Source organism: Hyla sarda, chromosome 4 (assembly GCF_029499605.1).
Source record: "Hyla sarda isolate aHylSar1 chromosome 4, aHylSar1.hap1, whole genome shotgun sequence".
NCBI classification, from domain to species: Eukaryota; Metazoa; Chordata; class Amphibia; order Anura; family Hylidae; genus Hyla; species Hyla sarda.
Window position 1 is genome coordinate 63,267,106 of NC_079192.1, and position 116,620 is coordinate 63,383,725.

The 116,620-nt window shown below is 45.9% G+C and overlaps 2 protein-coding genes across 2 annotated transcripts; one reads left to right on the forward strand and one right to left on the reverse strand.

Moving 5' to 3' along the window:
- Positions 1-21,809: 21,809 nt before the first annotated feature.
- Positions 21,810-68,452, forward strand: LOC130368019 (all-trans-retinol 13,14-reductase-like). Its single transcript, XM_056571192.1, has 11 exons — positions 21,810-22,141; positions 24,574-24,756; positions 25,690-25,931; positions 28,913-29,114; positions 44,371-44,568; positions 45,276-45,398; positions 48,801-48,939; positions 51,133-51,242; positions 57,022-57,188; positions 65,663-65,822; positions 66,645-68,452. The coding sequence occupies exons 1-11, from the start codon at positions 21,985-21,987 to the stop codon at positions 66,788-66,790; spliced, it is 1,827 nt and encodes a 608-aa protein (XP_056427167.1). The 5' UTR covers positions 21,810-21,984; the 3' UTR covers positions 66,791-68,452.
- A 1,777-nt stretch (positions 68,453-70,229) lies between these two features.
- PSMA4 (proteasome 20S subunit alpha 4) lies at positions 70,230-80,403 on the reverse strand. Its single transcript, XM_056571199.1, has 9 exons — positions 80,277-80,403; positions 78,049-78,100; positions 77,895-77,937; positions 77,424-77,586; positions 77,267-77,344; positions 73,702-73,790; positions 71,397-71,527; positions 70,964-71,087; positions 70,230-70,516 (listed from the first exon to the last, which is right to left on the reverse strand). Exons 2-9 carry the CDS (start codon positions 78,049-78,051, stop codon positions 70,362-70,364), a joined length of 786 nt encoding a protein of 261 aa, XP_056427174.1. The 5' UTR covers positions 78,052-78,100; positions 80,277-80,403; the 3' UTR covers positions 70,230-70,361.
- Between the last annotated feature and the right edge of the window lie 36,217 nt (positions 80,404-116,620).

The following is a 116,620-nucleotide window of genomic DNA, read 5'->3' on the forward strand; positions in this document are numbered from 1 at the left end:
TCAGGCTCCCCCTCCATACTCCGCTCCAATGGCGCAGCCAGCACCGTTTTTCCCACCCCGTGGTAGACCGTGGCGTGGACGAGGAAGCAGAGGCTACCCCCGATCCCGTCCATATACTGGTGAGTACTCCATACATTCCACTTTCACACATACCTGTGGGGGGACGACTGAGGTATTTTACCCACGCCTGGTCTGCGATTACGGCAGACGCGTGGATCCTAACTACTATAACAGGGTTCCACATAGATCTTCTGTCCTTACCAAACCTGGGCGTGATCCCGCCCCCCTATTCGATTTGCAAACCAAAACGTTGTGCTCATAGACAACGAGATTCAAGACCTAGTAGCCAAACAGGCGGTGGTAGAGGTCAACCCGTCTTCCCCGGGATTTATCAGCAACCTCTTCCTAGTAAGAAAGAAAGGGGGCGACTACCGTCCCGTGATAAATCTTCGGGATTTGAACCAACATGTCGTTTATCGACATTTCAAAATGGAGGGCATACATTGCCTTCGAGACCTGTTGCAACCGGGGGATTGGTTGGTAAAGGTGGACCTAAAGGACGCTTACCTCACTGTCCCTGTGCATCCATCCGCACAACATCTACTCCGCTTCCTCTGGAGGGATCGAATGTGGCAATTTACTTGCCTTCCTTTCGGTCTGTCATCTGCCCCGTGGTGTTTCACCAAGCTCCTGAAACCGGTGGTGGCATCTCTACGAAGCAGGGGGGTACGTCTAATCATATATCTCGACGACATCCTCATCATGGCTTGCTCCGAGACACAGGCCTTCCGCCACATGAGATGGACAATCTCTCTATTACAAAGACTGGGCTTCTTGATCAACCGAGACAAATCGAGTCTCGTCCCTGCTCAGGAAATGGAATTTTTAGGCTTCTTGGTAGACACCAACCAAGCCGTTCTCCGTTTGCCCAAAACAAAGTTGGTTCTCATCCGCAAGGAAATCAGAGCGGTTCTACGCAAGGATTTCCTATCGCTACGGGTGCTAGCCCGTCTGGTAGGGCTTCTAGCGGCCTCCATACAAGCTATATTCCCGGCCCCTCTCCACTACAGGGCCCTCCAGAGACTCAAGATTCTCCATCTACGACAGGGTCTCAGATACGCCGACGAGGTGCCCCTCTCGATGGAAGCCAGGGCAGAATTGCAGTGGTGGCTTCGTCATGCCGTCGAGTGGAACGGCAAAACAATCTTCAACTCTTGTCCAGACGTCATCATAGAGTCGGACGCGAGTCGACAAGGTTGGGGCGCTCGTTTTGGCAATCTCTCCACAGGAGGAAGCTGGTCCTTCAGGGAATCCCTCCTGCACATCAATGCGTTGGAACTTCTGGCGGCGTTGTTCGCCGTTCGGAGTTTCTTACCAGAAGCGTCCAACTGCTGCGTATTATTACGCATGGACAATATTGCTGCGGTGCAATACATCAACCGCTTGGGGGGCACCAGATCCAGAGTCCTTGCAGAGATTGCCAAGGATTTCTGGCACCTCTGTCTTTCCCGCAATATTATTCCGATGGCGGAATACATTCCGGGTATTTCCAATACGGTAGCCGATTGGAATTCCCGATACCTTTCCGACTCCAGCGATTGGCGTCTGGACCGTTCAGTTTTTCTGCAACTAAATCTGCTTTGGGGTCCGTTGGGCATAGATCTGTTCGCTTCTCGCCTCAACCATCATCTGCCTCGATTTTTCAGCTGGAGACCGGATCCGGAGGCGTCGGCGGTAGACGCGTTCCGGCAGTGTTGGACGGGGGAGACGCACTATGCGTTTCCTCCGTTCTCGATGATCCCCAAGGTTCTCCTGCATATAGCGAACCAGAATGCGACGGTGGTACTGGTCACCCCCTGGTGGCCGATGCAGCCGTGGTTCCCACTTGTTCTGGAGATGGCAGTGGATTTCCCCAGGCTACTCCCTCACTTTCCACAGATTCTTTCCAACCCGACCAGGGGTCTCCACCCTCTGATAACGGAGGGCAACCTGACTCTCCTAGCATGGTTGGTTTCGGGGTGCCGGACACAGACAGCGATCTTTCAAAGTCGGCTAGGGATCTCCTCGCCCTGGCCTGGGCCCCCGGGACTCGATCGGCATACCGATCGGCCTGGAGACTCTGGGTGCGTTGGTGTGATCAACGGCAGGTTGATCCCGTACAGGCGCCTGTATCGACAATAGTGAATTACCTGGCGGATTCTTTTGAGTCTGGTAAGTCCTTCAGCTCCATCAATGTGTATCGATCGGCTATTTCTGCTTACCATTATCCGGTTGACTCTTTGCCAGTCGGTAAACATCCTCTACTGTGTAGGCTTTTGCGGGGCATTAAATTTAAACGGCCGCCTCGTCCTAAGTATCAGTCAATTGGGATGTTTCCAGGTTACTAGATATGTTCTCTAGATGGGAGGACAATGACGCTTTATCATTGAAGCTTTTGTCCTACAAACTTACAGTCCTTTTATGTTTGGTCTCCATTAAACGGGTTTCGGATGTAAAAGCCCTGGACATTTCTAGGCGTCAATTTTCGCCTCAAGGTGTCAAGTTTTCAGTGGTCCGCAGGACCAAGACGGGTATACATTCGGTTTCTTATCCCTTTTTCCCTGCGCATCCTCGGTTATGTGTTGTGCGTTGCCTACAGGCTTATGAGGCACAAACAGCCAACTTACGCTCACAGGGTTTTTCTCAACTCCTGGTTTCATATGTCAAACCTCATCACCCCGTTTCCTCCGCCACGCTTGCACGGTGGGTGCGTTCCGCCATGGAGATGGCGGGTATAGACATATCCCTCTTTGGAGCACACTCTTCCAGAGGGGCTATGGCTACTAAGGTAGTTACGTCGGGGGGCTCTCTCGCGGACCTTTTAATGGCTGCGGATTGGTCTTCCGAGACCACGTTTCGCCATTTTTACTTCAGACCGGAAGGGCATGTTTCCATGTCGGTTTTATAATGCTGTTATCTTGTCATTTGTATAACCTGTTATGTAAAATCTTAGCTTTGAACTTGCATAAGATATGAGCCTCCTGTCTGATATATAAATCTAGATTTTCCTAGCTTGTGACGGAAAATATTAGTTATATGAAGACAGGAGGCGAGTATCTTCCCTCCCTACCCAACCCTATTACGATTCTTTGTTCTCTTTCAGGATATTGAACGTACTGACCGTTTTCCTGAAGACGGCTGACCCGTTGGTTGCAAGTTGTTGGGTTCTCTACAGTCTCCGTTGAGACGAGGTTAGACCTTCGTTTGACCGTTTTCTCCAGCTGATAACTCCGGACGCTGAGGTTTCGGAAGGCTGGCTGTGGATTCGCATGGCGATGGAGATGTTCACATGGAGTTCGTTTTGCCGGTGCGGTTCGAGTCGCATGAAGAAAGAGGAGGATCCTTCCATGGGCAGTCCTTTATATAGGGCCCACAGACTGGGAGTGGCTACCGTGGCCCTAGGACTGCTGGGAGTTGTAGTTTTGAAAGTTTTTTCATTTACATTGAAATTGATTACTGGATTTTTCTGCTATGGGCATTATTAAAGAAAGAATAATGCATAAGATACTCGCCTCCTGTCTTCATATAACTAATATTTTCCGTCACAAGCTAGGAAAATCTAGATTTATATCCTGTATTATACTCCAGAGCCGCCATTCATATAACAGAATCTGAGGAGCCTCACAACAGTCAAATCTTAAAGTTTCCTTAGGAGACGAGGTGAGTGACCTGCTGCTTCCACCATAAGTAATGTAACGTGACCCTTCATTTATCGCAATAGTTAGATTTTGCACAATGGGTGCCACCCGTTGTATAAGATGTCACGTTGTATAGGGTCACTTTACATTACTTATGTACTGAGTTATATCCTGTATTATACTCCAGAGCTGTACTCACTATTCACTAGACTGTCCGGGAATGCTGGGAGTTGTAGTTTTGGACCACCTGGAGAGACACTGTTTTGAAAACACCTCCTTAGTCAGTATTTTCCAACCTGGGCTCCTCCAGCTGTTGCAAAACTACAACTCCTAGCATTCCCCCAGACAGTCTTTAGCTGTCCAGGCATGCTGGGAGTTTTAGTTCTGCAACAGCTGGAGGCTCTCAGGTTTGGTAGGTAGGTCCTTAATCCATTGTTTCCCAACCTGGGTTCCTCCAGCTGTTGCAAAACTACAACTCCCAGCATGCCCAAGCAGTCAAAGCCTGTTTGGAAAACACTGGACAAAGGGCCTACCTACCAAATGTTACATGGCTACCCAGCTACCAACCAAACTTATACCTGCCTACCTATCTAGCACCAAACATTTTACCTGCCTTCCTACCAACTGAACTTACTAACTGCCTAAATATCTTGCAAATTTACTACTTGTCTACCTACTTAGAAAATGTTCTACCTACCTAACTAGCAAATGTACTACTTGCAAACGTACTACCCGCTTACCTAGCAAACATATTACCTGGGGGGAGGGGGGGGGGGCCCAGGCATATTCTTTGCACAGGGGCCCTCTGCTGTCTGTGTCCGCCCCTGTACTGCACCTAATGTGGGGAACTATACTGCACCTAATGTGGGGAACTATACTGCACCTAATGTGGGGAACTATACTGCACCTAATGTGGGGAACTATACTGCCAACCTAATGTGGGGGAACTATACTGCCAACCTAATGTGGGGGAACTATACTGCCAAACTAATGTAGGGGAACTATACTGCCAACCTAATGTGGGGAACTATACTGCACCTAATGTGGGGAACTATACTGCACCTAATGTGGGGAACTATACTGCCAACCTAATGTGGGGGAACTATACTGCCAACCTAATGTGGGGGAACTGTACTGCACCTAATGTGGGGGAACTGTACTGCACCTAATGTGGGGGAGCTATACTGCACCTAATATAGGGGGAACTGTACTGCACCGATGTAGGGAACTATACTGCACCTAATGTGGGGAACTATACTGCACCTAATGGGGGGGGGGGAACTATACTGCACCTAATGTGGGGGAACTATACTGCACTTAATGTGGGGAACTATACTGCACCTAATGTGGGGGAACTATACTGCACCTAATGGGGGAAATTATACTGCATGTAATGTGGGGGAACTATACTGCACCTAATGTGGGGGAACTATACTGCACTTAATGTGGGGAACTATACTGCACCTAATGTGGGGGAACTATACTGCACCTAATGTGGGAAATTATACTGCATGTAATGTGGGGGAACTATACTGCACCTAATGTGGGGAACTATACTGCCAAACTAATGTGGGGAACTATACTGCACCTAATGTGGGGGAACTATACTGCCAACCTAATGTGGGGGAACTATACTGCACCTAATGTGGGGGAACTGTACTTCACCTAATGTGGGGGAACTGTACTGCACCTAATGTGGGGAACTATACTGCACCTAATGTGGGGAACTGTACTGCCAACCTAATGTGGGGGAACTATACTGCACCTAAAGTGGGGGAACTGTACTGCACCTAATGTGGGGAACTATACTGCACCTAATGTGGGGAACTATACTGCACCTAATGTGGGGACCTATACTGCCAACCTATTGTGGGGCAACTATACTGCCAACCTAATGTGGGGGAACTGTAATGCACCTAATGTGTGTAACTATACTGCCAACCTAATGTGGGGGAACTATACTGCCAACCTAATATGGGGGCACTATACTGCACCTAATGTGGGGGAACTGTACTGCACCTAATGTGGGGAACTATACTGCACCTAATGTGGGGAACTATACTGCACCTAATGTGGGGAACTATACTGCATGTAATGTGGGGAGCTATACTGCACCTAATGTGGGGGGAACTGTACTGCACCTAACGTGGGGAACTATACTGCACCTAATGGGGGGGAACTATACTGCACCTAATGTGGGGGAACTATACTGCACCTAATGTGGGGGAACTATACTGCACCTAATGTGGGGAACTATACTGCACCTAATGTGGGGGAACTATACTGCACCTAATGTGGGGAACTATACTGCCAACCTAATGTGGGGAACTATACTACACCTAATGTGGGGGAACTGTACTGCACCTAATGTGGGGGAACTGTACTGCACCTAATGTGGAGGAGATATACTGCACCTAATGTGGGGCACTATACTGTACCTAATGTGGAGAACTATACTGCACCTAATGTGGGGAACTATACTGCCAACCTAATGTGGGGGAACTGTACTGCACCTAATGTGGGGGAGCTATATTGCACCTAATGTGGAAGGAACTGTTCTGCACCTAATGTGGGGAACTATACTGCACCTAATGTGGGGAACTATACTGCACCTAATGGGGGGGAACTATACTGCACCTAATGTAGGGAACTATGCTGCACGTAATGTGGGGGAACTATACTGCACCTAATGTGGGGAACTATACTGCACCTAGTGTAGGGAACTAAGCTGCACGTAATGTGGGGGAATTATACTGCACCTAATGTGGGGAACTACACTGCCAACCTAACGTGGGGGGGAACTGTACTGCACCTAATGTGGGGGAACTGTACTGCACCTAATGTGGAGAACTATACTGCACCTAATGTGAGGAACTATACTGCACCTAATGTGGGGAACTATACTGCCTACCTAATGTGGGGGAACTATACTGCCAACCTAATGGGGGGGGGGGGGGGGGACTGTACCTAATGTTGGGGAAACTGTACTGCACCTAATGTGGGGAACTATACTGCAACTAATGTGGGGAACCATACTGCACCTAATGGGGGGAACTATACTGCACCTAATGTGGGGGAACTATACTGCACCTATGTGGGGGAACTATACTGCGCATAATGTGGGGAACTATACTGCACCTAATGTGGGGAACTATACTGCACCTAATGTGGGGAACTATACTGCCAACCTAATGTGGGGGAACTGTACTGCACCTAATGTGGGGGAGCTATACTGCACCTAATTTAGGGGGAACTGTACTGCACCTAATGTAGGGAACTATACTGCACCTAATGTGGGGAACTATACTGCACCTAATGGGGGGCAACTATACTGCACCTAATGTGGGGGAACTATACTGCACCTAATGTGGGGGAACTGTACTGCAACTAATGTGGGAAATTATACTGCATGTAATGTGGGGGAACTATACTGCACCTAATGTGGGGAACTATACTGCCAAACTAATGTAGGGGAACTATACTGCCAACCTAATGTGGGGAACTATACTGCACCTAATGTGGGGAACTATACTGCACCTAATGTGGGGAACTATACTGCACCTAATGTGGGGAACTATACTGCCAAACTAATGTAGGGGAACTATACTGCCAACCTAATGTGGGGAACTATACTGCACCTAATGTGGGGAACTATACTGCACCTAATGTGGGGAACTATACTGCACCTAATGTGGGGGAACTATACTGCACCTAATGTGGGAAATTATACTGCATGTAATGTGGGGGAACTATACTGCACCTAATGTGGGGAACTATACTGCACCTAATGTGGGGAACTATACTGCACCTAATGTGGGGAACTATATTGCACCTAATGTGGGGAACTATACTGCCAACCTAATGTGGGGGAACTATACTGCCAACCTAATGTGGGGGAACTATACTGCCAAACTAATGTAGGGGAACTATACTGCCAACCTAATGTGGGGAACTATACTGCACCTAATGTGGGGAACTATACTGCACCTAATGTGGGGAACTATACTGCCAACCTAATGTGAGGGAACTATACTGCCAACCTAATGTGGGGGAACTGTACTGCACCTAATGTGGGGGAACTGTACTGCACCTAATGTGGGGGAGCTATACTGCACCTAATGTAGGGGGAACTGTACTGCACCGATTTAGGGAACTATACTCCACCTAATGTGGGGAACTATACTGCACCTAATGGGGGGGGGAACTATACTGCACCTAATGTGGGGGAACTATACTGCACTTAATGTGGGGAACTATACTGCACCTAATGTGGGGGAACTATACTGCACCTAATGGGGGGGGGGAACTATACTGCACCTAATGTGGGGGAACTGTACTGCACTTAATGTGGGGAACTATACTGCACCTAATGTGGGGGAACTATACTGCACCTAATGGGGGAAATTATACTGCATGTAATGTGGGGGAACTATACTGCACCTAATGTGGGGGAACTATACTGCACTTAATGTGGGGAACTATACTGCACCTAATGTGGGGGAACTATACTGCACCTAATGTGGGAAATTATACTGCATGTAATGTGGGAGAACTATACTGCACCTAATGTGGGGAACTATACTGCCAAACTAATGTGGGGAACTATACTGCACCTAATGTGGGGGAACTATACTGCCAACCTAATGTGGGGGAACTATACTGCACCTAATGTGGGGGAACTGTACTTCACCTAATGTGGGGGAACTGTACTGCACCTAATGTGGGGAACTATACTGCACCTAATGTGGGGAACTGTACTGCCAACCTAATGTGGGGGAACTATACTGCACCTAAAGTGGGGGAACTGTACTGCACCTAATGTGGGGAACTATACTGCACCTAATGTGGGGAACTATACTGCACCTAATGTGGGGACCTATACTGCCAACCTATTGTGGGGCAACTATACTGCCAACCTAATGTGGGGGAACTGTAATGCACCTAATGTGTGTAACTATACTGCCAACCTAATGTGGGGGAACTATACTGCCAACCTAATATGGGGGCACTATACTGCACCTAATGTGGGGGAACTGTACTGCACCTAATGTGGGGAACTATACTGCACCTAATGTGGGGAACTATACTGCACCTAATGTGGGGAACTATACTGCATGTAATGTGGGGAGCTATACTGCACCTAATGTGGGGGGAACTGTACTGCACCTAACGTGGGGAACTATACTGCACCTAATGGGGGGGAACTATACTGCACCTAATGTGGGGGAACTATACTGCACCTAATGTGGGGGAACTATACTGCACCTAATGTGGGGAACTATACTGCACCTAATGTGGGGGAACTATACTGCACCTAATGTGGGGAACTATACTGCCAACCTAATGTGGGGAACTATACTACACCTAATGTGGGGGAACTGTACTGCACCTAATGTGGGGGAACTGTACTGCACCTAATGTGGAGGAGATATACTGCACCTAATGTGGGGCACTATACTGTACCTAATGTGGAGAACTATACTGCACCTAATGTGGGGAACTATACTGCCAACCTAATGTGGGGGAACTGTACTGCACCTAATGTGGGGGAGCTATATTGCACCTAATGTGGAAGGAACTGTTCTGCACCTAATGTGGGGAACTATACTGCACCTAATGTGGGGAACTATACTGCACCTAATGGGGGGGAACTATACTGCACCTAATGTAGGGAACTATGCTGCACGTAATGTGGGGGAACTATACTGCACCTAATGTGGGGAACTATACTGCACCTAGTGTAGGGAACTAAGCTGTACGTAATGTGGGGGAATTATACTGCACCTAATGTGGGGAACTACACTGCCAACCTAACGTGGGGGGAACTGTACTGCACCTAATGTGGGGGAACTGTACTGCACCTAATGTGGAGAACTATACTGCACCTAATGTGAGGAACTATACTGCACCTAATGTGGGGAACTATACTGCCTACCTAATGTGGGGGAACTATACTGCCAACCTAATGGGGGGGGGGGGGGGACTGTACCTAATGTTGGGGAAACTGTACTGCACCTAATGTGGGGAACTATACTGCAACTAATGTGAGGAACCATACTGCACCTAATGGGGGGAACTATACTGCACCTAATGTGGGGGAACTATACTGCACCTATGTGGGGGAACTATACTGCGCATAATGTGGGGAACTATACTGCACCTAATGTGGGGGAACTATACTGCACCTAATGTGGGGAACTATACTGCCAACCTAATGTGGGGGAACTGTACTGCACCTAATGTGGGGGAGCTATACTGCACCTAATTTAGGGGGAACTGTACTGCACCTAATGTAGGGAACTATACTGCACCTAATGTGGGGAACTATACTGCACCTAATGGGGGGCAACTATACTGCACCTAATGTGGGGGAACTATACTGCACCTAATGTGGGGGAACTGTACTGCAACTAATGTGGGAAATTATACTGCATGTAATGTGGGGGAACTATACTGCACCTAATGTGGGGAACTATACTGCCAAACTAATGTAGGGGAACTATACTGCCAACCTAATGTGGGGAACTATACTGCACCTAATGTGGGGAACTATACTGCACCTAATGTGGGGAACTATACTGCACCTAATGTGGGGAACTATACTGCCAAACTAATGTAGGGGAACTATACTGCCAACCTAATGTGGGGAACTATACTGCACCTAATGTGGGGAACTATACTGCACCTAATGTGGGGAACTATACTGCACCTAATGTGGGGGAACTATACTGCACCTAATGTGGGAAATTATACTGCATGTAATGTGGGGGAACTATACTGCACCTAATGTGGGGAACTATACTGCACCTAATGTGGGGAACTATACTGCACCTAATGTGGGGAACTATATTGCACCTAATGTGGGGAACTATACTGCCAACCTAATGTGGGGGAACTATACTGCCAACCTAATGTGGGGGAACTATACTGCCAAACTAATGTAGGGGAACTATACTGCCAACCTAATGTGGGGAACTATACTGCACCTAATGTGGGGAACTATACTGCACCTAATGTGGGGAACTATACTGCCAACCTAATGTGAGGGAACTATACTGCCAACCTAATGTGGGGGAACTGTACTGCACCTAATGTGGGGGAACTGTACTGCACCTAATGTGGGGGAGCTATACTGCACCTAATGTAGGGGGAACTGTACTGCACCGATTTAGGGAACTATACTCCACCTAATGTGGGGAACTATACTGCACCTAATGGGGGGGGGGGAACTATACTGCACCTAATGTGGGGGAACTATACTGCACTTAATGTGGGGAACTATACTGCACCTAATGTGGGGGAACTATACTGCACCTAATGGGGGGGGGAACTATACTGCACCTAATGTGGGGGAACTGTACTGCACTTAATGTGGGGAACTATACTGCACCTAATGTGGGGGAACTATACTGCACCTAATGTGGGAAATTATACTGCATGTAATGTGGGGGAACTATACTGCACCTAATGTGGGGAACTATACTGCCAAACTAATGTAGGGGAACTATACTGCCAACCTAATGTGGGGAACTATACTGCACCTAATGTGGGGAACTATACTGCACCTAATGTGGGGGAACTATACTGCCAACCTAATGTGGGGGAACTATACTGCACCTAATGTGGGGGAACTGTACTTCACCTAATGTGGGGGAACTGTACTGCACCTAATGTGGGGAACTATACTGCACCTAATGTGGGGAACTATACTGCCAACCTAATGTGGGGGAACTATACTGCACCTAATGTGGGGGAACTGTACTGCACCTAATGTGGGGAACTATACTGCACCTAATGTGGGGACCTATACTGCCAACCTATTGTGGGGCAACTATACTGCCAACCTAATGTGGGGGAACTGTAATGCACCTAATGTGTGTAACTATACTGCCAACCTAATGTGGGGGAACTATACTGCCAACCTAATATGGGGGCACTATACTGCACCTAATGTGGGGGAACTGTACTGCACCTAATGTGGGGAACTATACTGCACCTAATGTGGGGAACTATACTGCACCTAATGTGGGGAACTATACTGCATGTAATGTGGGGAGCTATACTGCACCTAATGTGGGGGGAACTGTACTGCACCTAATGTGGGGAACTATACTGCACCTAATGGGGGGGAACTATACTGCACCTAATGTGGGGGAACTATACTGCACCTAATGTGGGGGAACTATACTGCACCTAATGTGGGGAACTATACTGCACCTAATGTGGGGGAACTATACTGCACCTAATGTGGGGAACTATACTGCCAACCTAATGTGGGGAACTATACTACACCTAATGTGGGGGAACTGTACTGCACCTAATGTGGGGGAACTGTACTGCACCTAATGTGGAGGAGATATACTGCACCTAATGTGGGGCACTATACTGTACCTAATGTGGAGAACTATACTGCACCTAATGTGGGGAACTATACTGCCAACCTAATGTGGGGGAACTGTACTGCACCTAATGTGGGGGAGCTATATTGCACCTAATGTGGAAGGAACTGTTCTGCACCTAATGTGGGGAACTATACTGCACCTAATGTGGGGAACTATACTGCACCTAATGGGGGGGAACTATACTGCACCTAATGTAGGGAACTATGCTGCACGTAATGTGGGGGAACTATACTGCACCTAATGTGGGGAACTATACTGCACCTAGTGTAGGGAACTAAGCTGCACGTAATGTGGGGGAATTATACTGCACCTAATGTGGGGAACTACACTGCCAACCTAACGTGGGGGAACTGTACTGCACCTAATGTGGGGGAACTGTACTGCACCTAATGTGGAGAACTATACTGCACCTAATGTAAGGAACTATACTGCACCTAATGTGGGGAACTATACTGCCTACCTAATGTGGGGGAACTATACTGCCAACCTAATGGGGGGGGGGACTGTACCTAATGTTGGGAAACTGTACTGCACCTAATGTGGGGAACTATACTGCAACTAATGTGGGGAACCATACTGCACCAAATGGGGGGAACTATACTGCACCTAATGTGGGGGAACTATACTGCACCTATGTGGGGGAACTATACTGCACCTAATGTGGGGAACTATACTGCACCTAATGTGGGGGAACTATACTGCACCTAATGTGGGGAACTATACTGCATGTAATGTGGGGGAACTATACTGCACCTAATGTGGGTAACTATACTGCCAAAATAATGTGGGGGAACTGTACTGCACCTAATATGGGGGAACTGTACTGCACCTAATGTGGGGAACTATACTGCCAACCTAATGTGGGGGAACTATAGTGCCAATCTAATGTGGGGAACTATACTACACCTAATGTGAGGGAACTGTACTACACCTAATGTGGGGGAACTGTACTGCACCTAATGTGGAGGAGATATACTGCACCTAATGTGGGGGGAACTGTACTGCACCTAATGTGGGGAACTGTACTGCACCTAATGTTGGGAACTATGCTACACCTAATGTGGAGAACTATACTGCACCTAATGTGGGGGAACTGTACTGCACCTAATGTGGGGGATCTATACTGCACCTAATTTGGGGGGAACTGTTCTGCACCTAATGTGGGGAACTATACTTCACCTAATGTGGGGGAACTATACTGCACCTAATGTGAGGAACTTTACTGCACCTAATGTAGGGAAACTGTTCTACACCTAATGTAGGGAACTATACTGCACGTAATGTGGGGGAACTATACTGCACCTAATGTGGGGAACTATACTGTATGTAATCTGGGGGAACTATACTGCACCTAATGTGGGTAACTATACTGCCATCCTAATGTGGGGGAACTGTACTGCACCTAATATGGGGGAACTGTACTGCACCTAATGTGTAGGGAACTGTTCTGCACCTAATGTGGGGAACTATACTGCACCTAATGTGGGGGAACTATACTGCACCTAATGTGGGGAACTTTACTGCACCTAATGTGGGGGGAACTGTACTGCACCTAATGTGGGGAACTGTACTGCACCTAATGTTGGGAACTATACTACACCTAATGTGGAGAACTATACTGTACCTAATGTGGGGGAACTGTACTGCACCTAATGTGGGGGAGCTATACTGCACCTAATGTGGGGGGAACTGTACTGCACCTAATGTTGGGAACTATACTACACCTAATGTGGAGAACTATACTGCACCTAATGTGGGGGAACTGTACTGCACCTAATGTGGGGAACTATACTGCCAACCTAATGTGGGGGAACAATACTGCCAACCTAATGTGGGGGAACTGTAATGCACCTAATGTGGGGGAGCTATACTGCACCTAATGTTGGGGAACTGTACTGCACCTAATGTGGGGAACTGTCAGGATCCGGATAGGTATGCAGCGAGGACACTGGTGGTGGATCCTCTGTGTCAGTGGGGTGATGACGTGGGCCGAACCAGGGGAACGGAGTCTAAGGGGTTACTGGTTTTCACCAGAGCCCGCCGCAAAGCGGGATGGACTTGCAGCGGCAGGTAACCCCCAGGTCGTTCCACCCGATAGCGACTCAACCCCAGCTGACAGCTGAGACAGGCGCGGTACAAAGGGACAAGGCAAGAGCAAGGTCGGACGTAGCAGAAGGTCAGGGCAGGCAGCAAGAGTCGTAGTCAGGGGCAACAGCAGAAGGTCTGGAAACACAGGCTTGGGAACACACTAAACGCTTTCACAGGGCACAAGGCAACAAGATCCAGTGATGACAGGAAGGGGAAGTGGGTTTTTATAAGGAAGGCCCAGGTGCAGGTACTGATTGGACCAGGCGCCAATCAATGGCGCACTTGCCCTTTAAATCTCAGAGAGCCGGCGCGCGCGCGCCCTAGGGAGCAGGGCCACGCGTGCTGGGACTGAGCAGACAGAGGATGGGGCAGGTGAGGAGATTGGGATGCGACCCGCGGGCGGGCGCATCCCGCTACGCGGATCGCATCCCCGCCAGTGACACTAGTGCAGCGCTCCCGGTCAGCGGGTCTGACCTGGGCGCTGCACGGAGACGAACGCCGCGAGTGCTCTGGGGAGGAGCAGGGACCCAGAGCACTCGGCGTAACAGTACCCCCCCCCCCCCCTTGGTCTCCCCCTCTTTTTGGAGCCCAGGAACCTATGGATGAGTTCCTTGTCGAGGATATTGTCCTCGGGCTCCCAAGACCTCTCTTTGGGGCCACAATTCTCCCAGTCAACGAGAATTTTTTTTTTACCTCTGACTACCTTGGAGGCGAGGATTTCCTTTACCGTGAAGACATCAGAGGAGACAGAGACAGGAACAGGAGCGGTGACCTTGGAGGAAAAGCGGTTAAGATCGAGAGGTTTGAGAAGGGAAACATGAAAGGAGTTAGGAATACGAAGAGAAGGAGGGAGAAGAAGTTTGTAGGAGACAGGATTGATTTGACTCTTGATTTTAAATGGTCCAAGGTAAGCTTGTAGCTGGGAACACGAAAGCAGATATATTTGGCAGAGAGCCACACTTTGTCCCCAGGGACGAAGACAGGAGGAGTTCTTCTCTTCATATCAGCATGTCTCTTCATACGAGACGTGGCCAGTAGGAGCGACTTTTGAGTCTCCTTCCAGATAACAGAGAAGTCCCGGGTAACTTCATCTACAGCAGGCAGTCCAGAAGAAGTGGGAATGGGGAGGGGGGGCAGAGAGTGACGGCCGTACACCACAAAGAACGGGGATGTGGCAGAGGATTCCGAATTTTTGAAATTGTTCGAGAATTCAGCCCCGGGTAGAAGGTCGACCCAATCGTCTTGGCGGGAGGAGACAAAATGTCGCAAATAGTCACCAAGAATCTGGTTTACTCTCTCTACTTGTCCATTGGATTGGGGGTGATAGGAGGACGAGAAATTTTATTTGATTTTTAATTGGTTACAGAGAGCTCTCCAAAATTTCGACACAAATTGAACGCCTCTATCCGAGACGATGTGCGTGGGAAGCCTGTGAAGGCGAAAAATATGCAGAAAAAATTGCTTCGCCAATTGTGGCGCAGAAGGTAGACCTGGAAGTGGAATGAAGTGTGCCATTTTGGAGAAACGATCAACGACCACCCAGATGACGGTGTTGCCATGGGATACGGGCAGATCCATAATAAAATCCATAGCAATTTGGGACCATGGTTGCTCGGGGACAGGTAAAGGAAGGAGGAGTCCAGCAGGCTTCTGGCGAGGGGTTTTATCCCGGGCACAAATAGTACAGGCCCGAATGAAATCAGTAATGTCACCCTCTAGCGTAGGCCACCAATACAAACGAGAAATAAGCTGGATGGACTTTTTAATGCCAGCATGGCCAGCAAGGTGAGAGGAATGTCCCCATTTGAGGATCTTGAGGCGAAGGCGTGGAGGAACAAAAGTCTTTCCAGGGGGAGTTTGTCCCAGTGAAGCTGGAGCAGAGGAGACCAGGCACTCAGGGGGTACGATATGCTGCAGAGGGGCTTCAGATTCGGTGGCATCAGAGGAACGTGAAAGTGCGTCAGCTCTGACATTTTTGTCTGCGGGACGGAATGTATCTCGAAGTTAAAGCGGGCAAAAAACAACGACCATCTAGCCGGCGAGGATTCAGACGCTGAGCAGACTGGAGGTACGAGAGATTCTTGTGGTCAGTGTAAATGACAATGGGGTGTTTGGAACCTTCCAATAGATGCCTCCACTCTTCGAGTGCTAACTTGATGGCTAGAAGTTCACGATCTCCAATGGAGTAATTCTTTTCTGCCGGAGAGAAAGTTTTAGAGAAGAAACCACAAGTAATGTTACGTCCGGTAGAGTTTTTTTGGAGAAGTATGGCTCCGGCTCCGACTGAGGAGGCGTCAACTTTCAGAAAGAAAGGTTTAGATGGATCAGGTCTGGACAGCACTGGTGCAGAAGCGAAGGCAGTTTTGAGACGATTGAAGGCCTCATCAGCTTGAGGAGGCCATGACTTAGGGTTGGCATTCTTCCTGGTCAGGGCCACAATAGGGGCCACAATGGTGGAGAAATGGGGAATAAACTGTCGGTAATAGTTGGCAAATCCCAGAAAGCGTTGGATAGCACGGAGTCCAGAAGGGCGTGGCCAATCTAGGACCGCTGACAGTTTATCTGGGTCCATTTGAAGCCCTTGGCCAGAGACTAGGTAACCTAGGAAAGGAAGAGTGTTGCATTCAAAGAGACATTTTTCCATTTTAGTATACAGGGTGTTTTCACGAAGTCTCTGGAGCACTAGACGGACATGACGAAGGTGTTCCTCCAGGTTAGAGGAGAAAATCAAGATGTCATCCAGGTAAAACACAACATAGGTATATAATAAGTCCCGAAATATCTCATCAACGAAGTCCTGGAAGACTGCAGGGGCGTTGCAGAGCCCAAAGGGCATAACTAGATATTCGAAATGTCCGTCTCTAGTATTGAATGCGGTCTTCCACTCATCACCTTTCCTGATGCGAATAAGATTATATGCGCCTCTTAAGTCCAATTTAGTGAAAATATTGGCGCCACAAAGACGGTCAAAGAGTTCAGAGATCAAAGGCAGGGGATAGCGTTTTTTGATGGTGATTTTATTTAAACCGCGGTAGTCAATGCATGGTCGTAAGGATCCATCTTTTTTAGAGACAAAGAAGAACCCCTCTCCAGCAGGGGATGAGGACTTCCGAATAAAACCTCTCTTTAGGTTCTCCTGGATATAGTCGGACATGGCTTGAGTCTCTGGGGCAGACAGAGGGTAGATCCTGCCCCGGGGTGGAGTGGTACCAGGAAGGATGTCAATGGGGCAGTCATAAGGCCTATGAGGTGGTAAGATCTCTGCTTGCTTTTTGTAGAAAACATCAGCAAAGTCCTGGTAGGCCTTGGGAAGACCCGGTCTGGGTGGAGCCACAGGGGTTTGACAAGTGGAAGCAGACGTGAGGCATCGTTTGAGACAAGATGGACCCCAACTTTTGATCTCCCCGGTGGTCCAGTCAAGGGTAGGAGAATGACGTTGGAGCCATGGCAGACCGAGGAGGACTTCAGAGGTGCAGTTGGGCAGAACAAGAAATTAAATTTTTTCATGATGCAGTCCAATGCTCATAAGCAGGGGTTCTGTGTGGTAGCGCACAGTGCAGTCCAATTTTTTCTCCGTTGACAGAAGAAATGTAGAGCGGCTTGACGAGACTGGTCACTGGGATGCTGAACCTATTAACAAAAGAGGCCAAAATAAAATTTCCTGCAGAACCGGAGTCCAAGAAGGCCACAGCAGAGAAGGAGGAGTTGGCGGAAGGAGAAATCCGCACAGGCACAGTGAGACGTGAAGAAGCAGAATTCACACCAAGAGTCGTCTCACCTTTGTGAGATAACGGAGTGCGTCTCTCCTGACGCGGAGGGCAGATAGGACAGTCTTTTAGGAAGTGTTCGGTACTAGCACAGTACAGGCACAGATTCAGGGTCAGGCGGGACCGATCCACTTGCATAGCCTCCTCGGCAGAAGGCACAGGAACAGATTGCAAAGGGCTTTGGAAGAGAGGAGCCTGGGAGAGAAATCGCCTGGTGCGAACAAGATCCTTTTCCTGTCAAAGCTCCTGGCGTCTTTCAGAGAAACGCATGTCGATGCGGGTGGCCAAATGGATACGTTCAGACAGGTTAGCAGGAATTTCTCGTGCGGCCAGTACATCTTTGATGTTGCTGGATAAGCCTTTCTTGAAGGTCGCGCAGAGGGCCTCATTGTTCCAGGATAGCTCTGAGGAGAGCTATATTTATGATGTAACCAGTTTGGAAAAGTTACTATATATGTACTACCATGTCTACTCTTTTGCCTTTATATATGTTAATTTCCTAAGAATATTTGTAATCCAGTTCCATGTTTTACTTCCATCTGCGGAGGCAGTCACATGACTAATTGCAACACTATAAATTGTTTTACCTTTGGGTTTGTTTTATGCCATGACTAAGGGTCTTGTTACCTGAAACGCGTAGTCTTACGCTCTGTCCTGTTCATGTATCTGTTTTTATGCCAATAAACATTATTGCTACGGACACCGAGTGCTGGACGTTCTACTTTGTCTGCTGTATTGGGCGGTTGCGCTTCCGCCAGTCCGTGCACACCTGTGTCCAGTGGGAGGTGAGAGCTGTCTACTTACCGGCCTTAGCTCTGAGGAGAGGGTACGAAACGGGATGGCGTATTCGCCTACGGAAGAACTCCCTTGGACGAGGTTCAGCAAAGCAGTCTCGGCTGAGGAGGCCCGGACTGGCTCCTCAAAGACACTACAAACTTAGCCGAAGAAGTACTGGATAGTAGCAGTGGCAGGATAGTTGCGGTCCCAGAGCGGTGTGGCCCATGACAAGGCCTTTCCAGACAGGAGACTGACCACGAAAGCCACCTTAGACTGTTCAGTGGGGAATTGGTCCGACATCATCTCCAAGTGTAGGGAACACTGGGACAGGAATCCACAGCACTGTTTATAGACCCCATCAAACTTGTCCGGTAGAGACAGGCGGAGGCTGGGAGCGGCCACTCGCTGCGGAGGAGATGCAGGAGCTGGCGGAGGAGATGATTGTTGAAGCTGTGGCAAAAGTTGTTGCAGCATGACGGTCAGTTGAGTCAGCTGCTGTCCTTGTTGCGCGATCTGTTGGGATTGCTGGGCGACCACCGTGGTTAGGTCAGCGACACTAGGCAGCGGAACCTCAGCGGGATCCATAGCCGGATCTACTGTCAGGATCCAGATAGGTATGCAACGAGGACACTGGTGGTGGATCCTCTGTTTCAGTGGGGTGATGACGTGGGCCGTACCAGGGGAACGGAGTCTAAGGGGTTACTTGTTTTCACCAGAGCCCGCTGCAAAGCGGGATGGACTTGCAGCGGCAGGTAACCCCCAGGTCGTTCCACCCGATAGCGACTCAACCCCAGCTGACAGCTGAGACAGGCGCGGTACAAAGGGACAAGGCAAGAGCAAGGTCGGACGTAGCAGAAGGTCAGGGCAGACAGCAAGAGTCGTAGTCAGGGGCAACAGCAGAAGGTCTGGAAACACAGGCTTGGGAACACACTAAACACTTTCACAGGGCACAAGGCAACAAGATCCGGCGATGACAGGAAGGGGAAGTGGGTTTTTATAAGGAAGGCACAGGTGCTGGTACTGATTGGACCAGGTGCCAATCAATGGCGCACTGGCCCTTTAAATCTCAGAGAGCCGGCGCGAGGACGGGGCAGGTGAGAAGATTGGGATGCGACCCGCAGGCGGGCGCGTCCCGCTACGCGGATCGCATCCCCGCCGGTGACACTAGTGCAGCGCTCCCGGTCAGCAGGTCTGACCGGGGCGCTGCACGGAGACGAACGCCACGAGCGCTCCGGGGAGGAGCAGGGACCCGGAGCGCTCGGCGTAACAGGAACTATACTGCAACTTAGGTGGGGAACTATGCTGCACCTAATGTGGGGAACTATACTGCCAACCTAATGTGGGGGAACTATACTGCCAACCTAATGTGGGGGAACTGTACTGCACCTAATGTGTGGGAATTGTACTGCACCTAATGTGGGAAACTATACTGCACCTAATGTGGGGAACTGTACTGCACCTAATGTGGGGGAACTATGCTGCCAACCTAATGTGGGGGAACTGTACTGCACCTAATGTGGGGGAACTGTACTGCACCTAATGTGGGGAGAACTATACTGCACCTAATGTGGGGGAACTGTACTGCACCTAATGTGGGGGATCTATACTGCACCTAATGTGGGGAAGCTATACTGCACCTAATGTGGGGGAACTGTATTGCATGGGGTCTTGTGCAAAGGCGGGCATGGGGTCTTGTGCAAAGGTGGCATGGAGTGTTGTACAAAAGGGGCATGGTTCTTGTGAAGGGGGGGTCATGGGGTCTTGTGAAGGGGTCATGAGGTCTTGTGTAGGGTGGGCATGGGGTCTTGTGCAAAGGGGGCATGGAGTATTGTGCAGGGGGGGCATGGGGTCTTGTGCAGGGGGGCATGAGATGTTGTGCAGGGGGGCATGGGTTGTTGTGCATAGGGGACATGGGGTGTTGTTCATGGAGGGCATGTTTTTTTTTTTTAAGCGGCCCACTTAAACTTAAACCTTGTTTTTTTTTGGCCCATGTTAGCCTTTGAGTTTGACATGCTTGTAGTACAGGGATAATGCCCACAGTGATGTCCCAGAACAGAAATAATGCCCATAGTGATGCCCCAGTACAGATATAATTTCCTCTGTCAGGGGCGTTGCAATGTCTTAAAAACACCTGGGGCTAGAGCCTATAGCCCCAGCAATGTCCCTAACCATGCCTTCATCCACGCCCAGTTGAACCAGCCTCCTCCTTCAATATTGTTACTAATACCAGTCGGCTACTGCACAGCGTGGTTGCAGCAATTACTCTCCTATTACCCTCGGATTTTGGCATGTACACACTGCCTGAGAGTGATAGGGGTGTGATTGCTACAACCCCACTCCTATCACTCTCAGGCAGCCTGCAGATGCTGAGATCTTGCATAGTTTTAAAAAAAAGTCTTACTTTCTAAGTAAAAAGAAAAGTAAGAATATATATGTAATGTTAACATAGCTAAGAGCAGGAGATGTTTGCTATGGGGATTTGCTCCTACTCTGGACAGTTCCTGAGGCAGACAGAGGTGTCAGCAGGGACAACTCACTCACCTTCAGCAGCTGATAAGTACTGGTAGGATTAAGATTTTTTTTAAATAGAAGTAATTTACAAATCTGTTAAACTTTCTGGAGCCAGTTGATATGAAAAAAAAAATGCTTATCACTGGAGTACCCCTTTAATGGCATCATACTGCAATAAATATACTAATAAGATATTGACTACATGTACATTATGTCAGGATTAGAGATGAGCGAATTTACAGTAAATTCGATTTGTAACGAACTTCTCGGCTCGGCGGTTGCTAACTTTTCCTGCATAAATTAGTTCAGCTTTCCGGTGCTCCGGTGGGCTGGAAAAGGTGGATACAGTCCTAGGAAAGAGTCTCCTAGGACTGTATCCACCTTTTCCAGCCCACGGGAGCACCTGAAAGCTGAACTAATTTATGCAGGATAAGTCATCAACTGCCGAGCCGAGAAGTTCGTGACGAATCGAATTTACTGTAAGTTCGCTCATCTCTAGTCAGGATTCCCTAGTTTTATGAGAAGTCATACTTTGTTTACAGAGCTGTCTAAACCACAGTTTGCACTCATTCCCTCTGTGCCCTTGCCCTAGTTGGCACTGTACATTTTACCCTCCCTGGTGTATGGACACTGGAGGAATAGCAGCGAGGACTATGGAATAGGTGGAGCTACAGGTCAGATCCAGCCCATTCTCTGTGTAGAAGAGGAGAACCCTGACAGGCAGCTTCTCATAGCTCCAGCAGCACACAGATAGCCGCAGACATGTGGCTTTATGTTGTAGCCGGGATCATCTTCATCTTCATCGTCCTGAAGTCATGGCTGGGAAACCGGGGTCCTAATCCATTTGCTGTGGACACCAGGAGACCCCCAGGACCTGTCGTGTTCGATAAGGCAATGAAGAGGAAAGTGATTAAGAATGGTAATGAGATGTCACTTGTGTAATGATTGCTATACAGATGTAGCAGGGTCTATGGCAGTGGTCTCCAACCTGCGGACCTCCAGATGTTGCAAAACTACAACTCCCAGCATGCCCGGACAGCCAACGGCTGTCCGGGCATGCTGGGAGTTGTAGTTTTGCAACATCTGGAGGTCCGCAGGTTGGAGACCACTGGTCTATGGGATCGACTACATCTATGTATAGTGGGATTATCTGATGCCAATAACCGCTTGTTATACATCTGCAACGAAATGATTCACCCTGCAAATCAGATTTATTTTATTCCAAAATGTACAACTTTTGTCTGTTTGCATAAGTACAGTATAATAAGCTCAACAAAACGAGTATAACAAGTGATTTCTCCAAATTCAACTCAAAATGACAGCGGTAGTCTCAGAATTATTCAATACGTTTCATGACAATCATCTTGTAGTACTTGGTAGTGCACCTTTCACTGTTAGGACCGTCTGCAAACATGATACATCGTGAGACATCAGCTTCTCACAGCGTTATTATAGCCCACAGGCAATGGTCACCAATTCACTAATATTCTTGGGCTTGTGGTTAAGTTAACTTATCCCCTATCCACAGGACCCCCTGCGATCTCCGGGATGACACCCCTGCTCTCTCAGTGAGGAGCACATGTCATCTACCGCTCCATACATTTCTATGGGAGCGCCAATGATGCCCGAGTGCTGTACTCTGGTCTTTTCAGCGCTTCCATAGAAATGAATGGAGCATGTACCATCTGAAGCATGCACTCCTCACTGGTCCCGTCCCAGCAGTCGGACCCCCCCTCAATCAGCTACTTATCCCCTATCCTGTGGATAGGAGATAAGTCAATTTTTGGCGAAATTCTCCTTTAAATGGGCACTGTCAGATACAAAAACTTTTGATATGTTGTAAAGCATGTATAGCCATTAGGTTTTGCAATTGCTTTCATTAGAAAATGTTCAGTATTTCATATGGTAAAAGCCAGTCAAACAACTGCTCCCCCTGTCTGCTTGGACACATACTAGTCCTGCTGTGTCCATTCATCATCACCTATGTCATGGACACACTTCCTTGATTGACAGCTGTGAGCGCAGGGCTCACAGCTGGAGGAAAAATCCTCTCACTGTCATCTTGTGTCCCGTTACTGTCAGTGAGGACAAGCTGGGAGTTGTAGTTTTGCTAATGCTAGGGGAGATGTGAGCAGACAGCGTACAGAGGGAGGGGGCGGAGACATTCACAGTGAGGCCACGCCCCCTCCCTTTGAGAGGAATTCAGACTAGTGAGCTAAATTAAAAGTGTAGTAAAAAATAAATAAAGGTGCTAGACATAACAATTAGATGTACATGGTCAGGATTAGGTACTGAGTGATATATTTAAAAAAAAAAATGTTTTGTTGGATCTGACTGGTACACTTTAAGTCTTCTTGAAGTCTTCTCCTAGATTTCTGATACCTAATGTAATCCATCTTCCCCTCCACACGCTGCAGGTTTTCAGTGCAAGAGGAAGCAAAACAGCCCCAGAGTGTCACCGAGCCACCTCCATACTTCACTGTAGGCTGGTTGTTCTTTTCAGCATATGCTTCATTCTTTCTCCCCAGATACACTTCTAATCCATAGGCCTGAAAAGTTCAAGTTATCTTTCATCGCTCCACAGACTTAAAGGAAAACTGTCACATATTTTCTCCCGCACTATCCACCGGTATTGGTGGATAGTGCAGGAGATGCTGATTAAAAGGAGCCCTACCTTGGTCTGATCCGCGCCGCCATTCGCCCGCACTTGTAGTTTTAATCTCTGTGTATATCCGGCTGTAACTGGCAAAGGCGGTGCTTCTGCGGGCTAACTGGCACTGACGTCAGCGCCGCTCATGAATATTCATCCCTCCTGTTTTCCCTCTTTTCGTGCTCCTATCCAGAGGGAGGGATGAATATTCATGAGCAGCCCGCAGAAGCACCGCCTTTGCCAGTTACAGCCGGATATACACAGAGATTAAAACTACAATTGCGGGCGAACGGCGGCGCGGATCAGACCAAGGTAGGGCTCGTTTTAATCAGCGTCTCCCGCACTATCCACCAGTACATGTGGATAGTGCGGGAGAAAATATCTGACAGTTTTCCTTTAAGAATTTTTGTGGCTTATATATGGGTGGCAACCATGCCAACATGCGGTGTCCAATCTTGCAGCTATTGGACATTGCATGCGGATGTGTCTTCGCCCGCACTCGATCATAACTCGGTAACCACCTCATCTCAGAAGTTATACTTAGGAGACATGCTGAGGTTGGAAGTGGAGCGTCAGGAAGCAGAGTAGCTAATACCTTTACTGCTCCCCGAACAACCCTTTACCTCCAGCTAACCTGTCTTGTTTTTTCATTGTGTGCAGCTTTCTTATTTCCATGTCTCTTCTATGTCTTTTTCTTTAAGTTTTCTCCCCTGAAAAAGTTCCGGAGAATCTGGATGCCATAGTTATCGGTAGTGGAATTGGCGGACAGGGAGTAGCTGCCATCTTGGCCAGAGCTGGAAAACGGGTGCTGGTCCTGGAGCAACTGGGAAAACTCGGCGGCTGCTGCCACACCTTCAATGAGAAGGGCTATGAGTTTGATGTGGGTGAGTATGACCATGGAATTGCTGGATGCAATGGGTGCAGAATACAAGATACAGCACATCTGCAGCATATGGAATACATGTGAACATACCCTAAACTCAAAAGATCATGAAGTTGTGTTACCACATGTATGCAGGCTTAAAGGGGTACTCCCGTGGAAAAGTTTATTTTTTTATTTTTTTTATCAAATGGTGCCAGAAAATTAAACAGATTTGTAAATTACTTCTTTTAAAAAATCTTAATCCTTCTAGTACTTTTTAGGGGCTATATACTACAGAGGAAATGCTTTACTTTTTAGATTTCTCTGATGTCATGACCACAGTGCACTCTGCTGACCTCTGCTGTCCATTTTAGGAACTGTCCTGAGCAGCATATGTTTGCTATGGGGGATTTTCTCCTGTTCTGGACAGTTCCTAAAATGGACAGCAGAGGTCAGCAGAGAGCACTGTGGTCATGACATCAGAGAAATCTAAAAGGGTTAAGCATTTCTTCTGTAGTATACAGCCCCTAAAGAGTACTGGAAGGATTAAGATTTTTTAATAGAAGTCATTTACAAATCTGTTTAACTTTCTGGCACCAGTTGATTTTAAAAAAAAAAAAAAAGTTTTCCACGGGAGTACCCCTTTAACCATATTATGAAGCATCCAAAGTAAAATCTATCAGCAAATAGAAGACAAACCTCCTTGAATAAGTTTACACAATTATATTGGCTCAGAGGTTACCTCAATCCCAAAAAACTGGGCTGCTTATATTGTTATATTGATTACATACTATATATGCAATTGAACAAACATAGCTTCTGCCTTCCAGAAAAAGCTCATCTACATTTGTTAAAAAGGTACTAAGGTGCAATACTCGATACAGTGGTGCTGTTACTCGAAAAAGACAGCTATGTCATATTCCAACACAAAATTACCATTATATTTCTCTCCCAGGTATTCATTACATTGGTCAGCTGAATAAAGAGTCTCCATTTCGGATTTTGGTGGACCAGTTGACAGACGGGCAGCTGCAGTGGTCTTTAATGGACAATCCATTTGATGTGGTGGTGCTGGGGGATCCCAAAAATGGCCGTCGGTATAACATGAGAACTGGGGCAGAAGCCTATACTGATGAACTGAAAAAAGCGTTTCCGGGAGAGGAGAAGGCGATAGAAAATTTTATGAAGCTGGTTAAGGTGAGTGCTGTGCTAGAGACCTTGAGTTCCTGTACTAAATGTATCAAATACTGTTCATAGCACAAACAGACCTATCCCTTCCCTGTGGCAGGTCACCCAACCATGAGGGGATCATGGGTTACTGTTTGGAGTCGTGCCGCGATACGATTGCGCCCAGCCCACTGCCTGTTACCTTCCCCGTTGTCCCCTCTGTTCTTCCTGCCTGCTGGCGCGCACATCCCCGCCTCCTAGGACTCTCTGAAATTTTAAGGACCAGTATGCCACTAATTGGTCCTTGTTTTTCCTGCCCCATTATATGTCTGCACTTCCTTTAACCCCTGCCGGATCTTTGTGCCTTGCTGCCTTAGAGAAAGCGTACCTCCTGTGTGTTCTGCTATTCCGTGTACCAGTTCCTTCAGCTCCGTTCCCTGACCTCACTCCAGTGCCACCAGTCCTGGACTTCCAGCCTGTCCCCAACTATGAGTTTGCCTCATCCTTCCTGTACCACGTTACACCTCGGTAGCCTGAGTGGACGAGTCGTATCAGGGGTAGCGACCTGGGCGCCTTAGACTCCGCTCCCTGGTACGGCCCATGCCATCATCCACACAGGTTCAGCGGATACACTTCAACACTGCCGTTACAGTAAGATCCAGCCATGGATCTCGCCAAGGTGCCTCTGCCTAGCGTCGCAGATCTCTCCATGATTGTGGCTCAACAGTCACAAAAGTTAGTGCAACAGGCTCAACATCTGGATAACTTGTCCAGCATGATGCAGCAGCTCCTCTCCATTCAGCAACAACAGCAGCAGCAACAGCAGCAGCCACAACCCACTCCAGTGGCTTCCTCTGGGTCTGCAGCACCCATGGCATCCCTTGGTCCAAAGCTTCGTCTTTCTCTGCCTTCTAAATTTCAAGGGGACCCTAAACTGTGCAGGGGGTTCGTTACCCAGTGCTCCATGCACATGGAACTTATGGCCAACCAATTCCCCTCTGAAGGTGCCATAGTGGCATTCGTGGTCAGCCTTCTTTCCGGCAAGGCCCTGGCCTGGACTACTCCTCTCTGGGATAAAGGAGATCCTGTGACGACCAACCTACAAGCCTTTCTTTTGGAGTTCCGCAGTCGAGGAGCCAGCACGGGATTCCTTGGCCAAAACCGCGCTCCTGAACCTCCTGTCACCAAACACAAAATAATAAGTATATGTTTCTGAAATTACCAAAGGACATCACACCAAATATACAAATTCAGCAAAACGAGAAAATATATAAAAGTATACAAAACTTTATTGAGAATACATATAAAACATAATAAAATCAATGCATGAGCACAGTGCACAGGACTGAAGAAATGCAGGAGGTACAGGCTAAAACATTGGAGTAATAAATGAAAAAGATACAAGTGTATACATAAGATCACATGGAGTATATTGCTGAGGGTACATATAACCCGTAACCAGAATAGCTCAAAAAGTGAAATACACAAGAGAAAAAGAGGAGAAAGTGATAACCAAATGTAGAGCAATATGCCAGCTCGCTCCAGTGCCACCAGACCTGACCTTCCAGCCTGTCCCCAACTACGAGTTTGCCTCATCCTCCCTGTACCACGTTACACCTCGGTAGCCTGTGTGGACGAGTCGTATCAGGGGTAGCGACCTGGGTGCCGCCTGCTGATGCAAGTCCATCCCACTTTGTGGCGGGCTCTGGTGAAAACCAGCGGCACCTTAGACTCCACTCCCTGGTACGGCCCATGCCATCATCCACACTGGTTCAGCGGATCCACTTCACCACTGCCATTATAGTTACCTCTGCCGCATTAGAATCAATAGGCAGTCAAGGTGGTCAAGATGGGTCCACCAGAAAGAAAGCCATTAATTTCAGAAAGTATAGGAGAGGACCAAAGAAGCCATACATTATATCCATATACTTACTGCATCCTGGTTTATTATTATTATTACGTCCATGAATAACTCAACTATCTCCTGCAGTCATATAGAGGGACATTTATCAATGTTCGCTTATGTATTCTTTTTTTTAGTAATTTTTTCCTTACTTTTTTTTTGCTTATGTGTGACGTATTTATCAACTGGTTTCAGCCTGTTGATAATTTTCTTTCACGTAAGCAATTTTTCCTTTTTTACTTTGGTAGTAGCTTTTTCTGCTCCATGTTTGAGCTGGAGTAAATTTAGTCAATTTTTAACGCTGTTGCGACTTTTTTTTGCGCAGTTGCGACTGTCGCAGTTAATAAATACCTGACTACCCGTAGTCCATTTTAAAATTATTACTACATAGTAAATTTTAGGAAAACTTGCTTTTCTCGCTTTCCAGTCAAAATGTCGCACGAAAAATCGTGTAGTCGCAGTTGCGACAATTTTGCGACAATTATAGTAAAGAAAACCTGACTAAACCTGTTGATAAATGTCCATAATAGACTATAAATGGTGCAGCAGTAGACACGTGTGACTACCACTTCATTCTAAAGGGAGATTAAAGGGGTACTCCACCCCTTGACATCATATCCCCTAACCAAAGTATAGGGGATAAGATGACTGATCTAGCTACGGGATCTCCCTGCTGCACCCAGCATTCGTTTAGAGTGCCGGGAGCAGCGCCGGAGGCTCGTGAAGTTGTGGCCGCGCCCCGCTCGTAATGTCACGGCCACGCCCCCTCAATGCAAGTCTATGGGAGGGGACTGGGGTGCCACAGCAGAGATTGAGTGGGTCCCAGTGGCAGGACCCCCGCAATCGGACATCTTATCCCCTATCCTTTGGATAGGGGATAAGATGTCTAAGGGTTGAGTACCCCTTTAATAACACCTGTTTTAAAGATCATTGGTGATCCCATCAATCAGAGCACCCACAATTGCACACTTATCCCCTATCCTGCAAAATAAGTGTTAATGGTGGGACAACCCATTTAAGGGTCCCTGCATAGAAAATGTTGGGTTTATTTGTTATAAAAGAAATCAAATTTATTGTGAACTAAACCAATAGCATCTTCACCTTCTAGAAAGTATCTTTCCGAATTCCAGACATGGGGATCCTGAAGATGCTCCCTTTTCCGATCTCCCGTTTCCTGTGTAACACTGGTTTGGTGAATTGGCTCTCGCCATTTTTTCGCTATGCTACACGTAGTGTGACTGAGGTTGTCAGTGAATTCACCAAGAATAAAGAATTACAGACTGTACTTAGCTACATATTTGGAACATACGGTAAGTGTCCGGAAGTATCTCTATAATAAATGTGATTGAGTGTAAGTAAAGACATGAATATTGAAGAGTTTTTCCAGTATCAGAATATTGTATTTAAATAAGAACTAATATCACCCCAAGATATATAACTTACTAATATTTTGTTATCACAAATTTTACTGGCTTCAGCATGCTTTTGCTTGAAATACCCATGAAAGGAAGTTGTGTTGTCCTTCCATTGTCAATGTGATGTTGTCTCCCCGACACCTCTCTCCTGAGACAACGCATCATCATTTGCTATCTCAGGATGTTTGGCTGGATCTTGTCTCTGAGCTCTAGCCCCGCCCCTGAGTGATGTCATCACCTCTGCCCAACCCCTACAGCCTACATCACCATCTCACTTGCATATACACATATACATAGTCATCTTTATTGGGACATTTAGGTAAAGTGAGGAAGGTTTACAGCATGCTGCCTTGTGCTGAACAATGACACAGGCAGAGGAGCAGACAGGCAATGAATACCAGGTGCTGCAACCTCACTGAGGTGCAATAGTCTGCTAGGAAATGAGGTATTCTACAACGGCTCTGGGTAGGAAATTGGCAGGACTGCTGCTGGAGTGATATAGGCAGTGTGGGAGGGCTGTGGTGAAGAGCTGAGGAAAAGCAATACATTCTAGGAATTGTAGTACTGAGAAACTGCTCAACCAGGAAGTGCAGGAATAAGACCCCTAAAACAAATAGATTGTTAGTGGTTTCATAACTGCTGTAGACAGGTAAGCCATGAAGCATTATGTTTAAAAAAAAAAAAACATAAAAAACAATATATTGAGGGTCCTATTACATGCACTGAAATATAGTAGAAGTCTGTCACCGTGTTGCTCTGTGAACAGAATAATAGAGAGTATTCAGTAACATAAATCAACAGAAATACTAAATACACACACACACATACATAAACACACACACATTATTTTTGTATGTATTTATTTATATATTCATTTATGTATGTATGTATGTTTATTGGCCCCATACAGGATAAATGGAACTCTGGCAGCACGCATGGAGTGCCCACTATTCATTCCAGGGAAAATTTTTGTTCCCATTCTCCGGATCGGTGAGGGTCCCAGCAGACAGACCCCCACCGATTAGCTTGTTATCGCCCATCCTGACTCTGCAAGATGAAAACACCCAATAATCTAGGTATCTAGAAGCAGGGAGAACAAAGGAAAACATACGTATATATATTCTCCCCAGCGTACCCTTCAGAGCATCTACCGTAGACTGTACTTTGGGCCTGTTTTCAGCAGAGGGAGGTGGTTGGGAAAGCCAAAATCACCTGAAGTGAGGTATTTACTCAATTTACACAATAGACTTAAAGGGGTACTTCGGTGAAAACCTTTTTTCTTTTAAATCAACTGGTGCCAGAAAGTTAAACAGATTGGTAAATTACTTCTATTAAAAAATCTTAATCCTTCCAGTACTTATCAGCTACTGTATACTACAGAGGAAATTATTTTCTTTTTGGAATTCTCTCTGATGACATCATGAGCACAGTGCTCTTTGTTGACGTCATAATAATAATAACTTTATTTATTGTTGTCCTTAGTGGGATTTGAACCCAAGGCCCCAGCACTAACCACTGAGCCACCATGCTGCCCTTAGCATACATCTGCTATGCACAGTTGCTAAAATAAACAGAGATGTCAGCAGAGAGCACTGTGCTCGTGATGTCATCAGTGTTCCAAAAAGAAAGGAATTTCCTCTGTAGCATTCAGTAGCTAATAAGTACTGGAAGGATTATGATGTTTTAATAGAAGTAATTTACAAATATGTTTAACTTTCTGCCACCAGTTGATTTAAAAGAAAAAAGGTTTTCACCGGAGTACCCCTTTAATGGGAGTTACACAAATGACGCAGTTCTGTGAACCACATTGTGGTGGTAATTACAGAAAATAGATCTTATTTACCTGTACAAGGGCAGGTTAAACACCTATCCCCACCATGATGTAGACCCGATTATACAGAGTAAACAGAGTATTCCATGGGGATATACAGTTTGCACAACTCTTTTGGAAGTCTATGGAGTTGCACAAATTGCGTGACTTCTCCACTTCGGATCATGGGCAAAAGTACATTCAATATGCGAACTTTGTGTTCACAACACAAGAATGATAAAACGTGGCATTATTGGGACGTTCTGATATCAGTGTTCATGGGGCACAATGTAGATAAGCAGCCGGTGTGCACTGTAGATCATTATAGAGCATTGCCGTGTATAATAAATAATCTTCCAGTATCTGTTCCTAGTACACGTGATAGTAATCATAGTAGTTATTTAAGAATTACAAGATACAATTATATTGCAGACTTTTTCCACAGCGTCTGAAAACAAATTCATAAAATCGTACAGACGAAAATGCGAAAATCCACTGCAGAAAATCTGCAACATATTCAACCCTTATGAAAGTATCCGAATGTTCTTTATTGTAATTCTTCTGAGGTGGATTGACTACAAATGGATATATATTTAAATAAGCCATGGCCAGATGTCCCTGGCAGTAGTTTAAAAGGTTATCCAGGATAAACAAAGGTCTGCTTCTTTTTTGTGAAAACAGCACCACTCTTGTCCACAGGTTGTGTCTGGTATTGCAGCTCGGCTTCATCATTGTGAATGGGACTGACCTGTTTTATAGGAGTGGTGCGGTTTTTGCAAAAATCTCTTGGCCTTAAAGGGGTACTCCAGTGAAAAGCAATTTTTTTTTAAGTCAACTGATGCCAGAATGTTAAACAGATTTGTAAATTACTTCTATTTAAAAACCCTTCCAGTACTTATCAGCTGCTGTATGCTCCACAGGAAGTTGAGCAGTTCTTTCCAGTCTGACCACAGTGCTCTCTGCTAACACCTCTGTCCATGTCAGTGTGGTGGCCCAGTACAGAAGTGGCCCTTCTGTACACTGTTTGGTCCTTTCAGGTGGACTCAGTCCCAGACCCCTGGCCCCACACTCCTCAGGACTCTCGTCACACTATGGTTCATATAAATGGTTAATGTGTTGGATTTAAGTGAATATGTCTTTAAGTCCTGTAAGTCATGTAACCAGGGAAGGTGTCAGTGACCAGGTGACTTGTGGGTGACCTATGGGAGTCCTCCAAATTGCTCCCTTATATACTTGGGAGGAGCTAGCTAGTTCAGTCTAAGCTGAGGAGCAGTACAGTCAAGACCTGAGAGTGTCTGGTGTCCTGAGGGAGACCAAGGCCTAACCACACAGCCACACTTCCACCAACCGTGTACCCCTACAGGTGAAAGTCAAAACCTGGTAAGCAACCACATGGGAGAAGTCTAGTCAGTCATAGTCAAGTCTATCAAGCCTGCTAAAGTCAGCGTGGGATTGCATAATTAAGTCCAAGTCCACTACAAGTCCCAGTGAGCCCGCAAGTCTCCTAAAGTCACTGGTCATCTCCTAACTGAGCTGTCTGCCTCAGTAAAGCTACAGTTGTTCCATAACCTTGCATCGGAGTGATTATTTGTCCCACGCCTGGCCCAGGAACCAGCGGCCATACCTCGAGTGGTGTATACGATAACCACGCTCTGGCATCACGAACACAAGGGGTTAACACCATCTGCCCCTAGGGTAAAAACATCTGACCTTTCATTGCACCCTCACCACATCAGGAACTGTCCAGAGTAGAAGCAAATCCCCATAGCAAACCTCTGGAAGGATTAAGATTTTTAAATTGAAGTAATTTACAAATCTGTTTAACGTTCTGGCACCAGTTTAACTACTAGTCCTATACAGCCACACATGTCCTGCCTTGTCCATCATATTCCATACTGTACTACTACTACTAGTCCTACACAGCCACACATCTCCTGCCTTGTCCATCATATTCCATACTGTACTACTACTACTACTACTACTAGTCCTACACAGCCACACATCTCCTGCCTTGTCCATCATATTCCATACTGTACTAGTACTACTACTACTACTAGTCCTACTCAGCTGCACATCCCCTGCCTTGTCCATCATATTCCATACTGTACTACCGTACTACTACTACTACTAGTCCTACTCAGCTGCACATCCCCTGCCTTGTCCATCATATTCCATACTGTACTACCGTACTACTACTACTACTAGTCCTACTCAGCTGCACATCCCCTGCCTTGTCCATCATATTCCATACTGTACTACTACTACTACTACTACTACTAGTCCTACTCAGCTGCACATCTCCTGCCTTGTCGATCATGTTCCATACTGTACTGCTACCACTACTACTACTACTACTACTACTACAACTATTACTACTACTACGACTATTAGTCCTACACAGCTGCACATCTCCTGCCTTGTCCATCATGCTCCATACTGTATTACTACTACTACTACTACTACTACAACTATTACTACTACTACGACTACTAGTCCTACACAGCTGCACATCTCCTGCCTTGTCCATCATGGTCCATACTGTACTGCTACCACTACTACTACTACTACAACTATTACTACTACTACGACTACTAGTCCTACACAGCTGCACATCTCCTGCCTTGTCCATCATGCTCCATACTGTATTACTACTACTACTACTACTACTACTACTACTACTACTACTACTACTAGTCCTACTCAGCTGCACATCTCCTGCCTTGTCGATCATGTTCCATACTGTACTGCTACCACTACTACTACTACTACTACTACTACAACTATTACTACTACTACGACTATTAGTCCTACACAGCTGCAGATCTCCTGCCTTGTCCATCATGCTCCATACTGTATTACTACTACTACTACTACTACTACTACTACAACTATTACTACTACTACGACTACTAGTCCTACACAGCTGCACATCTCCTGCCTTGTCCATCATGGTTGTCACGATGCCGGCTGGCAGGTAGTGGATCCTCTGTGCCAGAGAGGGATTGGCGTGGACCGTGCTAGAGGATCGGTTCTAAGTCACTACTGGTTTTCACCAGAGCCCGCCGCAAAGCGGGATGGTCTTGCTGCGGCGGTAGTGACCAGGTCGTATCCCCTAGCAACGGCTCAACCTCTCTGGCTGCTGAAGATAGGCGCGGTACAAGGGAGTAGACAGAAGCAAGGTCGGACGTAGCAGAAGGTCGGGGCAGGCAGCAAGGATCGTAGTCAGGGGCAACGGCAGGAGGTCTGGAACACAGGCTAGGAACACACAAGGAAACGCTTTCACTGGCACTAAGGCAACAAGATCCGGCGAGGGAGTGAAGGGGAAGTGAGGTGATATAGGGAAGTGCACAGGTGTAAAGACTAATTGGAACCACTGCGCCAATCAGCGGCGCAGTGGCCCTTTAAATCGCAAAGACCCGGCGCGCGCGCGCCCTAGGGAGCGGGGCCGCGCGCGCCGGGACAGAACTGACGGAGAGCGAGTCAGGTACGGGAGCCGGGGTGCGCATCGCGAGCGGGCGCTACCCGCATCGCGAATCGCATCCCGGCCAGAGGCGGTATCGCAGCGCCCCGGGTCCGTGGAACCGACCGGAGCGCTGCAGTGAGAGGAGTGTAGCGAGCGCTCCGGGGAGGAGCGGGGACCCGGAGCGCTCGGCGTAACAGTACCCCCCCCCTTGGGTCTCCCCCTCTTCTTGGAGCCTGAGAACCTGAGGACCAGACTTTTGTCCAGGATATTGTCCTCAGGTTCCCAGGACCTCTCTTCTGGACCACAACCCTCCCAATCCACTAAAAAGAAGGTTTTCCCTCTGACCTTTTTAGATGCTAAAATTTCTTTGACGGAGAAGATGTCCGAGGAGCCGGAGACAGGAGTGGGGGGAACAGATTTGGGAGAGAAACGGTTAATGATAAGTGGTTTAAGAAGAGAAACATGAAAGGCATTAGGAATACGAAGAGAAGGAGGAAGAAGAAGTTTGTAAGAGACAGGATTAATCTGGCGCAAAATCTTGAAAGGACCAAGATAGCGTGGTCCCAACTTATAGCTAGGGACACGGAAGCGGACATATTTGGCGGAGAGCCATACCTTGTCTCCAGGGGAAAAAATGGGAGGAGCTCTTCTTTTCTTATCCGCGAATCTCTTCATGCGTGAAGAAGCCTGTAAGAGAGAATTTTGGGTCTCTCTCCATATGATGGAAAGATCACGAGAAATTTCATCCACAGCGGGCAGACCAGAGGGCAAGGGGGTAGGGAGGGGGGGAAGAGGGTGACGGCCGTACACCACGAAAAACGGGGATTTGGAGGAAGATTCAGAGATTCTGAAATTATACGAGAATTCGGCCCAAGGTAGAAGATCTGCCCAGTCATCCTGGCGGGAGGAAACAAAATGTCGTAAATAGTCACCCAAGATCTGGTTAATTCTTTCTACTTGTCCATTGGATTGAGGATGGTATGCAGAAGAAAAATTTAATTTAATCTTGAGTTGTTTACAGAGAGCCCTCCAGAATTTAGACACAAATTGGACGCCTCTATCCGAGACGATCTGCGTAGGCAACCCGTGAAGACGAAAAATGTGTACAAAAAATTGTTTAGCCAACTGAGGCGCTGAAGGAAGACCAGGAAGAGGGATGAAATGTGCCATTTTGGAGAATCGATCAACGACCACCCAAATAACAGTGTTGCCATGGGATGGGGGTAAGTCAGTAATAAAATCCATACCAATCAGAGACCAAGGTTGTTCGGGGACAGGCAGAGGAAGAAGAAAACCAGCGGGCTTCTGGCGAGGAGTCTTATCCCGGGCACAGATAGTGCAGGCTCGCACAAAGTCCACCACATCAGTCTCTAGAGTCGGCCACCAATAGAAGCGAGAGATGAGTTGCACAGATTTCTTGATGCCCGCATGACCTGCGAGATGGGAGGAGTGACCCCATTTGAGGATTCCGAGGCGTTGGCGTGGAGAAACAAAGGTCTTTCCTGGAGGAGTTTGCCTGATGGAGGCTAGAGAAGTGGAAATCAGGCAGTCAGGAGGAATGATGTGTTGAGGAGAGAGTTCAATTTCAGAAGCATCTGAGGAACGAGAGAGAGCATCGGCCCTAATGTTCTTATCAGCAGGCCGAAAGTGAATTTCAAAATTAAATCGGGCAAAGAACAGAGACCACCTGGCCTGACGAGGATTCAGCCGTTGGGCAGACTGGAGGTAGGAGAGGTTCTTGTGATCGGTGTAAATAATAACTGGGAATCTTGATCCCTCCAGCAGATGCCTCCATTCCTCAAGTGCTAATTTAATGGCTAGAAGCTCTCGATCCCCGATGGAGTAGTTCCTCTCCGCCGGAGAGAAGGTCCTAGAAAAAAAACCACAAGTAACAGCATGCCCGGAAGAGTTTTTTTGCAGAAGGACAGCTCCAGCTCCCACTGAGGAGGCATCAACCTCCAATAGGAAGGGTTTAGATGGGTCAGGTCTGGAGAGCACGGGAGCCGAAGAGAAGGCAGACTTGAGTCGTTTAAAGGCGTCTTCCGCTTGAGGAGGCCAAGACTTGGGATCGGCATTTTTTTTGGTTAAAGCCACAATAGGAGCCACAATGGTAGAAAAATGTGGAATAAATTGCCTGTAATAATTGGCGAACCCCAAAAAACGTTGGATGGCACGGAGTCCGGAGGGGCGTGGCCAATCTAAGACGGCAGAGAGTTTATCTGGGTCCATTTGTAGTCCCTGGCCAGAGACCAAGTATCCTAGAAAAGGAAGAGATTGGCATTCAAACAGACATTTCTCAATTTTAGCATAGAGTTGATTGTCACGAAGTCTCTGAAGAACCATACGGACATGCTGGCGGTGTTCTTCTAGATTGGCCGAAAAAATTAGGATATCATCAAGATATACAACAACACAGGAGTATAACAGATCACGAAAAATTTCATTAACAAAGTCTTGGAAGACAGCAGGGGCGTTGCACAGGCCAAAGGGCATGACCAGATACTCAAAGTGTCCATCTCTGGTGTTAAATGCTGTTTTCCACTCATCCCCCTCTCTGATGCGGATGAGGTTATAGGCGCCTCTTAAGTCCAATTTAGTAAAGATGTGGGCACCTTGGAGGCGATCAAAGAGTTCAGAGATGAGGGGTAAGGGGTAGCGGTTCTTAACCGTGATTTTATTAAGTCCGCGGTAGTCAATGCAAGGACGTAGAGAGCCATCTTTTTTGGACACAAAGAAAAATCCGGCTCCGGCAGGAGAGGAGGATTTACGGATAAAGCCCTTTTTTAGATTCTCCTGGACGTATTCAGACATGGCAAGAGTCTCTGGGGCAGAGAGAGGATAAATTCTGCCCCGGGGTGGAGTAGTGCCCGGGAGGAGGTCGATAGGACAATCATAAGGCCTGTGAGGAGGTAGAGTCTCCGCTTGTTTTTTGCAGAAAACATCCGCGAAGTCCATATAGGCCTTAGGGAGACCGGTTACTGGAGAAAGCACAGAGTCACGGCAAGGGTTACTGGGAACCGGTTTTAGACAGTCCTTGGAACAAGAGGGCCCCCAACTCTTGATCTCCCCAGTGGACCAATCCAGGGTTGGGGAATGAAGTTGAAGCCAGGGAAGTCCAAGGAGAATTTCCGAGGTGCAATTGGGGAGGACCAAAAGTTCAATCCTCTCGTGATGAGATCCGATGCTCATTAGAAGGGGCTCCGTGCGGAAACGTATGGAACAGTCCAATCTTTCATTGTTTATACAATTGATGTAAAGGGGTCTGGTGAGACTGGTCACTGGGATGTTGAACCTGTTGACGAGAGAGGCCAAAATAAAATTTCCTGCAGATCCAGAGTCCAAGAAGGCCACAGAAGAGAAGGAGAAGGCAGAGGCAGACATCCGCACAGGCACAGTAAGACGTGGAGAAGCAGAGTAGACATCAAGGATTGTCTCACCTTTGTGCGGAGTCAGCGTACGTCTTTCCAGGCGGGGAGGGCGGATAGGACAATCCCTCAGGAAGTGTTCGGTACTAGCACAGTACAGGCAGAGGTTCTCCATGCGGCGTCGTGTCCTCTCTTGAGATGTCAGGCGAGACCGGTCGACCTGCATAGCCTCCACGGCGGGAGGCACAGGAACAGATTGCAGGGAACCAGAGGAGAGAGGAGCCGAGGAGAAGAAACGCCTCGTGCGAACAGAGTCCATATCTTGGCGGAGCTCCTGACGCCTTTCGGAAAAACGCATGTCAATGCGAGTGGCTAGGTGAATAAGTTCATGAAGATTAGCAGGCATTTCTCGTGCGGCCAGAACATCTTTAATGTTGCTGGATAGGCCTTTTTTAAAGGTCGCGCAGAGGGCCTCATTGTTCCAGGATAATTCAGAAGCAAGAGTACGGAATTGTACGGCATACTCGCCAACGGAAGAATTACCCTGGACCAGGTTCAACAGGGCAGTCTCAGCAGAAGAGGCTCGGGCAGGTTCCTCAAAGACACTTCGAATTTCCGAGAAGAAGGAGTGTACAGAGGCAGTGACGGGGTCATTGCGGTCCCAGAGTGGTGTGGCCCAAGCCAGGGCTTTTCCAGACAGCAGGCTGACTACGAAAGCCACCTTAGACCTTTCAGTGGGGAACTGGTCCGACATCATCTCCAAGTGTAATGAACATTGGGAAAGGAAGCCACGGCAAAACTTAGAGTCCCCATCAAATTTATCCGGCAAGGATAGTCGTAGTCCAGAAGCGGCCACTCGCTGCGGAGGCGGTGCAGGAGCTGGCGGAGGAGATGATTGCTGGAGCTGTGGTAGTAACTGTTGTAGCATAACAGTCAGTTGAGACAGCTGTTGGCCTTGTTGCGCTATCTGTTGTGACTGCTGGGCGACCACCGTGGTGAGGTCAGCGACAACTGGCAGAGGAACTTCAGCGGGATCCATGGCCGGATCTACTGTCACGATGCCGGCTGGCAGGTAGTGGATCCTCTGTGCCAGAGAGGGATTGGCGTGGACCGTGCTAGAGGATCGGTTCTAAGTCACTACTGGTTTTCACCAGAGCCCGCCGCAAAGCGGGATGGTCTTGCTGCGGCGGTAGTGACCAGGTCGTATCCCCTAGCAACGGCTCAACCTCTCTGGCTGCTGAAGATAGGCGCGGTACAAGGGAGTAGACAGAAGCAAGGTCGGACGTAGCAGAAGGTCGGGGCAGGCAGCAAGGATCGTAGTCAGGGGCAACGGCAGGAGGTCTGGAACACAGGCTAGGAACACACAAGGAAACGCTTTCACTGGCACTAAGGCAACAAGATCCGGCGAGGGAGTGAAGGGGAAGTGAGGTGATATAGGGAAGTGCACAGGTGTAAAGACTAATTGGAACCACTGCGCCAATCAGCGGCGCAGTGGCCCTTTAAATCGCAAAGACCCGGCGCGCGCGCGCCCTAGGGAGCGGGGCCGCGCGCGCCGGGACAGAACTGACGGAGAGCGAGTCAGGTACGGGAGCCGGGGTGCGCATCGCGAGCGGGCGCTACCCGCATCGCGAATCGCATCCCGGCCAGAGGCGGTATCGCAGCGCCCCGGGTCCGTGGAACCGACCGGAGCGCTGCAGTGAGAGGAGTGTAGCGAGCGCTCCGGGGAGGAGCGGGGACCCGGAGCGCTCGGCGTAACAATGGTCCATACTGTACTGCTACCACTACTACTACTAGTCCTACTCAGCTGCACATCCCCTGCCTTGTCCATCATATTCCATACTGTACTACCGTACTACTACTACTACTAGTCCTACTCAGCTGCACATCCCCTGCCTTGTCCATCATATTCCATACTGTACTACCGTACTACTACTACTACTAGTCCTACTCAGCTGCACATCCCCTGCCTTGTCCATCATATTCCATACTGTACTACTACTACTACTACTACTACTAGTCCTACTCAGCTGCACATCTCCTGCCTTGTCGATCATGTTCCATACTGTACTGCTACCACTACTACTACTACTACTACTACTACAACTATTACTACTACTACGACTATTAGTCCTACACAGCTGCACATCTCCTGCCTTGTCCATCATGCTCCATACTGTATTACTACTACTACTACTACTACTACAACTATTACTACTACTACGACTACTAGTCCTACACAGCTGCACATCTCCTGCCTTGTCCATCATGGTCCATACTGTACTGCTACCACTACTACTACTACTACAACTATTACTACTACTACGACTACTAGTCCTACACAGCTGCACATCTCCTGCCTTGTCCATCATGCTCCATACTGTATTACTACTACTACTACTACTACTACTACTACTACTACTACTAGTCCTACTCAGCTGCACATCTCCTGCCTTGTCGATCATGTTCCATACTGTACTGCTACCACTACTACTACTACTACTACTACTACAACTATTACTACTACTACGACTATTAGTCCTACACAGCTGCAGATCTCCTGCCTTGTCCATCATGCTCCATACTGTATTACTACTACTACTACTACTACTACTACTACAACTATTACTACTACTACGACTACTAGTCCTACACAGCTGCACATCTCCTGCCTTGTCCATCATGGTCCATACTGTACTGCTACCACTACTACTACTACTACAACTATTACTACTACTACGACTACTAGTCCTACACAGCTGCACATCTCCTGCCTTGTCCATCATGCTCCATACTGTATTACTACTACTACTACTACTACTACAACTATTACTACTACTACGACTACTAGTCCTACACAGCTGCACATCTCCTGCCTTGTCCATCATGCTCCATACTGTATTACTACTACTACTACTACTACAACTATTACTACTACTACGACTACTAGTCCTACACAGCTGCACATCTCCTGCCTTGTCTATCATGCTCCATACTGTATTACTACTACTACTACTACTATTACTACTACTACTACTACTACTGCTAGTCCTACACAGCTGCACATCTCCTGCCTTGTCCATCATGCTCCATACTGTATTACTACTACTACTACTACTAGTCCTACACAGCTGCACATCTCCTGCCTTGTCCATCATGCTTCATACTGTATTACTACTACTACTACTAGTCCTACACAGCTGCACATCTCCTGCCTTGTCCATCATGCTTCATACTGTATTACTACTACTACTACTAGTCCTACACAGCTGCACATCTCCTGCCTTGTCCATCATGGTCCATACTGTTGTGGTGGCCCAGTACGGGAGTTGCACCCCTGTACCCTTGCTGTCCTGTCAGGCAGCCTCCATACAGTGTCCACTGGGCCCCCTGTACCCGTTCCCTTTGTTCCTGTGCTTCTATGCCTATGTTATGCTGTTTATTGTATATAAAACGTCTTATGCATTTAAGAACAGTTGACATGTGATTAACCTGTTATCATGTGATTGTAACCCAGTGAGGTATCAGTGACCATGTGACCGCAAGGTGACCTACGGGACCACTCAGGGTCTCCCCCAAATAAGCCCTGGGTGGAGCCTCTACTCACTCTCTTGTATGCTGAGTTGCAGCAAGGTCAACCCCTAGGTGTGTGTCTGGAGTGCAGAGGAGGCCTAAAGTCAGTCAAGCAGCTACGGATTCTCAAGTCCATTGCCTCACAGGTCAAGTCAAAGCCTGGTAAGCTAAAGAAGGGGTGAAGTCAGTCATAGTCTGTCATAGTCAAGTCAGTCCAAGTCATCCTGTCTCAAGTCATCGTGGTCTGCATCCAAATTATCCAAGTCCACTATAAGTCCCAGAAAGCCCTAAGGTCTCGGAAGTCACTGGTCACCTCCGTGGGCCTAGCCAAGCTGTATAGACTGTTACACCTGTCTGACTCAGTAAAGCTACAGTTGGTCTGTAACTTGGCATCGGAGTCATTATTTGCCCTCATACCTAGCCCAGGATCCAGCGGTATACCTTGGGGTGGTGTAGAGGATAAACCATGCCCTGGCATCACAAACACAAGGCCATCTGCTCCTAGGGTAATTCCATCTGCCCTCATCACACCCTCATTACACTGTACTACTACTACTACTACTTCTACTACTACTAGCCCTACACAGATGCACATCTCCTACCTTGTCCACCATGTTCCATACTGTACTACCACTTCTACCACTATTACTACACAGCCACATATCTCCTGCCTTGTCCATCATATTCCATACTGTACTGCTGCTGCTACTACTACTACTACTAGTCCTACACAGCTGCACATCTCCTGCCTTGCCCATCATGCTCCATACTGTACTACTACTACTACTACCACTACTATTCCTACACAGCCGCACATCTCCAGCCTTGTCCATCATGTTCCATACTGTATTACTACTACTACTACTACTACTACTACTAGTCCTACACAACTGCACATCTCCTGCCTTGTCCATCATGCTCTATACTGTAATACTACTACTACTACTAGTCCTACACAGCCCCACATCTTCTGCCTTGTCCATCATGTTCCATACTGTACTGCTACCACTACTACTACTACTACTAGTCCTACACAGCCGCACATCTTCTGCCTTGTCCATCATGTTCCATACTGTACTACTATTACTACTACTACTAGCCCTATACAGCCACATATCTCCTGCCTTGTCCATCATATTCCATACTGTACTACTACTAGTCCTACACAGCCGCACATCTCCAGCCTTGTCCATCATATTCCACACTGTACTACTACTACTAGTAGTCATACACAGCCACACATCTCCTGCCTTGTCCATCATGCTCCATACTGTACTACTACTACTATTACTACTAGTCCTACACAGCTGCACATCACCTGCCTTGTCCATCATGTTCCATACTGTACTACTACTACTACTATTACTACTACTACTAGTCCTACACAGCCGCACATCTCCTGCCTTGTCCATCATGTTCCATACTGTACTACTACTACTATTACTACTACTACTACTACTACTACTACTCCTACACAGCCACATATCTCCTGCCTTGTCCATAATATTCCATACTGTACTAATACTACTACTACTACTACTACTACTAGTCCTACACAGCTGCACATCACCTGCCTTGTCCATCATGTTCCATACTGTACTACTACTACTATTACTACTACTACTACTACTAGCCCTACACAGCCACATATCTCCTGCCTTGTCCATAATATTCCATACTGTACTACTACTACTACTACTACTAGTCCTACACAGCTGCACATCTCCTGCCTTGTCCATAATATTCCATACTGTACTACTACTACTACTACTACTAGTCCTACACAGCTGCACATCACCTGCCTTGTCCATCATGTTCCATACTGTACTACTACTACTACTACTACTACTACTAGTTACCAAACTACAATAGAGGTACAGCGTGTTGGCACTGCTCTCCCTTGATGTATCTCCCTCGGATTGTCCATGTATATATGGAAACTAGCAGTATGTGCTGTGCATCTGGTGGTGCTCTGTACTAAGAAATTCAGGTATTCACAACTCCAGTATAGACTAAATAAGTACAGGCAACTCACCGCATAGATGTCCTTAACTTCGTGCTTTATTTCTGGGACATGCAGGCAAAGCGACTTTCACGCCGCACCGGGATGCCGAGCGCTAGTGCGTAATACCTGCCTTGTCCATCATATTCCATACTGTACTACTACGTCTACTACTACTACTACTACTAGTCCTACACAGCCCCACATCTCCAGCCTTGTCCATCATGTTCCATACTGTACTACTACTACTACTACTACTACTACTACTACTAGTCCTACACAGCCCCACATCTCCAGCCTTGTCCATCATGTTCCATACTGTACTACTACTACTACTACTACTAGTCCTACACAGCCCCACATCTCCTGCTGCCTTGTCCATCATATTCCCTACTGTACTACTACTACTACTGCAACTATTACTACTACTACTACAACTATTATTACTACTACTACTAGTCCTACACAGCCGCACATCTCCTGCCTTGTCCCGCATGTTCCATACTGTACTACTACTACTACTACTACTGCAACTATTACTACTACTACTACAACAACTATTACTACTACTACTACTACTACTACTACTGCAACTATTACTACTACTACTACTACAACAACTATTACTACTACTACTACTACTACTACTACTACTAGTCCTACACAGCCGCACATCTCCTGCCTTGTCTATCATGCTCCATACTGTACTGTTACTACTACTACTATTACTACTACTAGCCCTACACAGCTGTACATCTCCTGCCTTGTCCATCATGTTCCATACTTTACTGCTGCTGCTGGGAACCACAGACTCTAGATATATAAGTATCAGGTTGACGTTACAAAACTCAATAAACCTTTGGTCAATGAATTAGATTCGGTTTTGGTGAATCATACTGTAGATTTGCTTCATTCTCATGGTGACTCTTCTATGTCTTCAGGTGTGTTCCCACACAAGGCCAGCTTTTCTCTTCATGCTGTTTTGATTGATCATTTCCTTTATGGATCCTGGTATCCAACTGGTGGTGCCAGTGAAATCACTTACCACCTCGTGCCCACAATTGTGAAGGCTGGAGGAGCTGTTCTATCAAGAGCAACTGTGGAGCAGATCCTGGTAAATGGTGACAAAAGAGCTTGTGGTAAGTACAGGCCAGCGTTTTATATACTTTAGTTGTTTTTTCTTCTGTTGTTTTTTTCTTCTGTAATGTTGTTAGTTCTTTTTTCATCTGTAAATGGCCTCCTCAGGCTTTGTCTTGTGAGAAGGAACTGAAATGATTAGCTTCCTATCTCATTCTGAGCCCTAAATTACCAAATCACCCAACCCTGTTAAAATCTGTGACATATTTGGTTATCTCATGATGGGGAAGTCGAGTATAACCTCAGGCATATTTTCATTAAAGACTATAGTAAATCTGCGTGGCCAGTCCTTTGGGAACTGTACAATAACCGCCATGTTGTCTGTCACCAAGCTTTTATAGGTCTTTGTCTTGCTTCTGAATTTCAAGTATTGAGGTTAAAGGGGTACTCCAGTGGAAAACATTTTTTTTTTTCAAATCAACTGGTGCCAGAACAGTTCCTGACATGGACAGAGGTGTCAGCAGAGAGCACTGTAGTCAGACAGAAAAGAAATGTAAAATGAAAATAACTTTCTTTGGATCATACTGTAGCTGATAAGTACTGGAAGGATTAAGATTTTTAAATAGAAGTAATTTACAAATCTGTTTAACTTTCTGGAACCAGTTGATTAAAAAAAATTCCACTGGAGTACCCCTTTAATGTAACTCCTATCATTATCTTTGGTTACGTTAGTAAATTTTGACTAACTTACCTTTTCTTGTTTCTGTAGGTGTTAGTGTCAGAGGGAAGGGTATGGACCCCATGAATATTTTTGCACCTATTGTAATAACAGATGCTGGGATCTTTAACACATATGAAAAGCTTCTACCTCCTGAGATTAAGTCAATGCCAGGTAAGTGCAATGTGATGACTGATTTTCTTCTTTTGAAGAGAGTGTATCCCACATGCTCAGTCACAGCGTAGTCTCTACATAGTGATCATCTGTTCATTGCAGGGCAGCCATAAGTAATAGCTTTTTCAATACAAAAACATAGAAATGTGGCAAAATGGCACTCACCTATTAAAATAGTTTCATAGACCATTAAAGGGGTACTCCAGTGAAAACCTTTTTTCTTTTAAATTAACTGGTGGCAGAAAGTTAAACATATTTGTAAATGACTTCTATTAAAACATCTTAATCCTTCCAGTACTTATTAGCTGCTGAATGCTACAGAGGAAATTCCTTTCTTTTTGGAACACTGATGACATCACGAGCACAGTGCTCTCTGCTGACATCTCTGTCCATTTTAGCAACCATGCATAGCAGATGTATGCTAAGGGCAGCATGGTGGCTTAGTGGTTAGCATTGCTGCCTTTCAGCGCTGGGGCCTTGGGTTCAAATCCCACTAATGACAACAATAAATAAAGAGTTATTATTATTTTTATAACGACGTCAATAAAGAGCACTGTGCTCGTGATGTCATCAGAGAGAATTCCAAAAAGAAAAGAATTTCCTCTGTAGTATTCAGCAGCTAATAAGTACAGGAAGGATTAAGATTTTTTAATAGAAGTAATTTACAAATCTGTTTAACTTTCTGGCACCAGTTGATTTAAAAGAAAAAAGGTTTTCACCGAAGTACCCCTTTAAAAACAGCTGACCACCGGCATGGATAAAACCTAAAAGAACGCTGCAGCCGAAGCTGGGCAAGTGAAAGACAACGGAGCTGTTTCACGGTCTCACGCTTCCTCTGGCCTTCACCTACGTCATCCATAGGAGACACTCAAATGGGAGTCCTCTGATGACAAAGAAAAGAAAGGATAAAAGTTTATAAATATCTTACATATAACAGGTAGAAACATGGAATAAAACCAATGAGAGAGTCAATTCACAAAAACACATTTGCCCAGATTTATCAAACTGTGTGAGAGAAAAAGTGGAGAGATTTTCCCACAACAACCAATCACAGCTCAGCTATCGAGCTCTGGTAAAGTGAAAGCTGAGCTGTGATTGGTCGCTGTGGGAAAATCACTCCATGTTTTCTCAAACACAGTTTGATAAATCTGGGCAATTCAGTTCATGCGCATGATCCAAATAGACGCTTTTTGTCTTAACAAGCCGTGGAATTACAAGAACGTCTGTTGTCAAGAGATTATCCACAGAATGTACTTACCGCTGAGCTTGAGAAAGTTAACAGTATTTCCCACTAAGACCTGATATAAAAAAACTATAAAAAAAAATAAAAAAAAGAAAGAAAAAAAGAAGATAAAAAAATATTTTACTTTTCTTTTTGATATAATCCCCTTTCGGAAACGATAAAGAAGGCTCTGTATCAAAATTGGCCTATCATTCAAAGAGATCCTGTATTCCGGAATGTGAAAATGAAAAGGTTGACTTTTAGGCGAATTGACAAGTGACAAAGAGTACCTGTCACGATCTTGTTAAATTTTATAATCCTTCCAGTTCACTGCCCCCATTATGATAAACCACCCCCTGCCTTTATTTTTTATTATTTTTTTGTTTTCTACCTTGATATTGCTCTGTATTTTCTACTCAGTCTCAGTCAGATTTACAGACTGGGAAGAGGCGTTCCCCAGCAGGCGTGACATCATCTGAAGCCATACAGGGGAGAACTTCCTCCCTCACTCTGCTACACACAGCCCAGAGCAATTCAGTGTGAAATGAGCAATGATTGGCTAAGGCTACACCCCGGACAGCAATTCCTTATATTGAACTTTTGCCAGGCCAGCAGGAGTCCAAAATCTGTGGAAGAGATTGGGGGGGGGGGTTGGATGTGCTCTGGACAAGTAGGGAGACACCTAGTGGCAGCTTTTTTAAACAAAAATAAAACACAGAAAACTAAAATGTTTTAATCAAAGTACATTAGAAAGATGTTTTTTATTTACGATAAGGAGTGCAATAGCAACAGCAAAAATTAGTTTTAATGAAAGTGCCCATTTAAAAAACTGATTGGTTTCTTCCAAGTTCAAAGCAAAAAAACTATCATATAATTGGCTGAATAAAAGTGAGCTGGTCAGCAATTACAGATGTGAAAACAGTCCCAATTGTCCGCATATGACAAAAGGAGCTTATATAAAATTGGGAGGCACTGAGGTGTTTATGCTGTCGGTCAGAATGGGTGATATATCCAATTTTATGCTCTTGTGAACATTTTTATATCGGCTCCGCTCCACAAAGGGATATTTATTTCATTGCTTCTGAGAACATAAAAAGTACTCTTCCACGGAGATCCGGAGATCCGGGGGCACAGAGGCTACAACCGCACTGGGAATCCTAGGTCTAAATGGCCGGAATGAACTGAATGGGGGAGATTTATCAAAACATGTCCAGAGGAAAAGTTGCCCAGTTGCTCATAGCAACCAATCAGATCACTTCACTTTCACTTTCATTTTGCAGAGGCCTGGTTAAAAATGAAAGAAGCGAGCAGATTGGTTGCTATGGGCAACTGGGCAACTTTTCCTCTGGACAGGATTTGATAAATCTCCCCAATGTGTTTTCGTGAATTGACTCTCTCCTTTGGTTTTATTCAACATTTCTACCTGTATATATGTATAATTATATTTTATCCTTTTTTCTTTGCACATTAGAAGATTTTTGAGAATTCCTTCATCTGAGTGAAGTCATCTGAGGATTCCCATTTGAGTGTCTCCTATGGATGACGTAGGTGAAGGTCAGAGGAAACGGGGGACCGCAAAACGGTTCCGTTGTCTCTTACACGCTCAGCTTCGGCTGGGGCGTTCTTTTCATTTTTACCCATGCCGGTGGTCAGCTGTTTTTAAAGGATTATAATAAAGATGAAACAATTTTAATAGGTTAGTGCCATTTTGCTGCATTTCTAGGTTTTGTATTGATTAATTCATACTATTGTTTCACGGCATTGTAATTAATATTATTGGGAGTATTTTTGACGTGGTGCCACCTTGACTGTCCTCTTGTGCCTTGATAGTAATAGCTTTTTGCCCTGCTTGTCAGGAAAGTAGCAGAGCATCTGCGCTAACATGGCATTATAGCTAAGAGCTTCTCCTGCAGAAGAAGTAAGAAGGGACTATATGCTTAGCTTCCAGAAGGGGAAGTAGACTGATTTTGTTTAAAGACCACCCACAAACATTAGCAGCAGCTCCAAAGAGGGATACAAAATTAGCAAAAAATAAATAAAATAAAATAAAGGAAAAAAAATATTTTTTATGCTACATACACTGCAAATTCCTTTACTGCAAATGTTAACAGTCTTTCAGGATTTTTTGTATGAAATTGATTCATGGTATAATCCCTTTAACCTTGTATTCTCTTCCTCAGAGATCCGGTCTCAGCTGGGCATGTTGCAACATGGAATAGGGGGCTTTAGTCTCTTTGTTGGACTTAAAGGCAATAAAGAAGAACTCAACCTTCCCGCTTCAAACTTCATTTACATTCCAGACACAGACCTGCAGAAACTGTGAGTTGCTCACTATGGTGCAAGTCTGGAGCATACATCCAATAGTTGTTTTTTAATTTTTTAATCACAGTACTACTTTAATATACAGTGTAATTACTGTACTTTAAAGGGGTTATCCAGGAAAAAACTTTTTTTTAATATACCAACTGGCTCCAGAAAGTTAAACAGATTTGTAAATTATTTCTATTAAAAAATCTTAATCCTTTCAGTACTTATGAGCTTCTGAAGTTAAGGTTGTTCTTTTCTGTCTAAGTGCTCTCTGATGACACGTGTCTCGGGAACCGCCCAGTTTAGAAGAGGTTTGCTATGGGGATTTGCTTCTAAACTGGGCGGTTCCCGAGACACGTGTCATCAGAGAGCACTTAGACAGAAAAGAACAACTCAACTTCATCAGCTCATAAGTACTGAAAGGATTAAGATTTTTTTAATAGAAATAATTTACAAATCTGTTTATTTTTCTGGAGCCAGTTGATATATATATAAAAAAAAGTTTTTTCCTGGATAACCCCTTTAAGTAAACCTGTCACCAGTTTTATGCTGTCTGCACCAGTGTTTCCCAACCAGGATGCCTCCAGCTGTTGTAAAACTACAACTCCCAGCATGTCCGGACAGCCAATGGCACTTACAAACGCTTTTCTCCCGCGTCCCACAGTGTGGCGGCGGCGGAGGTGGTAAATAACTGCGAGGACTGCCTCCAATGACTACTTTTACACTATTTTTCACAAAAATACATCTTCATACATTGATCACACAGAGCCGGTAGATAGACAGCTCTCACCTCCCACTGGACACAGGTGTGCGCGGACTGGCGGAAGCGCAACCGCCCAATGTAGCAGACAAGGTAGGACGTCCAGCACACAGTATCCGTTGCAATGTAGTTTATAGGCATAAAAACAGATACATGAACAGAACAGAGCGTAAGCCTACGCATTTGTCACCCGAAACGCGTAGGCTTACGCTCTTTTCTGTTCATGTATCTGTTTTTATGCCTATAAACCACATTGCAACGGATACTGTGTGCTGGACGTCCTACCTTGATTGATCACACAGAGGTATGAAAAAATTAACATCCATTGGATATTATTGTCATTAAACAGATTTGTACCAGTTTTTCGTATGTGTTATGTGTGGTATGGTTGCATGCATGAGGACTGAATGACTACATTAGAGTATCTCATTTTGTGAATTGCCTGTCATGTTCAGCTCAATTAGAGGCTATGGAGACATTTGAAAACTTTCAAAAAACATTTTTTTTAAATTATATTTATTATTGATAAAAATGAATATTTCTAATTGGGACATATTATATCAGACGGTTTCAGGGTCACCTCTCCCAGCTCCTCTCATGAACCCTGATATGACAGCTCCTTCACTGGCTGTCCGGGCATGCTGGGAGTTGTAGTTTTGCAACAGCTGGAGGCACCCTGGTTGGGAAACACTGCCATGGAGAGAGGAGATGTCATATGTAGGAACACAATCTCTATGCAATGTACAGTACATATATTCTACACAGAGAGAGGCCCCACTGCGGCTGCGCTGATAATAAATCTTATGTCCATAGGGGAATTACAGTAAAAAGACTGTATTCTCCATGTACACACAGATTCAGTTTAGGTACTACTCCTCAGGGGTACTCCCGTGGAAAACTTTATTTATTTATTTATTTTTTAAATCAACTGGTGCCAGAAAGTTAAACAGATTTGTAAATTACTTCTATTAAAAAATCTTAATCCTTACAGTACTTTTTAGGGGCTGTATACTACAGAGGAAATACTTTTCTTTTTGGATTTCTCTGATGTCACCACCACAGTGCTCTCTGCTGACCTCTGATGTCCATTTTTGGAACTGTTCAGAGCAGGAGAAAATCCCCATAGCAAACATATGCTGCTCTGGACAGTTCCTAAAATGGACAGAAATGTCAGCAGAGAGCACTGTGGTCGTGACATCAGAGAAATCCAAAAAGAAAAGCATTTCCTCTGTAGTATACAGCCCATAAAATGTATTGGAAGGATTAAGATTTTTTAATAGAAGTAATTTACAAATCTGTTTAACTTTCTGGCACCAGTTGATTTAAAAAAAAAAAAAAGTTTTCCACAGGAGTACCCCTTTAACCAATCATTATACTGCAGAGCATTGTTGCTTTATTTGTGTCTATATCTCTCGATTCATGAAATCTACTCATTTCCTGTACAGGGAGAAGAACTATTACAATGCTTCAGCTGAAGATGCTCCGCAGCATCTTCCAATGTTATATATCTCCTCCCCTTCTGCTAAAGATCCCATCCATGAGGAGCGCTGTCCTGGTAGGTTCCTATAGACGCTTATGTGAGACGTGCATGCTATCGTTTTTCTGGGGTCTGGTTTGGAGTTTGAAATAATTTTGAGCTCTGGCATGAGGGCTGAATTAATTTTACGGTTCTGCTATTTTTAATTTGGTTTCTAGTTATTTGGGTGTTTGATGTGGGGTATACATTCAGGGGTCTGGTCTGTGGACTGTTTTTAGTTTGGAATCTTATCTGGTGTCTGTATTTTTTTTCCGGTGGGGGGTTTGTGGTCTGTAGTTTCTAGTCTTGAATCTGTAGTTGGTTATATCTAGCGTCTGATATGGGATCTGTATTAGAGGGTCTATAATAATCTTGGGCTCTGATCTGGTGTCTGTATTTGTATTTATTTTAGACACAGGTGTCTATATTTATTCCAGGGGTCTGGTCTGAGGGTCTTTATTTATTCTAGGGTATAATACTTATGTCTGGGGGTCTGTCTATATTCTGGAGTCTGAGTCTTAAAGGGGTACTCCGGTGGAAAACTTTTTTTTTTTTTAAATCAACTGGTGCCAGAAACCTAAACAGATTTGTAAATTACTTCTATTAAAAATCCTAATCCTTCCAGTACTTATTAGCTGCTAAATACTACAGAGGAAATACTTTTCTTTTTGGAACACAGAGCTCTCTGCTGACATCTCCGTCCATTTTTAGAACTGTCCAGAGTAGGAGAAAATCCCCATAGCAAACATATGCTGCTCTGGACAGTTCCTAAAATGGACAGAGGTGTCAGCAGAGAGCACTGTGCTCGTGATGTCAGCAGAGAGCTCTATGTTCCAAAAAAGAAAATAATTTCCTCTGTAGTATTCAGCAGCTAATAAGTACAGGAAGGATTAAGATTTGCTTAATAGAAGTAATTTACAAATCTGTTTAACTTTCTGGCACCAGTTGATTTTTGGGATGTGATCAAGGCATCATATACACAACTTGTAGACTGTGTGGGGGACATGTATCATTTCCAATGTATAATAGAAGTTTTTTACCCCTCTGCTTGTTGTGTAAATTTGGCGCAGCTGCGTTAAATTTATAATTCTTGTGCAGCTACTTTCTTGAATTGCGGTTAAATTTAGAATTCTCCTCAGAGCATAAATTTACACCGCAGCTCTATTTAGTAGGAGCTTTGTCTGCAGCGTATCTGCACCTAAACAGTAAGTGTGTCCTCGTTATTAGTTTTAGAATTTTTTTTCTTCATTATGTAGAGTTTTAATCTCACAATAATACCACTTTTTGCACCCAATTATAACACATCAATTATACCAATGTCCTTATTCTTCATTTAACATCTGTGACCCCCCTGTGCAAATCACCTCAAATGTACATGGTGCACTCTACCTTATGGGCCTTGTTGTGCGCCCGCAGAGCACTTTGCGCCCACATATGTGGTATCTCCGTACTCCGGCTAAATTGTGTCCCAAAAAATGGGGATCTTTTTTCCCATTTACCTCTTGTGAAAATGTAAAGTATGTGGCAACACCTGCATGTCAGTGTAAATAATTTTATTTTTATACACTAACATACTGGTGTAGACTCCAACTGTTCCTTTTCATAATGAGTAAAAGGAGAAAAAGTCCCCCAAAATCTGTAAGGCAATTTCTCCCGAGTACGGCGATACCCCATATGTGACCCTAAAATGTTGCCTTGAAATACGACAGGGCTCCGAAGTGAGAGAGCGCCATGCGCATTTGAGGCCTAAATTAGGGTTTTGCATAGGGGTGGACATAGGGGTATTCTATGCCAGTGTTTCCCAAACAGGGTGCCTCCAGCTGTGGCAAAACTCCCAACATGCCTGGACAGTCAATGTCTGTCCGGCAATACTGGGAGTTGTTGTTTTGCAACAGCTGGAGGCTCCATTTTGGAAACAGTGCGTTACCAGACGTTGTTCATATTTATTGGGGAGGGGAGGGGGGCTGTGTAGCGGTATGTGTATATATAGTGTTTTTTACTTATTTTATTTAAGTGTAGTGTAGTGTAGTGTTTTTAGGGTACAGTCACACGGGCGGGGGTTGACAGCGAGTTTGCTGCATCTCAATCTTGCAGCACTCCCTGTAAACCTCCGCCCATGTGAGTGTACCCTGTCCATTCACATTGGGGGGGGGGGGGGGAAACATCCAGCTGTTGCAAAACTACAACTCAGAGCATGCCCTTTGGCTGTCCGTGCATGCTGGGAGCTGTAGTTTTGCAACAGCTGGAGGCACACTGGTTGCGAAACACGGAAACGGACTCAGTGTTTCGCAACCAGTGTGCCTTTAGCTGTTGCAAAAACTTCAAATCTCAGCATGCAGTGACAGCAGAAGGACATGCTGGAACTTGTAGTTATGCAACAGCTGGAGGCATACTGCTACAACTCCCAGCATGCCCTTTGGCAGTCCGTGCATGCTGAGGGTTGTAGTTATGCAACAGCTGAAGGCACACTGGTTGCAAAACACTTGAAAGTTTTTTACTTAACTTAGTGTTTCCAAACCAGTGTGCCTCCAGCTGTTGCACAACTTCAATTCCCAGCATGAATGGTCTGTCAGTGCATGCTGGGCGTTATAGTTTGGAGGCACAGCTGGAGGCACATGAGTTGGGAAAAAGAGTTAGGAAACGAACAATGTTTCCCAACTAGTGTGCCTCCAGCTGTTGCAAAACTATAATTCCCAGCATGGCCAGACATGCTGGAAGTTGTATTTCGGCAATATCTGAAGGGTCAGATGTTGACAAACTACAACTCCCAGCATGCTTGGGCAGTCTGGGCATGCTGGGAGTTGTAGTTTTGCAACAGCTGGAGGTCCACAGTTTGTAGACCACTGTATAATGGTCTCCAATCTGTGGTCTTCCAGATGTTACAGAACTACAACTCCCAGCATGCCTCGACAGAGTGGGCATGCTGAGATTTGTAATTTTGGAACATCTGGAAGAGCACAGATTGGAGACCATTATACAGTGGTCTCCAAACTGTGGCCCTCCAGATGTTGCAAAACTACAACTCCCAGCATGCCCAGATGGTCAAATGGTAAGATGGCTGGCTATCAGTGATAGCCACCATCTTACCGGGCGCTGGGGAAAAGTATAACGGAAAGCAGTAGATTTTAAAAATAAAAGGAGAATGATCTACAGTGTTAAGTGGATTACAAAGCTATTTTAATGTGACGGAGCTTGTGCAATGATAAGTAAGATATCAAACATTTCCTATGTAAATGTATTAAATTGTTGGATCATAAAATAACAATATCCAAGTGATCTAATGAATAACTGAACTGTAAACAAATATTCTATATGCAAATTATTTTAAAAGTGCTTTGGAGTAACCAAGGAGTAAAAATATAAAGCAAACCAAATGAGGAATTGAGATAGGAAAGTGATAACATTCTGGTGGTTCCTTAGTAGAACTTTCCTTCAGAAATAGAAAGGATTGCTACGTGCAGTTAAAGTTGGCTTATATTTATGGGGAAAAAGACGCACGTGCGTCAAAATTTTTGGTGCAAAGGAAAAGAACGCAGGTAAGAAATCCATGTGTACTATAGATGTCACTCCAAGGTACCCTGATTCAGCCACATCTGGAGGATATGCTCTACCAAAACGTGCGCAAAAAAATGGGAAAAAACAAGCACTTGCGCAAAATTTTGCGCAAAAAAATACACACAAAACAGGGGTAAAATCTTTGATACATGTCCCCCTATGTGTATATGCAGTATTATGTGAAAACCTGTCATTGACCATCTATCTGCATGAGTGTTAGTGATCTCTGTCCCTGATTGTCTGCATGTCAGAATCCCTGCACTCTCAGCTACTGCCTTTCTAGTTGTGGATGAGAAGGTGAATATGAACCACTGGAGTCCAGGTACAGTGATCCCTCAACTTACAATGGCCTCAACATACAATAGTTTCAACATACAATGATCTTTTCTGGACCATCGTAAGTTGAAACCAGACTCAACATACAATACTACAGACAGTCCAGATCTGCAAAACCAGTCAATGGCTGGAAGAACCGACCAATCAGAATGGGCATTCACTGGTAAAACCCCTGTATTACTGAAGCGTATGCACTGACTGGTGTCTGGAAGCGCCCCCTACAGTACAGGGAGGTATTACATGTTCTGTACTCTTTACCTGTATTACTGAAGCGTATGCACTGACTGGTGTCTGATAGCGCCCCCTACAGTACAGGGAGGTATGACATGTTCTGTACTCTTTACCTGCTCATTTGGGCACCAGATGAGGTCAACTCAATGTTACTTTTTTAGGACACTGTGTGTTCTGTACAGGACCTTGAAGAAGCTCCTGTCCTCTACATAGACCAGTGTTTCCCAACTAGGGTGCCTCCAGCTGTTGCAAAACTACAACTCCCAGCATGCCTGGACAGCCGAAGGCTGTCCGGGCATGCTGGGAGTTGTAGTTTTGCAACAGCTGGAGGCTCCCTGAACACTGACGTAGACCATTATTTACAGCTCCCAGCAGATCTTTCTTACTTTTATATGTAAGGATTTGCTTTATCTGTATTAGTTATCTACTTAATTTTTCTTTAATTCTCACTTTTTCCTATTTTTGGATGACATTTTGGGGGCTTCAGAACCAATTACCGGGTTTCCATAGAGTTCTGGTCTCAACATACAATGGTTTCAACATACAATGGTCGTCCCAGAACCAATTAATATTGTAACTTGAGGGACCACTGTACTTGACTCAGGGACGTTCCCATTCTTCATTACCAATAACCATCGTAGATGTGAAACTTTGCAGCTGAAGTTTTCAGCCGACACGCACCAATCTTCATCCACTGATGGCTTTTCTTGAGCTAGAAGGTTCACAGGGACAGGACCAGGGTTCAGGCTTATGAATGTGCAGGGTTTCAATAGCTTTCAGTACGCCATGCAAAGAAGGGCCATTTGCTTAAAGGGATATCCGCTGGGGGGAAAAAATTTTAATCAACTGGTGCCAAAAAGTTAAACAGATTTGTAAATTACTTCTATTTTAAAACCTTAACTCTTCCAGTACTTATCAGCTGCTGTATGCTCCACAGGAAGTTCTTTTCTTTTTTAATTTATTTTCTGTCTGACCACAGGGCTCTCTGCTGACACCTCTGTCCATTTTAGGAACTGTCCAGAGTAGGAGCAAATCCCCATAGCCAAACCCTCATGGCCATACCTTGAGTGGTGTATAGGATAACCACGCTCTGGCGTTACCATAACACTGTGGCTAGCTTTTTGTGAACTGGTATTTCCTGTTTTCAGTTTTCTTGTTTGCCTACAAATCCCATAATTCCATTTTCCTCCTTCCCACACATCAGCCACCCCACCCATTGAAACATAAATGAGCTGCAGACCTGTGGTTTTCAATCAGAGTGCCTCCAGCTGTTGCATTAGTTGCAAATTGACCTCTCTCCCACCAAGCGATCCCTCCACCCATTGAAGCAGACAGGCTCCCTGTCATCAGCTGACTAGTAAGTCAGGTCTCGGCCGCATTGCAACCTGGGAAAAATCTGAGACAACAGTCATTTTGTATTCTGTTAAAAATAAATATTGGGATGAAAATCAGAGAAGAATTGTGAGAAAACCGTCACACACAGGTACAAACACTATATTATGAACTACACTAACTTTACAGCCCCTGTAGCATAGACAAATAAAAAAAATAAATCCTGGAATACCCTTTTAATGTTGTGTTGCACTGACACATTTTAGAATATCATTCCATTTACAAGAAGAATTGATCATTGCTTCTATGCATGCCGTCCAAACCTCGGACTTAGGTTTATAAAACAATGAAAATCATCCTCCAGGAAAATCCACTCTGACCGCACTGACTTTTACCCCCTACGAGTGGTTTGAGGAGTGGAAGAATAAGAAGGTACAGAAACGAGGACAAGACTATGAGAGTGTGAAGAATGCATTTGCTGAGGCCATGTTGGAGACCACCATCCAGCTCTTCCCTCAAATTAAAGACAAGGTGAGTGGAATAATATAAAAGGAGTGCGAGCAGGGTATCCTAAACTATTTATTGATAATTCAATCTTTTGGGGATTACGGGTCCTCTTTAATAGCTGTATAAGTTTAAAGGGGTACTCCGGTGAAAACCTTTAACCTGCTGAATACTACAGAGGAAATTCTTTTCTTTTTGGAGTGCTCTCTGATTACATCACGAGCACAGTTCTCTCTGCTGACGTTATTATAATAATAATGCTTTATTTATTGTTGTCCTTAGTGGGATTTGAACCCAAGTCCCCAGCACTGTAAGGCAGCAGTGCTAACCACTGAGCCACCATGCTGCCCTTAGCATACATCTGCTATGCACGGTTGCTAAAATGGACAGAGATGTCAGCAGAGAGCACTGTGTTCGTGATGTCATCAGTGTTCCAAAAAGAAAGGAATTTCCTCTGTAGCATTCAGCAGCTAATAAGTACTGGAAGGATTAAGATTTTTTAATAGAAGTCATTTACAAATATGTTTAACTTTCTGCCACCAGTTGATTTAAAAGAAAAAAAGGTTCTCACCGGAGTACCCCTTTAAACCCTCTGGGACCTATGAACTTTTATTTATTGTTGGTTTGTTTCCTGAAAGTGACATGAAGCAGCTTTCTATTTAGCCTTTATTAAAAATGACCAACAACTTAGCTGCCAATCAAAGATAAGATAAATCTGCCAGACATACCGTATATTTCGTCATATAAGACGCACCTAATTTTATAGGATAAAAATCTAGAAGATAAAGATTCTGAACCAAATACAATGTAAAGTATAGGACAGTGATCTTCAACCTGCGGACCTTCAGATGTTGCAAAACTACAACTCCCAGCATGCCCGGACAGCCGGGTTAGTGTTATTTTCGCTTCAGACGCAGCGGTCAGCTTTGATCGTCGTGTCTGAAGGGTTAATACAGGGCATCACCGCTATCGGTGATGTCCTGTATTAGCCGCGGGTCCTGGCCATTGATGGCCGCAGGGACCGCTGCGATAGGGGTGTATTCGCCTTATAAGACACACCAATTTTTCCTCCCCAGTTTTAGGGAAGAAAAAGTGCGTATCATACGGAAAAAAATACGGTACTTTCTACTCTCTCTCAGTTTTAGAGCTCGAAGCAGGGAGAGGGGGATGGGTTACAAACCAGATTAAGGTGTATATAGTGAGGAGAGAATCCTTGGAGGGCAGCTCACACAGGCTGTAGACAGGAAGGCAAAAGGCAGTCTGCACGGGAGAATGTATAGAAAGCAGTTGCTGTAGGGGCTGTAGAAGAGAAACAAACTTTTTAATAAAGACCTATGGATAAATTGTTTTTGCACCGTCATAAGTACAAGGTAAGAATTAGAAGAGTTTTTAAAGGATGTTCTTAGCCTTTAAGAGTACTGGTGAGCTGTGGATTCCTAGCAATGTATTAAAGGGGTACTTCAGTGGATTTTTTTTTTTTTTTAATCAACTGGTGCCAGAAAGTAAAAAAAAAATTGTAAATTACTTCTATAAAAAAAATCTTAATCCTTTCAGAATTTATCAGCTGCTGTATACTACAGAGGAAATTCTTTTCTTTTTGGATTTCTTTTCTGTCTGACCACACCTCTCTCTGTGTCAGGAACTGTCCAGAGCAGCATAGGTTTGCTGTGGGGATTTTCTCCTGCTCTGGACAGTTCCTGACACAGACAGAGGTGTCAGCAGAGAGCACTGTGGTCAGACAGAAAAGAAATCCAAAAATAAAGAATTTCCTCTGTAGTATACAGCCGCTGATAAGTACTGAAAGGATTACAATTTTAATAAAAGTAATTTACAAATCTTAGAAAAAGAGACAAAAATACCCAGACCTCAAGGAAGGTAAACTATATGAATCAATTGAAGGAAACAAGGATCGTGCTTCAATTATAATAGGATATACAGATTTTATAAAAAATTGATATAAAATATTCCACCTCGCAAGGGGCCCCTTGTGAGAGGTGTAGACAATGACCTAAAATAGACTATCACTGGTAACTAATTAATATCACAGAATGCACTATTAAACTGGAACAGTTATAGACAAATTGCACTGAAATAGTGAAGGAAAAATATGCTGATATGGACTGAAAGAGTTAAAGACCCTTGAATTGCCGGAAAGTCTCTTGGAAAACAGTCCTTTTGACTAGAGAGATGATAATGTAATATTGTAACAAGTTCCTCTTAATGGATGACAATGAAACAATGTTTGGTGGGTTAAACTTAGGAAGTATTAACCCCTTAAGGACCAAGGGCGTACAGGTATGCCTTTGCTCCCTGGTACTTAAGGACCAAGGGCGTACCTGTACGCCCGTGGGAATTTCGGTCCCCGCCGCGCGCCGGGCGGGGATCGCGCCGGGGTGACTGCTGATATCTATCAGCAGACACCCCGCGCAAATGCCCAGGGGGGTCATTAGACCCCCCCATGTCGGCGATCGGCGCAAATCGCAAGTGAATTCACACTTGCGATTTGCGCCGATTCCGGGTCATACGGGTCTATGGTGACCCGGTGACCCGGAATAGAAGGGGGATCGCGGGTGTCCTAGACACCCACGATCCCCCTGTAGCGATAGGAGTGAGGTGGCAGGGTTGCCACCCCTCCTATCTCTGCTATTGGTGGTCTAGACGCGACCACCAATAGCAGATCGGGGGCGGAGGGGTTTACTTTTGGTTTCCCCGTCCTGCCCTCCCACAATAGGCGGGGCAGAACGGGGAAACCGACAGGGACCGGCGCCGAAGATCCACTTACCCATCAGCGGCGGCAGCGGGCGACGATCGGCGGAAGAAGAGGACCGCGACGCAGCTCCCTGGATCCAACGGAAGCCGGTGAGTTACTTAGCAACATCTGGAGGGCTACAGTCTGAGACCACTATAGTGGTCTCTAAACTGTAACCCTCCAGATGTTGCAAAACTACAACTCCCAGCATGCCCAGAGAGCTGTTTAGGCTTGCTGGGAGTTGCAGTTTTGCAACAGCTGGAGGTCTACAGTTTGAGACCACTGCAAAGTGATCTCTATACTGTGCACCTCCAGATCTTGCAAAACTACAACTCCCAGCATGCCCAGACAGCAGTTTGCTGTCTGGGCATGCTGGGAGTTGTAGTTTTGCAACATCTGGAGGTCCACAGTTTGGAGACCACTATGCAGTGGTCTCTAAACTATAGCTCTACAGATGTTGCAAAACTGCAACTCCCAGCAAGCCTAAACAGCAAACAGCTGTCTCTGCATGCTGGGAGTTGTAGTTGCGATCCCTCCAGCTGTTGCATAACTACATCTCCCAGCATGCCTTTCGGCGATCAGTACATGCTGGGAGTTGAAGTTTTGCAACAGCTGGAGGCACACTGGTTGGAAAATACTGAGTTAGGTAACAGAACCTAACTGAAGGTTTTCCAACCAGTGTACCTCCAGCTGTTGCAAAAGTACAACTCCCAGCATGCACGGTCTGTCAGTACATGCTGGGAGTTGTAGTTTTGAAACAGCTGGAGGTTTGCCCCCCCCCCCCCCCCCCCCCCATGTGAACGTACAGGGTACATTCACACTGGCGGGTTTACAGTAAGTTTTCTGCTTCAAGTTTGGGCTGTGGCAAATTTTTCACCGCAGCGCAAACTCCTAGCCGTAAATTCACTGTAAATGCCCGCCAGTGTGAATGTACCCTAAAAACACTACACTACACATAATAAAGAGTAAAACACAACATATACACCCCCTTACACTGTCCCCCTAATAAAAAATAAAAAACGTATTGTACGGCAGTGTTTCCAAAACAGAGCCTCCAGCTGTTGCAAAACAACAACTCCCAGCATTTCCGGACAGCCACTGACTGTCCAGGCATGCTGGGAGTTTAGCAACAGCTGGAGGCACCCTGTTTGGGAATCACTGGCGTAGAATACCCCTATGTCCACCCCTGTGCAATCCCTAATTTAGTCCTCAAATGCGCATGGCGCTCTCTCACTTCGGAGCCCTGTCGTATTTCAAGGAAACTGTTTAGTGCCACATATGGGGTATCTCCGTACTCGGGAGAAATTGCGTTACTAATTTTGGGGGCTTTTTTTCCTTTTACCCCTTATGAAAAAGAAAAGTTGGGGTCTACACCAGCCTGTTAGTGTAAAAAAAAATTTTTTTTTACACTAACATGCTGGTGTTGTCCTTTACTTTTTATTTTCACGGGAGGTAAAAGGAAAAAAAAGACCCCCAAAATTTGTAACGCAATTTCTCCTGCGTACAGAAATACCCCATATGTGGGCGTAAAATGCTCTGCGGACGCACAACAAGGCTCAGGAGTGAGAGCGCACCATGTACATTTGAGGCCTAAATTGGTGATTTGCACAGGGGTGGCTGATTTTACAGTGGTTCTGACATAAACACAAAACAATAAATACAGACATGTGACCCCATTTTGGAAACGACACCCCTCACGGTACGTAACAAGGGGTATAGTGAGCCTGAACACCCCACAAATTTTCATTAAAGTTGGATGGGAAAGTGAAAAAAAAAAAAATTTTCACTAAAATGCTGGTGTCACCCTAAATTTTTCATTTTCACAAGGGAAAATAAAAAAAAGCCCCCCAAAATTTGTAACCCATTTTCTTCTGAGTAAGAACATTCCTCATATGTGGATGTAAAGTGCTCTATGGGTGCACTACAATGCTCAGAAGAGAAGGAGCGCCATTGGGATTTTGAAGAGAAAATTTGTCCGGAATTGAAGGCCACTTGTGTTTACAAAGCCCCCATGGTACCAGAACAATGGACCCCCCCATATGTGACCCCATTTTGGAAACTACACCCCTCATGTAATGTAATAAGGGGTGCAGTGAGCATTTACGCCCCACAGGTGTCTGACAGATTTTTGGAACAGTGATCCGTGAAAATGAAAAATGTAATTTTCCATTTGCACAGCCCACTGTCCCAAAGATCTGTCAAACGCCAGTGGGGTGTAAATGCTCACTGCACCACTTATTAAATTCTGTGAGGGGTGTAGTTTCCAAAATGGGGTCACATGTGGGGGGGTCCACTGTTCTGGCACTATGGGGGGCTTTGTAAATGCACATGGCCCCTGACTACCATTCCAAACGAATTCTCTTTCCAAAAGCTCAATGGTGCTCCTCCTCTTCTGAGCATTGTAGTTCGCACGTAGTGCACTTCAGGTCCACTTATGGGGTACCTCCATACTCAGAAGAGATGGGGTTACAAATTTTGGGGGGTATTTTCTGCTATTAACCCTTGCAAAAATGTGAAATTTGGGGGGAAACACATATTTTAGTGAAAAAAATATATATATTTTTTTACATATGCAAAAGTCGTGAAACCCCTGTGGGGTATTAAGGCTCACTTAATTCCTTGTTACGTTTCTCAAGGAGTCTAGTTTCCAAAATGGTATGCCATGTGTTTTTTTTTTGCTGTTCTGGCACCATAGGGGCTTCCTAAATGCGACATGCCCCCTGAGCAAAATTTGCTCTCAAAAAGTCAAATATCACTCCTTCTCTTCGGAGCATTGTAGTTCGCCCGTAATGTACTTCATGCCAACTTATGGGGTACCTCCATACTCAGAAGAGATGGGGTTACAAATTTTGGGGGGTATTTTCTGCTATTAACCCTTGCAAAAATGTGAAATTTGGGGGGAAACACACATTTTAGTGGAAAAAAAAAATATTTTTTTTACATATGCAAAAGTCGTGAAACACCTGTGGGGTATTAAGGCTCACTTTATTCCTTGTTACGTTCCCCAAGGGGTCTAGTTTCCAAAATGGTATGCCATGTGGGTTATTTGTGCTGTTCTGGCACCATAGGGGCTTCCTAAATGCAACATGCCCCCCAAAAACCATTTCTGAAAAACGTACTCTCCAAAATCCCCTTGTCGCTCCTTCGCTTCTGAGCCCTCTACTGCGCCCGCCGAACAATTTACATAGACATATGAGGTATGTGCTTACTCGAGAGAAATTGGGCTACAAATATAAGTATACATTTTCTCCTTTTACCCCTTGTAAAAATTCAAAAATTGGGTTTACAAGAACATGTGAGTGTAAAAAATAAAGATTGTGAATTTTCTCCTTCACTTTGCTGCTATTCCTGTGAAACACCTAAAGGGTTAAAACACTTACTGATTGTCATTTTGAATACTTTGGGGGGTGTAGTTTTTATAATGGGGTCATTTGTGGGGTATTTCTAATGGGAAGACCCTTCAAATCCACTTCAAACCTAAACTGGTCTCTGAAAAAAAGCGAGGTTCAAAATTTTGTGAAAAATTGGAAAATTGCTGCTGAACTTTGAAGCCCTCTGGTGTCTTCCAAAAGTAAAAACACGTCAATTTTATGATGCAAACATAAACTAGACATATTGGAAATGTGAATAAAATAAAAAAATATTTTGAATATCCATTTTCCTTACAAGCAGAGAGCTTCAAAGTTAGAAAAATGCTAAATTTTCAAATTTTTCATCAAATTTTGGGATTTTTCACCAAGAAAGGATGCAAGTTACCACAAAATTTTACCACTATGTTAAAGTAGAATATGTCACGAAAAAACAATCTCGGAATCAGATTGATAACTAAAAGCATTCCAGAGTTATTAATGTTTAAAGTGACAGTGGTCAGATGTGCAAAAAACGCTCTGGTCCTAAGGTGTAAAATGGCCTGGTCCTTAAGGGGTTAAAGTTCACAGTTGCTGGTTTCACTGTATCACTGTGTCAGGACAGATAACAGGCAGCTTGGTGGTACATTACCGGTCCTGAGAGCGGAAGACTCCCGTGAGGCTGGATTGGTGGTACATTACCGGACCTGAGAGAGGAAGACTCCCGTGAGGCTGGATTGGTGGTACATTACCGGTCCTGAGAGCGGAAGACTCCCGTGAGGCTGGATTGGTGGTACATTACCGGTCCTGAGAGAGGAAGACTCCCGTGAGGCTGGATTGGTGGTACATTACCGGTCCTGAGAGAGGAAGACTCCCGTGAGGCTGGATTGGTGGTACATTACCGGACCTGAGAGAGGAAGACTCCCGTGAGGCTGGATGGATCTAGCACTTGGATGGTCACTGCAGGTGGGCTACCTCCGAGTCCCGGCGCTGGCAGGCGTCGGGGATGGACACTTTCAGAGGTGGCACTCGCTGGTGGAAAAGTCCTGCCGTGGAGACCAGGTCTGCAGCAGACCGGTAGTAGATGCCTCTGCCTCGTGAGGGTGGCGTGTGATGTCAGTGCCAGCACCTGCAGGATGTGCTTTGATTCCACAGCTCACTGAGGATCCACTCAAAACTAGATGTAAATTATGGACCGGAGCAGCAAGATCAACAGGGTCGTCTCCGGACCGCACCAGCAAGGCCACAGAGGTATGTCCAGATCAAATTTAAGTGCCAAGTACAGTCAGTGATAGTCTGCAAACTGACTAGACATGTTTCAGGGTATAAGAATGGACCCTTTTTTCAGTAGTCAGTAGTCATCCTGCAGGTGCTGGCACTGACATCACACGCCACCCTCAGGTCTGGGTATTTTTGTCTCTTTTTCTAATATTTATTATTGGCACCAAAGGTATAGGTGCATTACCCATTTGTCCTCGGTTGGTGATATAATTGTGAGCTGCACATATTTCTTCCTAATTTACAAATCTGTTTAACTTTCTGGAGCCAGTTGACTTAAAAAGACCTAAAAAAAAAATGTTTTCCACCAAAGTACCCCTTTAACCTGCAGCACATAGACTGTTTGCAGGCTTAGTGTGGAAACCAAAATGCGTGGAAAAGATAGAATTTACGGAATCAAGATTTTTTTTTACCTATTCAGGCATTATTATGTAGTATGGGGAAGGGCTGTCTACAATAGTACACCATGTAAAGGGTTGTGATCTTTTAGCTAATTTTTGGTTACAGTAGATCTGATTATGCCATGGCCCCCAGGCGATCAGTTGTATTGTTAGGGAAAATGGTCGCAAGTGTTTGATTACCAGAGCTGTCAGCCGCCAGTGTGCAGGGCGACCCGCTGCTTACCTCGGCCAAGCCGCACACTTGGCTCCCCCTTCTCGCTGCAGTCTCTGGATATCTTCATCACTACTGTCACAGGCGGCGACAGTTTCTGGTCCTCTGCTCTGTGCTCAGATTACTGTCGACCACAACACATGCCCCCTCCATGTATCTCTATGAGAGAGCTGGAGATACAGAGTTCGTGTATCTTTGGGGGGCATGGGGGGGGGGCATGTCTGCCGAGGCTTCGCGTGGTGGTCAACAGTAATCCGTGCAAGGAGCGGAGGTCGTTCAGTGCATGAAGAGAGCCTGGTGCAGGGTAGGAGATATCAAGGGGGTCCCAGTGGTCAGACCCCTCCTGTGATTAGACACTTATCCCCTATACACAGGTAAGATAAGATGTTCTGTACTGGAGTTCACCTTTAAATACTCACCTTAGGCTCGGATTCCACATTCTGGGTTGACTTTTTTCCTCTGTTCTCTATAAATCAAAGGGAGGAAACCTTCATCCATTTCTCCTTCTTCTGTAGATTGACTGCTACACCAGCGGATCTCCTCTAACTAATGAACATTACCTTGGTGCCTCACGAGGAGAGTTTTATGGAGCAGAACATGATGTTGCCAGGATGAGCCCTGAAACTGCGCTCGCCATTAGACCTGAAACTCCCATCAAGGGTCTTTACCTGACAGGTGAGATGTGGTGGCGGCTAATGCTGACCTGCTGCATTTATTTAGCTGTTTAAATTGTAGATTGACAGTAGACATGTGCAATTACGAATTAGTTTTCATCCAAATTCCATTGTTTTTGTATATTCTGAGCGATCCGATAGTCCGAAAAAAAATTGCAGATCCATTCCAAAAAAAATGATAGTCCAAATGAAACATTAACAAAAGGCAAAATTAGACACGTCTAATTGAAAGAAAACTAAGCGCCAATGTTATATTTTCACTGTTCCTGGGGATGCTCAAAATGAGCCCCCTATCTTTTGCACTGACTTTGGACTTCTGCTGGCCTGGAAATGCAGTCTGGAGTGCTGAGGGGGGGGGGGGGGGGGGGGTGTCTCCAACCTCATTACTTTTTAGCAGCTGTATGGTACAGAGGAAATTCTGTTCTTTTTGAATTTCTTTTTTGTCTTGTCCACAGTGCTCTCTGCTGACACCTGATGCCCGTATCAGGAACTGTCCAGAGCAGGAGAAAATCCCCATTGCAAACCTATGCTGCTCTGGACAGTTCCTGATACAGACAGAGGTGTCAGCAAAGAGGGCTGTGGACAAGACAAAAAAGGAATTCAAAGAGAACAGAATTTCCTCGGTAGCATACAGCTGCTAAAAAGTACAGGTAGGGTAAAGATTTTTTTATTAGAAGTAATTTACAAATCTGTTTAACTTTCTGGCACCAGTTGACTTATAAAGACCTAAAAAAAAAAAAAAATGTTTTCCACCGGAGTACCCCTTTAATGCCTAGTGCCCAATTCTTTGAACTAAATTTGCTTTCTTTCCAACCCTTTTTAGGTCAAGATCTCGTGGTATGTGGATTTGCCGGGGCTCTAAACGCAGCAGTTATATGCGCCTCTGAAATCTTAGGACGTAACCTCTTCATAGATCTCATGATGCTGAGAAGACGAATCCTGCAAAACGAGGCTAAAAAGGCTGAATAGTCTTGGTGGACAGACAAGTGTTAAAAGGGGCCATCACTTGCTACAAACAAAAAAGTTGTTTAATAAGTAATTTTTTGACCATCTTTTGTACTGTAAAACTGCCAAATAATAGCTGTGGTCTGGTACAAAATGAGAATAAATCAGCATGAGAGCATAGCCTAAAAGTGACTACAAAGTGAGCACAGTGTGAGCCTATATGTTTTTTGGTGGAGTGAAGGTGGCCACACTTTTGGGTCTCTCAAAAACAATTGTATATGTTTGTAAATGTGCCTAATGTAGTCACTACATGCAGTCTACTGAAACGCGTCGGCATACCAGTCAGCTGTTCTTCCAACATATACCACAAGCGTAGAGCAATGTTCAGATGTGAACTGAGCTTTAGTTTGTTGGCAGTAGACATTTTTGTTGGGCTTGACATGGCTGCTTTGGGTTTGAGGTCACCTTCTAAAGACCTATTTAAGCCCAAACTAGATGACAAAGTGGAACATATGCACCCGGTGACTATCTCATGTCTCTTTTAGGGTATGTTTACACTGAGGAAGTGAAATAAGCAATTTCCAGTGAATCTGCACCGTTCACTAAAATAAAGTGTTTATTTTTGGGTAAAAAAAAGGCTCCATACTTCTTACCACTAGGGGTCCCTCCACTGTTCAGAATACTGTCTTGTCCCTGCAGCTATTGCTTGTGTGTCTCTGTGAGGAGACAAAATGCAGGAAGTGTGGGCGGGACAAGCAGAGCTTGTCAATCAGCCTGCTGTGTGAGCCGGGGGGGCATGTCACAGAGCTTCAGTGCACAGACCAACCAGTTGTCAGCTCTGAAGAGGGAGGACGTTCCCACATGATATGCGAGGGCAAGCAGGGAATGCCCCCTCCTCCTCAGTGAACTGAATGCAGTGTGAGCGACATGAAAAAACGATTGAGGAGCCATGAAAAGATATAAAACGGGATTTAACCACATGGACAGGATCAGCACCAATTAAAGTTTAAGCCCAGAGCATTTTTATTTTTTATATTTCGTGACAGCTACACTTTAGTTTTTCCCCCCCCTCTAGAATAAATCTGCATTCACTAGATACATTTCCTAAAAACATGAAATTACAGAAAAATTTTACAACCAACCTTGTTTAGTAATGCAAAATCTATTAAGCTCTTCACCTACATATAAAACCTGTTTAACCCCTTAACGACGCAGCCCATTTTAACCTTAAGGATACAGCCAATTTTATTTTTGCGCTTTAATTTTTTCCTCGAGATGTACATTGTAATGACATCACTCATTTTACCCTAAAATATATGATAAACCCCAAAAATTATTTTGTGTGTAAGGAAATTTTATCGAAAATCATAATTTTGAATCTTTGGGGGGTTTCGTTTTCGTGCTGTACACTTTGCTGTAAAAATTACATGCTTTCTTTATTCTTTGGGTCAATACAAATAAAATGATACCCATGGTTACATACATTTCTATTGCACTGCTGTTAAAAAATCTCAAACTAATCAGTATGTTTAAAATTGCCCTATTTTGACCACCTCTAACTTTCTTACTTTTCCGTATTCAGGGATGTGTGAGGGCTCATTTTTTGCGCCATGATTTGTAGTTTGTTTTGGTACCACATTTGCATATATGTGACTTTTTGATTGCTTTTTATAAAAAAAAAAACAATCATAAAAAAACAGAATAACGTTTGCGCAACGGGATCATTAACAATATATTTTTATAGTTCGGGCATTTACGCACGCAACGATACCAAATATGTTTATTATTTATCAATTTGTTACGCTTTTTTGTATTAATATGAGGAAAAAGGGTGATTTAAAACTAATGGGGGAGGGGCTTTTTCAAAAGGGGACTATTTAAAGCAATCATCAGATTGCTAATACTGTCCAGTGCTATGCATAGGGTATAGCACTGATCAGTATTATCGGCGATCTTCTGCTCTGGTCTGCTGAAAGACAGATCAGTGCAGAAGACCCCGGGAGACGGAGGGAGGCAGGTGAGGGGACCTCCGTCCGCCATCTTGGCTGAGCTGATCCCTGCGGCACTGTGATCAAGTGTCGCACTGCCGCAGATGCTGTATTGATCACGGCATCTGAGGGGTTAATGGCAGACATCAGCGCGATCGCTGATGTCTGCCATTACCGGCGGGTCCGTGGCACTGACAGCCGCCAGAAATGAAGCAAGCGCATCTCCTGCGCTCGCATCACAGCCGCGCCGTAAATGTATGGCGCTGTGCGCTAAGTGACACTATGCAGCGCAGTACATTTACGGCACATGTCCTTAAGGGGTTAATGCAGCGAGAGAACTAGAGACAAGCTGCCTGCTAACTCAGTACAAAGAATAATAGAATATACAAAAAAGGTCTGCAACTTTCTAACATCCTTTCATTTAAATTCTTCCCTTTTCGTTCAATTTCTCTGCTTGTTGTCAATGATCAGAAAAATTTAGGATTTTATCTGAAAACCCAATCAGACCTAAATTTTTTTTTTTTTTTAATAGTTGTATCCAGTCCAGATAACTCTCTGAGCATTTAAAACATCAGCAATAAGAGTCTCTCTAGCCTAGTGTCAAAGCTTTTTAGAATCCAGACCAGTGTTTCACAACCAGTGTGCCTCCAGCTGTTGCAAAACTACAACACCTAGCATGCCCGGACAGCCGAAGGCTGTCCGGGCATGCTGGGAGTTGTAGTTTTGCAACAGCTGGAGGCACACTGGTTGGGAACACACTTACCTAGAGCATTATGTAGATTGGATACAAGGATAACAAACCCTTTATTGTGAGTAAAAGGGGTACTCCAGTAGAAAAAAAAAATAAATTTCAACTGGTGGCAGAAAGTTATACAGATTTGTAAATTACTTCTATTTAAAAATCTTAATTCTTCTAGTACTTATCAGCTGCTGTATACTCCAGAGGAAATTCTTGTATTTTTGAATTTATGTTCTGTCTAACCACAGTGCTCTCTGCTGACACCTCTGTCCATGTCAGGAACTGTCCAGCGTACAAGCAAATCCCTATAGCAAACTTCTCCTGCTCTGGACAGTTCCTGAAACGGACAGAGGTGGCAGCAGAGAGCACTGTGAAAAGATCTCCAGAAAGAAATACAACTTCCTGTGGAGTATACAGCAGCTGATAAGTACTGGAAGGATTAAGATTTTTATATAGAAGTAATTTACAAAATCTGTTTAACTTTCTGGCACCAGTTGATTTAGAGCCAGGGCAAGTATGCAGCTTCTGGATTTGGGCTGGAATGTTTCCATTCATCACCAGCAAGCATAGATTTTTAAAATTGCAAGGAGCTCAAACAAGATATAATAGAAAGTTGCAGATTTTTTGTTTTTTTATTATTCAATAATAAAGCTTTATAACTAAATGGTAAATTCCTTTCAGGGTCTCATCTCCCAATGACAATCCTCAGAGATAGGAATAATTTCTCAGGGAAGTGTTTATGAAAAATTTGTTTAAGTTTTATTTCAAGACCAAAAAGCAGAAAATCTGAGAGTGACGAGAATTTGTGTAAAGAGACAGATGGATCCACAGAGGAGGAGATGTCATGAGATTCCCGGCGCCTCCACAATCACTTGTCCTTCTCTTTCTGTTCTTTTTCCTTCTTCTCTCGCTCGACCTTTGCTTCTTCCTCCTCGTGCAGTTTGATCAGCTCCTCCACTTCCTTCTGTTTTAAGACCCGGATTTTCGTTTTCCCGTTCTCACGTGTTAATGTGGCGATCTCAACTGAAAGAGAAGGTCAACAGTTAAAGGAAAGGCCTTGGGGAGCGGAAAGAGGGCATAGTAGTTACCTCTGGAAACAGGTCTTAGGCTGCATTCACCTTTTGGTTTTACACTACGGGTGCCGGATCCGGCTGGGGGAGGGACAAGTCAGGCTCTCCCGTACCCCAGCCGGACCAGCGCTGAACTCCATTCATTTAATGAGCCGACCTGAGTCAAACGGTGACTCCGGTCGGCTCATTTTTGACCCGTATCCAGTTTTGTGACCGGACCTAAAACCGTAGTATACGGCTGTCCGGGCATGCTGGGGGTTGTAGTTTTGCAACAGCTGGAGGCACCCTGGTTGGGGAACACCGAGTTAGACAGAAGGGTGGCTGTATGCTGATCCCACCACATGATCATTCTATATAAAATGTGACAATCTTGCAGAGACATGTGGCCCCCGACTCTCACCTTTCTCTGCAGACAGTTTACTGACATCCATCGTCTTGTTGAGAACTTTAACGGCGAGTGCCAAAGCTGACTTCAGTGTCATGTCTCCTTCCTTGTAGTCTTGTTTCAGCATGGAGACTGCCGCCTGTGGGGAGATCAGTGTCATATCACTATCGACATTTAGGGGGAGATTTATTAAAACTTGTCCAGAGGAAAAGATGCAGAGTTGCCCATAGCAACCAATCAGATCGCTTCTTTCATTGTTCAGAGGCCTTGTCAAAAATGAAAGAAGCGATCTGATTGGTTGCTATGGGCAACTCAACTTTTCCTCTGGACAGGTTTTGATAAATCTCCCCTTTAGTCTTTACTTTTGCTTCAATTCCACATTAGATCACTGATTGCTGTCAGTGACTAGGAACAACCCTGTCCAGATAAAAGCAGAAATGCCTCTTACCGCGCTGTTGTTGCCGATACAAGTGGCTTTCCACCCTCCATAGTTCCCGCTCGGATCACTCTGATACAACTGAAAACCATAATGCTTATCCCAGCCGATATACAGGAGGGAGACACCGAACGGCCGCTTACCTGAGGGACACAAATAAACGTATCAGTGCATTCAGAGATGGCACAGAGTCAGACAAGAAGAACAGATCAGTAACATCATCAATGTGGTCATAGGGATCTCATATACTTTTGGGTCCTTATGATAACACTTCCTGTCCTGAGCTATGGCCTCAATTGGACACTGTATGGATCTAAATTCCCATATTCATTAACCCCTTAAGGACTCAGGGTTTTTCAGTTTTTGCACTTTCGTTTTTTCCCCATTACCTTTTAAAAATCATAACCCTTTCAATTTTCCACCTAAAAATCCATTTGATGGCTTATTTTTTGCGTCACCAATTCTACTTTGCAGTGACATCAGTCATTTTACCCAAAAATCCACGACGAAACGAAAAAAAAAAAATAATAATTATTGTGCGACAAAATCAAAGAAAAAAAACGCTATTTTGTAACTTTTGGGGGCTTCCGTTTCTACGCAGTGCATATTTTGGTAAAATATGACACCTTATCTTTATTCTGTAGGTCCATACGGTTAAAATGATACCCTACTTATATAGGTTTGATTTTGTCGGACTTCTGGAAAAATTCATAACTACATGCAGGAAAATTTATATGTTTAAAATTGTCATCTTCTGACCCCTATAACTTTTTTATTTTTCCACGTACAGGGCGGTATGAGGGCTCATTTTTTGCACCGTGTTCTGAAGTTTTTATCGGTTTTTATTCCTTTTTTAATGGTATAAAAAGTGACTAAAAATACGCTTTTTTTGACTTCTGAATTTTTTTTTAACGGGTACGCCATTGACCGTGTGGTTTAATTAACGATATATTTTTATAGTTCGGACATTTACGCACGCGGCGATACCACATATGTTTATTTTTATTTTCACTTTTTTATTGGAAAAGGGGGGTGATTCAAACTTTTATTAGGGAAGGGGTTAAATGATCTTTATTAACACTTTTTTTTTTTTGCAGTGCTATAGCTCCCATAGGGACCTATAACACTGCACACACTGATCTCTCATCCTGATCACAGGCGTGTATTAACACGCCTGTGATCAGTGTTATCAGCGCTTGACTGCTCCTGCCTGGATCTCAGGCACGGAGCAGTCATTCGCTGATCGGACACCGAGGAGGCAGGTAAGGGCCCTCCCGATGTCCTGTAAGCTGTTCGGGACGCCGCGATTTCACAGCGGCAGTCCTAAACAGCCCGACTGAGCGGCCGGGATACTTTCACTTTAGACGCGGCGGTCAGCTTTGATCGCCGCTTCTGAAGGGTTAATACAGGGCATTACCGCGATCGGCGATGTCCTGTATTAGCCGCGGGTCCCGGCCGTTGATAGCTGCCGGGACCGACCCGATATGACGCGGGAGCCGGCGGAGGACGTAAATATACGTCCTTCGTCATTAAGGGGTTAAAGGGGTACTCCGGTGGCAAACTTTTTTTTTTTTTTTATGAACTGGTGCCAGAAAGTTAAACAGATTAGTAAATTACCTCTAATGATAAAATCTTACTCCTTCCAGTACTTTTTGGCAGCTGTTTGCTACAGAGAAAATTCTTTTCTTTTTGAATTTCTTTTCTGTCTTGGCCACAGCGCTCTTTGCTGACACCTCTGTCCGTGTCAGGAACTGTCCAGAGCAGCATAGGTTTGCTACGGGGATTTTGTCCTGCTCTGGACAGTTCCTGATACGGGCATCAGGTGTCAGCAGAGAGCACTGTGGACAAGACAAAAAAGAAATTCAAGAAGTATAGAATTATAAAATTTCCTCTGTAGTATACAGCTGCTAAAAAGTACTGGAAGGGTAAAATGTTTTAATAGAAGTAATTTACAAATCTGTTTAACTTTCTGGCACGTATTAATTTAAAAATATATAAATTAAAAAAAGTTTTTCACTGTAGTACCCCTTTAGTATCCACATCTTGGGGCCTGAAGAGCACCAGCTGCTGAGTATATAATGAAGAATTTTAAGCAGTCCAATAAATTAAATGCATAAACACAACGCAGTAGGAGTGAACCTGCAGACGTTCAAACTGGACGTCTACTGGATGTTGGCGGGTTTTGTGCACACTCAGCGCCCTCATGTACCACAAACAAAGGGACACTAAACATAGAGGCATCTTCTCTCTACTGAAGTCTATTCTGGAGCTGCCACATCAGGAGTGGAGCGGCGTAACCTAATACATGATCCCTCACCTCCGAACTGTGTGTATGCCTGCTTGATGTCGCACAGTGCAGTCACCAGCTGCTCACATGGGATGGGCTCCTGGTACTGAAGCAGATACCTGGACACAGGGTAAAAAGAGCAACATTTATTTCCACCTTAAACATTCAGTGCCAAAGAACTAGTTCTAACACCATCCTTTGCCATGGTGGCCAGAGGAAAAATAAAATCTCACTCAAGTGTCATAACAGGAATCCAATCAGCCGGCAATGCTCAGACAGATCATGGAAAATAGCGGTCTTCAAACTGTGGCCCTCCAGATGTGGCAAAACTACAACTCCCAGCATGCCCGGACAGCCAACGGCTGTCCAGGCATGCTGGGAATTGTAGTTTTGCCACATCTGGAGGGCCACAGTTTGAAGACCACTGATGTAAAAGATTCAAGTTTTAAAGGGATTCTCCGCCGCTGGGGACTCCCGTGATCTTGCACGTGGCACCCAGTTTGTAATCAGTCCCCGGAGTCTGATTACCGACGACCACAAGGCAGGCGGCGTGTGACGTCACGCCCCGCCCCTCAATGCAAGCCTATGGGAGGGGGCATGATTGCTGTCACGCCCCCTCCCGTAGGCTTGCATTGAGGGGCGGAACGTGACGTAACGTTACAAGGGGGCGGTGGCGTGACGTCACACGCCGCCGGCCTTGTGGTCGTCGGTAATCAGACCCGGAGCGAACACGCTCCGGGGACTGATTACAATCGGGGTGCTGCGTGCATGATCCCGGGGGTCCCCAGCGGCGGGACTTCCGCGATCAGGCATCTTATCCCCTATCCTTTGGATAAAGGATAAGATGTGTAAGCACCGGAGAACCCCTTTTAAGCAAGGACTTCCTCACATCAGCACAATGTCCAGCCACTAGATCTACGCACAGACAGGCACAGGCCTTACTTAATGTAATGGTCTGAATGTAGTCAGCTTGTGACTACATTCGGTCATTTGCCACATGTATACATGTATTACGCAGACTGTAAAGCGTGGTTTGCTGAATCTGAGCCCAAACGTGTGTATGTTTCGAAAATGACCTGAACAGTCAATAGTGGACGTGTTTAGGTCACTGAAATCATTGGGGCCCGTTGTCTGAGTTGGAATCTTGCTGATAAATCTGTAACATGAAGGGCACAAGTGTGATGTAAAGCCTCAGTCACCTTCACCAAGTGCAACTACAGAGCAGCATTGTTATAACAATTGCATGTAACCAGGTGGGCGCCACCAGCTAGAGGGTATGGCTTAATTTAATAAACATTTTCAAACTCACCTTCATCCATCTAACAAGTTCTACATGGATAAACAAAACCAGACAAAAACTGTCCTAAAGCAACCAGAGCTCGGATTTCATATCTTACCAAGATCTTGTAAAATGAAAGCTGAGCTGTGATTGGTTGCTATGTGCTAATCAGAAATTTTATTGGTTTGTTTTTATTTATTCCCACTTTGTTTTACCTCCTACACAACAGCGTACAGGTACAATGGGGCAAAAAAGTATTTAGTCAGACACCAATTGTGCAATTTCTCCCTTTTAAAGAGAGGCCTGTAATTTCCATCCGAGGTATACCTCAACTATGAGAGACAGAATGGGGGAAAGAATCCATAAAATCACATTGTCTGATTTTTAAAGAATTTATTTGCAAATTATGGTGGAAAATAAGTATTTGGTCAATAACAAAAGTTAATCTCAATACTTTGTTATATACCCTTTGTTGGCAATGAGAGAGGTCAAACGTTTTCTGTAAGTCTTCACAAGGTTTTCACACACTGTTGCTGGTAATTTGGCCCATTCCTCCATGCAGATCTCCTCTAGAGCAGTGATGTTGTGGGGCTATCGCTGGGCAACACGGACTTTCAACTCCCTCCAAAGGTTTTCTATGGGGTTGAGTTCTGGAGACTGGCTAGGCCACTTCAGGACCTTGAAATGCTTCCACCTACATGCTTCACATTAGGTATGGTGTTCTTTTGGAGGCAACTTGGCATTCTTTCTCCTCCAAACACGATGAGTTGAGTATTTACCAAAAAGTTCTACTTTGGTTTCATCTGACCATATGACATTCTCCCAATCCTCTTCTGGATCATCCAAATGCTCTCTAGCAAACTTCAGACAGGTCCAGACATGTACTGGCTTAAGTAGGGGGACACATCAGGCACTGCATGATTTGAGTCCCTGGCAGCGTAGTGTGTTACTGATGGTAGCCTTTGTTACTTCGGTCCCAGCTCTCTGCAGGTCATTCACTAGGTCCCCCCGTGTGTGGTTCTGGGATTTTTGCTCACTGTTCTTATGATCATTTTGACACCACAGGGTGAGATACATATTGATGGAAATTATCAGTGGTCTTGTATGTCTTCCATTTTCTAATAATTGCTCCCACAGTTTATTTCTTTACACCAAGATGCTTGCCTATTGCAGATTCAGTCTTCCCAGCCTGGTGCAGGTCTACAATTTTGTTTCTGGTGTCCTTCGACAGCTCTTTGGTCTTGGCCATAGTGGAGTTTGGAGTGTGTCTGAGGTTGTGGACAGGTGTCTTTTATACTGATAAGTTCAAACATGTAACATTAATACAGGTAACGAGTGGAAGACAGAGGAGACTCTTAAAGAAGAAGTTACAGGTCTGTAAGAGCCAGAAATCTTGCTTGTTTGTAGGTGACCAAATACTTTTTTTCCACCATAATTTGCAAATAAAAAAAATCAGACAATGTGATTTTATGGATTTTGTTTTCTCATTATGTTTCTCATAGTTGAGGTATACCTATGATGAAAATTACAGGCCTCTCATCTTTTTAAGTGGGAGAACTTGCACAATTGGTGGCTGACTAAATACTTTTTTGCCCCACTGTATGCCCTTGCTGTCTGGGACTTAAGAGAGTGCAGGAGTCAGGATCTCAGCACTAATGATGGACCGCTAGATCCCACTGCTGCCATCATGAACCCTTTAGATGCCGTGATCAATGCTGATTAAAGAACCTAAAGCAAAAGTGACTATTGTCAGTAAGCTCACTAGAGATTGTCAGACCACCACAAAGTGATACCTAGGGTCCAATAAAATGGCAGCCCCGGGTCCCCCTTACCTGACTCCGGCCGCCCAATCAACTCTCCAATGAATCAGCCTGGCAGAGTCAAGTGGCAGGAGACAAGGGATCCCCCCCCCCCCATTCCTACTGTGCATCTGACTGCTAAGAACTTAGTGATCTCAAAAATGGGGACATGCGTCTCACCTTGCAATGAAATAGCGAGTCAGGTATGTGTGCCGTCCCTACATTGATTGTCTATGGAGCTGCTGCAAATAGCCAAGCGCCATACTTTGCTATCTATTACTGCTCCATAGACAATGAATGAAGTAACAGTGCACATGTGTGACCCATTGCTTCATTTCAAACTGGGACTCTAATTCCTGCTCTAGAGAAGACAATGTGTCCCATCAATCAGACCCTTATCCACAGGATAAGGGATAATTATAAAGTGGAATACCCCTTTAAAGATACAAGTAATTACATTCAGGACGTGTGACCCATGCAAGAACTCGTGTGATCAGCATTCCTCCATTTCTCTTACCTCTGTGCGATGAGTCTGAGTTCATTGGTGAGGACATTGGCATCAGAGGTAATCCCGGCCACACTGCACGCCATGTCACTGAAATATAGGAAGGGGTTAGTGTCTCCGCTGGGTAACCTGGCATCTTGAAAACTTAGCTTCTCTCTGCACAACTTACTCGTTTAATTTGTAAATTTTCTCAGAAAAGAAAACCTCGTCCAGGAGTTTGTGGATGTTTCGTCGCTCAGCCGCCAGGAGGACGCCATCATTGGCCAGAATGCCCAAGCAGGTGCCAGCGTGTCCGATGGCTTCCATGGCATATTCCACCTGATAGAGGCGACCTATGTAAAAGAACAAGTCGGTGACCACAACTTAGGGATTGCGGATAGGACCTGACCTTATTTAGGCTTCCAGAACATCTGAAAAAGAGCGGTCAGAGCTGCACCCTTTCTTCTAAACATTATGTAAATCTGTGTTAATTCAAAAAATTGTGCACTTTTTTCCCACGCCTGTAGGAGACATGTGTCAGTAATTATAGGTTCTATACAGAACATATCAAGGAGAGGAAACTACAATAATGCAGCACAGAGCAAGAGAACGGCTGCAAAGTGAAAGTGACATGAACAAAAGACGGAAAATTCTGACTCACCCTCCGGGGAGAAGATGGTCGTCCTCGAGTCATATCTCCGAGACTGAAAAAGATGAAAACGGTGATTAAGGTGGGAGGAGCCTGAGCAATACAGAGCGAAAAAAATGTTGTCAACTATGAGACGCCTCCCCCCAGGAATCCCTTGACATCTTACCATTGTGGAGTTCTCTCTGTACAGTCACAATATTCAGTTGAGGCTCCTCCCACTTCGAAAGAAAAAAATTATGTAAGATCCTACTGTGTGCACAGGGGTTGAACATAGTCTACTAGGGAGAATACTTACCCATTTTAGCTACACACATATATATATATATATATATATATATATATATATATATATCTATATATACATATTAATAAATAAATAAAAGTTGTGTGTACAGGCTGCATGTTCACTGCTGCATGCAAAATAAATCATTTACATTTTTATAGTGTTTTTGGGAGCCATCTGTTAACCCTCAGTATAGTTAAAGGAGTACTCCAGTGCAACATAACTTATCCCCTATCCAAAGCATAGGGGATAAGATCTAGATGGTGGGGGTCCGAGTGGGGGGGAAGCCTTGGCAGACACGCCCCCTCCATGTATCTCTATGGGGTACATGGAGGGGGCGTGTCGGCTGCCGCGTCATGCAGGGACCGACCTTTCCAGCATACTGCCGCGGTCCCGTCCAGGAGGTCGAAGGGGGCCCCAGTGCTCAGACCGCCCGCGATCCTCGGAGAGGGGATAAGTTATATTGCACTACAGATGTCCTTTAAATGTGCACTGTCATGAAAAAAAACACAAAATATTTTAACATTTTATGGAGACATAAGTCAGACCACGACCGTTCATGAAAAAGAGCCAAAAGTGCGCACTTAACGGTTCTCTCTGCCGCCTGTCACGTGATCAAAACGGCCGTACAAACGTAAGACTATGAGGCCATCCAGGGCTCTCAGACAGAGCGGGGAGAGGAGCGTGCGGCCATGCGCCTCTCTCCATGCTTGTTCTCACCATCACTTGGGGTATTTGCACTTAGAACCAGACAGAAAAACTTGACGTGTTCCAAGGACATTTAAAAGTTTTTTTATTGACAGGTGCCCTTGAAGACAGTGTTTTCCAAACCGAGTTCTGCTAAGGCGGGACACCACTGCTGCCAATGTGATGCATGGTCCACAGCACCACGATAACGAGAGAGGGATTATCCAGGAACAGTAAAAACAGAGCTAATTTCTTTTCTTTTTTTTTTTTAAACAGCACCACACCTGTCCTCAGGTTGTGTGAGGCATTACAGCTCAGTTTCAGTGAAGTGACTGGAGCCAAGCTGTAATACAACTTAAGAACAGGTGTGGTGCTTTTTTCCCCACTAAAATTAGCTTTGTTTTTAATTCCTGGTAGTCCTTTTTAAGTTCAGGCTTTTTTTTTTTTTTTTTAAAGGGGCACTCTCCTGGAAAACATTATTTTTTTAATCAACTGGTGCCAGAAAGTTAAACAGATTTGTAAATTACTTCTTTAAATAAAAATCTTAATCCTTCCTGTACTTATCAGCTGTTTGCTCCACAGGAAGTTCTTTTCTTTCGGAATTTCCTTTCAGTGCTCTCTGCTGACACCTCTGTCCATTTTAAGAACTGTCCGTAGGTTTGCTATGGGGATATGCTCCTGCTCTGGACAGTTCCTAAAATGGACAGAGGTGTCACCAGAGAGCACTATGGTCCGCCAGAAAGGAAATTCAAAAAGAAAATAACTTCCTGTGGAGCATATAGCAGCTGATAAGTACTGGAAGATCAAGATTTTTTAATAGAATTTACAACATTCTGGCACCAGTTGATTTTAAAAAAAATTAAAAAAATTCCAGGGGAGTACCCCTTTAATACCAATAAATCCTGGCACTGTACGGTATACCCCAGATCTGGACGCATTGTGCCATAGGGCTGGGTACACATGTTTATGCCCACTGTGTCATATCCGTACACTAGTCCCATTGGGGCTAAACGCAGTCAGCCGGTGACTAGGATTGCGCCATATTCAGAGCGGATACGAATTTTGCCTCAGATTCGAAAATACTCGCAGATGTTCAAAAAATGGCGCGTTCCTAGTCGCCAGTGACCCATTGCGATAAATGGGGCTCACGTCTGTCGGCGTGCAGATACATCAGAGCGCCATTTTGACGTTTTACTGATGTATTCTTGCCACAGGGGGCGCAATTATGGTGGAAAGGAGGCAGAAGAGGGTATGAGGGAGGTGATTGGAGAAAAAAACTGAGTAAAGGGGGGAGGAAGAGGTTAATGTGATCAAAGTGAAAGTGATCTGATGGAGGATCCCGCACTGTCATGGCCGCCTCCTCCCCCGGTCCTATCTCTCTCTCTATCCCCGGACAGCTGAGCCCCAGGCTCCCCCGCACTCACCGCTTGGCCTGGACTCTCCGTGGATCACAACACAACGCACCCGGCAAGAGCGCCCAGTCACTGCACATACAGAACCAACATGGCCGCCGCGCATGCCCAGTACGCTGACAAGTCGCAAAGCGGCCCTAGACGTCATTCAGTGAGCGACCTCTGTCGCAGCCATTTTGGTTATGGGCAAAGTTTCGCTATTTTTGCGCCCATCAAGTTCCTACAAGTTTATCCTTAAATATCGAATAGAATCGTACAGCTAGATCAGTGTTTCCCAACCAGGGTTCCTCCAGCTGTTAGAAAACTACAACTCCCAGCATGCCCGGACAGCCAACGGCTGTCCGGGCATGCTGGGAGTTGTAGTTTTTCTACATCTGGAGATCCACAGTTTGGAGACCACTGAGACATATCTGTTGACAAAATATATTCAACACACATGCATCAGTTTTGGTACATTTAGGTTTTTTTTTTATATATATATGGAGAGATTTATCAAATCTGTCCAGAGGAAAAGTTGCTGAGTTGCCCAAAGCAACCAATCAGATCGCTTCTTTTATTTTTCAGAGTCCTTTTCAAAAATGAAAGAAGCGATCTGATTGGTTGCTATGGGCAACTCAGCAACTTTTCCTCTGGACAGGTATTGATAAATCTCCCCCCAAAACATCTGACTACATACTGACAGAAAACATTTTAAGACGCGTTCAGTTAAATTTTATTTTTATTTTTATTTTTTCATACGATTTCAGGCCATCCGTTTTAACAATCCTTCCAACAGATGCAAAAATCGTGACATGAATTTGGCCTATGTCAATGAAGCCGAAACGGAAAAAAGGCGCAACTTCCTGTCCGCACTAGGTGAATGCGGTTTTTACAAATTCCCATTCTTTGTCATAAAATATATCAGGCCAGAAGTTAGTCGTGGGTAAAAATGACCAATATGTGTCACATTAGAAAAATAGAAAACATCCGAGACGCGCGCTTTTCCCGGTAACAGTAAGGGCCCATTCATACTACATATGTTCCCAGCGGAATACTGCTCCGGAGTTCCACTGCAGAAAATGTTTTCAAGGAATTCTGCGGCACCATTCACAGTATGGAACATTGGACGTTCTGCCACGAAAATTCCTGGACCCCATACTCCGCCTGTCTGGGCATGCTGGGAGTTGTAGTTTTGCAACAGTTGGAGGCGCCCAGGTTGGGAAACACTGTTCTAGAGCAGTGGTCTTCAATCTGTGGACCTCCAGATGTTGCATAACTACAACTCCCAGCATGCCCGGACAGCCGTTGGCTGTCCGGGCATGCTGGGAGTTGTAGTTTTGCAACATCTGGAGGTCTGCAGGTTGAAGACCACTGTTCTAGAGGATAGCAGACTTTGTATACTTTTATTATAATGATGGGCAAGACTGACACCTAATGGTCAGAATTGTGTAGTGAACAATGTAATAATATACATTGTATTAGTTCCATGTATATAGTTGTTGAAACAATTAAAATTATCTTTTTTTTTTTTTTTTGCATACGATAGAGCCGGTGTAATGAAAAATTCTGTTTCTTGAAGAGAATTGTGTCCCGAACAGCTCATGAAAATGCTGAGTCAGCATAGGCACTGTGATTGGCTGAGGCGCACACCTGCTCCATACTATTGGTTGGTTGGGGGGGGGGGGGGGGGGGGGGGGATGGGTTCAGTCTCGCTCTGCTCACTATTTTGCAGCCTTGCTGCCTGGACACATTTCTCTGCAAACCCTACACTCTCATGTACTCAGCTTTTCCCAAGGATTTTCCCTTGCTGTCTTGCTGCATGCACACAGTTCACTACAACCCCTCCACTCTTACGTACTCAGCTTTTCCCAATCTTTATGCTTTTTGCCAGCTTTTCCCTTTCCCCCAGCTTTTCCTGAGGCTTTTCCCTTGCTGCCTGGACACAGTTCTTTGCAACCCCTCCACTCTCACGTACTCAGCTTTTCCCGAGGCTTTTCCCTTGCTGCTTGCACACAGTTCTTTGCAACCCCTCCACTCTCACGTACTCAGCTTTTCCCGAGGCTTTTCCCTTGCTGCTTGCACACAGTTCTCAGCAACCCCTCCACTCTCATGTACTCAGCATTACCCGATCATTGTGCTTTTCCCCAGCTTTTCCCTTTTCCCCAGCTTTTCCCAAGGCTTTTCTCTTGCTGCCTGGACACAGTTCTCTGGAAAACTTCTACTCTCATGTACTCAGCTTTTCCCAAGGCTTTTCTCTTGCTGCCTGGACACAGTTCTCTGCAACCTCTCCACTCTAATGTACTCAGCTTTTCCCCAGCTTTTCCCCTGCCGCCTGGACACAGTTCTATGCAACCCCTCCACTCTCATGTACTCAGCTTTTCCCGATCATTGTGCTTTTCCCCAGCTTTTTTCTTTTCCCCAGCTTTTTCCAAAGCTTTTCTCTTGCTGCCTGGACACAGTTCTCTGGTAAACTTCTACTCTCATGTACTCAGCTTTTCCCAAGGCTTTTCCCTTGCTGCCTGGACACAGTTCTCTGCAACCTCTCCACTCTAATGTACTCAGCTTTTCCCCAGCTTTTCCCTTGCCGCCTGGACACAGTTCTCTGCAACTCCTCCACTCTCATGTACTCAGCTTTTCCCGAGGCTTTTCTCTTGCTGCTTGCACACAGTTCTCTGCAACCCCTCCACTCTCATGTACTCAGCTTTTCCCGATCATTGTGCTTTTCCCCAGCTTTTCCCTTTTCCCCAGCTTTTTCCAAGGCTTTTCTCTTGCTGCCTGGACACAGTTCTCTGGTAAACTTCTACTCTCATGTACTCAGCTTTTCCCAAGGCTTTTCCCTTGCTGCCTGGACACAGTTCTCTGCAACCTCTCCACTCTAATGTACTCAGCTTTTCCCCAGCTTTTCCCTTGCCGCCTGGACACAGTTCTATGCAACCCCTCCACTCTCATGTACTCAGCTTTTCCCGATCATTGTGCTTTTCCCCAGCTTTTCCCTTATCCCCAGCTTTTTCCAAGGCTTTTCTCTTGCTGCCTGGACACAGTTCTCTGGTAAACTTCTACTCTCATGTACTCAGCTTTTCCCAAGGCTTTTCCCTTGCTGCCTGGACAAAGTTCTCTGCAACCCCTCCACTCTCATGTTCTCAGCTTTTCCCCAGCTTTTCCTGATCTCTGTGCTCGCTGTGGCAGCTGTCAGAGCAGACAGATCAGGGGGACTTTTCACTACAGCCTCCCTCCTTCCCCTTCAGACAACCAGCAGCAGGATATGTTCTTTCTCATGTCCCCGATCTCTGTGAAGTCTCCAATAATCAGATAGGTAGTGAGTGGACTGCAGCCACAACGCCTTGACTACGCAAAATATGTAGCAAACACAGATCTTACACTGATACACGGTAACTGAGAGTGAATTGGTGGAAATATTTTTAATCAGAAATGAAACAATAAAAGTTAAGCATTATTATTTTGGTGGGTGGTAAATTTAGGATTTAGTGGTCACGATAGTGACCAATTGTAAATATGCACACCTGTGAGACACAGGCGTGCAGGCTGGGCGGGAGGAAAGTCTGGTCAGTGCCGGGACGGGTGATCCAATCCTCGTGTATCCTCCCTCTCCTGTGGAGCAGCTCTGGACTCTGGATTCTCCCTGGTCCCTCAGCAGAAAGATGTGGATGGAGGGAAGGAGCAGGGGAAGCGCTGACAGAGGCCTACTCAGCTTCAGGTAGTGAACCCCCACCCTTCTTTCACTCCTCTACACCTCTCTGTAACACCTGGACACCACTCTTTTATCCCGTAAACCCTTCTGTCATCCCTCTACAGCCTTCTGTCACCCCTGTACACCCCACGGTTACCCCGTACACCTCTCTGTCACCCCTGTATGCCCCTCTGTCACCCATGTACACCCCTCTGTCACCCCTGTATGGCCCTCTGTCACCCCTGTACACCCCTCTGTCACCCCTGTACACCCCTCTGTCACCCCTGTATGCCCCTCTGTCACCCATGTACACCCCTCTGTCACCCCTGTATGCCCCTCTGTCACCCCTGTACACCCTTCTGTCACTGTGTGGGGTAATGCAGGAGGCATTGTGTGTGCTTGTGGGGGGGGGGGGGTAGGGGGCTGGAGGCATTTGAGTGAGGCAGGAAACATTGGGGGAGATTTATCCAAACCTGTGCAAAGAAAAAGTTGTCCAATTAGATTTCTTATTTCATTTTGCAGAGACCTTGTTAAAAGTGAAAGAAGCCAGCTGATTGGTTGCTATGGGCAAATGGGCAACTTTTCCTCTGCACAAGTTTTGATAAATCTCCCCCCCTTTGTGCGTTGTAGGAAGGCTGGTGGCATTGTGTTTGGAGGAGGCTGGAGTCATTTGTAGGGAAAAGGGGAGGATAATGCTGGAAAAGAGAAGAGCCTACTACTAATATGTTTGTGTTGCAGGTTCTGCCCAAGAGTTTTGGCTGGAACAGATTATCATGATGTCCTGTGCCAGATGGGGAAGAAAAATAAAGAGAATGACTCTGATTATTCGATAAGGGTGTCCCGCTAATTTTTTTTCCCCCAAGGGGTGCCCCAAGCCAAAATGAGGGAGGCACAATTTTCAGTTCTTGCTTCAGGAGCAAAAAGAGCTAGCTACAGCTCTGTCTGTAATGCACATCATGTAACAATGTTTAGCACTTATCTGATCGCTGTTATAAGAGCCTTGTAGTTGGAGTGTGAATGTAGGAGATTCATAGGATAGCTTGGATATGTAGAGCGCTGTAGAAGTGACACTAATGTGAACAAATTCTTACAAAAACATCATAGGTGTCTATAGCCCTTAAATCATTTAAATAAAGTGCTGATTTGACTCTAAGTAAGGTTTATCATGAGAAAGTGTCCAAAACATTTTATCGTGTTTCAATCAGGCTTCAGTTTTCGAGAACTTTTGTAGTTTGCAGACTTTGTTTAAAGACATTTTATAATTTATGAAAAGTGACTTGTAAATGTTTAAATAATATTAAATATAATTTAAATAAATGTGCAACACAAAAAGAGAGAAACACAGCCGCACATCCACCATTTGTAATTTGATCTACTTGCCTCTCAGCATAATTTCAAAAACAAACAGGTTGTTAGTATACATATTGATCAAAAAGTACAAACCCACTTGTCACGTCAAGGCCACCTCGTTAGAGTGGGTCCCTAACCTGACACTGGCATAGCCCCCGGCAGCGACCACTGCCTCCGAGACCCCATGCCCAATGAGGGGAGCGACCCAGTGACCAAGCCCCGGGCTCTGGCCCACTCCACCCCACAGACAAAGCATCACAGAAACAATGGCCGCCACAGAGAACCACACCAGTATGAAACCTACCATGTGCTCACTGCCAGAGGGCTGGGAGAATGCTAGGAGGAAACCCTTATGCAGTTTCCTGCTAATTAAAAATGCCTGGGCCAAATGGGTGGAGTGGAGTGCTGGCTATGGGAGAAGGGAGAGACTACAAATGTGCAACACAAAAAGAGAGAAACACAGCCGCACATCCACCATTTGTAATTTGATCTACTTGCTTCTCAGCATAATTTAAAAAACTAACAGGTTGTTAGTATACATTTTGATCAAAAAGTACAAACCCAAGACAAAGTACAAGTCAAGCGGCAGAATCATTGATCAATGGTTTCCTTTGAGAAACCATTGATCAATGTAAAAGATCAGTGTGTGCAATATTATAGCCCTCTATGGGGGCTATAACATTGCAAAAAAAAAAAAAGTGGAAAAAAAAGTGAATAAAGATCATTTAACCCCTTCCGTAATAAAAGTTGGAATCACCCCCCTTTTCCCATAAAAAAAACAAAAAAAAACGGTGTAAATAAAATAAACATATGTGGTATTACCTGAAATGTCCAAATTATAAAAATATATCGTTAATTAAACTGCACGGTCAATGGCGTACGCGCCAAAAAATTCCAAAGTCCAAAATAGTGTATTTTTGGTCACTTTTTATATCATGAAAAAATAGCGATCAAAAAGTCCGATCAACAGGGCCGGATCATCATTGGTGCTCATGGAGCACCTGCTCCGGGCCCCGTGCCCGCAGGGGGCCCCGTCACATTCGGGACATCCCTGCGGGCTGCTTAGTAGCGGATCGGGGCTCCCGATAGCCCGGCCGCGGCCACTTTAAAACAGTGACCAGCGGCGGCTGCTGTGGGCCCGCCCGGACTCCTCCTGCTTTTTTCTATATTTCATATTTCCTTACCTGGCCGCGCTCGGCAGGCTCAAATGATGCGTCGGGTCATGTGGGCTGTGACGAGTGACGTCTCCTGCGGCTCCTCTGCACAGCGTCAGGGACGTCACTCCTCATTTCCGGCATCATAATGAAGTGCTCCGTCTTCCAGGCAGCCTTAATCTGGCCCTGCCGATCAATACAAAAATGGTACCAATAAAAACCTCAGAACACGGCGCAAAAAATGAGTCCTCCTACCGCCCCATACACAGAAAATTTTAAAGAGTTATAGGGATCAGAAGATGACAATTTTAAACGTATACATTTTCCTGCATGTAGTTATGATTTTTTCCAGAAGTATGACAAAATCAAACCTATATAAGTAGGGAATCATTTTAATTCTATGGACCTACAGAATAAAGATAAGGTGTACATTTTACCGAAAAATGTACTGCGTAGAAAACGGAAGTTACAAAATAGTGTTTTTTCTTCAATTTAGTCGCACAATGATTTTTTTCTGTTTCGTCGTAGATTTTTGGGTAAAATGACTAATGTCATTACAAAAAAGAATTGGTGGCACAAAAAGTAAGCAATCATTTGGATTTTTTGGTGCAAAATTGAACGAGTTATGATTTTTTTAAAGGTAAGGAAAAAAGGAAAGTGGTCCTCAAGGGGTTAATTGCAGGTACTATTACTCCCAACATGGAGCACACTCTGCTTCAAGCTGGGAGCTGTAGTTCCTGCATTAATAGATAACAGCGAGTGTCACTTCTGACACCTGTTGCGATCTGTCTATTAATGCAGATACTACAGCTCCCAGCATTGAGCAGAGTGTGCTCCATGTTGGGAGTAATAGTACCTGCAGTTAAGGAAAGATCACAGCGGGTGTCACTCCTGACATAATGTATAGACGTGGTCGGCCGCTCTTCTATGGCCCCCTGCACTGATGTATATACACCTATTCATATTTACCGCAGAGAGTTTTGATAGGCTGGAACCATCTGGCCAATCACAGCTCTCTGTGGGAAATATGAATAGGTGTATATGATGTCCCAGTATGAGATATACATCTCACAGTCCTATCAGCTTGAGTCCCTGCACGTCCACTGGGCTCACCTGCACTGCACCCCTATAAACTTTATAATTGTATATTATGAGTAAAGGACCTTTGATATGGTCACATTATTTACCACATCATAATTGATTACCACATGATAATGGTTGTCACATGTTAAAGTCACATGTTTTGTTACCCAGAGAGCACCAGGTGACCAGATGACCCGTAGCTAGCCTATAGGCTCCTTGCACACACCCCTTTATAAGAGGGGGAGGTTCTACAATCTCTCTCTTCCACCACATTTTCTGCTGAAGTCAAGTCCAGTCCAGACGTCTCAGAGCCAGTGTCCAGTACATCTGGAGGCCTCAAGCCTAAATTACAGCCACATGACAGTAAGTCAAGTCATCTCTGTCTGCTGTCACTACCCTCAGTCAAGTCAAGTCTATTGCAGCGTGGCTGTCTTAAAGTCTGTCCAAGTCACTGCAAGTCCTATCAAGCTGGGTGGTCCCCTGTGTTACTGGTCACCTCTCTGGGATCCTGGCCCAGCTGTATAGACTATTACCATCTGTCTACCTCAGTAAAGCTACCGTTAACCCTAACCTGGCCTTGGACTCTTATTTGCCCTGCCTCACTAGGACTAGCGGTACTACCGTTTGGGTGGTTATCAGGAAAACTACGCCCTGGCATCACGAACATTTAGGGGTTAATACCATCTGCTCCTGGGCTACAACATCTGCCCCATACACCTCACCTTCACACCCCGTTGCTCACCACATGTATATATACGGCAGTGCAGACCAGAGAAGAGCGGCCAGCCGCAAACGGTGTGATCTGTCAATTAGTACATGTACTCCTACCATCATGGAACAGTGTGTTCCATGCTGGGAGCAGTAGTACTACCTAAAATGTAAACAATAAAGAAAAAATTTGAAAAAAGTTAAAAACACACACACACTTTATTCAACACATTATTAATAAAATGTTTTACAAAATCAATTATAACAAATATATTCTTTTTACATTTAAATGGCCCCTTTCTAAAGTTTTATTATTGTCGTCTACATTTTTAGTTCCCTGCCCAACCACCTAAATTGATCCATGTTTAAAAATTTATAAAAATTTAGTTAGAAAAAAAGATACAGTATTTATCGACGTATAACATGCACTTTTTAGGCTAAAATTTTTAGCCTAAAGTCTATGTGCGTGTTATACGCCGATACACCCCCAGGAAAGGCAGGGGGAGAGAGGCCGTCGCTGCCCGCTTCTCTCCCCCTGCCTTTCCTGGGGTCTAGAGCCCTGCTGCCGGCCCTTCTCTCCCCCTGGTTATCGGCGCCGCTGCCCGTTCTGTCCCCCTGACTATCGGTGCCGGCGCCCCATTGCCGGCGCCGATAGCCAGGGGGAGAGAAGCGGCGCCGACAGCCAGGGGGAGAGAAGGGGCAGCGGCACCCATTGCCGGCGCCGCCCCTGCGTCGTTGCTATGCGCTGCACGGCGCATGACGTCATGGGCCGCGCCGTGCATAGCAACGACGAAGGGGACGCACGGCGGAGGCCTGCAGCAGCGCGGACCCGACCCCGGCATCAGGTAATTATGCCACCGGGGATGGGGGGAGGCAACGGGGCAGCGGCGCCGGCAATGGGTGCCTCTGCCCCTTCTCTCCCCCTGGCTGTCGGCGCCGCTTCTCTCCCCCTGGCTATCGGCGCCGGCAATGGGGCGCCGGCACCGATAGTCAGGGGGACAGAACGGGCAGCGGCGCCGATAACCATGGGGAGAGAAGCGGCGGCAGCAGGGCTCTAGACCCCAGGAAAGGCAGGGGGAGAGAAGCGGGCAGCGACGGCCTCTCTCCCCCTGCCTTTCCTGGGGGTGTAACGGGGTATACACGCGCACACACGCACCCTCATTTTACCATGGATATTTGGGTAAAAAACTTTTTTTACCCAAATATCCTTGGTAAAATGAGGGTGCGTGTTATAGGCCGGTGCGTGGTATACCCCGATAAATACGGTACATTTCGTTAAATACAATTTTTCCATCACTACTGTATCTTTTTTCTTATTTATTTTTTTAATAATACCCTACGAAATGTTATTAAAAAAGGCATCTCCATCCCTTTTATGGATCGCTTAAGTCCAAAAAAGAATAAAAACCACTGGCAAAAACGCCAAAGTTAAAACCCACATGGCGTTTTTTTACTCCCATAGACTTCTATGGGAGAAAAACGCCAAAGTCTCAACAAGAGGTCATTTTTGAAAAACTGCCAAGGAGCCAAAAAGAGCTGAAAAACGCCAAAAGGATAAAAAAAACGCCAAACTGAAAAACGCCAAGTGGATCTGGTATTTTGCAGTTCACTGCTGACCTGCAATTAACATCTGGACACGGCGTATTTTCACGGAAAAAATGCTGTGCGGCAAAATGGGCATTTTTATCAGCGTATTTTCCATGAAAAACCTCAGTGGAATCCTAGCCATAAAGGGGTACTCCGCTGCTCAGTGTTTGGAACAAACTGTTCCGAACGCTGGAGCCGGCGCCAGGAGCTTGTTATGTCATAGCCTGTCCCCTCATGATGTCCCACCCCGCCCCCTCAATGCAAGTCTATGGGAGGGGGTGTGACGGCTGCCACGCCCCCTCCCATAGACTTTCATTGAGTTGTAGAAACCACTGTTCTGGTCACCACTATCCAAGATGACCAACAACTCACTGAGCAACCATACAAAAAGAGTGGCAAACACCAGCTTGAGTGAAGTGCACCTAGGGGAAGGGCTGAAGTAGTGCAAAGCTAGAAAAAGCTCTTCATCAATAAGAAGCAAATATGAGCCAGGTGAAGGTTCGCAAAACACCATGAAAATGGCACCGTAGAGGAATGGTGTAAGGTCATTTTCTCTGACAAATCATCTTTTCTGGTCATCTGGTTTGACCGGGACCTGGAAAGGCCTACAAGCTAGGGCTGGGCGGTATACCGGTTCATACCGAATACAGAATTTTTTGGGCTGCACAATATGAATTTTCCCCCATACCGCAATACCGGTTGGGCCCCTCCCTGTATTATCAGCCTAGCGCAGCACTGTCCCCACATCGGGGTACTAACCCTATGTTACCCGCAGGCGCTGTTCTGCCCCCCCCAATTAATGATCAGCCCAGCGGGGTACTACTCACAGATGTCATGCACTGCCCTCCTCCTCTTTGTTGGGGGCCGCCGGGCGCTGGAACTCACTGTACGCCAGTGGTCTCCAACCTGCGGACCTCCAGCTTTTGCAAAACTACAACTCCCAGCATGCCCGGACAGCCAACGGCTGGGAGTTGTAGTTTTGCAACAGCTGGATGTCCTTAGGTTTGAGACTACTGCTGTACGCTGTATCCCTATGCCCGGGCTGCAAAAGATACAGAAAATAAACTTTTAACTCACCCACCTTGGCCGCACGCTGGGGACGGGGGAAGACAGCCGTCAGCCTATCACCGGCCGGAGCGATGCCCCGCCCCGGCTAGTGATAGGCTGAGCCCACTGTCATGTAAGAAGCCGGCTTCTTACATGACAGTGGGCTCAGCCTATCACTAGCCGGGGCGGGGCATGCTGGGAGTTGTAGTCCGGGCATGCTGGGAGTTGTAGTTTTGCAACAACTGGAGGTCCGCAGGTTGGAGACCACTGGCGTACAGTGAGTTCCATCACCGGCGGCCCCCAACAAAGAGGAGGAGGGCAGTGCTTGACATCTGTGAGTAGTACTCCGCTGGGCTGATCATTAATTGGGGGGAGCTGAACAGCGCTGGCGGGTCACATGATTTGGGGGGGGGGTGAAAATACCGTTATATACCGTGGAACCGCCGTAAGTAAAAAAAAATACTGTGATACACATATTTGGTCATACCGCCCAGCCCTACTACAAGCCACAGTGTCTCCCACCTACTGTGAAATTTGGAGGAGGATCATTGATGATCTGGGAATGCCTCAGCAAGGCTTGAAATAGGCAGATTTGTTTTTAAGAAGGACACATAAATCAAGCCATGAACAAGGTTATCCTTGAAGGACAATGCTCCATGCCACAGTGAGGTAAGTCAAGGTGTGGATGGAGGACCACCAAGACCCTGTCATGGCCAGCCCAATCTCCAAACCCGAACCCCATTAAAAATCTCTGAAATTTTATCAAGAGGAAGAAGGATGGTCACGAGCCATCAAACAAAGCAAAATTACTTGAATTTTTGCGCCAGGAATGGCATAAAGTCACCCAACAGCAATGTGACAGATTGGTGGAAAACATGCCAAGACACATGACTAGGGGATATTATAACTGCTATGGCCTACCTTTTCCCATACCACCACCAACCACTTCCCTCCATGACCCCTTACCTTAAAACATGACAAAACCAGGTGTTGGTGTAAACAGGCCACAGCAGCCCCTTTAATAAATATCAACCAATTATAACATTGTGAACAACAATTGTATGAACGTCATACATAAACAATAAAACATTTAACCATAGAAATGTCCCTATCACAGGAGGAGGACCTGAAGGCACTATTACCCAACTTCTTCTGGGGCCTCTCTTGCCCCTAGCCGCAAGTCGCCTGCACAGGGTCACCGTTTGTGAGGCCCCCAAACCGTCCTGGGACCCATGTCCCCCTAATGACTTCTCCATCGGGCTGGGAAGTGCTCCCAGCCAACCTCCACACTCTCTCCCATCTCCATCATGCCATACACAGGTGCCTCCAGGTCCCACTCCTGCCCCCGCCACAACGGCGGCAAGTGACCCCCCTCACTTGTCCCCGTTCCTTCACAAACCAAGGGCTCGGGCCACCGACTCCCTTAATCTCCAAAAGCCACAAGTCCATGCCAAACACATTGAGATGGAAACCATCCATATCCATGAACTCGGGAGCTCCCCCTTACAGATCCCGGTGGCGTACTACCAGGCCCCCATTCCGCGCCACAAACTTGCTGACAACCTTATTAATCTTAACCCTGGCTCTGTTTAAGGCAACAACCGAGCGGGCCTGCCGCCACTTGCGCCTCGCCACCATTTCCGACCAGACGACTACCAGGCAGGGGAAGGAGGACCACAACCTCAAAAGGTCTAATTTAACGTCCCGAATCAAGTCCCAGGACCTCCGAACCCCCAAATCATTACCCCCAAGATGAATCACTATAACATCGGGAGCCCTATCCAGCTGGACAAAAAATTGTACCCTCGCCAACAACTCGGCCCACCTCATCCCACTCTTTCCCAACCAATGAACCTGCCCTTCAGTGCCAGCTAACCCCAATTGGCGACCAGCCGGCCGCACACCAGCCCGCACCCCACCCCGCACCACATAAGAGTGGCCGATGATCCATATCAATCCCGGGCTGGCATCTGAAACGACAAAGACAAATACAATACAAACAACAGCACACAAACACATGCATTACACCAAATGAGGATGAACATACAATTAAAACCTTTCCGACTCCCACCTCCCAATCCGTCTAATAACCTTTGGACCCAGGCCCCACCGAGACTTCTCGGTGGCCGCTCCAATACAGAAGGAGTGAGAGCTGTATCCCTCCACTGCGCACCCAATCGCCGCCAAAGATTTCCAAAAAAAAACAATAAACTGAAAACGCAACAAAAAACTGCCGTCCGCATGTATCAAAAGAGGACCCGCAACCCCCTCCCGCACCTCCAAAAATGCAGTATAAAAAAAAACCGGACACATAGGCGAGCCCCTCAAGGCCGCCAAATGAACAGTCACCCCTCGAACAACCTGATCCATCTTTGAATGCCGCAAAAAACACTGCAACACCCCATCGACAAGACAAACGTCCGAAAAAAGTAGACCCCCAACATGCTTGCAACTAGGAGCCACCAGCTCCAAGATCCGAAATGCACCGAAAAATGCCAGCGCAAAAGCCATACGAAACAAACGACATTCGTAGTCCGAAAAACAAATCCCCGCCAAAGCTGCCCCCCAACCGCCCCAAAAGCGGAAAAGTCACCGGGCGCCGCACATCCCTGGCCACCGCCCCCCTCCGGAACCCCCGCAGCGATTGTCGCGCCAAAAATGACATAGTCACATCAGGCAGACCCCTAACCCGAAACCAAAAAGCCAGCGCCGACATCCGCCGACTAATACCCGACAGAGCCGCCTCCCAGTCAGAGGAGATACCCGCAATGGACAACTGCCCCACCAATTTTTCTCAATCCGTCCACCAGCGCCTATATGACACCCAAGTTGCCTGGCTCACTGACCGACAGACTAAAGCAAGCGACACTTCTAAACCAGTCGCCACAGCCATTCCGGGCACGGAACGCCGCCCTCCTCTGCATCCGGCACCAGTTCCCGAAAGCGATCCCACTGTAGGCGAGAGAGAGCGTCAGCCACAGAATTATCCACCCCAGGCACGTGCAACGCCACCACGTGGGAATTGAGTTCCAACACCCTCGACACCAAGTGCAGCAGCAGCGTAACAACCGGTGGCGAATTCGCCGTCTGGTTGTTTATGGCCAAGACCACTCCCATGTTGTCGCAATGAAAGCACACCTTCCTATTGCGAAACAACTCGCCCCAAACCACCACCGCCACCACAATCGGAAACAGTTCCAAGAAAGCGAGATTCCTAGTCAAACCCGACTCCCGCCAAACCACCGGCCATTGCCCCACACACCACTGACCCTGAAGGTAAGCCCCAAAACCACAGCCTCCCGCCGCATCAGTATATAGGTCCAAATCCACACTAGACACCGACCTCCCCATTACTACTGACCGACCGTTGTACCGACCCAAAAAATCTTGCCATACCCCCAAGTCAGCCTGCAAACCCGCCGACAACCTCACATAGTGGTTAGCTTTAGTGACACCAGCCGTAGCCGCCGCCAAGCGCCGGCAAAAGACCCTCCCCATGGGCATGATCCGGCAAGCAAAATTGAGACGGCCCAACAATGACTGGACCTCCCGCAGTTGTAACTTGCGCACCCGACATGCCCGTGCCACCAACTCCCTCAGCTCAACCAATTTGTCCTCTGGCAACCGACACTCCATAGCCACAGTGTCAATAACTATGCCCAAGAACTTCACTGAAGTTGCAGGACCCTCTGTTTTTTCCGGAGCCAATGGGACCCCAAACCAACCCGCCAGCCGCTCCATTTCCTGCAACAAAATGGCACACACCCGAGATCCAGCCGGACCCAGGAAAAGAAAGTCGTCCAGGTAGTGCAACACTGAGTCCAAACGGGACTCACTCCGCACTACCCACTCCAAAAAAGAACTAAACTGCTCAAAATACGCGCAGGAGATGGAGCAGCCCATGGGCAGACACAAGTCAAAAAAAACTGACCCCCCCCAAACAACACCCCATCAACTCAAAACTATCCGGGTGTACCGGCAACAGACGGAAAGCCGCCTCAATAGCTGTCTTGGCCAATAAGGCCCCCCTGCCATACCTCCGGACCCAGGACAAAGCCGCATCAAAGGACGTATACGACACCGTACAGAGCGCCGGGTCAATACCGTCATTCACCGATCCCCCAGCCGGATGGGAGAGGTGGTGAATGAGGCGAAATTTGTTGGGCTCCCGCTTGGGCACCAATCCCAAGGGGGAAACCCGCAATCCGGCCAACGGAGGCAACTCAAACGGTCCAGCCAACCTACCCAAGGCAACCTCCTTCAATAACTTTTCCCTAACTAACTCAGGGCGGGCCAATGCCGAGACCAGATTCCGCACCGCCCCCCCCCCCCCGACTCAACCCCCACAGAGGGAATGCAGAAGCCATCCGTAAACCCAGACCTCAACAACTCCGCCGCCTGTCTATTTGGGTAATTGGCGAGGAAAGGCTCCATCCTTGCCACCTGAACCTGGGTCGCCCCTCTTCGAGTCAGCCTCTCCCTGCTTGCCCTTCCCCCTACGGAAGCAACGTGACAAACCGTGGCCACCCCCCCCCCACAGCCGGAACACTCGTGCTTAAAACGGCACTCTGCTCCAAACTTGCAATTCCCTTCATTGAATTGCCAACACACCCCTTTACCTGCCCCAGCCGACCGTCCCGACCCTGACCCAACTCCCCCGGCACCATCCCGAAAGGACTGCAACCCGGTCCCACTGCGTGGAGCCGCCATAAGCCGCATCCACAACCCAATATCCTTATGAACCCAACGCAAGTCAGGACGCACCGCCATCCGCTGACTTGACTGTTCATCGTACCGCAGCCAAGCCAATCCCCCATATACCCGATAAGCCTCCCCCACAGCATCCATATAGCAAAAGAGGCCAGAGCAGTGCTCAGGCACCTTTTCCCCCACTACACTGGCCAAAATCGCAAAGGCCTGAAGCCAGTTTGAGAAGGTCCGCAGAATCAGCCGATACTGCCGACGCTCCTCCTCCTCCACTTTCTCCAACCGCTTCGACTCGTCAGACCGAACCTTGTCCAGATTAAATTTCTCAAGCGGGAGTAGCGAAAAAATATCCACATACTCCCGCTTCCAAATTTTTTCTCTCACCTCCGCCCTCAAAGCAAACATAGACCTCCCCCTAGCCGCATCAGCCAACCGAACACCCCCACCAGCCCCCAAAGCCCCGACCACCGGAGAAGACCCTGAAGGGGTTACTGTATTGTATGCATCCATCACACAGTGTCTTTATCCTGTCAGCATTTAATGTTATCTCTTTGCTAGTAATGTAGCCGCGAAGGTTAATTAACCATATTAGGACTTCCTATTCTTACATGTGTTATGGCTTTCTCGATCATCTGTCTCTCCCATGAATTCTCTCAGAAACCTCCGTATACCTAATATTATAGGCTAGAGATTATACCAAATATTTGAGTGACGGAAGGAGGGGTGCAACCCCCCCCCCTCCTATATTATGTGCTTACGGACTACTGAATAAACTAGAGTGAATTTGACCAGACAAACTGTTGTTACGTGTTATTTCTGGTAGATTCATTCTCCTGGATCCAGATAAAGACTTAAATCAAGCTAAGCACCGAAGTTCGGTACCAGGGGTACCTAGATATGATCAGATCTCCTTACAATCTGGGGGCTCGTCCGGGATCGAGAAAGTCATCCCCGAATCCGTATGAGGGATATCTGTTTTATCCTCTGGCTGATCCGAGGGCACTGACAGCGTCTCGATCCAAGTAAGTAGAAACTTCGGGGGGTTGCTGTGTCTGGGACACAGAGTGTCAGGGACACAATAGACAAAGGCTCAGGGAGTCATAGGTGATTATAAGAGGTGCTCCGGGAGCCCCATATCACCTTAGTCAGAGATAAGTGCACTTAAAACTAAAAGAAGCTGTTCGGGGAACAGAAGGTTACAAGCTTGATTTAACTCTTTTATATATATATATATATATATATATATGTAGTTTGTAATAATAAGAAATTTTAGAAGTGATAAGATCATTTGTTTGTGTTAGACGTTGACCGCGTGATAAGTGTACGGTCAAATCTCACTGTGATTTTTTTGTACTAACATCATTGACTGTGTAAAATTGCATGCGTTGTGGAGAGCTGCAAGACGCCCCACCCCTCTGGCTAGGAGACAATCTGTTGACCCAGAGACCGGTGAACGCAAGTGGCGGCTCAAAACAGCACTAGTCGATAGGGGTTTTGAGAGAGTGAGCAAACATTAAGACACGAGTCCGCTGATCAGTTGACAGGAATTGTCGGAGCCTTTGCGGTTCAATACAGCCAGTCCTGACAGTGATTGTATGATCACACTCCAAAACCAAACATACTAACATGGGAGCAAAAGGCTCTAAAACTATACCCTAAACCAGAGCCAGGGGAAACTTGCAAATGTTATGTAACCCGTGTTAGTCCAAATAAACTATTACCTGATCAATCCATGGGTAGACGATTTAGCAGGCTGGACTGAGGTAATGGATGCTGCAGATCCATTCCCCAGAGACAGTGACAATAGTGTGTTTCATATGGATATGGTCAAAGGACTATGTCTGGGTGATAAGGCAGCCTGGCCGCATTTCGATGCGGACCCTTCCTGGGACATGGATTATATGTCCAAGGGAGGGGAACAGTGGCTAGAAATAGCCCCCCATTGGTATGATGCAGGTAATAAGAAAAGGAATAAGAACCACAGCTGTCCCAAAGATGATAGGTCCCTTCATGAGATAGAACGGGAAATAAGTTTGAAAGGGAGAGACCAGAAATTTCCACCACTACCCCCTTCACCGTATAACAGACCCCCTCCAGTAGTGCCTCAGTAGCCAGTGTTGACTCCAGATGAAGAAGATGCAGTCACAGCAGTCATAACTAGGAGAGCTCCCCAGCCACAACCTTTAGCAGAATTAGCAGGAGAGAAGGGAGCTGCAGGAAGAGATAAGGATGCTGGTGCTCAATAGTGTTGAGCGGCATAGGCCATATTCGAATTCGCGAATATTCGCGAATATATGGACGAATATTCGTCATATATTCGCGAATATTCGCATATTCGTTATACCCTCGTTTTATTTTCGCACACGCGAAAATTCGCGTATGCGAACATTTACAGATGTGAAAATTAGCATATACAAAATTAGCATAAGGTAAAATTCGCATATACGAAAATTCGCATATGCTAATTTTCGCATATGCGAATTTTCGCACGCCAGTCTCACACAGTAGTATTAGAGCCTTCTTTACACCACACAAGCTGGAAGCAGAGAGGGGTGATCACTGTGATGTGTACTGTGAAGAAAAAAAAAAAAAAAAAAAAAAAAAAAAAAAATATTCGTAATTACGAATATATAGCGCTATATTCGCGAAATTCGCGAATTCGCGAATATGCGATATTTGCGAATAATATTCGAATTGCGAATATTCGCGAGCAACACTAGTGCTCAAGGAGTTACTAGTGGGGGGGGGGTCCAGACCCGCAGTATGTCTGATAAACAAGAAGTAAGTGAAGAAGTTAAAATGTTTTCCCCTTTTCTAACAGCAGGACAGCATCTTATAAAAAAAAAGCCCATAGATCTAGAGACCATTGACAGGGAATACATTACAGATCACACTTTCAGCATTATACCTGAGTGCCCCGAGAGTCTTCTTGGGAGAGATCTGTTTGTAAAGCTGGGATTGCAGCTCACAGTTGAAAACAACGGTATCAGTATATACTCTGATGCTTTGCCCATTGTAACTCCACTGATTTTTACAAACATACAGGAACACCCAGAGCTAGGGGACATAGACCCATCACTGTGGGCAAATGGGGACTATGACACAGGGCTCATTGATTGCACACCATACAAAGCTACCCTAAGGGAAGGCAGTACACCTGCATATCAGAAACAATACTCCCTTTCTAGAGAATAACTTGATGGACTTAGGCCAATGATAGAAGAATTCCTTAAAAAAGGAATCCTGGAAGAGGTGATTTCACCCTACAGCACGCCCGTCAATCCAGTGACAAAGGCAGATGGTACTACCCGCTTTGTACAGGATTTGAGGGCAATAAACAACATCATTGTGCCTATTGCTCCTATTGTCCCAGATGTCAATTCACTTCTTTCTGCCATTCCTGCAGACGCTGTCTATTTCAGTGCGATAGATCTGAAGAATGCTTTCTTTTCTATCCCAGTTGATAAGGTGACCAGACCACTTTTTGCTTTTTCCTTTGACGGACGTCAACTGACCGGGTGCAGAATGCCCCAGGGATATGCTGATTCACCTGTTGTGTACAGCATAGTCCTCCAAGCCACATTAAAACCATGGTACCCCCCCCCCCCCAAGGTTCTGTGCTGCTGCAATATGTCGATGATTTGTTGTTATGTAGCATGTCAGCGGAGGCCAGCATTCAGGATGGTTTATCACTGTTACAATGGTTATCAGGATGTGGTCACAAAGTGGCACTTGAGAAAATGCACTGGTGTAAAACGCAGGTGAAATATTTAGGGTTTGTCCTCACGAAGGGAGAAAGGAGAATCAGCACAGAAAGGCTCAAGTCTATTGCGGGCCTGGTCACCCCGCACACCAAGAAAGAAATGCTTTCCTTCCTTGGTATGCTAAACTACTGTAGACAATGGATCCCTGATTGCTCCAACTATGACAATGTTCTGAGGCAAGCCACTCTGGAACAGAGTCCAGATTTGGTGAAATGGTCTCCTGGAATGTATGATGCATTTGATTATTTGGAATGTTCGCTCATGTCGAGTCCGGGGCTTGGCCTCCCTGACTATAAAATGCCTTTTCACATGTTTGCACACCAAAATTGTAAAACCATGGCGGGGGTACTGACACAAGAACATGGAGGCAAGTTACGTCCTTGTGCATTTTTCTCAAAGGTGATGTCCACCTCTGTACAGGGGATGCCGGCATGTCTGCGTTCCCTTGCAGCCTGTGCAATGATGGTAGAACTGACAACTCCTATTACCCTGGGACACTTGACCTTCCTGCACACCACACATGATGTTGTAGGCTTAGGCTGGGTTCACACTACGTTTTGTCCCATACGGGAGCGCATACGGCAGGGGGGAGCTAAAAGCTCGCGCTCCCGTATGTGACCGTATGCGCTCCCGTATGTCATTCATTTCAATGAGCCGACCGGAGTGAAACGTTCGGTCCGGTCGGCTCATTTTTGCGCCGTATGCGCTTTTACAACCGGACCTAAAACCGTGGTTGACCACAGTTTTAGGTCCGGTTGTAAAAGCGCATACGGCGCAAAAATGAGCCGACCGGACCGAACGTTTCACTCCGGTCGGCTCATTGAAATGAATGACATACGGGAGCGCATACGGTCACATACGGGAGCGCGAGCTTTTAGCTCCCCCCTGCCGTATGCGCTCCCGTATGGGACAAAACGTAGTGTGAACCCAGCCTTACTCAAAGGTGTACATACACAGCACATGTCAGCACAAAGATTGGTGCTATCCAATTTTGCAGAAAAATCCAAAAACAGGATTGATCTGCAAAGAGGGGAAGCCGTGCATACCAAAACACAACGCATCTGTCTTCATTGCATATTTTTATACAGTTTCAGCTCTGCTAATCCTACATTTCTCCCGCTGCTTCACATGCTTTTCCCTTCACAACCTTGAGTCTCTCTACTGATGTTTTCACATCACTGATGCCAAGCAGTTAGTCACAGACTACATACACAGATACATAACATGTTTGTGAAACAATCCTAACAACCCATTGATAATTCCTCACCAACACCTTGACTACCCCACTACACCATTCACTCACTTGCAGGTGGATTACACCCATATACCTAAAACAAAAGGAAAACAGGAATATGCATTAGTGATAGTGGACATGTCCTCCAAATGGCCAGAAGTCTTTCCTACAAAGTCAGAGGATGCTAAAACTACAGCCAAAATCCTGACCCAACAGATAGTCCCAAGGTGGGGCTGTCCTCTGGTCATTGAATCAGACCGTGGGCCGGCCTTCACCTCAAAGCTCAACAAGGAGATAGCAAGACTATTACAGGTGGAGTGGAAATTCCATATTCCATATCACCCAGAGAGTTCAGGGGTCGTGGAACGGATGAACAGAACAGTGAAAGACAAACTTAGGAAGGCCACTGCTGGAACATTCGAAAAATGGAAACAAATCCTGCCCATAATACTTGCAGAGATCAGAATGACACCTAATAAGAAGCTAGGGTTGTCACCATTTGAAATTCTAATGGATAGGCCCTTCCCTACACCCTGGGCACAGCACCCCCCTAGTGATACAGGAAGGGGATTTGGACCCGATCAGAGATGAGTATGTTATTAATCTGATCAAGGTCCTCAGTAAAACTGAAGAAAAAGTTGCTTGTAAATCTCCCTCTCTTCCACAGGAACCAACTCACCCATTCCGGGTAGGAGACCAGGTGATTGTCAAGGCCCTCCAGAAGGGAAAGAAGCCGGGGAGCTTCATCTATGGACAACCCACCGAGGCCATCACCAGAACAGCGGTCCTCACTGAGCAGTCACCCACCTGGATCCACGCCACAAGGATCAAGCTGTTAAAGAAAAGAGAGGTACTAACGGAGGCAGACAGCCTTGACCTCGAAAAAGGCGGAAAAGGGGTACAAACGGGGGCAGACAGCCCTGACCCCCAACTAAGCGAAAGTCTCCATGAGTTCTGGCAGTTAATTTCTAATAATGACACTGATTGCGGAACCTGGAAAATGAAATACCCTTTGCTAACAGAGACCCCACACTCAGGGGCAGGTATACACATATACCCAGGGAATTACACATGCTATAGGGGAGAAAAGGAAGATATCAATAGAAAGAACTTTACAAAGAGATATTGTGCTAGTTATAGCTCTGTAGAAGTGTCACTCACTCAGAACCAAGTTTTTTCAATAGGTGACATTTACTGGATCTGTGGCGATGGTAGAATAAGGTTCAAGCTAGAGGGCAAGTGGAAAGGAGAGTGTGTTCTAGCTAAAGCCATTATGAACATTCACATATTCACAGAAGGGGGAGAACGCGTAAACTCTGCCACAAAAAGGATAAAGAGGTCAACACCTGCAGGTAGCTTCGATCCACATGTATACATAGACACGATAGGGGTCCCAAGAGGGGTCCCTGATGAGTTCAAAGCCAGGAATCAAGTAGCTGCGGGCTTTGAATCTATTCTTTCTATAATCACTGTGAACAAAAATGTAGACTGGATTAATTACATTTACTATAATCAACAAAGGTTTGTAAACTACACGAGGGATGCGTTACGAGGTGTTGCAGAGCAGCTCCAAGCTGATTCCATTATGACATTTCAGAACAGAATGGTCTTAGATATGATTCTGGCAGAAAAAGGTGGGGGGTGCAAAGTGCTTGTGGATCCTACATCATGCTGCACCTTCATACCTAACAACACTGGTCCCAATGGTAAAGTAACTATTGCAATACAAAAGTTAGAGGACCTGTCTGCCGAACTAAAAAAGAACTCAGGTATTACAGATCCCTGGGATCAATATTTTGGATGGTTTACTAACTGGAAACATGATTAACACAATTAGCCATTATAATTTTTGTAATCATTATAGTTATTGCTGAATTTTCTCTATGTGTGATACCATGTATTAGGAGGTTGCTAGAAAAGGGAGTCGCCAATGCCACGGCCACATTTTACCAGGCCTCGCCCTCATTGCCTAATGAAGACACTACACCCAGTGGATACATGCAATACCTAAAACTCTACAGAGAAAGGAAGTTAAAAAAAAGGAGAACCGTATAGTATAAAATAATATAAGGTTCTAAGAGGGGATTGAAGGGGTTACTGTATTGTATGCATCCATCACACAGTGTCTTTATCCTGTCAGCATTTAATGTTATCTCTTTTCTAGGAATGTAGCCGCGAAGGTTAATTAACCATATTAGGACTTCCTATTCTTACATGTGTTATGGCTTTCTCGATCATCTGTCTCTCCCATGAATTCTCTCAGAAACCTCCGTATACCTAATATTATAGGCTAGAGATTATACCAAATATTTGAGTGACGGAAGGAGGGGTGCAACCCCCCCCCCTATATTATGTGCTTACGGACTACTGAATAAACTAGAGTGAATTTGACCAGACAAACTGTTGTTACGTGTTATTTCTGGTAGATTCATTCTCCTGGATCCAGATAAAGACTTAAATCAAGCTAAGCACCGAAGTTCGGTACCAGGGGTACCTAGATATGATCAGATCTCCTTAGAGACCCCCCCAGGCTAACCCCAGCACCCCCCGCAGGCCCCGCAGCCACTGCAACCCCCGGCGCACCCTGCCCTGCTACCTTAGTCGCTGCGCCCCACACAGGAACTGGAGACTCACCCACCCCCAAACCGCTACCCCGCAGCAGCGCATGCAAACCATCCAGAAAAAACTGCATAACTGCAGAGCTGTATAACTGGTGAAAGGAAAAGCTTCAATGCAGCTGGTTGCGATAGGTAACTGTGCTACTTTTTTATGCAGTAAATCTATGTCGATGTACAGATTAAGGTCGGGGTTCACACATGTCAGGTGATCAGGCATAGTTGCCTTCCGCTGTGGTTGCGGTGCATCAAAAAACATTACATGCAGTATTTTTTTCAATGGCCAACATCAGCAATCACGTTAATGTTGGCTATTTAACTCCTAACTGACTGTTGCTGCAGGTATTAGGTGTCCAATTGTCCCCCCTCCATCAAAGGGGTATTCTAGTATATAAAATGACATATCCCATATCCACAGTGTCCCATTTGTAACAAAGACCCAGGACATCATGAGGGGTTCTAGCAGTCAGACCCTCCTCAATCTGATACTTATCCCCTATCTTGTGCATAGGGGATAAGTAACTTTAAGAATGCCCTCTTAATATTTGACAAAAATGATAAATCCCAAATGTTGTTTTTTAGAATAAATCATAGCAAATGCTATTTATCACAACAAACTGAAGCAGATAAGTAAGTGGGCAGCATTAACATGTCCTCTAGAGACTTCAACAGAAATGTATCCGCTATTTGCACTTAGCTCTTCTCATGCCCAGGCAAACTGTTTGTCATAGAGTTAGGGTACGTTCACACGAGCGGATCCCCAGCCGCTGTATGCTGCCTTTACAGGTGCCTGCTTGGAGCGGCAATACGCCGCTACGAGCAGACACACAGTGATGTGCGATATACTCGCTCATCGCGGCAGCTCTCGGACTAGCTCATAGAGCAGGGGGAGTGGCGCGATGTGTACGAGTACACCGTGCATGTGCAGCGACTCGCACATCGCTTCAGTGTGTCTGCTTGTAGCGGCATATTGCTGCTCCGAGCAGGCACCTGAAAAGGCAGCATACAGTGGTCCTTCAGGGTAATACGCGCTGGGGAATCCGCACGTGTGAACGTACCTGTCACGGTCCAGCTAAGACGCTAGAGAGAGTGTGATGGTGCAAGGGTTAAAGCCGCCAGACCTCAGGGTATCCACTACTAGTGCCAGCAAGTCACCAAATTAAGCCTGAGATAAACGTGTTTCCACCAGAGCTGCCTTCAGAAAGGTGAGCTCATATATTTAGAGATCAAAGACCAGAGCTGATTAATTAAACATTTAATCTGATAAAAGGTATCACAGTGCTATATATATAAAAATACAGAAACAAATGACATACAGGTACAAAAATATATAAAAGAGTTTAGCAAGGCAAGTTCAGAAAACAAAAGATGAAGTTGTTACAGCATGATGGTATAGCCGTCCTTGTCAGTGAGAGTCCAGCTCTTGTCAGCTTTGGGCACAGCCTTGAACACACTGAGTCTAGCATTGTTAAGTATTATATATCTGCCTTTTTGGAGGGACTCCATTCCCCCCTCCCCTCTGATCCCACCAGGGGGGCATCTCTGTTCCTGGCCCTCTTATCTGGTTGATTATATGATGGGACCAGAGTGCCCTTACATCCTGCTGCTTCAAAAGGGCCTTTGACTTCAAAAGAGATACAAACAAACAGCCAGACCCCCAATAAAATGCAATACACAAAAAGGATACACCGTCTGAATGACCTCTCACCCATGTCTTGGATAATACATCACACACAGTTATAATTATAATACACATATAGGATTTTAATAATCAGGCCTTGGGCCTGACAGTACCCTTAAACAGGATTTTTATAGGGAGGTTTCCTACCTTTCTCCTGACCAGGGGTGGGCATATGCCTGAGCCGCCGGTTCAGCTGCACAGGGGCCCAGCGTGTGAGGGGGCCCGCCGTCCTTTAAAGCGGTTCTAAAGCGTCCACGGTGCATAATAGAGCAGCGGGCACTTTAGACCAATATTTGAAATTCCCTCCTGGCGGAAGCGTCAGAGTCATGCACTGAGCGCTTCTGCCAGAGAGGATCCTGTGTCCGGGCGGGTAAGCGCGACCCATACAGGTGAGGGTGGGCAGTGGGGATTTTTTATGCAAACGGGCAAGGGGGTTGAATAGAAGTGAGGGAAGGGGAAATTTGAATGGAAGCAGTGGCAGTGGGATGAATGGAAGAAGGAGCAAGGGGGGATAAATGGAAGAAGGAGCAGGGGGGGGGGTGGAGATGAATGTAAGACGGAGCAGAAGCCAGGAAGGTGGGAATTTGAATGGAAGCAGGGGGGGGGGGGGTTAATGGAAGCAGGGGGGCTAATGGAAGCAGGGGGTTAATGGAAGCAGGGGGTAATGGAAGCAGGGGGTTAATGGAAGCAGGGGAGGTTAATGGGAGTGGGGGGGGGGGGTTTAATGTGAGCAGGGGGAAGGTTCCTGAACAATTGACGTAAGGGGGGGCAGCACATTCTTTGCACAGGCGCCCTCTGCTGTCTGTGTCCGCCCCTGCTCCTGCCTAAACACCTTTGCCAACTTTCTACATTACATCACACATTATGACAAAAGGCAGTTCAAAGGCTAATAGACAGCATTCCTGTACAACTCAGAGAGATGCAAGAAAGGAGTACGATGAACAATAATTATGTTACCTATAAACTTTTCATATGTATTCAAGTCAAATAGAAGATTCTCCTGTTGTTTTACAGGGCCTGGGTAATTATATAGTGTAGTAATACATTATAAACTGTCTGCCTTGTGACAAGGTTCAGAAGGTTACTTGGTGGCATAGTCACTGGCAAGAAATACTAACCACCTTTTACCCACATTTTATCATCTTCTGAATCCTGACCTACAAGCTACAGAAGTTAATGAATAACACAATTGTATTTAATATAAAATCACACCATAATTATAGCCGTGAAGAATGAAATTCTACATGAACAGTAAAAGGACCATATTACACAGAGCGATTATTGGCTTAAAGGGGTACTCCGGTGGAATTTTTTTTTTCTTTTAAATCAACTGGTGCCAGAATTACTTCTATTAAAAAAATCTTAATCCTTCCAGTACTTATTAGCTGCTGAATACTACAGAGGAAATTCTTTTCTTTTTGGAACACAGTCAACTCAGTAGGGACTTATTAGGGGTATAGGTTGAACTTGATGGTCTTTTTTCAACCTTATGAACTATGTTACTATGTTACAGTCCTCTCTGCTGACATCATGACCACAGTGCTCTCTGCTCACATCTCTGTCCATTTTAGGAACTGTCCAGAGAAGCATATGTTTTCTATGGGGATTTTCTCCTACTCTTGACAGTTCTTAAAATGGACAGAGATGTCAGCAGAGAGCACTGTGCTCGTGATGTCAACAGAGAGCTCTGTGTTCCAAAAAGAAAAGAATTTACTCTGTAGTATTCAGCAGCTAATAAGTACTGGAAGGATTAAGATTTTTTAATAGAAGTAATTTACAAATTTGTTTTACTTTCTAGCACTAGTTGATTAAAAAAAAAAAAAGTTTTCCACCGGAGTACCCTTTTAACAGGCTGACACCACCCTGTCAGCACTCAACCCTAAAAAAAAGAGCAAACACTTGTCGGTTGATCGTGTCATTATGCCATGCTAAAATAAGATCTTTTGTCGGCTGCACAACACCATGTGTAATAGGGGATATGTAACCAACAACTGATGGCAGAAAAAGGGCCACACAAACAATACTGCATGTTGGCTAGTGATGAGCGGCACTGGCCATTTTCGAATTTGCGATATTTCACAAATATATAGACGAATATTCATCCTATGTTTGTGCATTTTGCGTATTTGTTATATTTGCATATTCATGTATTCGAGGAAGAAAACAGTGAGGGGGTGGGCAATTTTACTATTGGTTGCTAGGGATGTTGTTGATAACCTCTGACAAGTGTATTTACATAATTCTAGTTGGCCCACAAGTTAAAAGAAAGAATATGCGCATATGCGGAAAAAAGCGAATATTCATAATTTCAAATATATAGGGAATATATTCGCAATATTCTCAAATTTGCGATATTCGCGTGTCCAGGGCGTTGCTATGAGTAACGCTCCAGCGGTTCTGTCCGGCCATGAGCGCACCCCTCCTGACTGTCTCGGTGGCTCCGGGACTCGCTGTCTGATGAAAGGTCCATTTCGGACCGGAAACGCGTTACGTTGTGCTAATAAATCAGCTTTTTGGACAATAACCTTGGGTCCTTATTTATCTACTGCATCTGATCAGCACCTGAAAACTTGATTTTTACTTCCAAGCATATTAGTGTTTCTGACCTCCAGCTTGTGACCCGACTTTGCTCCTTTGCTGCCTGCCTCCTGACCTTGTGCCTGTGACCTGACTACGCTTCCTTGCTGCACGCCTTCTGACCCGGGCTTTGTCTGACTACGCTTCTTGACTATGCCAAGTTATATCTGGGCAACCTGTGTGGACGGATCGTGCCAGGGGAAGTGACCTGGGTGCCACCTGCCATAGCAAGTCCATCCCACTTTGTGGCGGGCTCTGGTGAACACCAGCGGCACCTTAGACTCCGCTCCCTGGTACGGTTCTACCATTGTCCCCACTGGACAGCGGATCCACTTCTCAGCTTTATACGGTAAGACTGTTATAGTAAGATCTGGCCATAAATCCAGCCCAGGTTCCTCTGCCAAGTGTTGCCAACCTCTCTACTATTGTGGCTTGACAGTCTGCACAGATTGAACAGCAAGCACAGCAGATATCTTAGCTTTCTGCACTGGTGCAGCAACTTCTTGCTTCACAACAGCCTCAATCACCGTCGGCAGAACCCTCTGCTGCTCCTGCTCCTGTTGCTTCAGTTGGCTCCATGATTCATCTGTCTCTGCCTACTAAATATGATGGTGATCCGAAGTTGTGTAGGGGCTTCATAACTCTATGCACCTTGAACTCCAAGCGGACCAGTTTCCAACTGAGCTGCAAAAGTGGCATTTGTCATCAGCCTTCTTTCTGGAAAAGCCTTGGCCTGGACTACCCCGCCGTGGAACCATAATGACCTGTTGTCCTCTAACCTCTGGACTTTCCTTGCTGAATTCCATAATGTATTTGAGGAACCAGCCCGGGCATCTTCTGCTGAGACTGCCTTACCGAATCTCTCTCAAGGAGATTCTTCAGTGGGAGAATACGCAGTTCAATTCCGCATCTTGACCTCCGAACTGGCCTGGAACAATGAGGTTTTGTGCGCTACTTTTAAAAAGGGTCTCTCACGTAGGCTCAAGGACGCCTTGGCGGCTCATGGTCTTCCATCCTCCCTGACTGATCTCATTAATCTTGCCACTCGAATTGACGTGCGGTTCTCGGAGAGACAAGAGGAGCTACATCGTGAGAGAGAACCACTCCGGTTCCCCGTTTGGCTCCCATCTTTCTACGTCCCCTACAACTCTCTCCTACTCCACCAGCAGAAGAGCCCATGCAGGTTGAGCGCATTAGACTTTCTCCAACAAGATTTGCACTCGTACAAAAAAGTTCATGTTCATAATATGAATACTTTACTTCATCCGTATGTTCTCATACAAAAACTTTAAAATACGGGAGCAGTATAATAGAACACGTTATATTCACCCAAGTGCTCGTCGCTGATCAGGGTTGCGGCATTAAATCACACACAGTTATAATTATAATACACATATAGGATTTTAATAATCAGGCCTTGGGCCTGACAGTACCCTTAAACAGGATTTTAATAGGGAGGTTTCCTACCTTTCTCCTGACCAGGGGCGGACATATGCCTGAGCAGCTGGTTCAGCTGCACAGGGGCCCAGTGTGTGAGGGGGCCCGCCGTCTTTTGAGGCGGTTCTAAAGCGGCCACGGTGCATAATAGAGCAGCGGGCACTTTAGACCAATATTTGAAATTCCCTCCTGGCGGAAGCGTCAGAGTCATGCACTGAGCGCTTCTGCCAGAGAGGATCCTGCGTCCGGGCGGGTAAACGCCCACGTCACTGCAGTGACCCGTACAGAACAGCGCACAGGTGAGGGTGGGGAGTGGGGATTTTTTATGCAAACGGGCAAGGGGGTTGAATAGAAGTGAGGGAAGGGGGAATTTGAATGGAAGCAGTGGCAGTGGGATGAATGGAAGAAGGAGCAAGGGGGGGGGGGGGGGGGATGAATGGAAGAAGGAGCAGAGGGGGGGGGGGTGTGGAGATGAATGGAAGACAGGGCAGAAACCAGGAAGGTGGGAATTTGAATGGAAGCAGGGGGGGTTAATGGAAGCAGGGGGGTTAATGGAAGCAGGGGGTAATGGAAGCAGGGGGGGTTAATGGAAGCAGGGGGTAATGGAAGCAGGGGGGGTTAATGGAAGCAGGGGGGGTTAATGGAAGCAGGGGGTTAATGGAAGCAAGGGGGTGAATGGAAGCAGGGGCAGGAGGGGTGAATGGAAGAAGGAGCAGGGGGTGGTTAATGGAAGCAGGGGGGGTTAATGGAGGCAGGGGGTAATGGAAGCAGGGGGGTTAATGGAAGCAGGGGGTTAATGGAAGCAGGGGAGGTTAATGGGAGTGGGGGGGGGGTTAATGGGAGCAGGGGGAAGGTTCCTGAACAATTGACGTAAGGGGGGGGCAGCACATTCTTTGCACAGGCGCCCTCTGCTGTCTGTGTCAGCCCCTGCTCCTGCCTATACACCTTTGCCAACTTTCTACATTACATCACACATTATGACAAAAGGCAGTTCAAAGGCTAATAGACAGCATTCCTGTAAAACTCAGAGAGATGCAAGAAAGGAGTACGATGAACAATAATTATGTTACCTATAAACTTTTCATATGTATTCAAGTCAAATAGAAGATTCTCCTGTTGTTTTACAGGGCCAAGGTAATATAGTGTAATATAGTGTAAGGTGATAATAGTGTAGTAATACATTATAAACTGTCTGCCTTGTGACAAGGTTCAGAAGGTTACTTGGTGGCATAGTCACTGGCAAGAAATACTAACCACCTTTTACCCACATTTTATCATCTTCTGAATCCTGACCTACAAGCTACAGAAGTTAATGAATAACACAATTGTTTTTAATATAAAATCACACCATAATTATAGCCATGAAGAAAGAAATTCTACATGAACAGTAAAAGGACCATATTACACAGAGCGATTATTGGCTTAAAGGGGTACTCCGGTGGAATATTTTTTTCTTTTAAATCAACTGGTGCCAGAATTACTTCTATAAAAAAATATTAATCCTTCCAGTACTTATTAGCTGCTGAATACTACAGAGGAAATTCTTTTCTTTTTGGAACACAGTCAACTCAGTAGGGACTTATTAGGGGTATAGGTTGAACTAGATGGTCTTTTTTCAACCTTATGAACTATGTTACTATGTTACAGTGCTCTCTGCTGACATCATGACCACAGTGCTCTCTGCTGACATCATGACCACAGTGCTCTCTGCTGACATCATGACCACAGTGCTCTCTGCTGACATCATGACCACAGTGCTCTCTGCTGACATCATGACCACAGTGCTCTCTGCTGACATTATGACCACAGTGCTCTCTGCTGACATCATGACCACAGTGCTCTCTGCTCACTGCAGGGGCTTCATAACTCAGTGTTCCATGCACCTTGAACTCCAAGTGGACCAGTTACCAACTGAGCTGCAAAAGTGGCATTTGTCTTCAGCCTTCTTTCTGGAAAAGCCTTGGCCTGGACTACCCCGCTGTGGGACCATAATGACCGTTGTCCTCTAACCTCTGGACTTTCCTTACTGAATTCCGTAATGTATTTGAGGAACCAGCCCGGGCATCTTCTGCTGAGACTGCCTTACCGAATCTCTCTCAAGGAGATTCTTCAGTGGGAGAATATGCAGTTCAATTCCGCATCTTGGCCTCCGAACTGGCCTGGAACAATGAGGGTTTGTGCGGTACTTTTAAAAAGGGTCTCTCACGTAGGCTCAAGGACGCCTTGGCGGCTCATGGTCTTCCATCCTCCCTGACTGATCTCATTAATCTTGCCACTCGAATTGACGTGCGGTTTTCGGAGAGACAAGAGGAGCTACATCGTGAGAGAGAACCACTCCGGTTCCCCGTTTGGCTCCCATCTTTCTACGTCCCCTACAACTCTCTCCCACTCCACCAGCAGAAGAGCCCATGCAGGTTGAGCGCATTAGACTTTCTCCAACAAGAATTGCACTCGTACAAAAAAGTTCATGTTCATAATATGAATACTTTACTTCATCCATATGTTCTCATACAAAAACTTTAAAATACGGGAGCAGTATAATAGAACACGTTATATTCACCCAAGTGCTCGTCGCTGATCAGGGTTGCGGCATTAAATCACTGTCTTTTGCTCCTGCTGAAGCTTCTCATGCCGAAGCTTTCATGCTTGCCGTTCACCCAGCTTTCCTTGCAGACAGACAGCAAATAGAGCTCACACACTTATAAGCGCTATTGGCGACGTTTCAGGATCTCTCCCTTTCTCAAGCCTAACGTGAGTAAATCCACCACCATTTCATATGGACCATAGTCTCGCGAGATTTCATATCTATGAATTAAAATCACATGTAGAATAATTATACAGGTCGATGGTATTACCATGTATTAATACATTGGAACAACTTACACAATTATAAAAATGCATTGAAGTTACAGTTTTCATTAATGCCATTTGGGGACATAGCATTCAATTTAGTAAGGCTGGGTTCCCATCACGTTTTACCCCATACGGGAGCTCATACGGCAGGGGGGAGCTAAAAACTTGCGCTCCCGTATGCCTGCGTATGCGCTCCCGTATGTAATTCATTTCAATGAGCCGACCGGAGTGAAACGTTCGGTCCGGTTGGCTCATTTTTGCGCCGTATGTGCTTTTTCCCCGCACCTAAAACCGTGATCGACCAAGTATGCTAAGGTTTTAGGTCCGGTCAGGAAACCGCATACGGTCAAAATTGAGCCGATCGGAGTCATGGTTTGACTCCGGTCGGATCATTAAAGTAAATGGAGTCACGGGCTGATCCAGCTGGGGTACGGGAGCGCCTGGTTTGCCCCTCCCCCTGCCGGATCCGGCACCCGTATGTACAAACGTGGTGTGAATGCCCCCTTACACAGACTTAGTAACAACATTTAAAGGCACATTAACATGAATATAATACGTTAACTCTTTACACAAGAAAATAGATTATGTCCTGAGTAGTGTGGAGGCCAGGGGACTGGGGCTGAGTCCACCTGATAGGACCACTAGTGTATAGAAGGGCCACTTCTGTACTGGGCCACCACAAATAGTAAATACAATGAAAAACTGCAAGTCTGAAACTGAATTCAACTTAACAGAAAACTGAACACTAAGGCGGGGTTCACACTACGGAATTTTCCGAGTGGAATTCTGATCCAGTGGAATCCAGTTGTGGGCAATGGGATTCCGCTGCACAAGGCACAGTACAGAATTTTAGCGGTGGACATTCTGCCACTGAAATTCTGCTACCAAAAGAATGATCTTGCTTATTCTTTCGGCAGAATTCACCTGGAATACATTGCCGTCTATGGGGACGGCAATGTAAACGTGGTGATTTGGTTGGCACTGACTGCACTTGGAATCTTTCCGGGAAAAATTCCATAGTGTGAACCTAGCCTGAGTCTGGGTTCACACTATGACATTTTTTCACATGGAACTTCATTTTGAAATTCAGCTCGGAAATTTCGGTGTAGCAGAATCCAATTGAGGCCAATGGGATTCCGCTGCGCAGTGCATGCAACGGAATTTAAGAGGCAGAGAGTCTCTTGCTCATTCTTTTGGCAGAATCTGTGTGGAATACATTGCTGTCTATGGCAATAGCAATGTTTGCACGGTCCTAGGGCAGATTAAATCAGTCACGGGAGTCAGCTCCTGGAATATCTTAGCAGGAATTTTTCCTGCCGGAGATTCCTCAAAGTAAACCCAGCCTAAGGGCCCATGCGCACTACAAATAATGATCTTCTTGCATCAAAACCCTATTAATCTCAATGGGAGCCCTTTGGTCAATAGGACTTTGATTTCCAACGCTTATTTCTCCTGTAAAATTCAAAATGAAATAAGTGGCGATTCCAGGCAATGCGCATTCTGCTAAGAATTTCCTGGGCATTCTGCATGGGCATTGAAGGGGTACTCCGCCCCTAGACTTCTTATCCCCTATCCAAAGGATATGTGGTAGTTGGCTGTGATGAGGGCAGATGTTGTTACCCTAGGCGCAGATGGCATTAACCCCTTGTGTAATATCCCAATACAGGACATGGCCCTGTACTACCCTTAGGCCCTGTCAGGTTGAGACCCTCAGTGACCTGGGGGCTCCCCTGCATGGTCTACCCCTGTGGTTTCCAGAATGTTGTGTATATCACTTTAATGCCTAGACAGTATCTTTATGTATAGGTAGTATAAAGGACCAGTGAGTCTGTCACATGTTATGTTGTCACATCATTTGTTGTTACATGTTCTCCCAGAGAGCAGCAGCTTAACCTATGACCCGCAGCTTGACCAATGGGCCTTAGTCCAGCCCCCCACTATATAAAGGGGCGGTAATTACAATTCTGCTCTTTTGCTGCAAGCAGCTCTTAGCTCTTATGCTACCTTACTGAGCACAGCAACCACCAGAGATCTCAGTGATCAGTGATCAGAATCTGGAAGACCCCAAAAGCTACAGTCATTCCAGTAAGTCTCAAGTCTATGTCTGCTGTTACTGAAACTAGTCAAGTCCTGCATATATTCAAGTCCAATCTTGAGTCAAGTTAATTACAAGTATATTGGCCCAGCAAGCTGCGAGGTCCTCTGGGTACTGGCCACCTCTCTGGGAAATCTGGCCTTAGCTGTGAAGATAATTCCATCTGTCCTATACACAGTAAAGCCTCCGTTTGTCCATAACTGGTTGTGGACTCTCATTTCACTACTAGCAATTGGGATATCGGGGAAACCGAGCGTGTGGTGTTCCGGTTCCCTAAAACCACACTGGCATCACGAACACTAGGGGTTAACAACATCTTGCCCCCAGGGTTAATACCATCTGATCCCACCACTCAAACCGCTACACCCGTGGTCCCACCATACACCGGTGGTCCACTACACTTGCATTCATGAAGCCAGGGCGTGGTTTAACCTAAAACCACCAGGTATACCGCTGGATCCTGGGCTAGGCACGGGGGCCCTCACCTTAAGGGCTTGCTGGGACTTGTAGTAGGACTGGACAATTGAATGCAGACCACGCTGACTTGACAGATGACAGGGACTGACTTAACTTGACTCATAAAGCTGTGACTTTAGCTTACTTGAATTGATGGTGGCTGCAGGACTTGACTTTGAGGCCTCCAACACTCTGGACACAGACACTAGGCGACTGCACTGGACCTCAGCAGGAAGCAAGAGAGAGAAGCTCCAAGAGAGAGAATCTCCACCCAGGGCTTATATGGGGGAGACTAGCAGGGAGCCCATAGGTCACTCTTGGGGTCACCTGGTCACTGGTACCTCCTGGGTAACAATCACATGACATAACTCTTAAAGGGATTTTCCAGGATTTTTTTTTATTTGACTATGCTCCAGGGGCTGTAAAGTTAGTGTAGTTCATAATATAGTGTCTGTACCCGTATGTAACGGTTTTCTCACAATTCTTCTGTGATTTTCACCCCAATATTTATTTTTAATAGCATACAAAATGACTGTTGTCTCAGATTTTTCCCAGGTTGCAATGCGGCCAAGACCTGACTCACTAGTCAGCTGATGACAGGGAGCCTGTCTGCTTCAATGGGTGGAGGGATCAATCTGCAACTAATGCAACAGCTGTAGGCACCCTGATTGAAAACCACAGGTCTTTTCAATGGATGCAGCTCATTTATGTTTCAATGGGTGGGGTCGCTGATGTGTGGGAGGGAGGAAAATGGAATTGTGGGATTTGTAGTCAAAAAAAGAAAAGTCAAACAGGAAATACCAGTTCACAAAAAGCTAGCCACAGTATTATGGTAATCTCACAACATAGCCATTTAGCCCCAAGACAAGTGCAGATCCTTCCTAAGCATGTCCATTACTGTCTGCCAGGTACTCCTTTAAATACAACACATTATATAAAACATTATACTGCAGAACATATGTACAGGGGGAAACAGGTGCAAGGGGCCCTGGGGACACTGAAGGAGGCTGCCTGACAGGACAGCAGGGGTACAGGGCAACATCTCATGTACTGGGCCACCACAGATAGGGGATAAGATGTCTGATTGTCGAGGTCCCACCGCTGGGGACCCTCGCAATCTCGGCTTAGGCATCCCAGACATTCGATGCACGGAGCGAACTTCGCTCCTTGCCAGATAACTGGCGATGAGGGTCGGAGGCTCGTGACGTCACAGCCATGCCCCGTCAATGCAAGTGTGGTGGCCAAATAAGGGAGTTGTTACCCCATACCCTTGCTGCCCTGTCAGGCAGCCGCTCTGCAGTGTCGAAGTCATTATTGCCCCCGTGCCTAGCCCAGGATCCAGCGGTATACCTTTTGGGTGGTATTGAGGATAAACCACACCCTGGCATCACGAATATAAGGGGTTAATGCCATCTTCCCCTAGGGTAATTCCATCTACCCTGCATCACACCATCTACCACACAAGTCTATAGGACTTCACGCCCCCTCCCATAGACTTGCATTGAGGGGGCGTGGCCATGACATCACGAGCCTCTGGCGCTGCACCCGACGCTCTAAATGAAGGCCGGGTGCAGCAGGGAGATCGAGGGGGTCCCATGCGGCAGAATCCCTCCGATCAGACATCTTATCCCCTATCCTTTGGATAAGGAATTAAGATGTCTAGGGGCGGAGTACCCCTTTAAAAGTAAATAAGGGCCACCATGTCAGGATTCCCTAGTTTTATGAAAGTCATCATTTGGATATGGAATTGTCTAAGGCTGTCTCCACTTTTTTCTGGCGTTTTTCCTGGGGTTTTTGCATTTGAGTGGAAATTGCATTTTTGACCCCTTTGGCATTTTTTTTTAATTTGTTGGGTACGGAAAAAAAAAGAAAAAAGAAAAAAAAAAGGATGCAGTAGGGATGGGAAAAATTTCTTTAACAAAATTTTTATTTTATTAATTTTTAATAAAGTGTGTGTGTGTGTTCACTTAAATTTTTTCTCTATTTTTTACTTTTTTTAAGGTAGTACTACTACTCCCAGCATGGAACAGACTGTTCCATGATGGGAGTAGTAGTACCTGTACTAATAGACAGCCCCTCACCCCTCCTGACACCCGATGTGATTACCCATAATATAGCAGAGATGCGGAGCGGCTGTATACAGCGCTCGCATCTCTGCCCTGTACTCCGGCCAGTGATATGAATAGAAATTCACCTCACCCATTCATATTTTCCGCCCAGAGTGGGGATTGGCCGGATCGTTGCAGCCAATCACAGCTCTCTGCGGGTAATATGAATAGGTGTATATATACGTCAGTGCAGGGGACCATAGAAGAGCGGCCGCCGCATCTATACATTATAC

Excerpts from the sequence above, each read along its gene's own strand:
- LOC130368019 (XM_056571192.1), top strand. The coding sequence starts at position 21,985 with ATGTGGCTTTATGTTGTAGCCGGGATCATCTTCATCTTCATCGTCCTG. Across the intron at positions 45,399-48,800 it reads TGAGATTAAGTCAATGCCAG|AGATCCGGTCTCAGCTGGGC; the intron begins GTAAGTGCAATG and ends TCTCTTCCTCAG. Across the intron at positions 57,189-65,662 it reads TCCCTCAAATTAAAGACAAG|ATTGACTGCTACACCAGCGG; the intron begins GTGAGTGGAATA and ends CTTCTTCTGTAG.
- PSMA4 (XM_056571199.1), bottom strand. Across the intron at positions 71,088-71,396 it reads GTATCGGCAACAACAGCGCG|GCGGCAGTCTCCATGCTGAA; the intron begins GTAAGAGGCATT and ends ATCTCCCCACAG. Across the intron at positions 70,517-70,963 it reads TAAACTGTCTGCAGAGAAAG|TTGAGATCGCCACATTAACA; the intron begins GTGAGAGTCGGG and ends CTTCTCTTTCAG.